The sequence below is a fragment of the Myotis daubentonii genome, chromosome 18 (genome assembly GCF_963259705.1).
Source record: "Myotis daubentonii chromosome 18, mMyoDau2.1, whole genome shotgun sequence".
Classification (NCBI taxonomy): Eukaryota; Metazoa; Chordata; class Mammalia; order Chiroptera; family Vespertilionidae; genus Myotis; species Myotis daubentonii.
In genome coordinates this window covers 28572822-28696014 of record NC_081857.1, presented here as the reverse complement: position 1 = coordinate 28696014, position 123193 = coordinate 28572822, and the positions used below count along the sequence as shown (strand labels likewise).

The 123193-nt window shown below is 53.0% G+C and overlaps 7 protein-coding genes and 1 non-coding gene across 18 annotated transcripts; 3 read left to right on the top strand and 5 right to left on the bottom strand.

Moving 5' to 3' along the window:
• The first annotated feature begins 1728 nt into the window (after nt 1–1728).
• On the top strand, nt 1729–3505 carry RXFP4 (relaxin family peptide/INSL5 receptor 4). Its single transcript, XM_059674184.1, is given in 9 exon segments — nt 1729–1840; nt 1842–1994; nt 1996–2243; nt 2246–2289; nt 2489–2492; nt 2901–3092; nt 3095–3331; nt 3334–3480; nt 3483–3505. Coding segments are annotated over 9 exon segments (1089 nt in total). The 5' UTR covers nt 1729–1799.
• A 3201-nt stretch (nt 3506–6706) lies between these two features.
• On the bottom strand, nt 6707–51307 carry ARHGEF2 (Rho/Rac guanine nucleotide exchange factor 2). Of its 7 annotated transcripts, XM_059674177.1 has the most exons (27): nt 43735–43873; nt 42735–42873; nt 42013–42130; nt 38350–38467; nt 37732–37771; nt 36532–36625; nt 24130–24274; nt 21933–22000; nt 21535–21598; nt 20818–20947; nt 20492–20601; nt 20203–20349; nt 19464–19714; nt 18921–19046; nt 18490–18607; nt 18049–18297; nt 15436–15512; nt 14695–14864; nt 13078–13145; nt 11149–11349; nt 10655–10771; nt 10469–10536; nt 10291–10326; nt 10031–10081; nt 9160–9603; nt 8687–8870; nt 6707–7867 (listed from the first exon to the last, which is right to left on the bottom strand). In XM_059674177.1, exons 4-27 carry the CDS (start codon nt 38411–38413, stop codon nt 7794–7796), a joined length of 3096 nt encoding a protein of 1031 aa, XP_059530160.1. In that variant the 5' UTR covers nt 38414–38467; nt 42013–42130; nt 42735–42873; nt 43735–43873; the 3' UTR covers nt 6707–7793. The 7 variants fall into 7 exon arrangements, with proteins under 7 accessions (XP_059530160.1, XP_059530162.1, XP_059530161.1 ...); XM_059674179.1 differs by lacking the exons at nt 42735–42873; nt 43735–43873 and adding an exon at nt 51170–51307 and having other exon boundaries at nt 42013–42127; XM_059674178.1 differs by lacking the exons at nt 42735–42873; nt 43735–43873 and adding an exon at nt 51174–51290.
• Nucleotides 51308–60200: 8893 nt separating this feature from the next.
• SSR2 (signal sequence receptor subunit 2) lies at nt 60201–68274 on the bottom strand. Its single transcript, XM_059675112.1, has 6 exons — nt 68141–68274; nt 67305–67459; nt 66527–66625; nt 65114–65222; nt 61766–61843; nt 60201–60731 (listed from the first exon to the last, which is right to left on the bottom strand). The coding sequence occupies exons 2-6, from the start codon at nt 67457–67459 to the stop codon at nt 60621–60623; spliced, it is 552 nt and encodes a 183-aa protein (XP_059531095.1). The 5' UTR covers nt 68141–68274; the 3' UTR covers nt 60201–60620.
• Nucleotides 62253–62378, bottom strand: LOC132221463 (U6atac minor spliceosomal RNA). The gene has a single exon (XR_009450005.1). It is a non-coding gene; the product is annotated as a U6atac minor spliceosomal RNA (small nuclear RNA).
• A 51-nt stretch (nt 68275–68325) lies between the features above and the next one.
• On the bottom strand, nt 68326–86241 carry UBQLN4 (ubiquilin 4). Of its 4 annotated transcripts, none has more exons than XM_059675110.1 (11): nt 86065–86240; nt 84448–84599; nt 82877–83094; nt 82141–82403; nt 80885–81043; nt 76443–76668; nt 75245–75384; nt 74676–74759; nt 74443–74558; nt 74077–74257; nt 68326–68462 (listed from the first exon to the last, which is right to left on the bottom strand). In XM_059675110.1, the coding sequence occupies exons 1-11, from the start codon at nt 86170–86172 to the stop codon at nt 68397–68399; spliced, it is 1713 nt and encodes a 570-aa protein (XP_059531093.1). In that variant the 5' UTR covers nt 86173–86240; the 3' UTR covers nt 68326–68396. The 4 variants fall into 4 exon arrangements, with proteins under 4 accessions (XP_059531093.1, XP_059531091.1, XP_059531094.1 ...); XM_059675108.1 differs by lacking the exon at nt 68326–68462 and adding an exon at nt 70806–72552 and having other exon boundaries at nt 86065–86239; XM_059675111.1 differs by lacking the exon at nt 68326–68462 and adding an exon at nt 72538–72600.
• Nucleotides 86242–87218: 977 nt separating this feature from the next.
• On the top strand, nt 87219–90643 carry LAMTOR2 (late endosomal/lysosomal adaptor, MAPK and MTOR activator 2). Its single transcript, XM_059675105.1, has 4 exons — nt 87219–87394; nt 87683–87845; nt 90147–90236; nt 90447–90643. Exons 1-4 carry the CDS (start codon nt 87327–87329, stop codon nt 90501–90503), a joined length of 378 nt encoding a protein of 125 aa, XP_059531088.1. The 5' UTR covers nt 87219–87326; the 3' UTR covers nt 90504–90643.
• Nucleotides 90644–91819: 1176 nt separating this feature from the next.
• Nucleotides 91820–101331, top strand: RAB25 (RAB25, member RAS oncogene family). 2 transcript variants are annotated; one of them, XM_059675104.1, is made up of 5 exons: nt 91820–92107; nt 95182–95356; nt 96560–96753; nt 100513–100593; nt 100988–101331. In XM_059675104.1, exons 1-5 carry the CDS (start codon nt 92065–92067, stop codon nt 101113–101115), a joined length of 621 nt encoding a protein of 206 aa, XP_059531087.1. In that variant the 5' UTR covers nt 91820–92064; the 3' UTR covers nt 101116–101331. The 2 variants fall into 2 exon arrangements, with proteins under 2 accessions (XP_059531087.1, XP_059531086.1); XM_059675103.1 differs by having other exon boundaries at nt 91826–92107; nt 95182–95377.
• An 847-nt stretch (nt 101332–102178) lies between these two features.
• MEX3A (mex-3 RNA binding family member A) lies at nt 102179–112028 on the bottom strand. Its single transcript, XM_059675102.1, has 2 exons — nt 111086–112028; nt 102179–107526 (listed from the first exon to the last, which is right to left on the bottom strand). The coding sequence occupies exons 1-2, from the start codon at nt 111537–111539 to the stop codon at nt 106427–106429; spliced, it is 1554 nt and encodes a 517-aa protein (XP_059531085.1). The 5' UTR covers nt 111540–112028; the 3' UTR covers nt 102179–106426.
• Nucleotides 112029–123193: the final 11165 nt, after the last annotated feature.

The following is a 123193-nucleotide window of genomic DNA, read 5'->3' as shown; positions in this document are numbered from 1 at the left end:
GTTGTCATGGTTTGATTTCCAGTCAGGGCACATGCCCAGGTTGCGGGTTTGATCACCAGTGGGGGGTGGGGGTGGGGGGCAGGAGGCAGCCGATCAATGATTCTCTGTCATCATTGATGTTTCTATCTCTCCTGCTCCCTTCCTTTCTGAAGTCAATAAAAAGACATTTTTAAAAACCCACTGCTGATTTATTGTCCTGAAGGGCCCTTCTCCTCCCCCAGCACACCAAGGAAACTGAACATCAAACATTGTAATTAGTTGGCAAAGGGCAGGAAGGTGTTGAATATTCTGGAATCCTTGAAAAAGCCTCACTCTTCTATCTACCCACCTCCCACCTCTGTTTTCCCATCATAGCAAGTTGTGCAAAGGGTAGGGATATGGGCACAAAATGGGAGGACCCAATGAAGCATGTTTTCCGGTTAGGACTGAGATCATGGGGAGACAGGATGAGGTGTGGTGAGGGTGTATCTCAGGATCCATCTCTGAAATAGCATTTGGGGGTTGGAGAAGAGTGGGAGATGCCGTTGACTTCCGGCTCCACCGACGAGAGCAGGAAAGGTGCAAAGGCAGTGGAGTGAGGGAGGTTAGCAGGACTACTGTACGTAATACGCAGAAGCAGGAACAGAAGGGAGGGCCTGCCCAGGTCCACTCAGGGCCTCTCCGGCTGTGTTCCCAGTAGGGAGGAAACAGGAAGCTGTGACTTCTCCTCTTTCCCTCCCTGCCCTTAGCCTCAAGGTCACTTGCTGCTGCAGTGAATTAAACCTGTGTTTTAGTTGGCACGGTTCCCTGGGCTTGGTGATAATTGCTCAGTACCCTGCTCCCTTGTGCCACAAACACCCCCAAACTTTTCCTTTAGAATTATAATCATTAGTGCAAATAGCAACGTACAAAGTGCTTTGTTTTTACATGAATTATCTAATTTCATCACACCGATCTTTTTAAAAATATATATATTTTTATTGATTTCAGAGAGGAAGGAAGAGGGGGAAAGAGATAGAAACATCAATGATGAGAGAGAATCATTGATTGGCTGCCTCCTGCACACCTCCTACTGGGGATCGAGCCCACAGCCCAGGCATGTGCCCTTGACCGGAATTGAACCCATGACCCTTCAGTCCACAGGCCAACGCTCTATCTGCTGAGCCAAGCCAGCTAGGGCTACACCGAACTTTTGAAGCAGAGACTTTTATCTGAAAATTTTAAGCAAGGAAACAGGCTCAGGGGAGCAAAGTGACTTACCCAAAGTCACGCAGCGAGTGAGTAGCAGATCTGGGACTCCAGAACCCCTGCTTGCTCTCTTTCCCTCCCTCCCTCTCTCCCTCCCTCCCTCCCTCTCCCTCTCTCTCCCTGACACCCACTCTGATTTCCTGCCATATGCCCCCTCCAGGTCCCTTCCCCCAGGCTCCAAGGAAGCACTTTCTACAGAGAAGGGCCCCCCCCCCCCCCCCCCGCACACTGGCAGGAAGAGGGTCTGCAGTTTGCTTCCTGTCCTCCCTGAGATGGGGTGCCTCTGGTTCTCTCCCTGGGTCTGATTTTCTTGGTGGAGTAATTCCCCTCTCCTCTCTACTGCAGAGCCCTTCCTACACAGATACACACCACACACACATGCGCACCCCCCCATGTCCGGCCCTCTCTCATCCTGCCCCACCCACCACCAATCATGACCCACAGGGACGGGTGGGTTGTCTCATCCACACCCCGCCCTCTGAGGGCTGGAGCCTCCTGCTGAGAGGCCCTGCCAGTCTGGCGCTAAGCGGGCTGCCTTCGCTGCCCAGCACTGTGGCCTCTGATGCCCTGAGATGCCCACACCCAATCTCTCTGCCCCTCTGCCCGTTTTCTGGCTCAGCACCTGCCGGCGGCGTGCTGAGTGTGGGTGATACTGCGCTGCCTGTTGAATTCCCTGTCCTGAGGGTTGTGCTTGCCCTGGCCTATGGGCTTGTAGGGGCCGTTGGATTTATGGGAAACTTGGCCGTGCTGTGGGTGCTGGGTAACTGCTCGGCGAGGCCCTTGCCCACCGTCTGACACTTTTGTCTTCAACCTGGCTCTGGCAGACCTGGGGCTGGCACTCACTCTACCCTTCTGGGCGGCTGAGACGGCCCTGGGCTCCCACTGGCCCTTTGGAGGTGCCCTCTGCAAGATGTTCCCGACGGCCACTGTCTTCAACATCTACGCCAGCGTCTTCCTCATCACGGCGCTGAGTGTTGCCCGATACTGGGTGGTGGCCATGGCTGCAGGACCAGGCACCCCCTTCCCCTCTTCTGGGCCCGCACGGCCACCCTGGCAGTGTGGGTGGCAGCTTGCCGGGAGCCGGTCCATCCTTGCTGTTTCAAGGGACCTGGCATATATGGCATACGGTTCTTAATATGTTTGCTCACCTTCTTGGCACTGTGTTTTAACCAAGGTCACCTCTCCGAGAAAGATTGAATCCCCAGGTAGGGATTTTCCCCTGAAGTTAGGGAGGGAATAAAACCCCTCAACTAAGTGCCAGGCGGGTAATTAATCCCTTTAACTACGAACAATCATGCTTAAACTACATAATCTTTTCTCCCTGGAATGGAGATAAGAAACGCCCTAACCTTTGTAATAGAGATTGATGGGATTGAGTCAACTGGTATAAATACAGATGTAACAAGACAGAAAGACACAGAACTCAGAACACAGAACTCATGAGACAGAATTCAGAAGACAGAACCTACAGGGAGCCTGGAGACAGAAGAACTTCGCTGGAGAGAACATGGCAATAGATCCTGGACTGAACCTGACTATAGAACATGGCAAGAGAACCTGACTAGAACATGGCGACCAAACCTGGCTGGAGAAGTCCCTGTGTCATTCCTTCTTCACCGACTCCGTCCACACCTATGGGGACCCCTGGACCCGCTGGGGTTGGACCCCGGCAGCAGCTGCCCTGTTGGCAGTGCCCACGGCAGTCTTTGGGGCAGAGGGGGAGGTGTGGGGCGTGTGTCTCTGCCTGCTGCGCTTCTCCAGCAGGTACTGGCTGGGGGCCTACCAGCTGCAGAGGGTGGTGCTGGCCTTCGTGGTGCCCCTGGGTATCACCACCACCAGCTACCTGCTGCTGCCGGCCTTCCTGCGGCAAGGCGGCAGGATAGCAGGGTCGTAGCCCGCTCCATCTGCATCCTGGTGGCCGCCTCCTTCCTCTGCTGGTTCCCCAGCCACATGACCTCTCTCTGGAGTGTCCTCGTGAATTTTGACCTGGTTCCCTGGGACAGGACTTTCTCCGCCATCCACACCCACGTCTGCCCTGTCACCATCTGCTTGGCACACAGCAACAGCTGCCTCAACCCCGTGCTGTACTGTCTCCTGTGGCAGGAGTCCGGCAGGCCCTGGCAGGCACCTTCAGGGATCTCCGAGCGCGACTGTGGCCCCAGGACCGGGGTGAAGCAGGCGGCCTTAAAGGAGGTAGGCAGGCGGTGAGTGGAGAGCACCCCCAGGAGAGCGGCCCTTCTACCCTGCTCACCAATTGGACAAAGGAACACCTGGGTGAAGGTACAAACTACGCACCCTCTTTCTGGGGTCTTCCAAGGACAGGATCCGAGAGTCCTAGGGAGGGCGGGCCTGTCTGCCAGGCTGACATGCCCTCGGGGAAAGTCTTATCTTCAATTATTCTGGCTGTGGTGGCATGCAGCCGGCCGAGGCCCAGGTCAGGGCTGGTAGGACAAAGCTTATGTCTCCATTTGGAGGTGGGAAAGAGGAGGATCTAAAAATAAATATCTGGACCATCCAGAAGTGATCTTGACTCTTTATCCCAATTCCACCTTCAGTTCAGTGTGGACAAAAGCATTATTTGTCCCAACTCTGCCTTCTGTGAGAATTCCCAGGGAAATTCCCCTAAGGGTCCTAGACTCATGGATCGGAGCCAGTGCTCCCCCTGCCTGTCCTTCCTGCTCTCCATCTCAAACGGATGCACCCTTGTTCTTCTCTGGTGCCAGGACCAAAAATGCCCTCCTCCCCTGGCCATCTCCATCTTCTTACCCTCAGCGGTACCCACAGAAACTCGATGTTTGCAAAAACCTCAGCTGCAAAAGCTGTAGTTCCCATGTGGGGAGATGCCACCTGTGTAATCTTGCTGGATCCCTGGGTCTCTCCTTAAAGCAGGATTTAGAGGGAAAAGTGAAGATAAGACAAGTCAAGGATGTGGGCGAGGTGTGGTGAGGTGAGAGCTGCAGAATGGGGGTGGGAGAAAAGGCTGAAGGTGGGCTGGAGAAGTGGGAAGCATGGCTGGGGGTGCTATTCTTCCTCCCTATCCCAGAGTCAGAGCACCTGGATTCACATCCTAGCTCCGAGGGAACAAGTTAAGTTCCTTTCTTTCTCTGTACCCGTTTTCTCATCTGTAAAATGGGTTGCTACCTGACCGTTAGCTATTATTCTTACAGTCTGTGTAAAATGGAGTCAGAGAAGGAAAAAGAAACAATGAGGAGGTAGCTGGGAGATGGGGCTGGAGGGCCATAGAGGTCTTATCTGGAATGATTTTTTTAAAAAAATACATTCCTTTATTGATTTCAGAGAGGAAGGGAGGAGAGAGAGAGAGGAACATCAATGATGAGAGAGAATCATCGGCTGCCTCCTGCACACCCCCTACTGGGGATCGATCCTGCAACCCAGGCATGTGCCCTTGGCCGGAATCGAACCTAGGGCCCTTCAGTCCGCAGGCTGACGCTCTATCCACTGAGCCAAGCCAGCCAGGGCCTGGAATTTTTACATGCTCTGGAGTAAAATGAAAATTTTATGTAAGAACTGAGTGAGGGGTTGGCTCCTCCAGCCCCTTTTGAAGGTGTGTTCTTTGGGGCAGGGGGTTCCCCCTTGGTTTCCAGATCCACAGAGACCCAAGACCCAGCAATGATGAAGGTTGGCGATCACAAGGGACTTTCTGGGGGGCAGCCCCTGAAAAGGGAGGTGGCAGAGAGAAGATGGGGTGGAGCTCCCATTTCCATTTCCCCCACCCCGAGCTCTGGCATGCCTCACAACCCTAACAACTCTAGCCACTCAAGGTCCCACAACCGCCAGGAGCAGCGCCCGTGTGTGGAGCCCCTCTGGCAAGGGCACCACAGGGCCTGCGGGCGCCCCTGCACCAGCTCCATCCGGTTGCCGAGGAGGCTGTAAACAACCACCCAATTCACCACATGTTAAGCAATACCGAATAGATTTAATTACCCTCTTGTTTAATTTCCTCTTTTTGATAATGTTTAAACTGGTTCTAAAACTCCAGGTCTGTTCCCAGCCGATTCAGGATGGGAAACCCTTACCCACCTAAGCACCCTTTGGCCACCCCACGCGTCAGCTCCTCCACTGACCCTAGCTCTGCCGGCCCCGGATATTGGCTCCGGTGGGGCCTCTGCTTCAGGGGACCCAGGGTAAATATTGACAAAGTCTGAACAGGTCCGATCCAGAGCCGAATGCACCTAGGCCTCCCCTTAGGAGGGGTGGGGAGGCAGGAGAGGGCACAGCAATGGAGGCTGGCTGGGCAGCTCCTCTCGCCTGGAAAGGCACTGTTTTGGCAAATATCTGGGCCCTGGCTCCTTGTAGCACAAACGGAGAGCTTCGAAACTGCAGGAGAGACAGTTAAAACCGAAAATGGGGCAACAGGACATCTTGTTTCTAAGAATGAGGGGGTTTTGGTCGGGAGGAGGGGGGTGGTCACAGGAGGGGCAGCGCTGCCAGGAATAGAGCTTGGGCTTTACACACACGCGGGGCCTGCCCAGCATCCTTCACTGGGCCGCTGCGAACACGTGGGAGGAGCCTGTGTTCCCTTCAGTGGTCTTCGGATGCAACCTAACACCCTCCTCCTACCCAGCACTGGTCTTCCTCCCTCCTCGCCACCTTTTTACAGCCTTGGGTGCCAGCTGACACAGCAGAGGGCTGCTGAGCCACGTGCCAGGGTTTGAAACCTGGAGCTTTGATATTTTTAGGCAGAGTTGTGGAGGGGGAAGCGAAGGCCTGCAGCTGGGCCTGCCGCCTAGATTTCCATGTCCACAAATGACAGCAATTCCTCCTGCAGACTCCGTAATGGATGAGCAAGTTCCTCGTAGATGAGCATCACAGGCGTGGAGGGTGCTGGCGGCTCCGCCAAGCCCACCCCCCACCATGGGACTCCAATTCCTCTTTCTAGCTGAGGTCTTGAGCCCCACTCTTCTCATCTCACCCCATCAGCTCCTACAGACATATGTGCACCTATTGCAGCATTTCTACAACTCTAGACTCGCCTCCCCCCACAGCCCCAGAGTAGGGTATTATCCGGAAACAGGAAGTAAAATTAATCAAAACGAGAACTGAAATTAACCCGATCTCTCACTGCCTCTCAGAGAGCACAGGAGAGCTCCTCTGAGGGGCACCGTCTGGAAGAGGGTGCCCAGGGCTCTGACACGTGAAGAACCAGGTCAGCGTGGTGGCTGACCCTGAAAACAAAGGACACCGAAGAGAGGCTCAGAGGAACTGTGGCCAAAGGGAGGGGAGGGGGCCAGAGGCCCAGGCCGTTTCTGAGCACAGCATGCAAATGAGATGAAAACAAGTCTTCTAATATTGGAATCCCCAGTCCTTGTTTGTGAATATCAGTAATGACAACAGAAAAAGGAGGTACCAGTTCCTTTTGTTCGGGCCACCTTGCCCCTCTGGGGGCGGAAAGGCCCCTCCCTGGCTCTCCCCTCATCAGCACCATCAGAACCTCAGACATTCAGAGACAGCGCTTCACGGGGTTCCAAGTGTTTAATTTTCCTTTCTTTACCTTTTATCGTTTTTTTGTTTCTGTTTTGTTGTTTTTTTACACAATCAAATTGGTAGAAAAATGCTTGGCGCTGGTGGGCATTTGGGGGTCCATTGAAAATCCCCCCCAATTCAGGCGGAGCTTTCAGGTCATGGTTGGTGAGCTGGGGGATAAGGTCAGGGTTCATAGAGATTTCCCAACTCACCCTAGAACTTTTTCCCAAATGGCTGCGGAAGAGGTCAGACTAGTTCCCCTGTTGCTATGGATGAGGGCTGAAGTCATGATTTCCCCCACCCCTCAAGTTCTTCAGAGATGTGGAGATAGAAGGCTGCAATTTCTAATCGCCTACAATCTTCTCTTAAAAATATAAAACACGTGCAGTTGGCTTTGGTACAAAAAAAAAAAAAAGAAAACAACACAAAGACATTCTGGTCCCTGTGGGTTTCCCCCTCACCCCCAACAGACCATGATGGCCACCTCAACCTCTATTCCATCCACTCTAGGAAGCCAGGTTGACTCCCTGGGGTTCCACCGAGGACGGAGAGAAGAGAGAACAGCAGTAAGAGGTTGAGGGGAAAGGGATACGGCCCTGCCCATAGCCCTTCTCGAAGGGGCAGTCGGGTCCTACAGCTGCAGCCGCTCCTCAAAGACGATGTTGCTGGGAGGGTGGCAGGGCTGGAGTCCGGCAGCTGCATGGTTACGTCTGAATAAACCCCAGTAGTGTTAAAGGACAAGGCCCCTTGTTCCCTATGGCTTGGCTCCCATGTCCCTGGTCCTCTAAATCCCCTTTCTCCCTCCATAACTAATAAACAATAAATAAATAAACTTTCCTAAAGTCGAGGGAAGAAGGCATGAAGAATCGGCATCTGTGGTGTACTTCTGGATGCCACCAGGGGGCACTGTGGCCTAACTCCCCCCAGCTTCCTAAATGGCCCCAGGTATCCAAGGACCCCAAGAGCTGGCAAGGACAGTCAGCAGTTCAAGTGTTCCCTGCTCATCGGCAGGCTGGAGTCCCCAGGGTTTGCCTCCCTCAGTAATATTCTTCAGGGGGCACCGGAAGGAGGGAGGGGCCCCCTTAGCTCTCCGGAGCTACAGGCTCCCCATCGCGGCTCTCCGTCTCCTCGGGTATGTCCTGCATTCTGGTGAAATCTGCGGGGGGCAGGGCAACGTTAGTGTGTGGACAGAGGCTCCATGAGCACCCACCCTGCACGCATGCCTCCCCATCTGTGGGCTCTGCGGGCCGTGAGGGAGGACCAACTTCTGTGAATCCTCGATGAGGGGAAAACCTCCGTCAACAAAGTAAGCGATGTGCTCACACCTTGGTAGGTACTTCATATACTGGTAAGTATATGAAGATACAATTTGATTAATAAAATAACAAGGTATTTTAAGATTGCTATATGAAGTTATAGTAGCTTTGGGTTATTTTGTATTTCCTGAGCCAACTAAAAGAACTTGGAAGTCTGTCACTTTTTTTTTTTTAACTTAAAAAAAAAATCTCTTTCTAAAAATAAATAAATTTATTTCTAACCCTGGCTGGGTAGCTCAGTTGGTTAGAGCATCATCCCAATACGCCAAGGTTGCTGGTTCCGTCCCGGGTCAGGGCACATACAAGAATCAACCAATGAAAGCATAAATAAGTGGATGTTTCTCTCTCTCTCCCCCTTCCCTTCTCTCTCTAATATGTATGTATTTCTACTTGAAAAGGCTGGGAACCAAATGACTTACTAGAGAAGGAGTGGCACCTACATTCTTTGCTTCCTAGAGTTTCACCACTCACTCACCATCGGACAAAGCAGGAAATCCTTGTGTCCTTCCCAAGGGTTACCGTAGACCCCAGTGGTTAGTGAGGGGCCTTCCTGAATGTCCCCAAGCTCCAGGACACAGGCTCCACTTGGAAAGCACAGCCCAAGGGTCTGAACCCAGGTGGCACCCCACTTCCATTCCACGTCTCTGCCAGGATCTCACCTCGGGGACTATGGGGCGGAGACAGGCGGCTGCTTCCTTCCTCCTCGCTGCCAGTGTCAGGGTCGCTGCTGTCTTGTAGCCGCTCCTCGGGGCTGCCCAGCTCCTGCCCCTCCCGATCCTCAAAGGGCCGATGGACAGCGCGGACAGTCACAGGCAAATCCAGGCGGTCGTGGCCTCGACTGGGCTGTGGGCCGCGCGCAAGAAAAGCAGCAGGTCAGGGACTGAGGCGTGTGACAACTGCAGGCCCTGCTCAGCTGGGGCCATGGGCCGCCTGGGCCCCAAGACCCAATTCTCTCCAGTACCTCCACCACTGACTGACTCCTTCTGCACCCCCCTAAAACGCTCAGTGCTCTCACTGGTCCTTCGAGTCGGTTGCCCCGTTTCATTTGGGCTCAAGTCCCCAGTTCCTTTCAGGTTCTCCCATGGGCCCTGCAGTCCACCTCAGGTCAGTTCACTACTCCAAGCTCCCTTACCTGAGGGGGGCTGAAACTCAAGTACAGGGCATCGCCGGCCGGGAGGCTCCGGCGCCGGGGATCCAGAGGCCTGCGGGCCCAGGGGGCCTCCTGGGGAACGGAGTCGGCCTGGCCCAAGGCGGCCAGCTGCCTGCGAGCCTCTTCAGCCTCCCGCTCCAGCAGGGCCCGGGCCTGCTCACTCTCCCGGAGCCGGGCTTCCAGGCTGCCGGCCTCGGCCGCCCGCTCTTCCCCGAGGCGCCGGCAGCGCCGCAACTCTTCCTGCAGCAGCGTGTGTTGCCGCTGCAGTAACGCCAGTTCCGTGGCCTGCTTTTCAGGAGCCCCAGGGGTAGCCCCAGCTCTGCCAGCCTCCCCATCCCGAGAGTTGGCTCGGGTCAGCTTCTCCCGTCGCTCCGGGCCCTCGGGCACTCGGGCTTCCATCAGCGTATCCTGCTGGGCCACAGCCGCCTGGGTGGAACGGGGACAGACGAGTCTATCAGAACCCCCATTCCCCCTATCCCTCACCCTCACCCCCAGGCACCAGGTCAGGATGCCTGGAGTGTTCCAGCTGGGAGAAGGCTTAGAAAGGCCTATTCAGCCCCAGCCAATGTGGCTCAGTTGGTTGAGCATTGTCCCATGCACCGAAGGGTCACCGGTTCGATTCCCAGCCAGGGCGCATACTCAGTTTGCAGGTTTGATCCCCGGTCAGGGTGCGTGCAGGAGGCAACCAATTGATGTTTCTCTCTCTCTCCCTCTCCCTTCCTCTCTCTCTAAAATCAATAAAAACATTTAATTTAAAAAAAAAAAAAGGCCTATCAGAATGACTCTGTCCACCTGAATGGGCAGCTCTGCGCTAGCTCCTCCCCTTCCCCATTCCTGCCCCTGCCCCACTGACCTGTAGGCCATGTAGAAGTCCATAAAGATTGACCAATCGCTGCAACGCTTCCTGAGGAGAGAGGAGAGAGTGGGGACAGGGCTCAAGCTTCAGGATGGGAGAACTGCCCGGAAGCTGGAATAAGTGTGGGTGTGGGGACAGTAAAACTTACAACTTTGAGGTGTAGACTCTCCCCCACACCCCTCCAAACTGGACTCCAATTTCTCAAGACTAAGAATATCCTCCCTTCAGTCTCCCATAGCATCCAGTTCCCATCTCACCTCCTGGGGAGATCTCAGCTGATTCCCATTTCGATCCTGCAGAAATGGGCAAGGAGAGGGAGTCAGCAGGCACACAAGTCCCTGGTGCCTGTCCCTGAGAGCTCCGTGTTAGGAATGTATAGGCCAGCTGTCCCTTTCCCATCCTCTAGCCAAGTCCTGACATCTCCTGAGGACCCACCTTCTGGCTGGAGTCTGAGTCGGCTCTGCAGAGTTCGATCGAGCCATTGAAGGTTCTGGCCTCACCATCTGTTGAGGAGAAAAGGATGGGCTGAGCTCACAGGACCCTGACAGCACTCGGGCCCTGGTACCACCCCATTCTCTTTAACCACCACCCCCCACCCTGGTCCCCTGCCCTGGCACTCACTGGCGGTGATTCCAGGACTCATGTTACCACCACTTTCTGCTTCCGTGGGCAGGCCTGGTTCCCGGGTCGAGAGCAGCTCCACTCCAGGCCCCACGAGCAGGTCTTTCAGGCCCTCCACTGAAGGGAAAGAAGAGGTGAGGACAGAGGTACTACAGAGCCCCGTGAGGAATGGGAGGCGAGGCCATTTGCCCAATACGCTTGGCCCACTCGGACATCGAGGGGAATGCCCTGCCCATGTGGGCGCCCACTCACACCACCGTGTACAAGGCACAGCTCACGGAAGGGGCCCGAGGGCAGCACAGGTGCTTGTAGGGTGACAGGCGCCCGTCTCCTCCCCTGCCTCCCCCAGCCCCGCGCACACAGCCGGCCCTCGGGGAGGCTACGGACTGCGGGCGGACATCCCTTTTGTCTGCATGCGTCCGGGTCTAGCTGTGTGTCCACAGGCTGTGACAGTGAGTGGACGAGCCTGGACCCTTCCCTGGGCGTTCCCTCACCCTCACGGATGGCGTCCTGCAGCAGCCGCTCGCCACGAGGGGACTCGAGGGACTCAGAACGGAAAAGGCCCCTGGGCAGCGTGGGCAGGGGCATCCCACAGCTGCCATTCTCTTCCACCTGGAAATGGGTCATCTCGGCAAACAGCCCGACCTTCTCCTGCAGCAGCTCCACCAGTGCCCGGTCTTTCTGCTGCAGCTCCACTGTGGACAAGGAACAGGTGAGCACACTAGAGGGCCGAGCAGGCACCCAGAGAGCCAGCCGTGGAGGGGCAGCCATCCCAGAGGCAGCCTTAGGGATTACAGGCCAGGGCTGGGCAGAGCAGCAGGACTTAATTTTGATTTTTGGCATGTGTGAAAAAGAAAAAAACATTTTGAGGGGGAAAGTAACATATACACTTCTGTTTTAAAAACAAAAGTGATAGCCCTGTCTGGGTAGCTCAGTTGGTTAGAGTGTAGTCCCGATACACCAAGGTTGTGGGTTTGATCCCTGGTCAGAGCACATATAAGAATCAATCAATGAATGCATAACAAGTTGAACAACAAATTGATGTTTCTCTCTCTCTTCCTCTCTCTCTTCCTCTCTCTCTCTAAAACAGTGGTTCTCAACCTTCCTCATGCTGCAACCCTTTAATACAGTTCCTCATGTGGTGGTGACCCCCAACCATAAAATTATTTTTGTTGCTACTTCATAACTGTAATTTTGCTACTGTTATGAATCGTCATGTAAATATCTGATATGCAGGATGTATTTTCATTGTTACAAATTGAACATAATGAAAAATCACAAAAACAATATGTAATTATATATGTGTTTTCCGATGGTCTTGGGCGACCCCTGTGAAAGGGTCATTGGACCCCCAAAGGGGTCGCGACCCACAGGTTGAGAACCGCTGCTCTAAAATCAATCAATAAGTAAAATAGAGTAAAAATGGTTGTGGTAGGGACTGAAGGTTGTCCGCCAGTTTTCACTCTCCACATCTTCCTTTAGTTAGAGAACGTGTATAAGTTTCATCTGGGCGCATGCTACCCAGTTTGACTACATTTCCCAGCTTGATTTGCAGCGAGACGTTGCCATATGACTAAATTATGGCCAATGGGTGCATCTTCCAGATCTGTCCTCAAAAGAAATGAGACATATTGCCGACCAGTGTGGCGTGGACCCATGAACCAGGAGGTCATGGTTTGATTCCAGGTCAGGGCACATGCCCAGCTTGCAGGCTCGATCCCCGTTAGGGGGCATGCAGGAGGCAGCCAGTCGATGATTCTCATCATTGATGTTTCTATCTCTCTCTCCCTCTCTCTGAAATCAATAAAAACATTTTAAAAAAAGAAATGAATATATGCCCTGGCCAGTGTGGCTCAGTGGATCAAACATCATTCCATGCACCAAAGTGTTGCCGGAGTGGTTCCCAGTCAGGGCGCATGCCCAGGCTGCAGGCATGATCCCTAGTTGGGGTGTAAGCAGGAGGCAACTGATTAAAGTTTCTCTCTCACATCGATGTTTCTCTCTCTCTCTCTCTCAAATCAATAAATATATTTTTAAAAAATAGATATAAACTCTCCTTGTTCCTTTATGCCTCCCTGCTAGCTGGGATGCAGATCATGCCCAAACTGAAATAAGACCCTATAGTAAAAAGTTACTGTCTCAACCCAGGTCTTCCTAGTTCCCCTTCCCAGAAGCAGCCATAATAATATCTGACCTTTTTTGAAATATTACACACACACACACACACACACACACACACTACATGACATATTTATCCCCATTATTTTTACACGGATGGTAGCATACACTTTATACTGTTTTAAACCTTGCTCTTTTCACTTAACAGTATGTTTCAGTTATGGATCTATATCAGCCCTCAGACAGCCATCTCATTGTGTGACTGTATCCTAAATTATTTAACGAATTTTGTGGGTGGGACTTACTCTTGATTCGCCGCAGGTAAGCCTCATCCTCTGTCTCAATCAGGGGGAAGTCCTCTCTGGATGGGCATCTGGAAAGGTAATAGTGCGGGTGGGGGTAAGGGAGGAAGCGAGGCTACAGACCAGGAGTCACTCTCCCTCCTTCGCAAACGTGTTCTATGCTTCCCTGGTATGACCCATCGGCCGCATGCCCTGGCTCCCTTCACTCCTGACCCGCCCCCTTTCTTAGCACCGATCCTCTGCATTTAGTGGGATGCATATCCCTCCCCTAAGATCACCTGGAGAGGCGGCATAGTGCAGAGGGACAACTACAGGCTTTGACCTCAAGCAAATGGGCCTCAAATCCTGGCTCCACTATTGCCAGGTGATCAACTTTCTATTTCCTCTTTTGGAAAAATGGGAATTCTATCTTCCTTATGGGTTTTTGTTAGTATTAAATGCAATAATATAACAGTGTTTTAATAATAGCAGAGGCTCAATGAACTATAATGAATAATATTATAATTTTCACAATTACAACTATTAATACTATTAATAAAGAGGCCACTGGAGATCTACTGTCAATAGAACAGGTATTTTGCACTGTTTTGCTAAAATAGGCAATTTCATAGTGTTGTATGCATTTCTGAAAAATTAGTTCAAAAGTCTAGATTGCAGAAGTTAAAATAATAGGTTTATAGGAGGACAGGAGCTGGCTGGAGGGGGAACAAGAGGAGGGAATGGGGGATATCTATAATAGTGTTAATAACGAAAAAAATAGGTTCATATATTATAAAGTGGAGAAGAATCCATTCTCTGAAAGCTGAAAAAAATTATAAATATCCTAATTGAGTGTAATCTTCAAGAATCAATTTTCAACATTTTACATGCACTTTACTTGACTGCCTCAAATCTAATGTGTGTCCATCAGAAGCTAAAGATTTGCTGCTTTAGCCTAGTTGGCGTGGCTCCGTGGTTGAGCTTCGACCAATGAACCAGGAGGTCATGGTTTGATTCTTGGTCAGAGCACATGCCCGGGTTGCAGGTTTGATCCCCAGTGTGGGGTGTGCAGGAAGCGGCCGATCAATATTTCTCTCTCATCAATGTGTCTATCTCCCTCTCCCTTCCCCTCTCTCCTTCTCTCTAAAAAAACACAACGAAAACCCATATTTTTTTTAAAAAAAGATTTGCTGCTGTAGCACACTGAACAATTTCCTTCTTGTCTCTCTTGTATGGAGTTTGTTTATGAGACTTGCTCCTCTTATCTCCAGTATCAATGCTTTTATTATCTTCTTTTTCATTCCTTTTTAGACAACAGAGGTAAAATCCAATCCAATCCAAATAGCAGCCCACTGCCTACCGACCAAATGGTAAAACAGCTGCAATTGGACTGTCGGCCCGGCAGGTATTCCACCATATTACAGCTCAAAACGTTCCTTTGCTCGTCAGCTCATGTTGCATTTGACAGGTGATTGGGGTGGTCATCACATATGAGAACATAAGATGACCTCCCCTGCCTTGGGCCCTCTGGTCTGCCCCCAGCCTCTGCCTCCACCTCTGAACCCTGGGTTCTGGTCCCGGGGAGCGCTGTGGCCTGGAGCCGAAGCGGCAGGTGCCCTGCGGCCACACACACACACTCACATGCGCACACTCTGCTGAATGACTCGGATCCAGGTGCTCCGATCATCCCGGGATGCCGTGTGGACCTCATACATCTCAGGGGGGGCCGCGCTGATCAGAAACATCCCTTTCTCCTGGTTGGCAATGTCCCGAACGATGAGATTCTGCAGTGATATCACCGAGGGCTTGTCCTGTCAGTCAGGGAAAGGAAGGAGTAAGCCTTGGGTATCTGGATGCTCTTCAGCTCTTCCGGAAAACACAAAGGGTGGACGAGTCCACCTACAGTCCAAGTTAAGAGCCCTGGCTTTGGTGCCAGCCAGAGAGCACCTAGAAGCACATGTAACCCTGGACAATTTAATTAACTTTAAGCTTGACTTTCCTCACCTACAAAAAGGGAGTATTAATAAACCAAAGACCTTATATGCATATATGCAAATACATGGACACAGACAAGAGGGTGGTGAAGGCCTGGGGCAGGGAGTGGGGGCGGGCTGGAGGAGGTCAATGGGGGAAAAAGGGAATATGTAATACCTCCAACCACAAGATTTATATTAAAAAGGAGGGGGGTATTAATTGGCCTCCCTCACAAGTGTAAAAGTGCCTGCACCCAGTAACAACACCTGTTAGTTATTCCGTCTTATTTTATTAGAGTAATGGTTACAACCATGGCTATTTCAGGGTTCTTTCGGACTCAGGGAGGAAAGCAAAAAGGGCCTGAAACGCTCGTCTGTGCTGGTTGAAAAAGGAGGTGGAAGGTCTCACCAGGGTAGGAAAGATGTACTTCTGGTCCTTCTCTTGGAGAAACACTAGCACGTCTGTCATCAGCAGCATCAGCACATCTGGCAGGGGGGCCAAGGCGGGGGCGCAGTCAGCATGAGAGCGTCTCGGCAGCGGTTTCCTCTTCCCCAAGGATCAGGCTGGCCCCATCGGGTTACAACTCCTGATCCCCCTCTGCCTGGCCTCTCTTCCCTCTGGTTGCTCCCTCCACCCGTGCAGCCCTCGCGCCTCGCCTCCCCATTCTTACAGCTCAGACTGCGAGAGGGGGAAATGTATGTGCTATCGGGCAAAACAGCTTCTTAGGCTAGAAGAGACCACCAGGGTTTACCCAACGGCTTTAAAGAAAAACCTCTGTACCCAAGTGATACAGGTTGGGTTTGGTTTCTAAAATATTTTTTTTATTGATTTCAGAGTGGAAAGGGAGAGATAGAAACATCAATGATGAGAATCATTGATCGGCTGCCTCCTGCACAACTCACACTGGGGATCGAGCCCCCAACCCAACCCAGGCATGTGCCCTGACCAGGAATCGAGCCATGACCTCCTGGTTCATAGGTTGGTGCTCAACCACGGAGCCACGCTGGCCAGGCTACGCAGGTTTCTTAACCTGGAGTCCACAGACCCCTACAATGTCCACTGCTGGGCTCCAGAGGCTCCGCAAACCGTCTGAAGTTGCATAAGCAACTTTGCATATTAATATAACATGTGTTTTTCTGGGCGAAAGGGTCCAGAGAATAAAACGGATTCCCAGAGCAGGAGGGGCCCACCCTTTTTCAACCTTTCAGCTCTATGTCTGACACCTAATAACATATGACCTTTTGGGAAGCTGGACCTAAATTCCCCGTGCCCAGCATAGTCCCACTTCTCGTTTTGTGCTGGGCCGGCAGGGGAAACGTTGGGCTCCTTATCCATCTCTCTCACAGCTGAGCAATGCCATCTGCTTCCACTCCAGCAGGCCCCGCTTCATGCCCCTCCTCTGCCCCACCTTCTAGGCCCTCAGAGCCTATGAAGTCCTGCACTTTAAGACAGCGGAAGGAACAAGGGTCAAGTCCATAAAACTCAGATGTCATGAAAGCACACACTTGCCCGGCCAGCATGGCTCAGTGGTTGAGCATCGACCTATGAATCAGGAGGTCATGGTTCGATTCCTGGTCAGGGCACAGGCCTGGGTTTCAAGCTCAATCCCCAGAAGGGGGAGGTCAGGAGGAAGCCAATCAGTGATTCTCTCTCATCATTGATATTTCCATCTCTCTCTCCTTCTCCCTTCCTCTCTCTAAAATCAATAGAAAATATTTTAAAAATATAGCACACACTCACCCTTTTCCCTTGGAGATCTTATTGAAGTGTGGGCACACAAAAGGGGCAGGCATTTGCTAAATGCTTCACCAATAAAGATCTCCAGCCCTAACCGGTTTGGCTCAGTGGATGGAGCGTCGGCCTGCGGACTGAAAGGTCCCAGGTTCGATTCCGGCCAAGGGCATGTAACCTTGGTTGCGGGCATATCCCCAGTAGGAGGTGTGCAGGAGGCAGCTGATCGATGTTTCTCTCTCATGGATGTTTCTAACTCTCTATCCCTCTCCCTTCCTCTCTGTAAAAAATTAATAAAATATATTTTAAAAAAAAGATCTCCAGTCTTTCTAGTTCTAACCCCCTCACTCCAGCATAGTCTATACCTATTCTTAGCTGCTGCATGGGAGGAATGGGCAGGAGAGAAAGGGGTGAAGGAAAGTGGCTGGTGAAGTCTGCAATCCGCAAGCACATGGGGATTCTGCCGTAGGACAGAGGTTCCAGCCAGGCTTGGCCGCAGGCAGCACAAACCAAGACCTATTACTCTCTTTTTCTGATTTAGGTAGGAAAGATCTGGACAGTACGGCCTGGGTAGAGAGCCTGGGAAAGCGTGCCCCAGCCCCAACACACCCCCTCAGCTCTTTTCTGCCTTCTCCAGTCTGCCCACCCTTTGCTGGGCTCAGTCCCCAGCTGTGTTCCCAAAGCTCCTGCCCATTCCCAGCCCCGGCAGCTGGGAATCCAGTGGATAGAGCCAACTGCCCCAAGCTTATCCTATGGTCCTGGGGTTCCTCTGTCTTCCTCATCAAAACTGATAGCTCTCCGGCACGCGCTCGCAAGGACCAAAGAAACGAATAAATACTGCCCTGGCTGGTTTGGCTCTGTGGATAGAGCGTTGGCCTGCAGACTAAACGGTCCCAGGTTTGATTCTGGCCAAGGGCACATGTCCGGGTTGTGGGCTCGATCCCCAGTAGGGGGTGTGCAGGAGGCAGCCGGTCAATAATTCTCTCTCATCATTGATGTTTCTATCTCTCTCTCCCTCTCCCTTCCTCTCTGAAATTAATAAGAATGTATTAAAAATGAATAAATAAATTTTAAAAAAGAAAAGAAACGAATACATACTGATAAAGTCCCTGACTGGTCCGTAAAGTTAAACCCAGAGTGCAGACTTTCGCTGCAACAGAGACCATGCTTATTCCTCCCACCAGGCCTCCCCTGGGTGTGAAGCTGCAGAGAGAGATGTAAGGGCCGAATGCTTCTCCCTCTCCATCTCTGACTGCCCACGCCTGCCTGGCGGGCGAGGTGGCCACTGACCTTTGAAGCGGCCGGTCGCAGTCTTCCAGAGCAGGCAACCGTCGTGGATCAGCTTGCGCCGCAGAAGCTCCTCTCGGCCGAAGGGGCCCTTGCCGGGCACCGGTGTCTGGGCCCGAGGGTCCATGCGGTTGTAGATCTCCTGCAGGCGGGCCCCCTTCTCCAGCTCGTGCACATCCTGGTCCACATGGCACAGCAACTCCTTCACCAGCCCCAGAGCCGCTGTCAGGTCCTTGCGCTCCTCCTCCATCCCTGGCACCGGGTCAGCATGAGGGGTGGCTCAGCGAGCTTCACCCCAGCCCCAGTTCCCTCCGAGTCGTGACCCCACCTTCAGAGGCTGCCTAGGTTCCGCCTCTGACTCTCTCCCTTCCCTTGGTCCTCCCAAGCCGTTCTGTTACCCCAAATGGCCCGCCCCTCCTCCCCTCCCTGCAGCCCGCCTCTCACCGTGGGAATGCTGCAGGATCCGGCTAATGAGCACCGGGTACTTGGTGATGCGCTGCGTCACCAGCAGGATGCACTCCTGTACCCCATGCCGCTTCAGCACAGCCAGGCGGGTCACTTTCTACAAGGACAGAGGCAGGACTCAGGGCGAGAGCGGGGGCGGGGGAGGGCAACACGGGGAAGGCTGGACTGGGAGCCTGCGCTCCGGTGCTGGCACGAGCTCGGCCATTGACCTCATGCTGGCTTAGGTGAGTGCGTCTGGAAAATGAGATCTACTGTGACGACCATCAGACCAAGCAGTGGAAAGCTCCTGCCGTGCTGCCACCGGAGGCTGGCCCACAGGGCTGGTGACCACCTGATCTCCACGCAGGTGCAGCCCACCTGCACCCGGGAGTGGGGGAGGCTGGGTTTGGGTCCCGGAGAGGTTTGCTCACCCGGATGAACTGCTGGAAGCGTTTGTCTCGAGCATATAGCTCCTTATAGAGCTTCAAGGCCTTGGTGTGGCGGCTACAGAACTCCGAGTAGGTCTTCCGCATCTGCTCCGCGCTGGGACCCGAGAACTAGAAGTTGGGGGAGCAAGGCTAGATCAGCATCTCCCCCAAAGCCGTACCTTGTCCCCTGTGTACTCTCTGGCCTCCAGCCAAACAGGCGTCTTCCTGCCTCTCCAATTCTCCCTGGCTCTACCCCCTAGAGTTGGGGGCAAGAAATGCCCTCCCTAGCCCTGGCCAGTATGGCTCAATTGGTTGAACATAATCCTGTGTACCAAAAGGTCACCGGTTCGATTCCCAGTCAGATCAGGGCACATGCCCAGGTTGTGGGTTGAATCCCCGATTGGGATGAGTATAGGAGGAAACCAATCAATGTTTCTCTCTCACATAGATGTTCTTTCCTCCCTTTCTCTCTCTCTAAAATCAACAAAAACATTAAAAAAAGAAAAAAAAAGAAAGGCCCACTCCAGTCACACCGCCTTTTCTCACCTGGCTAATGAGCAGGTCGCCCAAGCGAGGGATGATGAAGTTGCGGGTGCTGCCAGGGCACAGGGCCTGCCGTCGGCGCTCTAACAACTGGCTGAGGAAGCGTGTGTGGATATCACTGAGCTCGTCCACACAGGGGAACAGGCCCTGGACCACTCCCGGCTCCAGCTGTAGCTCTTCCAGCATCCCCGTGCGAAAGAGGCGGGTCATGATCTTCAACGTCCGCACATGGTGCAGCTCCGTCTGGATCAGCTCTGTGTGGACAAGAGGACATCTGGCCTCTACCTTGGCGTGGCCACAATTGGTGGGACCTAGGTTGGGAACCTCAGAGCACGACGTGAGGTTTGCAAGGCCCCTTCCAGGTCAACATTCTGCATTAGTATGATCGATCGTAGGTCATTTTCTAATCGTTTTTTTTGTCTTTATGATTGTCATCTGAAGTCGTAAGCTGCTTTAGGGCAAGGACCATGTATTTGTCTACATGTCTAGGTTTCCCACAGTCCCTAGCATGGTAACGGGCATGAAACAGGCCCAGAGTACAGACGAAGAATTGACTAGAATGAAGGGATAAAGACAGAGCCTTGGAGACCAAGAGTCCCTCGTGGCAATCTGTGGGATGCCAGGCAGGGTCTTGGAGACCAATGGGGTCAGAGGAGGGATCTTGAGAGGTGGGGACTGGCAGAAGGACACCAACGGACAGGACCTAGCGAAGGCGGAGGAGTCTCGGGGTGGTCTGGCTCACCATAGATGACATCCTGTTGCTTCATCACCTCCTTTTTATGCTGCTGCAGGAAGCTGCTATCCACAGCGAGGCTCCAGGAATCGGCTGCAAAGTCCTTCTCGTCCATCTCAAAGTCACTCATCAGCTCATTGTAGATGACCTCTGCACCTGGACATCAGTGGGGGCAGCAACTCAGAGCCAATCCCCGAGGCCCTGGGCCCTTCTCTAGACCCCCCGCCCCCGGCTCTGCCATTCTGGGCCTGCCCACCAGCCCCTCCTCTCCAGGTATCCCCAGGCCCCGCATGGTCACCTTCGTCGATGAGGGACTCCACCGATAGGGTTCGGTTCCGCATGTTGAGGGAGTCTGTGGACTGGGAGAGGATCCGGCGCAGGCCCAGTGGAGACTCATCGTTGAAGTGTCTGGGGGAAGAGCGGGTCGGCTGCATCACTCCATCGCCGGCCAGAGAGCCCTTCCCAGGCGCGGAACCGAAGCCGGGACCGCGAGGCAGTCACCCTCAGGGCTCCTTACCTGCCTGACTAATTCTGAACCCAGGCGTGGCAAGGACCTCTCGCCCGCTGGTCCCCACTGCCATCTTCTCTGCCTACCCGGCTCCCCTTCCCCCAGCAGAGGCTCACCCAGCGATGTTGGTTGTGGAAACACTCTTGGCTAAGGACAAGGAGGAGCGGCCTCGGCGGGAGCCCAGCAGGGACTGCCGGAAGCTGTCGGAGGGGTAGATGGCGGAGCTCGGCCGCTCCCGCGTGGTGGCTGCGGAGGGGACACCGAGCAGGCAAACGTCAAACGCATGTGGTGCCTGCCCAGGAACCCGGCCTCCCAGGCTCCTCCACGGAAAGGCCGGCCTCCTCTCCCACCCACCCTAATCGAAGGAAGATGCTAACAGCGGTGCTGCCTTACATTTGTGCAATACTTTTCACACACAAAGAGCTCTTCTTGTCTCAGCCCTTCCCCTCAACATGCCTATGAGCAAGCTGGAGCTCAGAAAGGGACTCAGTCTCGTCCGGGGTGACTCAGCCAGTGGATGAGCAGGGACTCACACCTGACTAAGCACCGCGCTCTTCCTGTTCCACCAGCACGGTCTGAACGGACACTTGGCCGCTGCCGCCAACACCCAAGGGCAGCGTAAGTAATAACCATAACAATGCAGGTGCGAGCAGGTGCAGACGGCCAGCCATCCCACGTCCTCACGCCCCTGGGGTTCTTCTGTCCTGCCCCTAAGCCCGAGAGTGCCCATCTCACCATCTGCTTCCAATTAAGGGGAGAAAGGTGCTGCGCCAGGGAACACATTCGAGGGGAGCAGCAGAGCCCGGGGGCCCCTGCACCCCCTCACTACTCACTCTTACTGCGCAGTGACACAGACTGCAGGGCAGTGCTGTTCTTCAGCAGGGCCGCCTTCTGCTGCTGCGGGACAGAGGGCGAGAGAGAGGCACCAAGAACAGCTGTCACCCAAGCGTCACCCCCACAGCCCAGGGCAGGGGCTGGGCAGCTGGCCCCCTTGGGAGAAAGCTGGCAGGACGGCTGCCATTCTCAGGGTGGCTGAGCCCAGTGCCGGGGAGATATGTCTATAGCAATAGGCTGGCCCGCTCAGGCCTGAGGTCTGGGGTGGAGGGTCTGGGCTGCCCCACGGTGAGGAGAGGGGTTGAGGAACACAGGGCAGGGGATGAATGAAAGGGCATGAGGGCACCGCACACTCGCTACCCTCTCCCCCAGCCCTCTGCCCTCCCTGCCATCTCACCTTCTGCTTGACCTTGGTACAGTTGGCGAGGGTGTCTTTACAGCGGTTGTGGATAGTCACATTGCAGGCTGGGAGGGTGGGGTAAAGAGGGTGAAGGGAGGGCCGGGCAGTACAGGAGGGGGCACACCCATATGCCGACGCCCATCTCCCCTGGGCCACACAGTCTCAGAGACTGTCCTCCCTTCCCAGGCTTCTCAACCATCGCCACGCCCCAGCCCCTCTCCTCCCGCCTCCTCCTTCCTTCAAGCAGGACATTAATTTAGGGGTACAGGTGTTGACCACAACTAAGTAATCAGGGCAGCAGCAGGCTCAAAGGTGACCTGAGGGGTGGACTAGAGGGAAGAAGGGGTTACTGGCAGCCAGATGAGTCCAAGAAGCACAAAGGTGGTTGAGAACGACAGATGGAAGAGAAGACGCCCACGGAAGCGAAGGTGGCACAGGAGCATCTGGGAAGGGGACTAGGGGCCGAGGGGAGAACTGAACATTCCCTGAGCATCTAGTCAGTGGTCCTAACAACCCTCTGCGGTAGACTCAGCTCTCCTTGTTTTCCAGACGAGGAACCTGGCCTAACGAGGCCAGATCACCTGCCAGAGGTCATATGGCTAGAGGTGGAGCCGGGATTTCAACTCCGGTGTGCCCGAGCCTTCCACTGAACCACACGCCTGCCCATGAACTCTGCCCAGCCCTACGCAGGGTGAGGGCGATGGGCCCAGTGGTAGAGTGGGGCTGGGCCCAGCCCTGCCCTTCCCTCCACTGCTTGCCTCTGCACTGCTCAGCTCTGCATGCTCTGCCTCCAGTCAATCTGCCTTCTTCCAGGCCCAGGAGTCCTGTTCTCTAACTGAGGCGAACCTACAGCGCTCACACTCCATCTGCTTCTCCCCATCACCCACCCCACACACCTGGCCGTGGGGTAGAAGAGGCGAGGAGAGGGAGAACAGCCCAGCCCAGCACTGGAACCACGGGCCGCCCCTTTCCCCTGACATGCCCTCAGCCCTTGTTCCTCTCCAGCTTCCCCTCCTCCATCCAACAACACCGGAAATTCTGCTAACTCCTTCAGACAATACACAGCACCACGCTCACTTCCACAAATACAAGGCAAGCAGGGTGGGGCGGGGGGGCAGACAGAAGTGGGGGCAGGGGCTGCCCCCACCCCCCAGGAGCTCCCTTCTCCTATATCCCTCGCACCCAGTGTCTCTGGAGCGAACCTCCGCTTTCCACCTGCTCTCAAAATAGCACTTGCAGGCTGCCCGCCTCACCAGTTCCCCTGGCAACAAGCTCGGGATTGGGAATTTTGTCAGGTCTCTAGAGGGATTTAGGTTGGGGTTCCCTCCTCATCCTCATCACTCCAAGTAGAGCATCGAGGAAACAGTGGTCCTTTCTGGGGTTCCTTCCCCAGTTCCTGAGGGATTGAGGGCTACAGCCGTTGTCCACTCACCAGCAGCAGGTCCCAATACCTCAGGCCTGCTCTGATCACAAGCAGCTCTTTGCCATAAATTGGGGGTGGGGGGTGGAACAAGGCAGGAGCCCTCTGCATAGGCATTTTGGAGAAGGAAGAATCATACTTCCTAAATACAGGCTGCCTTCAGATGTAGGTGAAGGTCAGGACGTCTAACCCTCACCCCCCCAAAACACACACATCCTTGCTGGGTGCCCTCTCTCCACCCTGTAGTCAGTCAGACCAGAATGTGCGACAGAGGGTCCTAAGCCCGTCTTCTGCTTCAAGCTGCAGACATTTCAGGCCCCACCCACAGTCGATAGAAAGGGAGTGGCCAGGGGCCCCCGGAGTCCTGAGCGTCCAGTTCTGCCCAGAAGACAGGCAGAGCCAGCTGCAAGTTCAGTAGCTTGCCACCAAGCTGCCCTCGCCTGCCCCCACCTGCCCTCACATGCATTCCTGCTCCTGCTCCAATCAGCTCCCCAGCTGTTCAGGGAGCCGGGGACACGCAGAGGATGACAGCTGCACTGGGAGCCATCCTCCCCTCCCCTCCCCCACCCTCCCAGATAGTCCTGCTTGTGCCACAGTCCGACTGCCACCACCCCTCGGTGGGAGGAAAGGGAGCAAGGGAGCAAGGGAGCAAGCATCTGGCCCTGGCATTGGGACCCAGCTGGGGCTCTGAGTGGAGGGTGACCCCTATGGATCCAGAGCAGAAAGGACAGATGGGAAGACGAGCGTCAGAGTGACATTCAGGGTCCAACTTACTTGGGCAGATGAGCGCCTCCTTGGCTGTGATGCTCTTGTTACAGGCATAGCACATGGTCATGCCCGAAACGGAGATGGTGGTGAAGAGGTGCCCGTTGGTATAGCGGGCATCCTTGGCTTCCTTCATCTTCTCCTTTTCCCGGGCCTGCGGAAGGGGTGAGAGAAACACTCAGTGAGGCTGGAAAACGCCAGAGTGCCGGGAGAGTCCAGAGAGACAGGCCGGGGAGGAATCCTGCCGAGGGATGCCGGAAAGACACCACCGCCTACAGCGGAGCCTGCTGCAGCTCTCGGGCCAGCCCCGGGGACCAGCTGGCCCCGACCGACCTGGCCCCTGCGGCTCGGCTGCCTCCGGTTGCCACTCATCTCCCTGGTCTAGCCCTCGGCGTCCTCACTCCACCTTCCAGCCCTAGCTCCGCTCGCCCCCGCGCTGCTGAGCTCTTCTCTGTGCCAGAGGAATATGCGCAGAGAGGAGGGAGAGCAGGCGAAGCAGAGGATGCCAGCTCACCAGCGCTTTCAGATCTATGGGAGTTAGCTCCTCTTATAACCATGACAACCGATGTTGGAGTCACTGTCTCTGTGGCAGTCACAGTGGGGGGGAGGGGGGAGGTCCCCTTATTAGATTGGCTGAAGGGGGCAGAATGCCTCCACTGCTACCCCCAGCCCAGAGTCAGGGTCCCAAACCTCTGACTCTTCCACACACACTCAGCCAAGTACACGGCCCGGAGGCAGGAGGCAGCGTGTTCTCCTCCGCTAACCCTGGGGTAGGAGGAGCCTGGTTTTGGCCTTGGGTCACTCCTCCTCTCGCTCTAAGGGAGGGAGGAAACTCGCCGGCTAGGTGTCTGGCTAGGTGTCGTTCTTGGCAGGAAGTCTCTCCTGCGGTGTAACTTTAATCCTCCTCAAAAACCCTCCAAAACCTGGGATGGCTCCCTCTCCTCCTCCTCACCCAGGTAGTCTCTCCTATCCGAGGAAGTTCCTTCTGACATCTACCCTCCATCCTCCAGCTGTCACATCAGTTCTTCCGGCTCTGGGCTCCCCTGAGATGGGGCACACTGTGAGCCCTCCCTCAAAACCTCAGAGGCTGGCTGTTCCCATCTCTGCTCTCTCCTCCCACTCCCCTCTGACCTCTGGACCCCTTTTCTGACCCCCTCAAGCCACTGAGCTTCCTGAAAGCCTGAGGAGGGGAGGAGATGGGATACCATCCTTCCCGCCTGCTCCAGGGCCTCCGGCAGCAGCCACTGTCGGAGGAAGAACAGGAACAGCAGCTCGGACCACCCCCTGCTTCCTAGCCCCTCAGAACCCAGTGGATCATTTGCGGAAGCCGAGGGTCTGAGCCCCGAGGTGGAGGACAGTGGTGGGGGCCCTGGGACAGAGAATTAGAGCTCAGGGGAGAGCCCTCAGGCCGGACCTCAGGCCCAAGCCTGAGTCCAGTCACTCCCAGCTCCGGCCACACTAGCAGTTAAGAGGTGGGGGAGGGGCAGAGACACCCTGATCTGGTGCTTAGGGTAGAAAAGGGAAGTATGGCCGGGCTGAGTCAACACCACAGGGGCCAGAGGGCACGGGGCCACAATGCCCTAGCATGTCTCCAGACTTCCTGGTGGCCCGGATCCTTCTCTCTCCTGCCTCCCTTCAGAGCTCCAGGTTTGTCAGATGGGCAGAGACCAGAGGTCTTAAGGTCACTTCCTACCCAGGTCTTCCATTTTCCTTTGCTCCTCTCCTCTCCTCCTCCTCCTCCTTTTTCCCTTCCTGTCTCCTGGTCTCCTTTCCATCCAGTGCCCGCCTCCTCTCCTCTTCCACCTAGGCCTGGTTAAGGAAGCTGGCCAGCCTCTAACTCTAGCCTCCAATGTTCCAGGCCTCCCTTTCTTTATTCTGGTACCACCTACCTGGACCACTAGGAAATTCTCCCTTCGGTCTAACCTCCATCTGCCTGCTCTATGGAAGATAAAACCCTGCTCTGCATAACCACCTTATAGGACCTCAAAGACCAAGTCCAAATATCTTTCTCACTGTCATACACTCCATCCTCTCCTCCTTTCCTGCCCTCCCAGGCTTCTCTATGACACAAATAAAAAGTCTGAGCACTTACTATGTTTGACTTAAAAGCAAGCAAACAATATTGAATGTCAATTATAATTGAAATATTTTTCATAAAAGCAAGCAAAAAAATAAATATTAATGTAATAATCATATTTAAAAGAGCAACATGTCTAAATCAAGGTCGATTCCAGAACAGACAATGGTACAGATCGGCCCTAATGATGCTACCACTCTCCCTCCCCTCACCAGAGTGCCCTCCACTCTTATGCCTCCAGGAGCAGTCACCTGGGAAGGAGGTGGAAGGAGGAGGGAGAGGACTGGGGCTGCCAGAGAATGGGGTGTCTAGTGGCCCACCCTCTCTGGCATCCATGCCCCATAGACAGCCCAGATACTCTGTGCCCAGGCTTCCTTCTTGAGCTCCCAATACTCACCCTCTCTAAGAGTGACCCCCTCTCTAGGTGGGCCAGCAGCGGGCAGCAGCCAGAGCAACAGCACATCCCAACATGGGCACTGCCCAGCAGCAAGCCGCCCTGGCACTGCCTAGCGCTATTGTCCTGGAGGCAGACTCTGCCCGCCCCTGGGCTTAGGCTGGTGAGGATAGGAGGACACAGGGCCTGCTCACCAGGGTGCCTGCTCCAGAGAGGAGTGAATGGTGGGTTTGGTTCTTTGTCCTACTCTTTTCCAGGTATTCTTATCACATTGGTCTCCCATTGAACCACCTCCCAGCAGGACAGCCCTTCACCTCCACACCCCATTCTGTCCACCAAGAAAAGGGCCCACTCCTCCATAATCTGCAACACCCACCACCGACACTCAGAGACCGTTCCTGCTTGATCCAATGCTCTGCGGCCCCGTATCTAGAGTCATTCTTTCTCATAAACCCACCTGGGAAGTCCTTCTTGCTACACAGCCTTCATCTACTGCTACATCAAGGCTAAAGTGAACAAAGCACCCGGCACAATGGCTGGTATACAACAGGCACTCAATACATGTTGGGAAAGAAGGAAAGAAAGGAAGGATAGGTGGACAGACGGACGACGGATAGATGGACACCAAGACAAAGGGTCCCAGCAGCACCCTCACCTCTGCTCTAGGGTCCCTCATTCCTTGTCAGAGGTTCAAAGCCTTCAGTCTCCTCTCCTCATTCCTCCTTTTCTCTCTTCCTGGAGGGTTCCCAGCTCTTCTCTCCTCTTATTTCCTTTGAGCTTAGACCTAGAGGCCAGAAGGCCAACCCAACCCTTCCTTCATTGTCATCCAGATCTCAGTCACTTTGTGGGGGAGAAAAGACTAGGTGAATAGCAGAGGGTATTGTGGCTGGTTGCCCAAAAACTCATAGGCAGCAGCTGTCTCCCCACTTCTCTGTCTCCCAGGCTGAGAGACGAGGAAAACAGTAACGTCCATGAAGGACAAGGCAATGCCACAGCCTGGACCTTGGCTTCCTGTGCTCCCAGCGGGCAGCAGGGGCTGGCTGGAGCCTCTCCAAGGCAAAGCCTAAGCTCTCAGCTGTCCTTGCTCCTCCGTCGGGTGTATCCAAACCAAGGGCTCTGGGGGAGTCACGTGGTACTCAGAATCGCCCCTGCTCCAGCTGCAGCTGGCAGCAGCCCCTTCCCCTTGATGGTGAGGCCGCTGTCCAGACCGCGGTATGGTGACCCTGGCGGATTCCACTGGGATTGGAGTCATCTGTGGCTCAGTCCCTAGCCAGCAAGGGTGCAGAGTCATGGGCCGTGAAGGGCAGTGAGTCATGGGAATGAGCTATAGGGTTGGGAAAGGAGACAGAGGGTTCCTGGCCATGGGACTGAGAAGAGAGCTTGGGATGGTCTCAGCCAGGCTCTGTCCCTTTGTGACTTTCCAGGGATAAGATAAAGGAGGCCAAGGAGAAGGCAGCTAACTGAAATACTAACGCCAAAGCCAGACACATCACACAAAAAGATACCACTGAGTACACAAAGGCACTTAATAAATGCTTGCTTCATGAATGAGGATGAAACACTGGACAATGGGGGTGGGCACATTGGTGAAGCCAAAGAGGGGGGCTAAGGGTCATCGGGAATAAAATCGAGCTAGAGACCCTGAGACCCAGACATCCTGGACCCCAGCCTGCCCCCCACCCGGCCACACCTGTCGGGTCAGAGAGAGAAACCAGCAGAGGGAGGGGGAGTGATGCAGACAGACGGGCATTTGTGAAGCGAACAATAGCTGTGCCAGGACTCCCTGCCCTCCTGGCACAGGGCAGGCTGGTGGAGCTGGGAGGGGGCAGCTGCTGCCTGCAGGCCCCCTCCCCCAAGGAGATATAAACAAACCCAGAAAGGTCCAGCCAGCTCCTCTCAGTCATTTCTCTTATCAGCCCCAGGAGCCCTAACCAATCTGCTCACACAAGCTCCTGGACAATACTTCAAACCAGAGACTGAAGGGAAGGACGGAAAAGCTTCCTCAAGTCCAGAGTATGAGCCTCCTACTTTGGTGACCACCATTCAAAGCTGTAAACCAGAGCATCTGGGGACAGACAGACAGACAGATGCATACATAGACCCCAACACAGGCCACGTACATGCATGGGACTGACATTCTGATCTGGCCCTTCCCTGATTCCAAGGTCAGGGATCCAGGAAAGCCAGAGGGACAGAGAGCAGGGCCCTCTTGAAACCCCTTGGTCAGCCCAGCAGGTTCTTCTCTAGGCTCATCCAACTCCCCTGCTGTCCTGTGACTTCCCTAAGCTTTCCGCTCCCTTCCCCCATCCTCGCACCTCCCCTCCCCCTCAGCTCTTTCCCTAACCCAGAATCTTTTCCTACGCCCCCAAAAGCTCCCGCCTCCTGGGGATCCCCAACTCTTCAACATTCCCCCAAACTGCCACCCCTCTCAGCCCCCTCCTGGGCTCACCCAGCCTTCCTCTGCGGCTCCACACGGGCACACAAAGCCAGCCACCTCTCCATTATTCAGGACAAAGAAACAGCCTTTCTCCTTTCTCCCCACTCCACCTGCCCGCCACACTCCAATGCTGGGGTCCTAGAGATTCCAAGGAGACCCCCTCCAGGCTCCACAGCCACCCCTGGGTCTCTGGACCCCCTGCTTGATCCTAAGCAGGAAAAGACCCTTTGTTCTGTGAGAGGCATGCAGGTAGAAAGGTTAGGATTTGGGGGAGGAGAAAAGGAAGGGGGGGCGCTAAAGTGAGAAAGGAGACCTCTGGGTTTGGGGCCTGTGGAGGCAGGAAGTAGAGCAGAGAGAATTGAGGGGGTGGAGGGCTGAAGACAGCCTGAAAGAATAAAAATGGACTGGAGAGGAAAAGAGAAGCATGGGGAGGGGAAGCCACACAGAAAGACTGCGAGAGTGAGAAGCAAAAAGGGCAGGTTTGACTTAAATTTCTCCTACAACCACGAGGTCCTAGGGAGCAAGGGAAGGAATGGGGGCGGGGGTGGGGGGCGGGGTGAGGGTCAGGGCTTAGCTTTGAGCTATTCCCCAAATGGGTAGCAGGAGAGACCATCTTCCTCAAATAATTTCATTTCCACAGGCCCCTCTCTACTTCCCACCACTGTATAAAAAGAAAAGAGACAGCTGGCGTGCTTGGGGGAGGGGGGAGAGGGGATCCAGGGTTTGTTGGCTAAGAACCAACTCCCCCCTTCTGTAACCACAGCTTTCCGGAGGTGGCCCTCCTCTTCCGACCAGCCCAAACTGACAAGTTCCAGTGGCCTCTTTGCCCTCAAAAATCCACCCACTCAGCCCCCCACACCCCACCCTCCAGCCAGATTCCCAACACCCCCTCCCCCATGGCCACCCCAGGATAGAAAGAGCCAAGCTTCCAGACTCCCGGGTCCCCCTCCCCACCAACCAACAGCCCGCATGAGGACCCAGGTATCTGCCCCCCAGCTCCTCCCAATAATGGAAAGAGGACCCCCAGTATCTAGCCTCCCAGAAGTCCTCTCTGTACCCCCTCTCCCCCATGGCTTTCCTTTTTTGGGCGGAACCAAATTTCCGTGGTTTCAGAAAGCTCTCCACCCCCCTTGGCTCTCCTCCAGGGTCTCAGCTCAAACGGTTGAAAAATAAACAGACTTTCAGAGCAGGGGCCTGGCCTGGCACAGGCCACCCCACCGTTCGCCGCAGTCAGCCACCTCTCCCAGCCCTGTTTGTCTTAGGCCCTACTCAACTCCCCAGGGGTTTTCCGGTTAGCAGACCCTTATCCCCGCCCGCTAAGGAGAAGGTCCAGGATGGAATCTTTCCCAACTTAGCCTCAAGACAGGTAGGGGGCAAGGAGCCAGGAGTGGGTGGGTTTCCACGTCCTTGCGGGCTCCAGAGGGGGCTGCTTCCTAGCCTGAAGAGCGGGCAGTGATCAGCAGAGGGTGGGAGCCTGGGGCAGGGCACTGGGGTCCTGGGGTGGGAGAGAAGCCAAAGATTAAACCAGTTCGGGGTTGCAGCCTGGCCTTTCTGAGAAGGGCTCCCGTGTGGGTACCCTGCGCGGCTGGGAGGTGCTGTCTGCATGCACCCCCTTCCTCCTAGCTCTCACTTATCCATCTGCAAGTCAGCTTCATCCCTTCCTGGGGTCTGGCTGTGCAGAGGTCCTGGCCTTTGGGAGTGGGCCTGGGTACAAAGACAGGGATAAAGGATACTTGGAAAGGAGTGGCCAAGACCTCGTGATGGAGGTGGGGGAGAGGATAATTATACACCCAGACTCGTTAAATGGTTGGTAAACATCCCCAGACGAAGAAATAAGGGCGCTGGGAGAGGGGGGCGAGGGACAAAGGGGGCACCGTGCCCAGTGGGTCAGTGGAAGGGTTTCAGGTCGCGAGAACGAGGAGTTTGGAAGCTGGTGGGGCCGACAGGGACAGGGGGCCCTGCGGGAACAGGGGTGCTCAGGGCCCCTAAGGAGGGAGGCAAGGATCCCAGCTACACAAAGACCTCTGCTCCCTTCACCTGAGCGAGACCGCTAGCGGGGAAATCCGCCGCCCCGACCCCGGCCCCCATCCCCCCCGGAGAGAACTGAATCACAGCTGGAAAGTCCATTTGCGAGGAGGAGCTGACTTTTGTCTGGGAGGGTGGCGTTAGTGGTGCCGGCGGGAGGAAGCCGGGAAACCACCCCCTCCCACCCCTTCCCGCCCCCTCGGCCCGCCGATGGCGGGACAAAGGGGGCACAGCCGAGCCGGCGACTGCGGGCTGTGGGGACGCCAAGAGCACGGCGGCGGGAGCAGGCGGAGGGGGTGCCACCGAGCTCTCGCCACCCCCCCCATGCACCCCTCCTCCCGCTCTGTCCCTTACCCGAGTAACTTTCTTTCGTGAGGCCCCGAGCACCGGTCCGCCAGACCGGTCCACCGACACCTGGCCCGCGCTCTCCCCCGACCCGGGCGGGGAGGTGGAGGTGGAGGTGGAGCAAGGTCTGTCCCCGGCCCCCACCCCCTCCCCAATGACTCCAGCTACCCAGTCCCCACCCACCCAGCCCGCCTCCTGCCCGGTGGATGCTCCCCGATTTCGGTGTGGGGCGACCGGGGGAGGGGGTGCGCCTGTGGGCGGGGGCTGAAGGGTGCCCTGGGGACGGGGTGGAGGGGAGGGGTCGCCAAGCCCACCTTGCTCGCCAGCTCTTTGCTCCGGTCGATCCGCGCCCGAGTGAGGGATTCGATCCGAGACATAATCCCCCGATGAGGGGGGGCCAGAGGGACACTCTGGGGCCCCGCGTCCAGCTATTGTGGGGGTGGCGGGGGACGGGCTGCCCCGCACGCGTCGCTCAGGGGACAGGAAGCCGGACTCCCCTCGCAGCACCGGCGCCAGTTCCTCAAACCGGAGTCTCCACCCCCCGCCCAGGCGCAGGAAGGGGGAGGCGGGGCAGAGCAGGGCGGGTGCCCCCGGCACCAACTGCTGGGTCTGGGCCGGGGCAGCGCAGAGCCGTGAGCGCGTTTCCACCGACAAGTGGAGGGTCCCCTCCAGCGCCTGGAGCGGCCTCGAGCCCCAGGGAGCGGCCTCTGAGCTCTCGTCTTCCAAAAAGCCAGCCCTGCCCAGCCCTGCCCAGCCCAGTCCCAGCCCAGATCCTCCGCCCTCCATCCTCCCGCTGCAGGACTCAGGGACCCGCAGGCCGAGGGTTCCAGCGCCCCCAGGTCCCCAGGGAACCGGCCACCAGCTCCTTCCCGGCCCTCGGCCCTTCAAAGCAAACAGGCCGGAGACGACAGGCTCCCCTGACAATTGGGGGTCGGGGTGGAGAGAGGGCGGGGAAGTCGAAGGGGAACTGGAGGCTGGGTGTTTGGAAGGCGTGAAGGAGACGATTCGCCTCCAGAGGACAGAGGGAGCGGGGAGAATTCTTCTGCAAGCTCCACCCCTCTGCGGCCTTCCTGACCGCACTCTGTCCATTCACCTCCCCTCCTGCCTCCGCCCTGCCAAACACTTGAGGGTGGAGAGGAATTCACTACCTGAACGCTAAGAAGCTAAGGAAATCCTTTCTGGTGTCTAGTTCTCACTGTTGCAAGTGAGCCCAGACCCAAGAGACCAGAAACCAGCCTGTGCCAGTCAGGGGCAGCTGGGCTAAGGCCCATCTCTCCATGAGAAGGGGGATGGGGCGCCAGCCCTGGAGGCACCCTCCACCTTTGGTGAGCTTCCCGCTACTGGGAAAGTTCCTCCTCCACTCGCTAGCTACACCCACTCACGGTGGACCTCATTCCTGCCTCCCAGGGTCTCCCACCTCTGGAGAAACCAGAAGCATGGGATGCCCTGAGACAGAGCATCCCCTGTTTGCAGAGGCCTGACCAGTTCTAGTCCCAAAAGGTGTCGGGGAAGGAGGGAGGAAGCCCGAAATAGTGGCAGACTGAGCCAGCCCAGACTGAGCGGCTCCCGGGACCTGCTCGCTGGGCAGGAGGGCAGGCTGCAGGTCTCAAGTCCAACTCAGCACTCTTGTAGGTGCCAATTTTAGCTTCTGCCACTATTTCGGGCTCCACTGCCTCACCACTGGCTGAGCTGGTTGGGCTCCTCACCCACAGCACCACCCCCACAGTGCTCCTCTGGCTTCCCCTCCTGCCTAGCAACTCCTTCACCTCCTTCTTCACCCATTCCCCTGTTAGGATCCTTATATAGCAAAGACCAGAAAAAAGGAGAAGAAGGAACCATGCCTGTTCTAGACTGAAGAGAAAGCAGAAAGGACTTCTCCAGGGCCAGGAGAGAAGCTGATTCCTCCAGGAGCGCTCCTGCAGGGGCGACCTCCTGAAAGGCCCTAGGAACTCCCCCAAACCAGTAGTCCAGAGGCTCCCAGGCTCAGAACCCCGATTTACTTACCCCCACCCCAGTGGGCAGCCAAGGCTGGAGAATGTACTAAATTTAGCCCAGTCAGCATGGCTCAGTGGTTGAGCATCAGCCTATGAACCAGGAGGTCACGTTCCATTCCCGGTCAGGGCACATGCCCGGGCTGCAGGCTTGATCCTCAGTGTGGGGTGCGGGAGGCAGCCGATCAATGATTTTCTCTCATCATTGATGTTTCTATCGCTCTCCTCCTCCTCTCCCTTCATCTCTGAAATCAATAAAAAATATTTTTAAAAAATATATTTTATTGATTTTTCACAGAAAGGAGTGGAGAGGAATAGACAGAAACATTGATGAGAGAGAAACATCGACCAGCTGCCTCCTGCACACTCCCCACTGGGGATGTGCCCGCAACCAAGGTACATGCCCTTGACCGGAATCGAACCTGGGACCCTTCAGTCCGCAGGCCGACGCTCCATCCACTGAGCCAAACTGGCTAGGGCAATAAAAAATATTTTACAAATAAATAAATAAAAGTGGCCACCACCTTCTTTAGGTCATTTTACTTAACAGGTGTGTCCTCCACATTTCATGGGTAGGGAGACCATCTAGAGAAGAACCTGGTTTAGAGTCCGAGTCATGGCCAGTAAGTGAACAGATGGAGCCTCAGGGATTCCTGGGCCCAAGCACTCCAGGGCCCAGGAGGAAGCTTGCTTTTCTTATTATTACTCTGGACCTGGTGCATTCTGGGAGGATGATTAAGACATAACTGACTCCAGTGGTCATCCATCAGAAGATGGAAGAAGAAGGGAAGAAAGGGGATAAACTGTTATGTTAGCTTTACTGACAAGAAGAGGCAATTTAGGCTCTAAATTATCTTGCCTGAGAAATGGAGATTAAAATATTTATCTTTCCCAGGATGTTATAAGAATTAAGTAAGATGACCTCTGGAAAAGCGTTTTGTCAGCCCTACAATGCTAGTCAAATAGGAAGGAATAAGCCACTTCCTTCTCTCACTGCTTGACTGAGCGGCTCTGCAGCCCCACCCCTGGTGTTTACCTCCTCACAGCCCCTTATCCTGAGCTGGGAGGAAGGGGGAGAAGGGATTCGGTGAAAGACACACACATTCATGAGGGTGGAAGGAAGATGGACCAGATGACGGAGCGGGAAACAGGACCGCAGGACCAGGGGCCGCGTGAGGAAAGGCCACATGGGACAATGTCTTGACTCTGGCGCTTTCCTGCTGCCTGTCTGGACTCCAAAGTCTCTGCCCACACTCCCCTTCACCGGGTTACTCAACCCGGCACCAAACTGTTAGGTCAAGAGTGGGCAAACAACTGCAGGAAAGAGGGTGTTCTGCCAGCAGACGCTAAAGCCCTGAACTGAGCCGGAGCGCCTGTGGGAAGATGGGACTCAGACCCAAGGCCGCATGTCTGCTTTGTTCTTTAAAGAGCTCTGCTCCCCCACGGAGAGGACAGGCCTCACTGCCCTGCCCCTCTCCCCTCCCCCCAGCTTTAGGATCCCCTCCCCGCCCCCCTGCTCCTCCTCTTCTCAGATGACTTGGTCTCAAGCCTCAACTGCCCACTTTGGCCAGTAGTGAGAAGGGGCTAACCACCTGGCTTTGTCTCTGCCTTCCCTGTGCGCCCAGAGGAAGGGGGATCTTGGTAAAAGGCAGGCAGAGGAGAGAGCCCCGGCTCTGTGGGTGGGGCCAGAAGGAGCCTGGACAACCTTCCTAGGGGAGACTCCTGTGATTCTTCCAAGTGGATAGATGATGACTGCTCTGGGCGGCTCTCAATGCTCAGGAGCCACCTTGAGGTGGAAAGCACATGCATAATGGGGGAGGCCCCCAGAAGAAAAGGGGGGGGGTGGCTCAGAAAATGAGGAAAGTGGATACATATTCGAATAGCAGGCAGAGCTCCCCGCTTCACCAGAGCCCAGAGGTTGGTAATAAGAAAGAGAGCCAAGTGCCTGCACCTGCTCAGGGTTAGCACTGCACAGGCCCTTCCACGGACGATGTGCACCTGCTTCCCTAATCATCTCCCTTCCTGGCTGCCTCTTTGCCTATAGTCTAACTCAGCCGTGGGCAAACTACGGCCCGTGGGCCGGATGGCCCGTTTGAAATGAATAAAACTAAAAAAAAAAAAAAGACCGTACCCTTTTATGGAATGATGTTTACTTTGAATTTATATTAGTTCACACAAACACTCCATCCATGCTTTTGTTCCGGCCCTCCGGTCCAGTTTAAGGACCCATTGTGGCCCTTGAGTCAAAAAGTTTGCCCACCCCTGGTCTAACTTCAACTCCTGCTGCTGCCGTATCCACCTATAAAATTATGAATTTTAAAACATTTCATAATGCTAATACTCTACGAAGAAGTAAAGAGTAGCCCTAGCTGGATTGGCTCAGTGGATAGAGCATCAGCCTGCAGACTGAAGGGTCCTGGGTTCAATTCTGGTCAAGGGCACATGCCCAGATTGGGGACTCGATCCCCCGTGGGGGGTGTGCAGGAGGCAGCCAATCAATGATTCTCTCTCATCCTTGATGTGTCTATCTCTTTCCCTCTCCCTTCCTCTCTGAAATCAATAAAAATATATTTTAAAAAATGAAGTACAGCCGAGGCCGGTTTGGCTCAGTGGATAGAGCGTCGGCCTGCGGACTGAAAGGTCCCGGGTTTGATTCCGGTCAGGGGCATGTACCTTGGTTGAGGGCACATCCACAGTGGGAGATGTGCAGGAGGCAGCTGATGGATGGTTCTGACTCTCTATCTCTCTCCCTTCCTCTCTGTAAAAAATCAGTAAAATATATTTTTTAAAAAATGAAGTACAGTGTTGCTGTAACTATTATTATTATGCCCAATGGTTATGATTTCTGCTGCCCACCTCTTAGCTATGTGAGGCCTAAAGGAAAGGAGGGCTAGTCCACCCTGCAGCTGCTGAGGCTCTTGGCTGTCTCGTCCAGCTGTCCACAGCTGGCTGCTAAGCTGCAGGCACGGGGAAAACAGAGGAAAGGCGGTTTCCTGGACTGCAGGAGGGAGGCTGGGAGAGGCAGCAAGTGTTCCCTTAAAACTTGAACATTGCCCTGAGTCTCTGTCTACCAGGGGTGGGGAGGAAGGGAGCTGGAGAGGCAGTGGGTCCCAGGCCGCCTGCTTCCCCAGGTGACTCTTACCTTGGCCTTGCCGGTCATGCCCCAGAGGAAGCTGAAGGTTCGTCGCAGGGAGGAGCCTACCCAGGTATCCGAACCGCGTTCCAGTTGGCTACAGCTGCAGAAAGAGAAGGCAGAGGTGAAAAGATACTCCCAGAGAGATGGTGGATGGAGGTGCCATGATAAGGAGAAAGAAAGTGGAGATACAAGGGGAAAGACGCAAAAAAAAGGGTGAGGAAGATAAAGGAAGGACTCAGAGAGAAAGACACTCCCCACCCCCCCCACCTCCTAGGACTTCCTGGGTGTGAAGGGCTAGTTTTCCAGGCCCCTCTATTTATGAGGAAAACTCCAGGCTCCTCCCAGATAAATGCAGACACCCCCCTACTTCATCCAGGCCCAATCTTCTCTCTCATGCTGCTCCCAGCGGAAGCCATATGGGGTGGGAGCTCTCTGAGGCGGCATTTTCCCCTCCTAAAACAAGAGCCCTGTGTAGGACCCCCTCCGCTGTTTGGAAAGGGCCTCTGGGCCTAAAGCCAATAAGGACTGAATTTCCTGGGATTTCATCAGCCCCATCCCATGAGCTAATCCCAAAGCCAGAGCCAGGAGGATGTGTCAGCTAGAGATTTTGGGACCGCAAATCAGAGCCTGACATCTTAAAGGGCCCATGACTAGCTCTCACACCCGCACTGTCTTAGAGGGCTGACCCACTCCAGTCATGCTTCAGCGGCAGGAGCCAGATAAACAGGTGCTGATTTTGCATGCTTATTGACATAGCCGATGAACTCGCCCAGTCTTCGCCCGGCTTCCTGAACTATGCCTTCAGCCTCTGCCCTCTCCCCTGGGGGTTCTCCTAGAGCCACTGCCCATTGGTCAATTACCTGAGCCATCAAAGCTGATTCATTCGTGGTTCTCCCTCACTGTCTCTCCCTAAGACTGTCCAACAGCCCGTCTGCCTGCTCACCTTTCTGGCACTGGCAACTAGCAACTCTCTCTTTTATTTAACGGACACCCTGTCGTCTGGATACTCCTTTTCTTTCTTTAATTTCTTCCCCATCCATGGGCTACCAGAACCTTCCGGAGCCTTCCCTGGGTCTGTTCTATGCAGCTCAGGGAGGAAGATATTTGGAGGTCTTGGATCAGAAATATTAAGGGGAGCAATGTTTAGGAAGCGCTGCCCCTCCCCCATCTAGGCCTTTGAAGGACTCCAGATCTCCCCAAACTTACCTTTGGCTGAAGTTAGCAGCAGAGGACTGGGATAAATTTCCTGCCAACACAAAAGGAGACGAGAAGTGTCCAGCTGAAGCCAGACAAAGGCGTCCAGGGCTGCCTCCCCCACCCCCTCCACCTGGATCAGGTTCCCAAGCTGCAGGTGCATGTGACGCCATTCCTGAGGGCGAGCTCTGGGGAGTAGGGAGGGAGGGCGGGGTCTGAGCAGAGCTGAAGAACTTGGGAGCCAGGGAAACAGGGCGCCAGGGTTATGTGGAGAAGGGGGCTGAGGACCCCGTGTCTCCGTCATGCTTCTGGTGAATGGGGAGGACAGCGGTTTCGCAGTGAGCTCCCAATGCCTCATCTTGAGGACAAGGTGCATTGCAGTTAACCGTCCTCCATCTCTGGCGATAAGGGAGGCTGGAGAGCCTCAGGTGTCCTATGTTCTCCTTCACTGGAAGGAGAGTGTCAGAATGCCAGAGTCCTGAATTCAAATCTCTCATTGCAATTTGAAGTTTCCGAATTAGAGTTAGATATAACCCAGGATATATCTGAACCCTAAATAGCTCACCCTGAGGAGTGGTGGTGAGACAGACAGGGGGAGCTACCACTGCTTTGCTCCCCACTTTGACTCACCAGCTGGATCTGAGCCACTCCAGAAGCAATTGATGCCACTCATGGATACAGACTTGGAAAGCATGCCAGTGGCTGAGTGGTCCAAAGGGCCAGCAGACGGAGGACAGGAACCCTGACCCTAGAATCACGTCAAGAATCCTCACACAAAGGTTAGGCTTCATCCATCTCCCCTACTCCCCATTTTTCACTTTCCCGCACAACATGGCCCATCTTCAGGGCCTCAAGCCTTTCACCCCCTCCCCCATCGCAATCCATATCTGGGATATTCCACTGAAATAACTGGGAAGTTCTTCTGCTAGTTACTAGTCAGCACTGTGCAACTCAAGCCCAGGCTTCCTTAATATAGAAAACGTCTTAGAAAAGATTTACCCTGAATGGTTTCCAGAGATGACAAACTCAACCTATGGAGGCCAGACATGTAATGAGAAAAACTGAGGTCATCTGGGTTTAAGACAATAAGGAATAAAAATATTTATAAACCACACACCCAACCATTAGAAAATACCTTTATCCCAAGCCTACTTGGGGCATCACAAAACTGACCAAATATCAGGCCATAAGGCAAATTTTAATAATTTCAAATAGTCTGTGTCATTGAAATCAAAGGAAACAACCCAGAATTCCCTTTCCAGTAGATTGGATAAAGAATCTTTGATAGCCCGGCCAGTGTGGCTCAGTGGTTGAGCGTCGACCTATGAACCAGGAGGTCATGGTTCAATTCCTGGTCAGGGCACATGCCCCGGTTGCAGGTTCGATCCCCAGTGTGGGATGTGCAGGAGGCAGTCGATCCATGATTCTCTTGCATCATTGATGTTTCTATCTCTCTCTCCTTCTCCCTTCCTCTCTGAAATCAATAAAAATATTTTTTAAAAGTAAAAATGCACACTGGGAGAAAATATTCACAATACACATATCTGACAAAAGACTCAAATCCAGAATATATGAAGGACTTTTACAAATCAGTAAGAAAAAGACAAGCTGGTTGGCAGCCCTTGCTCTCTAGCATCGATGCAGCATCTAACTCACAGAGTTCCGTCCCAGCGAGGAGGGGAGGGGGTAGTAAAGCGGCCCTATAGCCAGGCTCCTGCAAAGCAGACTGCCCACAAATTGCCCTCTGTCGGTAGTAAAGCAACTGGCTGCCAAAGCCACTCCAAAGGGTGCGCCCTCTACTGGAGGGGTGAAGAGACCTCGTCGTCACAGGCCCGGTTCTGTGGCACTTCCTTAAATATTAGACGTTATTGGAAGTCCACTGAACTCCTGATCTGCAAACGTCCCATCCAGCCTCTGATGCGAGGAATTGCTCAGGACTTCAAACATCCGCGCTCCCAGAGCGTAGCTATTGGTGCTTTGCAGGAGGCAAGTGAGGCCTATCAGGTTGGCCTTTCTGAAGACACCAATCTGTGTGCTATCCACGCCAAACGAGTAACCATTATGCCCAAACAGCCAGCTAGCACGCCGCATACGTGGAGCACGAGCTTAAGAATCCACTACGATGGCAAGCATTTCATTCTTTTATGATGATGACGATTTCATAGTAATGTGCTTCATAATGGCAAAGAATGGAAATTATCCAAACGTCCATCAACAGAAGAATGAAATGAAAACGAATGAACTGTAACTTTTTGCAACACAGGGATAAAAATCAGAAACAGAATGTTGAATGAAAATTATAGAACAATGTGTATGCTATAACATCATTGTTTTTAAATTCAGAAGCAAGAAAAATAATATAATATTAGGGGATGCATATATTTGTGTTAAGACTATTTTAAAAATTAAATGAATGATAAAGAAAAATCAAAGATAGTGGTTGCCTCTATGGGAGCCAAGGGAATAAGAGAGGAAGACATAAGTAAAGATAAATGTATTGGTGATGTTCTGGCTCTTGAGTTGGGTGGTTGATTTATTGGGCATTCATTTTTAAATATTATATTTAAAAGACAAATGACTCAGCCAGTGTAGCTCAGTGGTTGAGTGTCGACCTATGAACCAGGAGGCTACGGTTCAATTCCTGGTCAGGGCACATGTCCACGTTGCAGGCTCAATCCCCTGTGTGGGGTGTGCAGGAGGCAGCTGCTCAATGATTCTCTCTCATCATTGATGTTTCTCTCTCTCTCTTCCTCTTTGAAATCAATAAAAATATATTTAAAAAATAATTTAAAATAAAAGATAAATGAAAAAATACAAGAGAGAGTATGAGCAACTCTGGCAAACTGGAGAGCACAGGTCCCATTTAAGGACGTCTGAATTTTTAAAAGTGGAAGCACCCTGCTGGCCAAACAAAATAAATCTTGGAGCTAGACCTGGCTCATGGGCCCTCAGTCTGCAAGCCCCAGTCTAGCTTAAGGAGTCTCAGACTTTTGGTCTGTGGACTTTGGTGAAGAACTTATACTCACTTGCTATTGCAGGACGAAACAAAAAAGACCCCAAACATATAGAGAAGGAGAAATATAAGGGGATGGCTTAAAGATTAGATGGAGAGAGGAGGGGAATCAGAGCAGGAAGACGGAGAAAAACACTAGAAAAACATTGCCACCACTGCCCTCAGTATCCAGTGGGGGAAAGAAGAAGACATATCGTACCAACAAGGGGCGAAGTGGGCAGGAGAAGAGAAAGGCGGGAGAGAGGGAAAGCAGTCTGAAGGAATGGAGCAGAGAAGAGGGAAAAGAAACGGTTATTTCTCACGCTCATCCTGTACGCCAGCCTCTGTACCGGGCACTTTGACAACTTTTTGTCCTCTAAGAATCACACCTTTAAAAGGTCGTTTTTATGATCCTGATTTTCAGGAAGATGAAATGAAGTGTTCAGCTGGTAAATGAAGGATCTAGGAGTCAGTTTGGTTCGGAAACCCTGCTCTTTCTACGTTACCACATTGACATGGAGGCAAGGAAGACATGCAGGGTGCTGATGGAGAAAAGCGGGCGAGGGGGGAGCTGGGGCCTGCTGCTCCCCTGGTACATGCCACAGCTCCCTTCTCTCAGCCTCTCCCACACCACAGGCACCGAAGAAGGAGGCTGGGCTGGGCTCCTTGGCCAGCTGGAGGAAGAGCTGGGAGGGAGGCGGCCTCTGAGTCACCGGGCTTGAGACATTTCTGCGAGGCACTCGTAGCTGGCTGACCAAGTGAGTCCTCTGCAGCCCTGGTGTACCCTCGGTGGTCTGTGGGTCCTGGTTTGAGATCCCCGAGTGGTGTTCCCTTAAGCCAGAAGACTGGGCAATCTCTGTATTTCTCATTTAATCATCTTCTGATTATCTTGCGGGAGAACTCTTGTCTCTCAGGGTGCCAGAGACCCAGTCTCCTCCCACAAATGATAAGTCCAGCTTCAAATCGGAGAAGCGGTTCTAACAATTAGGGGAACAGGGGCCTTTTAATGAGAGAGGAATAGAGATTGCTACATCGACACAGAGACCCAGACCCAGCAAGGAAGGAACAGAGAGTCTCAGAGCAAAGAGACAGAGGCAGGCGACCAAGAGTGGGGTACTCGGCATGCAGACGCAGGGAGCAGACAGAGGGGTACAGACAAGAGACTCAGAGTCAGTCAGACGGAGTGATGCCCGGGCACAGGGAGACCCGGCAGCTGGCAGAACAGAGGAGGCACAGAGTGATGGCTGGAAAGGCAAGGGGCAGGAAGGGGAGGGGCTCCCTGGGAATGTGTCTGTCCATACCACACGGGAAGGCTGGCCACCTTGGTGCTGAGGTTCCAGAAACGTGCCCAGGTCCTCTTGGCTCTGCAGTAAGGGAGTCTCCTGGGCCCCAGCGCATCCCGAAGCCTGCAGTTTGCTCCTGAAACACACATTGCCACCACTGCCCTCTGTACCCAATGGCCAGTGATGGGCACAAGAGAGGAAAACGGCCTCAGCCCAGCCCTGTTGCTTGCCCCCAGCCCAGCCCTTCCTGTTGGCACAGGCACAGCCCTGACTCAAACTGGCCTCCCTCTCTTCCGAGCTGTGCTTTGGAGGAGCTGCAGAGCTGGCTGCAGGCAAGGGTGACCCCTGGTGGACACACCACAGTACTGCCCTCCAGAAGAAAGCCAGTGCCCGGAGGGAGGCAAAGAGCAAGCTGGACTCTCGCTCCCTGCCTGCTTTCTAAAGACAACGTTTGTCCCTGCTCATCTAGATGATGTATCCAGAGACCCTTTCTCTCTCTGCCCCGGAAGCAGAATTAATGCCTGATCGCAAAAAGAGACATCCGGAAGGCCTGAGGTACAGTTAGCACCACGTAAGGGCTACCCACGGCATCGCTGCCTTCAGCGGGCTGCTCTTAGGCAAGTGCCCCGAGCCCGGCAGGCAAGGCTTTTCGCCCAAGTTCTGGCCCAAGGCGCAGGGTCCTCTCCCCTCATTTGCTCAGCCAGCCCTGACCAAGAGCCAGAAGAGATTGGTCTACTCACCAGAGCTAAGAGAACCTGTGCCAGGGTACCAGTGCCAACGCAGAGAGACAGGGCCCTGCCATCGCTAGCAGGCACTCACAGTGAGCCCTCACACTGAACTCTTCATGCTGACCCCGGGGCCTTCGCTTTCTGACTTCCTCTGTTTGGGGGGAAGTGGTCAGGGATTTTTCCAGGAGGGGGTGGGGGGCAGAGATGGGTCCCTCTCTTCTGGTCTGCCAGGCATATGGAGACCTCTGAGCAAGAGCCACTCCTCTCTCATGGCAGGACTGCACTATGAGGTCCAAGACACCTTGAGTCTGCCTCAGCCGGAACCAGCAAGGAGGCAGCCATTTGGGAAAGGGGCTGGCTCAAGGCCCCAACCCTAGAACCGCTTCTCTCAAGAAACCTCCCACAGTTCCCTGGGCCTGTTTCCTCATCTGTAAAATGAGGAAACAGGACCATATGACCCTGGAGTCCCTTCCAGCACTGAACCGTCATACGGTTCTTTTCAACCCAAAGTGGGAGATGGAAGCAACAAGACCCAAGTGTCCTGATACCCCAGCCCTGTACCCCCCCCTTCTCTATTCCCTCCCCCACGTGCCCTTGAGACCAGGGAGAAAGAAGGATCTAGAACGGTGGTTCTCAACCTTCCTAATGCTGCGACCCTTTAATACAGTTCCTCATGTTGTGGTGACCCCCAATTTCATTGTTACAAATTGAACATAATTAAAGCATAGTGATTAATCACAAAAACAATATGTAATTACATCTGTGTTTTCCGATGGTCTTAGGCGACCCCTGTGAAAGAGCCGTTCGACCCCCAAAGGGGTCGCGACCCACAGGCTGAGAACCGCTGGTCTAGAAACACCAGAGAAAGCCACATCTTGAAAGGCAGGGTCCCCCTTTCCCAAGGGCTCACATAGGCCTGGGTTCTAAGCCCCCAGAGAAGGAACGAGGGAGTCATTCCTTTTGAACCAGGTCTCGGACTCAAGGGAAGGACAGGAGGCCCCTGGGGATTCACCTGCTCAGTTGATCCTGGGGCTCCCTGTCTGGCCCCCAACTGTGTCTTTTGAAGGGGTCATAGCTGTGGTTATGGGCACGGAAAGCCCCCGATCTTCGGAGCGGTACAGCGTGGAAGCCATCTCTCTCCTTCTTTTTCCCCTCCTCCTCCTCCTCCTCGTCCTCCAGCTGCTCTCTGGATTCAACCGCAGACAGGCAGCGGCGAGTGTGGCCTTGGGGCACCAGGTCTCCACCTGTGAGGGGCACCTCTGGGACGTCTCTGCTCATGGAAGGCACACGCAGGCCAGTCTGAGTCAAGAAGACGGAGAAGGGTGAGCAGAGTTCTAGAACTCTGGAACCCTGGAACTAGAAAGGCGTCACAGTCAGCCAGGCCTAGCGCATCGAGCCACAGGATTGGAGAATGGCTGGCTGAGGATCACACCAGGAATTAACTGCAGAGCCAAGTCCGGGACTTGGGTTTTCTGACTCCCAGTATAGTGTTCTCTCCAGTTCATAATGACATCCTCGCAGCTCATTGCTATTCCATTTAGCGAGCACCTCTGTGGCAGGAAGCCAAGCCAAGCAAAGGGACATGGATATTGTTTCTGTCCTCAAGGAATTCACAGTCTAGTGAGTGACACGTGTGCACATGTGCCTGTGTGTGTGTGTCTGTGTGTGTGTGTGTGTGCACAGACAAAGACGCAAATGACTGGTCAGAGTATGCCAAATGCCGAGAGAGAGAGAGAGAGAGAGAGAGAGAGAGAGAGAGAGAGAGAGAGAGAGAGGTTTTAACAAAAGGCTTTGTGCCGTCCAAGGAATGTGCGCATATTCCAGTTGGAGGACTCAAAAAAAGGGACACAGCAGGAAGTAGGTAGCCTTTGAGATGGGCTGCGAGGGGCGGAGTGGCTAGGATTTGGCCAACTTGGAGAGGGAGGCATCCCGGCAGGTGAAGCAGTAGGAAGGAAAGGTTCCTGCGTGAGGAAGTATTGTGATTTCTTCTAAGACTGGTCATGGGGGAGTAAAACACCGTGGTGGCCCCTCCCACGGAGCAGAGAGAAGGGCTCCAACATCATGACCTGCGTGCAGTTCCTTCTCTCTCCCAGGTGGGCATTGTTCTCACTGCCCAACACTTGTGGCAGCCACCAGGGCTGGCCTCCTTGAGTCTCAGAGATAAGAACCCTCAGGTGCTCTTAAAGTTGCAAATGATAAGCCCATTCCAGGAAGAAGTACCAAATACCAGAGCACCAAGGCGGTGCAGGGGAGGGCGGGAGGGCGCTCACATTGACCGCATTCCCCTGAGCACCTGGCTTCCAGGTCTAGGCTCTGGCACTTCTGCTAGAATGAGTCTCCAGGCTCCCCTTCTCCTGGAACCACCCCCAGCTGCTGAGGTGCTGGGAGGACCCAGGAGGACCAGGAAGCCGTGAGTCAGAAGACGGCCTCCTCCCTGGCTTTCCGTGAGCGTGTCAAGCCTCCTCCAGTTATCTGGGTTCCCCACCCCACCCACCTGGGAGAGTCCAGGTGGTTGGAAAATGGTTCCCTCAACAATTTTCACTTCAACCTGGTCACTGCCCCACCCTCCCCAGGACTGCTGAGAATGTGCTTTTGCCTGCTACCCCGGGGAAGCAAGGCGACAAGTGCCCAGCCCTCTGCAGCGGCATTCTCAGGGCAAGTCTAAGGGCAAAGAAAGGGGGGCCTAGAGAAGGCGTGTGCCCACCCAGGATCGTAACATCGGAAAGCAACGTAGAGGGCACCCTTAGCAGCCACCACGAGATCCTCTCTCTCCTTGTTTTGTTTTTGTTTTTATTGACTTTTAGAGAGATGGGAAGGGAGAGAGATAGAGAGATAGAAACGTCATTGATTGGCTGCCTCCTGCACAGCCCCCACTGGGGATGGAGCCCGCAACCCAGGCATGTGCCCTGACTGGGAATTGAACCGGCAACCTCTTGGTTCCTGGGTCGACACTCAATCACCGAGCCCCACCGGCCAGGCCTCTCTCCTTGTTATCAGACTTGGGCCTCCTGCCATCTGAGGTGCTGCTGCAAACAGGGTGGGCGGATCTGCAGGGAGCAGGACAGAGCCTGAGGGCCAGGGACCGGTCCCTGCCACCCAGTGGTTTCCAAAGCTAAGGTTTGGGGGTAAAGAGGAGTCGCATAAAGTATTGTGAGAAGCAGGCGTGGAGAGAAGGAAGTGCTCACTAGGAAGAGAGGAATGGGACTGGGAACAGGACAGAAGTTGAGGGGCACTGAGTGGGCGCTGTGAGAACCCTGGTCTGGCATTCAGTGACCTCATGAAAGAGGAAACACTGCTTGGGGTACACCCCCTGCACCCCAGCCTGTCTGCTCTCCTGGCCCCAGTTCTGCCCGCAAGGCGGGATTTGGCAAGATCAATGAAATGCAGTGAACTGAAGCCTTTTCCTTTCCCTCTTCCTGGAGATGCCACCTGCTAGAGATGGTACCCTGCCACCCTGGCTGATGGGCGGACAGATCTGGTCCTGAGAGCTCACCCTTCCTTTTCCACCGCAGAACAACTGGATTCTGGCCTCTTCGGAAGGATCTACCCTTTTCCCAGCATCCCTGTCATTTCAGTCATTGTCTCCGCCCTCTGGGAAAATGGAATCCATTGAGCTCCTTCTCCTTCATATCTTCATTCCCTTTCTCAGAGCCTTTCCTGTTTCCTAAATTCCACCCGTCCGTGCTCTAATGCCAGTCGTTTTATTCTGTCCTCAACCCCCTCCCAGAGATATTTCTCCTCCGTTTTCTGAAACTCAAGCTGGGGTGCCCATGGCTGTGCTGGTTTCCCTCCTCTCCTATCGGCTCTCTCCCAGCCCCCCTAGCCTCCCAGGCTCAGGAAATGATGCAAGGGAACAGCCAGGGCTGGGCCTCACACAATGGCTTTATTTAGCTCCCGGATGTGATCACATCATGTCACATTATTGCTTCTGCTGAGCAGAGCGATCGGAGATGCTGAAATAGGTCTGGGATCAGAAGCCGGAGACGGGGACAGGGGAGGAAGGCAAGCAGGGCTCTAAGAAGTCCTTTTACTTGTCTTCCTGCTCCTGGATTAGATGGTTTTCCCACCAGCACAGACCACCAGTGTCTCCTCCTCTGAGTGTGCAACCTCCCCCGATTACACTAGTCGTCAGTGACTCTGGGTGGTGAGATGGGAGCGTATAATGTTTTAATAGAGAGAAACATGCGTTATTCCAAACTCCGAGACCCCATCATTTATTTACATGGTTATAGTGGAGTTGAAGTCCAGCAGATTCACTGGTTCTGATGCCTTCAAAAGCCACATGACCTTGGGAACTTGCTTAATGTTGTTTGTAATTGATTTTAGAGAGAGAGGAAGGGAGAGGGAGATAGAAATATAGATGAGAGGGAAACATCAATATCAATTGGCTGCCTCCTGCATGCCCCCTGCTGAGGATCTAGCCCGCAACCCAGGGCGTGTATCCTGACCAGGAATGGAACCTGTGACCTCTTGGTGCATGGGTTGACGCTCAACTATTGAGCCACACTGGCTGGGCAATGTTCTTGAGCTTCAGAATCTCTGTAAAATGGGAATGATAATACCTAAGTTGTAAGAACGTTGACAGACTTGATTGATAATGTATCTAATGTGACTAACATTGTGCTTGGGCCATATTTAGGTATTTAATAAATGCTACTATTATTGTTGTTGGTTTTAATATCTAAAAGCAGAGAGAGAATGTAGAGCACAGAGAAATGGAGAGATGGAGAGAGGAAGGCCCAACACAGAAGCAGAAACAGAATAGGCATTATATGATGGTTACCCACCATCCTCCCTTTAAAAAGAGAGAGAGCCCTAGCCTGTTTGGGTCAGTGGATAGAGTGTCGGCCTGCGGGCTGATGAGTCGCAAGTTCAATTCCGGTCAAAGGCGCATGCCTGGGTTGCGGGCTCAGTCTCCTGTGGGGGTGTTCAGGAGGCAGCCGATCAATGATTCTCTCTCATCATTGATGTTTCTAGCACTTTCCCTCTCCCTTCCTCTCTGAAATCAATAAAAATATATTTAAAAGATAAAAATAAAATAAAAAGAGAGAGAATAGCCCTGGCCAGTCTGATGTCTCAGTGTGTTGAGCATTGTTCATGCACCGAGAGTTCACCAGTGCAATTCCTGGTCTGGGCACACGCCCAGGTTGCAGGCTGGATCCCTGGTGGGGGACATGCAGGAGGCAGCTGATCAACGGATGTTTCTCTTTCTCTCCTTTTCCCTTCCTCTCTCTCTAAAATCAATAAAAAACATTTTTTTTTAAAAAAAAAGGGGAGAATAAATAACCCATGGGCCAACTAGTCACAATTGTGATGGGGACTAATTATCATAAATAACTTCTGATGGAGTAGAGTGCACACAACCAGAGCAATAAGAGAGAGCCTTTCCGTGCTGGGAGCCCCTGATGGACCCTGATGAAGCTGTCCTCTTCAAAGAGAAGGGAGGGACAGAGTGACCCCTGATACTTTAAAGCAGGGGTTGGCAAACTGTAGCCTGTGGGCCAAATCTGTCCTGCTATCTTTGTGACACACTAAAATTATATGAAATTCAAATTTTGGTGTTCGTAACATTTTTTGGGGAACACGGCCATGCTCATTCATTTATATATGGTCTGTGGCTGCCTTTGCATAATGACAGCAAGATTGGTAGTTGCAACAGAGACCATGTGGCCCACAAAGCCTAAAATATTTATCATCTGGGTCTTTACAGGAAAAGTTGTGCAGGTTCCTGATTTAGAGCAACGGGGTCTCAAAAATCTTAGGAAGGAGGAAAAAGAGATCAAAGAAAGACATCCAGGCTCACTGCACTCCATTCTGCAGCGAGCTGGGGAGAAGAGGGACCTGGAAGACCCCAACACATCCCTGTCCTGGCTTGCCTCTGGAGCCTACAGGGGAAGAAAGTTAGCGACTGAGGGCCTACATCTTCTTCTTTCAGAGCAAATCCATCGCACTAGGGGGCCCGGGTTCTTTTCTTTCTAGCTTTGAAAGAAATCTGGCAATATCGTTGTGCTCGCCGAAACCGGTTTGGCTCAGTGGATAGAGCGTCGGCCTGCGAACTGGAAGGTCCCAGGTTCGATTCCGGTCAGGGGCATGTACCTGGGCTGCGGGCACATCCCCAGTGGGAGATGTGCAAGAGGCAGCTAATCGATGTTTCTCTCTCATCGATGTTTCTAACTCTCTATCTCTCTCCCTTCCTCTCTGTAAAAAATCAATAAAATATATTTAAAAAAAAATATATCGTTGTGCTCACTTCCACCCCACCCCCCACCCCAGCCAAAGAAAAGAAGAAACTGCTAAAGACATTAGATGGGGGCTCCAAAGAAGTTGAATTTGTCCTTTCTACTCCGTCTGTTATCTTAGAAATCTGAATGAGGCCAGGAGGCAGGCAGGGCTCTGCCTATGTTTGCTGCCAGCAAACACTGGGATAGTAACTACTGCTGGCCACACTACACAGCCCTTCTGAAGCCAGGGCGGCCTGGGGGCTTCCTGGGTCTGGATTTAGGTCCTAAATTGCCTGAAGCCTGGCCATAATGTGGCAGACCCAGATCCGGATAATAAAGGGAGGGAGGGAGGGAGAGGCCTGCTGGCTCTCCTCCAGGTCTCCCAGCCCTGGGGGGATAGGGTCATTGAAAACCCTTTGATGGTTCAAAATTTAACCTACCTGCTTCTTTTCCTGTAGAAAGTAAACCATTAATCCAACAGTGTCTGCAAAGAGGGCTAAATCAGGGCCTCTCTTAACTTCAGATAAAGGAGGCCCTGTCACCATAGTTCCTTCCCACCCGGTACCCCGGACACCCAGTCCTATGGCAGGGCATAGTACCCGAGCTTCTGATCGCTCCCCTCCCCATCCTGATTCCGTCACATCATTACTCTGTTTCTCAGTGTGAAACACATGAGATTTTGACATGTGTTGCAGACTGGCATCCTGAACTCACTGTCCTTCCCTTACTTTCCTGTCCACTGCCAAACATGAAAGGAAAGGCAAAGGGTATAGGACAGCGGTTCTCAACCTGTGGGTCGCGACCCCTTTGGGGGTCGAACGACCCTTTCGCAGGGGTCGCCCAAGACCATCGGAAAACACATATATAATTACATATTGTTTTTGTGATTAATCACTATGCTTTAATTATGTTCAACTTGTAACAATGAAAATACATCCTGCATATCAGATATTTACATGACGATTCATAACGGTAGCAAAATTACAGTTATGAAGTAGCAACGAAAATAATTTTATGGTTGGGGGTCACCACAACATGAGGAACTGTATTAAAGGGTCGCGGCATGAGGTAGGTTGAGAACTGCTGGTATAGAGAGAGAGGATTCATTCATTCAGGTGTCAGGCATGGAGAAGAGAACCCAGAAGGGTCTGTGGACCAAGACAATGGTGGGACATGTGTACCATCTCATAGTGGGACAGGGCTAAGTACAGGCTAAAGCCCACATCAGCTTCCAGGTTGACTTCTGCAAGGTACACACCTGCTTCAGGGCCCGCAGCGCAGAGATATTGATTTTATTGTTACTACTTAATTCCTAAGTTCAAAGCTAGAGAGTCCGCAGCCCCAGCCCCCTGACCTCCCACAGCTCCTTTGACTCAGTCAGCAATCAGGCATCTTAAGCAACCACCCTAAATAACACCCAGGTCTTTGATAAACCAGGTTCACAAATCAATCCGGAATTTGCTGCTTTGGGCTTCCAGGTGTCACCTTTTTTTTTTTTTTTTTTTAATTGGTTTGCAAACCAAACTTGGGTTAGCAAAATCCCCTGCATGGACCCAGGGGAGCCCATGACATGTGGGGGCTACCAAAGAGAGGGAGACCAACTAATCCTTTCCCATCTCCTCCTGCCAGTTTCTTGGCATGTGTTATGGGTACTGTGCCAAATAGGTGGGGCAAGAAAGGGTCTGAGGTTCAGAGGGACACACCTGAGAAGACTTTGGCCACTGTGTCCCAGGGAATTAACCCATCAGATCCCAGGTGACAGCTAAAAGTAGGGGGCAAAGTAGGGAGCCCCTAATCTGATAGATAATCTAGAATCAGGGCGTCCCTGGCTCCAGGTATGAGTTGGTGGTTTTTTAAATTTCACAACCCCCAGGGGTAAAGGAACAATGTTGGGCACTAGGAAGGGACCCTGAATGAATTCAGGTATCAGAGTTTTAAAATCCATAGGATTGTGGAGATTAAGAATATGGATGAGGGTTTAGCATCGCTTGTCACACACGTATTTGAGTGTTAACTGTTGGCCATAATTGTGATTCCCACTTTGTACACACACACACACACACACACACACACACACACACACACACACGGCCCCCTAATTAACCATGAGAGCTGAATGCAGGGGGCTGGTAGAGAGGCCACACACTGTTCTCCCCTCCCAGCTCTGCTTCTGGGGGAGTGCCCCTGTATAGGGAAGGGACCCCGAGAAAGGGACGAGAGGGAAACTCACCAGACTCGGGAGATATCCCAAGGATGGGGACTTGTTCCTGCCCTCAGTTGGTGACTTCAAATACGAAAAAGTCCTGGTTTATCAAGGTCGGCCGGCTAAGAATCCAGTCCAGCGCCTCCATGGAAGTGCCCCTCACATGGTCCTTTTAAGGGGAGGGCTCATGGCCCAGAGGTTTGCACAGGAGAAGACAGGGGGGACCCGTGCCAGTCCAGACCAGCCGCCTCTTCTATTACTCCAGCACTTCCCTTCCCCGCCCTACTTCAAACACCCAGTGTGCAGGCCTTTAACCCCTTGTGCGCTGGTCCTGAGGGTTCCTGGGCCCCGTGCTCAGCATTCCCTGGACCAAGGGCGGCCCCCGGGTGGGTTTCAGGTTCATGTGGAAACAGGTAGAGGAAACCGAGCTGGGGTCATCCTGAGGGGAGAGGACGTGGGAGCCTGACATCCAAGGAGGCTTCGCCCTCCCTCCAATGGGGACAGGGTGAAGCCAGGAGAGGAAGAGAAGAGCAGGGAAAGACTCACAGCTGGAAACTGACTTAACAGCCGGGTCCTCCTGGGGTCAGGGAGGCCCTTGGTCCTCGCTCCAATTTGGCTTCAAAACCGCGGGTTGGTCCCTTTAAGAGGCAGGTTACCGCAGGGGGCAGAGGAGGAAAGGTTGTACTTTCTGCGATGAAGGGAGGAGCCTTCAGGGGGTCAGCTACGTCTGAGGAGGGCCCTCCCTTCAGCCCCAGGAACATGGTGACCAGGCAGCTCAGCTCCCTCCGCATTGTTGTGGATGCCAGGCCAGGATATCTGACCGGCTGCCCTACCCTCTCCCCTGGTACCAGCTGGGGGTGGGGGTGGCTGGCTCACCCCCACGTCTTCCATGGGGCAGAGGACAGCATGGGCCAACACTGGACTTGCCGAGGTAACTGGATCCTCCTCCTGACAGCCCTGCTGGGGCTGCAAGACCTTAGCTGGCTCTGCCAACTCACTAGTTACGGGGCCTGAGAAGTGATGTATTCGCCTGGTTTCCTCATCTGTAAACTGGAGGTGTTCAATGAGAAACGGGCAAATACTGGCACACCAGTGCCGGGCCCTTGCTAGTTATTCAATAAATTCGCCAGCTGCCGCTGTGTGGGATAAGCCACTTGACCCGGCTGTGCCTTTCCTGACCCGTTAAAGAAGAGGGTTGGATCAGGTGGGGCACGGCCCATGCTTGCTCTAAAATCCTCGTTCTGGGTGAAAGGAAGAGGGCAGTTGCTGCCAGATGTGGAAACTGCATCGTTTCCTACTTGGCTGGGCCCCAAACCCCACGATGGGTGACGGGGTAGCTTCTCCCATCACAAGAACACAGGGGAGACACCTGCCTCCTTTTACTGGCGTGGGGGCCTCGGGATCCTCTAACTGAACCATCTCGCGATTGTTCAGACGAGGACGCAGGCTCCGGGAGGGGCGTGTTTTACCTGAGGTCAGCCAGCCAGCAAGTGGTGGGTGAGGAGGGCGGATGCCCAGCATGCTGCCCGTCTGTGGTCAGTCCTGCTTCCACCACTCGGAGCCACTGCATTCATTTCCCCGTTTCTTGGAAATTTGTACACCCGTTTCCCATTGACTTACTTCAGGAGGAGTCCCCAAGCCTAGCGTGTGCAGGTGGACACCCAGGCACCTGGTTCCTCCTGGTACCAGGGCTGGGTGTGTGAGTGAGCAGGTGCCAGCTGAGAGTTTGGACGACGTGGGAGGAATAGTCAGCTGGCTTCCAGGGTGGGATCTGGAACACGTTGGCAGCTGGGTTACTCTCTGTATTGCCTTTTAGGGAGGAGCCCGTTATGGTACCCCACCTCCAGGAAGGATGGGGGACCCAGGCTTACTTTCCCTCCGCCATGCAGACCTGCACACAATCTGGAGATTAGGGTTCCCACCTTCCTAGGGTGGTTTCCATTAGAGCAAAGGACGCTGTCGACCACTCCTCCTCCCAGTCAATTACCTCAGAAGTGAACAGGGTTCAATCATAAAGCCAACTACTCCAGCTAAGTCTGCCTCTAGAGCAGTGGTCCTCAGCCTTGGCTGCACATTAGAATCACCTGGGAATCTTTGTAAAATCCTGATTTCTGGGCCTCATCCTCCGGAAATTCTGTTTCTTTGTTACTAATGTTGTGGCCCCACCCCATAACAAAGAAACAGAATTTCCGGAGGATGAGGCCCAGAAACCAGGATTTTAAAAAGATTCCCAGGTGATTCTAATGTGCAGCCAAGGTTGAGAACCACTGCTCTAGATTGCAGTGGTTCTCAACCTTCCTAATGCCGCGACCCTTTAATACATACAGTTCCTCATGTTGTGGTGACCCCCAATTCCATTGTTCAAATTGAACATAATTAAAGCATAGTGATGAATCACAAAAACAATATGTAATTATATATGTGTTTTCCGATGGTCTTAGGCGACCCCTGTGAAAGGTTGAGAAGCTCTGTTTTAGAGGCTCTCTATTCTCCAAGCCCACTGCTCACGGGTGGGCTCGCATTCCATCCGACCCCAGTGGAAGTGGATCCCTTCAGAGAGGAAGTATCTGGTTTTGGCCCCTTTTCAAGGTGCCTGTGACACCAACTGCCTTCACAATGCTTCTCTTGTTGGCTGTCCGCGCCCCCTCCCCCGCTCGAGTCTCCTCCGTTCTTACAAGGCCCAGGACAGAGTGCTGAGCTCCGCCAGGAAAGGTAAAGATTGCCCGTTTCGGGAAAGGAGCACCTCTGAGTGGAGACGGGAGGAGAGTTCTCTAGGACCTTCGGGTCAGGAAGCTCATCCTGGCCTCTAGAGCACAACACCGCCTCCTGCAGGTGAGCTCGCTCTGTTCCCGGGGAGACGCGCAGGTAGAAGTGTGCTTCCTCCTCCAGACGAATGCTTTATAGACCAGCTCCCCTTTCCTCCTCAGCCCCCAGGTCCTGGCCATTGTTTTCTCCCCGTTCTCCTGAGCAAGCCCCAGGGCTCCACCAGGACCCATGGCAACAGCATTGTGCTGTCCCCTCCTTGCCCTCTCACCTGGCTGGTCCCGGGGTGTCCAAGCCACAGCCCCTGGAGGAGGGACGTGAGCTGGTGGAGGGCCACTCCATTTGGAGCCTCGCGTTGCCTCCATGTCCTTTTCATCCTTCCTGGGGCCCAGAGGCTCCGCTGCTGGGCAGAGGAAAGGTTAAACCGGTTGGGCAGCACGCCCCCCCGCCCCCCCCATCCCCAACAGAGTCTAAACTGGGAGACTCGGTGGCAGGAACAAAGCGGGTGTTTGTTGGGCTGCTCCCCTGCCTGGGAGGCTGTTCTCGGACCACGGCATTCCTGGGCTGGACAGAGTCAGCTCGGAGTGGCTTCTCCCCACCGCCTTTCCACAGGCCGTGCTTAGGGACAGCTCAGGGCATCCCGGTGCTGCCCCGGCCAGAGCTCAGAGCAGAGGCATAATTCAAGCTCAAGAAAAGCTAGTTCTTAAACAGAGGGAGGACTAGAACCAGGTATAAGAGAGCTTTTCAAGAAGTCAGTAAGAAACCCTGGCCAGTTTTCTCCGTGGTTAGAGTGTCAGCCTGGGGACCAAAGGATCTTGGGCTCGATTCCTGGTCAGGGCTTGTGCAGGAGACAACCAACCGATGTGTCTCTCTCATGTTATGCCCAGAATTCAAGATCCCCAAGATACCATGCCAGGGAGCCAATCCGATGCAAAAGCAGAAGGTCCTTTATTGAGTTAGCTAACCCGACCCGGGCCTCCAGCCGACGCGGCGACCGGAAAACCGAGTGATATCCATGAGAAAATCAGGGCTTTAATAGTGAGGGGAGGGGGCTAGTTGTGGGCCCTTCGGATTGGCCAGGCGCCAAGTCGGGTCTTGTTGCACAGGATGTGGTCATCTCTATGGCGCGAACATCCCTTGCTTGTCATTAGAAATCCCGGGCGTGGCCAGCAGGGGCCTGGGCTTCCGGGAAGAAGGCACTCTTCTGAGTACATGGCCTCTGCCCCAACATGGAGGATCCAGGGTAGGATGGAGGGCATAGCCCTCGCCCTTTCATTCCCCCCTTGTCTTGGAACTTCCGTCTCAATCATGAGACGGACTGCACTTTTATTTCACCGTTGCTAGGGGCCCATAGTGAGCACACAGAACTATCAACTGAACTATTTTATACATTTAACAAATGGTCCGGTGGAAGGGAAAGAAACCATTTTAGCTTTAACGACTTCTATTGAAATAGGATTTTTCTTCTTAAAATTCCTCCATGGCTATTAAAAAGCCAAATCAAGATAAATTTATTTACTGTCCTGATGTTTGCATAAACACAACAAGAATGGTAACTGACTATCTTTGCTGGAATTTCATGGTTGAACCTTAATGTGCCCCGTAGGGCCAGGAAGCCAAGCCATCCAGCTGCCATCAGGCCTGCCTGCAGCATCTGCTGAGTTAGGTGAATCCTTCACCTGTAGCAACTCCACCTGAGCCCACGCTCCAGGCTTTAAGGCCCATCTCAGTAGCCCTCCTACTCGTTGCGGCCCAGAGTGTGTGGGGGTTCCGCAGGGATGCAGAGGCATCTTTACTGCTCCCCTTCTACTTTTACCAACCGCCAGTGATGGTAGGGCATGGGCCTGATGCTCCAGCGCCAGCCATCTTCAGGGCTCCCAGGCAGGACACCAGGCTTTCTTCGTGGCATTCTTAGTGGCTTCAAGTCTTTAGAGCTCAGATAGGGCTCTTCAAAACATGATACTCCAGTCAAAGTTTTCCGTTAATAAAACCACTATTAGGAACCAGTCTTACTGAATCTATGCAAAGAAACGTACTTATTTAGCATTGCCAGATTTTGGAGGAATTACATAAGGAGAAAAACATATTGATCTACTCTAAGATTTTCTGACTTTCCTTGCTAATTCCTTTTTATGGATTTAAAACAAAACAGTAATTGTTGGTATAAAACCTTCTTTCTATGCATAACCATGCCTCAGACTTTCTAGTCTAAACAGGCTTTTTCCAGCTTTACTACCCCTGACATGGGCATGGTCACGCAGGCCTGCAAGACAGTATTACAGGCTGCCAACTGTTAGCTGTCTCTTAACAGAGACCAAAACCTGATGGGCACCCTTCCCTGCCCAGTTGGGCACTTGTCCTCTTGGCAGCTAGACACCCTTTACTTTTGGGGGTCACCCCACACAGCTCCCTTCCAGGACAGCCAACATACATTCAAACCTGCAAAGGAATCAAAGGTTAATATAACATATCAATACAATGAAACATAATATTGGCATCATGGCCGCTTCAGGTAGCCAAATATTCTACTAAACATGTGATTCTATAAATGGTCCCTGTCTTTTTGGAGCCATGTCCATGAAGATGCAGGCATTATCTAAGTGTATTACACAGTATTGTGGGGGCTCCTGGTGACAGGAGCGATCGCGAGTCATGTTACCGGAATCAGGCAGGTCAAGCACTCCGTAGCTTGAGCTTGAGCAGGTTGGGTTGATCTCTATCGATCGATGCTCCATTTGGTGATGAAGTCTTTCCGGATGGACCCAGGTTGTGATGCCGTCTACCTTGAGAGCGGTGGGGGTCGTCAGCCCCATAATGTAGGGATCCTTCCAACGTGCCTCTAGGGTCTCCCGGTGGTGCCTTCTGATGTAGACCCAATCTCCTGGTCTGTGCTGATGAGGAGTTGGGGTTGGGCTGGTCTCATAGATGGCGCGGAGGCGTGGCCAAATGTCCTCGTGCGCCCTCTGGAGCCCTCTCAAGGAAAGAGATAGTTAAAGAAAAGCGACCCAGTCCTCGCCAGTCTCTGAGTCAGATTCCTCCTCTCTTGGAGAACTTCAAAGTCCTGATGGCTTCTAGGTAACCCTGTTTATCAGTTACAGCGCTCTGCTTTCTTGCCTTTCTACCAGTTCCCTTTGTGGCAGAGCAGCAACCAGGCCTCTTTGAAGGGAGTGCGCTAGAAGGGGTACCAGCCCCTCCTTTGCTAGCAGCAACAGGTACCAAACCCTTTCAGTACATTTGACCAGCTTCATTCCTGCCCACCTTTACAGATTCTAAGGCCCATTGTTTTCCTTTAACCAGCAAGCTAAATGACACTGGCCTGTATTATTTAATTCAGCACAGGCAGGGGGAAGGGCCCATGGAATCTCTGCCCTGAGGAACTGTGAGCCTCACCTTTAAATGTCCCAATCAGACTAGAAAAGCCGTAAATACCTTTTAAATCTACCCTAGAATTCCAAAATTCCAACCTAGCGCAGAATATACTTCCACATTTACATGAACAAATAATTATACCCAAGTAGACATATAAACACCAAATAAACATCCATACTTACATCCTTTTAGTGAACAAATATTTTTACAGTCTTGGGATCTTGAGCAGACAGGAACAGATGGGGAGGGCTTTCTTTCTCACATCCTAGGACAGGACTTTTGACCTATGTCTTATCCAGATAGAAACGGTCCACATTTATATTACAAAATACCAACAAATCAGTTTCAGTTGTGTAGCCAGTCTGAGTTTTGACTTCTCTCTGGAAGTCTCAGAGATGGTGAATACCATCTAGAAGCTATTAATCCATTCACACAGTCCCCCAAAAGTTAAAGAGGAAGGAAAGAATCATTCAATGTCACTCAAGAGGATTTTGGCGAAACAACAAAATTGACAGATTAAACATATTGGAAAACCAAGGCCAGAAGTACCCTCTGACGTTTCAGGGGTACCAAGGAAGGAGAAGTTAGGCCACAACCAGCCCTTTTTACAATCCACCATTAGTGACCAGTCCCAGCTCACTGGTCTACCATCCATTTAACATTTCTTTTTTCCTCCTATCACACCAAGGCCATGCTTTCCAGGTAGCTAGAACTTTTAGCCTTAATTTTTAGGTGATTAGCACTAGTTAAACAATTTTAAACAACAAAGATACATATTTAAGTAAACATATTATCTAGAACCTAGGTTAAACTTAGGCATATCCTGGGTCTCCCAAATACTGAGTTGGCAAGGTAACTAGAGCCCTTTAAGATCAGTATGAAACCACAGTTTTCACCTGAAAGACTTTGACATAACCTTTAATTGTCCTTAGTTTAAGGAAAGCAGTGTTTTCTAGATTTTATTTTTCAATACTTAACCAACAGATTTAATTCTGTCTTCTAGATTTTTTATGAGGCAAATTACTTTTTACTTTCAAGCGGCTCTGGAGAACCACATTCGAGCCTTGCAAGACAGGTTTTTGGCCTCCCTGGTCTTTTCAGATGTAAATTGACCACATTTTTTAAGATTTTGCTGCAGGCAGGAGGCGGCTATCTCCTCCCTCCATTAAGAAAAGCTTTCTTAATTAACAAAGGACCAGTTTTTTGTTTTTTTTCCCCTTTGGAAAAACTGTTCTTTATTATGGATTAGTCTTGGGATTTATCCTGCACTTTTGAAAGGAGACGCTAGCTTAAAACCCTATCCAAAATCGGACGGTGCGCACATTAGTTTTAAGCCAGCTTTTCTCCCTACACGTGCACAGAAATCCCAGACGCATTTACCTGGGGAGGGGGTGACCTGTTTCCACAGACCCTCACTCAGGCAGCCTCCGACTGCCACACAAAGGAGGGGTGAGAGCAGTCCCCCCTCCCTCCACATTCATACACTTTTATCAGACATTTATTCAGAGTTTAAACAATCTATTCAACTCCTAACAACTTCCCAATTCCTGAGGGAGCTCTAAAGCCTCCCCCAATCTCCTTGAAATTATTAATCCAGCAAGTCTACAAAATAAAACGGAAACACAAACAACTAAAGGGCCCAAAGAAATACAGCCTTCCAACTCCATGGAAGCAAAAAACAAAGACAAAAAACAAAACAAACCCAAAGCCAGACGTTGGCTGCGCGCCAACCAGCAGGAGCGACCCGCCTTTTCTCAGATTGAGGGGTTTCTACAGACCTTCCGACTCCGCGGAAGCAAAATTTCCCCTCTTCAGATGGAGGATCGGGGCGCCCCCCGACTCCTCCTGCCTGTCTCAGATTAAGGGGCTTCCTACAGACCTTCCGACTCCGCGGAAGCAAAGCTATACCCCTTCAGACGGAGGATCGAGGCGTCCCTCGGCTCCTCCCACCTGTTGATCCCGTGCATCCACGGGATCATTATTACAGGCATTTACAGGCATTTACAGATTTCAGAAGTGAGCTCACACCAAAACACACGACACACACAAAACACGACCTACCGCGGTCAGTCAGGCCCTCCGGACTGGGAGTCCCATCGATGGTGTTGGGGATCCCGGACGAGCCCCCAAAATGTTATGCCCAGAATTCAAGATCCCCAAGATACCATGCCAGGGAGCCAATCCGATGCAAAAGCAGAAGGTCCTTTATTGAGTTAGCTAACCCGACCCGGGCCTCCAGCCGACGCGGCGACCGGAAAACCGAGTGATATCCATGAGAAAATCAGGGCTTTAATAGTGAGGGGAGGGGGCTAGTTGTGGGCCCTTCGGATTGGCCAGGCGCCAAGTCGGGTCTTGTTGCACAGGATGTGGTCATCTCTATGGCGCGAACATCCCTTGCTTGTCATTAGAAATCCCGGGCGTGGCCAGCAGGGGCCTGGGCTTCCGGGAAGAAGGCACTCTTCTGAGTACATGGCCTCTGCCCCAACATGGAGGATCCAGGGTAGGATGGAGGGCATAGCCCTCGCCCTTTCATCTCACATGGATGTTTCTCCACTCCCCATCCCCCCTTCTCTCTAGAAATCAATGGGGAAAAATATCCTCGTGTGAGGATTACAAAAACAAGTCAGTATATGAGACCAGAATGTCTTCCCGGCGTGAGAACGGCTTCCCCACCCCTCCTTGAGCTAAGAGGTGCGAACAGTCAGGACCGGTCCTGGGGAATATGTGGTGACTGGTGAGAGCAGAGGGAAATCAGAGATGAAGCAAGGCGCTCAAAAGCAGACAGACAGAATCTCCATGGGAACAGGACCCACAACCCCCACAGCAATGAGGCAGGACTTGGCTCATCTGCCCAGGAGCCTCGGCTCTCAGGTTTGAGCTCCAACAACCTGCACTCACTCAGCTGACAAGAAAACGGGCAAGTCAGTGTGGCATTTGTTTTTATTAGAAAACCCATTTGGTAAGCACTTCCCTAACCCGGAACAGGAGCTGGGCAGCCTCCAAGAGTCCCACAGCTTTCACTTTATCTTCTATCCCCTTCTGAGAGGGGAGAGCAGATGGGGGTGGTGTCATGCCGTCTCCAAAGGCCCCCTCCTGCACTGGAGAGCTCATACGCCAGCAAAACACCCCAGGCACCTCTAGGCTCGGGGCCTTCTTGTCTGTATGGCTTCAAGAGGGAAGCGAGGCTCTCTTAGTCCTCGGCCCAGTCCTTCCCTCGGGATGAGAGCAGGGCAGGGCCCAGGAGAAGGCGGCCGAGGGCTAAGGGAGGAGACTGCATCTGAGATCCCTCTGGAGTCTGGAAAGCACCTGCATTTCTTGGGATGGGAGGGCTGTGCAAGCCCCTCAGTTCTTCTTGGTCTTGGGCGTGTCGTATTTCCTCTTGCTGGAGTACCACAGCAGCAGGGGGACCCCGATGGAGGGGAGAGTCATGACCCCGAAGGCTGCCCAGTCCAGCTGTGGAAGACAAGGCCTTGCTTAGACGAGGGAGGGCACAGGAGAGGACCAGGAAGGAGGGCCGATGAGAAAGGGAGCAGCCCCGCCCACATTTTAAGCAGAACCTTGCCGGGAAGGCTCCTCTGACCACTCCTGCGGGAGAATGGCTCTGAAGACCAATCCATCTTTCTCGCTGTGAAGCCAAAGCCTCACCTGACCCCACCCAGACGGGAAGAAAAGCTTTTCTCTTCCAGACCATCTGTGAGGAGCGAGATGGCCAAGTATCGCCCTGACAGTCAAGCCTCCTGTGATCTAACCCCACTGTCTCCAGCCCCTCCCCCATTCCTGCGCCTCATCTGCCCCCCAGCCTCCTAGACTACTCGATGGCACCTTGCTCTTTCTCGCCGAGCTGCTCCTCTCCCTACGATGCCCATCCATGCTAACCTCCTCCTCCAGAAACCCGCCCTGACTCAGACCAGGCTCCATGTTCCTGCTGCATGCTCTGCCCTCACCTTGTACACGATCTCCATCAGAGCATCTCCCCTCGGTGACTTGTTCTGAGTCCCTAGGAGCCCCTAAGATCTTTATGAAAAGGGCTATGTCTTGGTCACCATTGTCTCCCAAAGCAAAGCACTGAACCGAGCACATAACTAGGAACCTCATAATTATTCACTGAATGAATGGATGAGTACGTGAATTTCCTCATTCAGAACTTTAGGCAAATCTTCAAAAAATTCTCTTAGACTAGACCACAGCTAAGTTCCCGCTTCACCTTCCCAATGCTCTACAACTCTTCGAATCTAAGCAGATATTCTTTTTAAATCTCAAAACAGACTCAGGACTCCAAGATGGGGTTCTACTCAAGGATGAGGAAAGAAAAAGGGCAGTTTTTTGGTTCTGATAATTGTGATCTCATTACTAAAAATCTCTAATTATAGTTAAATCAGGATATTTGATGGCTGTATCAAACACCAAACCAACTAAACAAATCTAAGGAGGCTAAGAGGTCCCAGAACCCAAGGTGGTCTCATCCCAGACAACACTGTGCCGCTTACAAAGTGAGGCGAGAATCTCCTATCAAACTCCCGCTGAGCCAGGATTCCTCCCTGTCCAGGTGCACTGGTAAAGCCAACCTGAAAAGAAAAGCAGGACATAAGGCAAGCCCCACACTGTCTCACCTGAGAAAGGGCAGTCCCAACCAACCTAGTTCTAAGCGTTACTCTTTTTTAAAAATTCTTTATTAGTTAAGGTATTACAAATGTGTCCTCATCCCCCCCATTAACCCCCATCCCCTCCCCCCTCACTCATGCTCTCATCCCCCTGTTGTCCATGTCCATTGCTGTGGCTTATATGCGTGCATACAAGTCCTTTGGTTGATCTCTTCCCCGTACCCCCTCCCTCCCCTACTTTCCTTCTGGGGATTAATAGTCTGATCGCTGTTTCTCTGTCTTTGGATCTGTCCCTGTTCATCAGTCTATGTTGTTCTCTATATTCCACAAATGAGTGAGATCATGTGGTATTTATCTTTCTCTGACTGGCTTATAAAAACAGTGGTTAGATGCCACGAAGTAGGTGGCAATATCTTAACCGTATGCGTGTTGTTAGGCCCGACAGCCAATTCCATCCTTGTCAAGGGGAGTGCTAACCTTCTCTCCTTTCATGCAACACGCTTTTTTTTTTTTTTTTTTAATTGACTTGAGAGAGAGAATCATCGGCTTGTTGTTCCATTCATTTATGCATTCATTGGTTGATTCTTGTATGTGCCCTGACAGGGGATCGAACCCACAACCTTGGTGTATCAGGACGATGCTCTAACCAACTGAGCTACTCAGTCAGGGCCTAAGTGTTAGATTCTTAGAGCTTCAAGAGGAAGAAGAGCTTTTGAACTAGAGAGAGTTGGATGATCCTTACTGTGTTGTAAAGGGGAGTAAATTAGGAGCCAGGAGACCTGAGAAACACAGGATGAGCATTTACTAAACAAGTAGGCCAGGGATGCAGCTGAAATTCAAACCAAATCCTCCTACCTTAGACTCAGACTTAGGAAAGAGTGGCTCACCACCACTGGCCCCTCTGCAGGGCCAAGTGTGTGATGGAATGACTCGCACTTGCCACTCGTTTCCTTATTCCTCCCGTGGAAATACTCCTCTGTACAGAGTGCCGTGAGGCCCCAGTGAAATGAGAAAGATTCTGGACAGTACAAAGCCCTGCCCAAAAGTACATAACTAGGGGGGCTGAGTCTGGCCCACATTCCTGTCTTGGGGAGCAGGCCAAGACTTTGGAGCACACTGCAAACAACTTCGTTCTAAAGTGGCAGCTGAGCCTTTGGTTTTTTGTCTTTTAACCCATTAGACACCATGTAGAACCAAAGTCCTAAAAGTTGGTTCTTTCTTTTTATTTTTTTGAGGAGCTGCCAAACTGTTTTCCCAACGTGGCGGCAGCATTTTATGTTCTCACCAGTCGTGTTTTAGCATTCTATTTTTTCACATCTTTGCCAACATGTTACTGTCTTCATTTTATATATATATAATTGATTTTTTCAGAGAGGAAGGGAGAGGGATAGAGAGTTAGAAACATTGATGAGAGAGAAACATCGATCAGCTGCCTCCTGCACACCTCCTACTGGGGATGTGCCCACAACCAAGGTACATGCCCTTGACCGGAATTGAACCAGGGACCTTTCAGTCCGCAGGCCGATGCTCTATGCACTGAGCCAAACCGGTTACGGCTTCATTTTTTTTATTATAGCCATCATAGTGTGTGTGAGGTAGTATCTTATTATGTCTTTTTGTTGTTGTTGTTTTTAATCCTCACCCACGGACATGTAGAGAGAGGGAGGAAGGAAGAGAGAGACACAGAGAGAGACAGAGAAACATCAATCAGTTGCCTTCTGCATGCTCCCTGAGAGGGGATCAAAATCACCACCCAGGTATGTGCCCTTTCCAGGAATCGAACCGGCAACCTTTTGGTGCACAGGAAGCTCAAACAACTGAGCCACCCTGCCAGGCTATTTTAAATATTTTTTCAATTACAGTTTACATTCAATATTATTTTATATTAGTTTCAGGTGTACGGCATAGTGGTTAGACAATCATCTACTTTACAAAGCGTCCCCCTGGTATTTCAGTGCCCACCTGGCACCACAGCTAGTTATTACAATGTCACTGACTGTGTTCCCTGTGCTGTACTTCACACCCCCAGCACTACTTCTAAAGCTGATTCTGAAAGTAGAAATGACACAAGATGCGGCAATGTAACAGGGATTACAGAAATATGGCTCCACGTGGTTTATAAAAAAAGAAAATTCAGAATGTGCATTTAACGAGAATTTTGGATGTTGTTTAGTTCTATGGTTGACGCTATTCAAAGTCCTCTCCCTACTGTGTACTTGCTACGTAGCCAACGGCCCATCGTATGGTCCCGTCAGAGGCCTTTATGAGTTCATGACCTAAGGTTCCTGAGGGCTGGGGCAGCGTCTTAATCTTCTTGGTATCCCCAGGGTCCAGCACATTGCAGGGGCTCAATAAATGTCTATTGACCTTTACATCAATCAGTCAAAGATTACTGACTACTATTTCTATTAAATATGGGAAACAGAGAGAAATCTAAGACAAAGTCCCTGGCTTCAAGGGGTGTGTATTAAATTGGGAGTGAGGGTGGGGGGAAGACCTACACATAAAGAAAGAGAACTACTGAAGACAATAAATAATGAAATGTTCAAGTGCCTGCAACCTAAGAGCGACAGACGTTCCGCTGCCTCGATGAATGATTATTGAAAGGAGTGGGAAAGAGCAATGGGAATTGTGAACGCAGACGACACAAACAAGGCCTTGCAGCTCAGAGCTGGGTCTCGAGAAGGCGTCGGATAACGAAGTGGAGGAGGGAGAGTACTTCAAACAGAGGCAAGGCAAAGTGGGAAGAACAGCACTGGGAGGAGCCTGGCCTAACGGGGATGGAGGGTCTTTGTGGGTCGAGTGGAGAGAAAGCAGGACAGGCAGAGAACAGCGGGGCTACTGGAGGGTATGCCATGAGGCAGAAAAGCTAGACCTTGATGGAATGAGCAGGAGCATCCAAACAAGGGAAAGGCATGGAAACAATGAAGATGGGGATGATCTGACAGCGGCATAGACGAATTGGAAAGGCGAAGACAGCAATGAACGGGGCGATGTTTGACACATTCCAGATAAAAAGCCAAGCAGAAGGAATGAAGAGGAAGGGAATGCTACAGTACTCCCCTCCCATCCGTTTCAATTGCTTTATTCTGGAACTTTTTAATCTGAAACATATTTCCTAAGGGCAACATCCCACGTTTCTGGTCTTTCTTATCTTTCTCAGAATTTAGTGGCTACCTTGACAATTTTCTGCAAGAGTTTTCAAAGGCAGATCTGAGCGTCGGGGCAACTCACCACAACGGGCCCATCCTCCTGGGCCAGGTAAGTAATAGTCGCTGAGGTGAAGTTGAAATAACCGGCCTTGAGAGGGCGCAGGACAACAGTATGGGAGACGTTGCTAGCACTGGCCCAAGAGTTAAGGAAGGGAAAAAGATGAAGCTAAAGTTGTAACAACCTTTCAACTTGTGGACTAAATGTACCATTTACAAAAGAAGTTGCCAATACATGTGGTGATTGCATATTTGCAATCCTCTGCAAGAATAATAAACATACACTTTTTTGTAAGCCTAAAGTATATTATAATATACCTTTTTTTTTTTTTAATCCTCACCCGAGGACATTTTCCCATTGATTTTTAGAGAGAGTGGAAGAGAGAGGGAAAGACAGAGAGAAATATCTCTCGATTGGTTGCCTCCTGCACTAGCCCTGACCAGGGCCTGGGCCCAGGAAAAGCCTGCAACGGAGGTACGTGCCCTTGACTGGAATCGAACCTGGGGCCCTTCAGTCCGCAGGCCAACGCTCTATCCACTGAGCCAAACCAGGTAGGGCAATATGATGCCTTTTTAGCCAAGTTTTAAATCTATGATGTACTTAGTATTGAAGTTTTTAAAGTAAACTTTTTTTTTTTTTTCAAACATATTTTATTGATTTTTTACAGAGAGGAAGGGAGAGGGATAGAGAGTTAGAAACATTGATGAGAGAGAAACATCGATCAGCTGCCTCTTGCACACTCCCCACTAGGGTTTGTGCCCGCAACCAAGGGACATGCCCTTGACCGGAATCGAACCTGGGACCCTTCAGTCTGCAGGCCGACGCTCTATCCACTGAGCCAAACCGGTTAGGGCTAAAGTAAACTTTCAAGCAATATATGTTATGGATGAAAAATTAGTCACTTAAGCTCACAGAAAATCTTTCATTGACTATAACTGAAGGAAGTTCTTGAAAATGCAAAATAAAAACAAACAAAAACCACAAAGAGAACACTAACTCTCATCAGAAAATCTAAACCTACTTTAACTCACATGGGGAAATAAATCTAATTCAAAACACTCAGGAAACAACTGGTAGATCAGAATAAGAGACTCACTGACTAAGAAGAGTCTTTGAAAGGTCCCCCAGGTTAGCATCCAATTGAATTTCTTTTAAAGGCACCCTCCTTTGCTGAGCCACAAACATCTACTAGTCAGTGTCTACGTCTTCCCAATAGAGCATGTCGTAGGGCTTATAACCTGAACGTCAGAACCGCAGGGGCATCCAAAGCACATGAACACAGCTGCCACCAGTATCTCCTGCCCCATCTCACCCAGAGAGATGACAGAAGAACGGCCATGCACACCTGGACCGTTCGAAGGGACCCCGCTGCTTTCTTTGGTGGCAATGTCGCCCACCCCCACCGCCAGCCTTCATCACCCAGTGTCAAGAGGATACGGGGCAATCCGGTCCCATTTGACGTTGAGCATTCCGGAGACAATGCCAAAGTCTTCTGGAGGGAAGGAATCATCAGATAATTCCACATCTAATGCAGCACTAGAAAACAGGCAACAAAAAAGGTTTGCAAGTCATGGATATGAAAATGAAAGCCATCAGCAATCAAATCCGCCAGCTTGTCCTGAAAATTCACAACTACAAAAGACACATATGACTCACATAAACAGTAACTTGGGTTTGTTGCACCGAAGAATCCAGGTCAAGGACTGGATTCTATGTCTCAGAGGCACCAAAATATCAAGTATCTAGTAGAAGAAATGGGCCCAAACCCATTCTTGTCTCAATTTCTCCGTGTGTGTTCTTGGGAGGATGGAGGGGGAGAGGAGCAAAGACGCATATGGAAGATCAAATTAGAGGGAACAAAATTTAAAAACGCAACAAAAATGTGTACAGGCGAATGAAACAAAGGAAGCTGCAACTTTAAACCCTGAGGTAAGACGGAATCACACATTTTATGCCTTCTCGTTTTCCTCTCCCTGCTTCACAATTCCTGCTTCTCTCCACACTCTAAAACTCTCCCAACTCAAAAAAAGTGGGAGATGGTTTCTTATAGCCTCGGCAAGAATGTCCTCCTCCCCCATTCGGTCCAGCAGTGTACTCATTCGCTCCTATCTGTTGCTGGAGGTCTCCCAAGGGGAAATCACTGCTGGTGCTGTCCCAGCCGGGAAATCCAAGAAGCCTGAGAGGGGCCTACCCTGCGGCCCCAGGGCCCCCTTACCTGGAGCCCACGTTGTAGATGTTGTACTGTAAGGTCAGGTCTCTCCCCTCCACCGCATATCGGTTCAGCAGTGATTTGGAGGCCAAAAGCCTGGCTCCTTCCTCTGCTTGGGTGACAGCAAGTAGCGCCAACACTACCAATGCCAGCAGCCTCATCTGTGGGAAAGAAGCAAAGTGAGCGGTCCATGCAAGCACGGAAAATCACCAACAGCTTCCCGACAGTCCTTCCTGAAAACCCAGGGAAGCTCTTTGATGTTCCGGAAGCAGCAGCCCCTGCCACAGGGCGGCCTCGGAGCCGCTGGGACGGCCTGTTCGCGGCTCTCCTGCCATCGCGGCCCTGCCAGCCCTCGGATCATCGGCCTAAGCACCAGCAGACCCACCACCCTCTTTCTGCCGGGGACCGAGGTGCTCCCCAGCTGATAGGGTCTTCTGAGATGACACCATGTGGCTACAAGAGGGCTTTTCTTGGGGTGCCCGCTCTCAGCCCTGCAGCACCCCCAGCTTTCCCTGACACAGGAGTCCCCCATGGCTGCTGCCTTCCAGAACGTGGCCCTCTCCTCCATCGCCCAGCTCCACTGAGACCCCACCGCGCGCTCGCGGGGTCCTCCCACACACCCTGCATCCCACCCTCCATCCTACCCCCGGGATCCCATTCTCCTCGCCCCCACATCCTTTTGTGGTTCCCTCATGGGCTCAGTCTGCTCTGCCCCCTTCTCGCCTCTTCCCAAGATTGAACGCCCTTCCGCGGCGCGCCCTCTCTCCTGCCCCTCCCCCAGCTGACCCTCGGCCGCTAAGTGAGGCGCGGACATGAGACTCCCCCTCCTCCTCGGGACTCACCGTGCACCCCAAAGAAACCTTTAGGGGGAGGGGAGGAACCAGTACCGGAAAAGAGCGTCAGCATCCGAAAGACCGGAAGTAAGCTTTGACAGGAAACCCCGGTGCTCCGCCCGATGCCTTCTGGGAGTTGTAGTTCTTGGACAAGCCCCACCTTTCCCTTTGTAGTGCTCGCGGACCTCGGAGACACGAGGCACTTCAGAAAGGCTTGGCTATGCGTTCTCCTTGCTTTTATTATTCTGCCCCTTTCAATGGCTTTTCAAGCTGGTTTGCCTTTACCGTATGTGGCCAGCACCTGATCAGCTGCTTTGCGGAATTGGCATACCTAGAGATTTTGATCATATATTTAGAATGGCGAGTGTACTGTCGAACCAGGAATTAGAGAAAAGCTATTCCTCTCAGGGTTACTAGAATTCTGATTCTAGACAGGACACTTAGTCACCCCCTACATCCAGTAAGTAACCAAGCCCTGAGCTTTATTTCGAATTCCTTTGAGGTGCTAACTCCATGTACCAGTCTGACTCCTGTGCTGTTGTGTCACATACTTAAATTTTCTTTCTATAGATTTTAAACGATACATTGTCATTTTTGTTTTAGAGTCAATGTTTGTTTATTTTGTTAATCCTTACCCGAGGACATTTTCCCGTTAATTTTTAGAGAGTGGGAGGGGGGAAGATCCAGAAACACAGATGGGAGAGACACATCCCTTGGTTAATTGGTTGCCTCCTCCATGCACCCCCCCCCCCGCTGAGTAGGGGTCCAGCCAAGGTACATGCCCTTGACTGAAATCGAACCCGTGACCCTTCAGTCTGCAGGATGGCTCTATCCGCTGAGCCAAACCAGCTAGGGCATGCTATGTCCATTTTTATAGTTTCATGTCTCTGCTGAAATTTCTAAGCTTGGCTTTTATCTTCTTGTTTTCACTTGTATAATTCCAATATGTGGAATTGCCATGGGTCTGTTTATTGTCTGTCATTTCTATTTGGTCTCATTTACATTGCCTTATCTCTTCAACTGCTTAATTTTTATTGTGGTTGATGTTATATTTGAAAAATTACTTATTATAATAGTTTTGAGGTCTAGGTTGATGTTACGTTCCTCTGCTTGATCCTACTAAGCATCTGGATATGATAGCAATCTGGGATCATCTTATTCCTAAATTTGAGGCTTAAGAATTTCTGACCACCCAGAATGGTGGGAGGCTAGGCTGCCGAATATGAGGAATGGCTTACTTCTGATCCACCTCTAGGGGTCCTAGTTCAAATGCTGGATCTTTACCAGCATCCCTATCTTTAGCTCTCCCCAGATTCTACCTTTTTGTCTCCCTATCCTTCAAGGCCCTCAAATCCTCTCAGGAACTTTTCCCCAAGTGGCAAAAACTCCCGGGACAAAGGTAGTCTTTAGGCCATTTTTCCTCTCTCGATTCCCAGCCATCTTATTGGCCCTTTATTGCTTTTTAGATTCTTTAAACATATATTGCATCTGACTGTAAAAATTTCTAGTGAGGCCCTGGCCAGGTAACTCAGTTGGTTAGACCATCCTCCTGATACACCAAGGTTGCAAGTTCAATCTTGCAACCAATGAATGCATAACTAAGTGGAACAACAAATTAATGTTTCTCTCACTCACTAAAATCAATAAAAAAATTTAAAAATTTTCTGGTGAGAATGTTGGTCTAAATTAACAGGGGTCCTCAAACTACGGCCCGCGGGCCACATGCGGCCCACCGAAAACATTTATCCGGCCCGCCGGGTGTTTTTGCTGCCGCTGTGTGCATAGGAATTTGTTCATAGTTTTTTTTTAAACTATAGTCCGGCCCTCCAACGGTCTGAGGGACAGTGAACTGGCCCCCTGTTTAAAAAGTTTGAGGACCTCTGGAAAATATCCAGACTACCATAATCAGAAGTGGAACCTCCCAGCATGATTTATTCATATATCACAGAACTCCAGGCCATAACCTCACTATACAAGATAAAAGTTTACACAATTAGCAGTAGAGCCAGGTCTAGTCTAGATCAAGACTAAGAACTACTAAACTCCACCTGCATAAGATCTGGATACAAGCGTTTTTTGGTGTTTTTTTTACCTTTTTACCTGAGGTAAGGAGAGAACAGTCTTGCCAAAAGATCAGTTAGAAGTATACATTCCTCCCTCTGGCTGGTTTGCCTCAATGGATAGAGCATCGGCCTGCGGACTGAAGGGTCCCAGGTTCGATTCCGGTCAAGGGAACATACCCGGGTTGTGGGCTTGATCCCCAGTAAGGGGGCATGCAGGAGGCAGGCGATCAATGATTCTCATCATTGATATTTCTATCCCTCTTCTCCCTTCCTCTCTGAAACCAATAAAAATATGTTTTAAAAAAAGTATACATTCTTCTCCCAGACTGACTAATGGGGGTGGGGGTGGGGGTGGGGGGTAGGATGAGGAATCTGGTATTTTATGGTCTGGGGATGGGGAATGGAAGAATGCAACCTTTCTCATTCCTAAACCATGGGTTATAGATATCCCACAACCAGTTATCCCTTAACTTTCAGTGTTTCTTAACATTTGTGTTAAGTGAACCGAACTTCAAATTCCTCTAGATCCACTTTATAAAAACCCTCTAAGACCAAGAAGTTGTCTTCAGCTAGCCCCCCCCCGCCCCCCGAAAACAAACACCAAGACACACTCACAACAAAGACCACGCCATTTATTTACAAAGGCCAGTGTGGGAGCTGAGGGAAGGACGGAGAGGAGCCACGCAGACATCCTCTCTGGAGTGCTTGGGGCCCTTTCCCACTGGGAGAAAATCCTGTTTCTCATGCCTCCATATTCTCAGCCATGGGCCCGCCAAGCAGCTGGGCTAAGTAGCAGAGAGCGGAGGTGATATGAGCCTCCTTTGTGCTCCAGTATAGTCACGTCCAACTCCAGATCACAGGCAGCATTGCCAGCCTCTCCTTTCCTGTCTCAAAAAGAACTTTCTGGCTTGGAGGGAAACAGTGAAGAGCTCAAAGGGCAAGGGCCAGGGGCTCTAGATGGAAAGACCCTTCTACCATCCCCTGAAGCAATCAGGAGAGGGGTGTAAGGGTGTTGGTCACAGTTCTGGTAGAAGGAGTATCCACACTACCCTTGGGTTACCCAGCATCCAGAGGCCCAAGGGACCTAGCTCCCTGGGCTGTACATATTCCTGCCCTAGACTAGCCCTTCTGCCTATTTCTCTGGTGGGGGGAGCTCTGAACCAGAAATCAGCAAAGAATCCATTTCTACTGAACCCATATGCACCCCACCACCACACACCCACTGCCGAGCCAGACCCCAACCCACCTCAGATCACTGGTACCTGGGGACACAGACAGGTCCTGTGTTCATGGAAATGTGTGTGTGTGTGTGTGCATAAGCACGTGTGTTTGAGGAAATGGAGCTAATATGGCCCCTTGTGAGCCATCTCCCTCAGCTTCATTGAGCCCCTTTCAGCTCAGGCTACATTAGCATCTCCAAGTCTCCTCCGCCACGCCTGAACCAGGACTCTCCAGCCTAATAGAGCAATTAGTGCTTCCACTTCCTAACTGTCAATTCAACTTCCAAGCCTTTTCCTCAGGCTGTTTTGCCCATTCCCTTCCTCCAAAAATCTCAGGCCCTTCTCCTGGGCACCAGTCTCTGTTGGGCTGGTCCAGGGCTGGTTAATTCCTTGTTCAGACACAGTCCTATCTCCTCCTTCAGACAGGAAGAACAGGCATCTTCCTCCCCCTGGAAGTCCCAACAGACCCCATTAAAAAGCACTTCAGGGGCGAGCAGGAAAATCTCAGCTGCTTCACCTGCCCCTCCTTCCAAGGATAGAGTTCTAGCACTGGTTAGCTGGGGGTGAGAAGGGATGGGGAAAGAAAGAAGAGAGTTACCAAAAGTAAACATGAGACCAGCAAAACCCTAGTGGTACAGGTGAAAGACCATGTTCCAATAACCAGAGAGTCGGCTCCTCCTTCAACTCTGTGCTGCCACTGAGAAGTGTGAAGATTGCAAAGGCGGTTGTGGGCCAATCAACAAAACTGTGAAGACCGTCAAATAGTTCTGCTCAAGCAGGAGCAGGAGAGAAGATTCTGTAAGAAGTAGAAGTAGAACCCAAGTTCTCAGGCAGAGCTCCAGGGTTGGGGTCCACGCCTCCAAAGCCACCCTGTGTCTGAAGAGACAGGAAGAAGACAGAGGATGACGAGCGGCAGAGGGAAGGAGCTGACAGGAACCAGAGGTGGCATCCAGGGAAGGGAGAAGCAGGAGGCACGGCCACAGGCTTAGGAGAGCTGAGAGCCCAGCAGCCTCTCGATGGCCGCATTGATGTCCCCTCCTGTGGCAATCAGGGCCTGCAGGTTAGCCTCCCGGTTGATGAAGCCCATGGCGTTGAGCTGATCTAGCTGCTGCTGGAATCTCACTTCTGGCGTCTGCACCTACAGGGGACAGGCCTTGTGAAGCGGACACAGGACCAACTTCAGAAGCTGGGGGTTTATAACGAAGAGAAGACAACCTGTAGGTCTTCTCGAACCTCCTCAGAGTCAATCAATGGAGCAGGGCGGTGAGCTGCAAACAACTGTGTGATAATGAGGTGGAGGTGTCTTTCTTAAAATTTCAAAGTCGCAGACAGGCTTCCGTCAGCTTATATGCCTAACTACTTCCCATCAACAGTCTGGAGACGTTAACAGGCACTCCAAACGCCAGATGCGCGGTGGTGGATAAGATGTGTACGAAACACCACCTCTAAACCCCTCCTAGTCATCCTCACACATACAGTCACAGTAAAGGCCAGAGAATGGCTCCAGGAAAGAAAGAATCTGTTTAATTTTAACCAATCCACAAACATAGCTATTTACAAAAGAGGAGGCTTTTCCTATGTGACACTCCTATAAACACCTCCTGGACGTGTTTTCCCAAGGGGTGTTTAGGAAGCACTACCTAGACCATGAACAGAAGACTCTGGGCTGGAAGAAACCCAGCAATCACAGGCCACCTGGCTGCTGCACAAAAGCCCTGTCCAGTGCTCCATGCCACCCACAGGGCTTAAGTGGGGCTCAACCTTGGCGAGCACTGGTTCAGCTTTTGCAGAGCTGGGCCTACCTACATTTCTACTGACAGGCTTTCCCCAGATGAGTTACAAAGGCCGGAGAAAGGTTAGAGGTTTCCCCGAGGTCATCCTCACTCCCTTAAACCCCTAGCCTTCACTTAGTACCCCAGGGCTTTAGTTACCTCACCTCCCAGAATCCTCTTCTCAGGTCTCAGAGATGGAGGCTGCTTTAATTATCAAATGAATCCCATGGCCCTAGCCGGTGTGGCTCAGTGGATAGAGCGTCAGCCTGAGGACTGAAAGGTCCCCGGTTGCGATTCTGGTCAAGGGCACATGCCCAGTAGGAGATGTGCAGGAGGCAGCCGATCAATGATTCTCTCTCATCATTGAAGTTTCTATCTCTCTCTCCCTTTCCCTTCCTCTCTGAAATCAATAAAAAGAAAAAAGAAAAAAAAAGAATCCCATGATATGAGTGGAAGTGGTAAAACACAGTAGTTACGGTGTAAATCCTGGAGCCAGCATGCCTCGGTTTGAGTCTTGGCTCCGTTACTTACTGGCTTTAGACTGAGCAAGCCCCTTCATCTCTCTGGGCTTCAGTTTTCTCCTTTTGTAACACAGGAGCTATAATAATAGCTCCCTCACAAGGCTATTGTGAGAAATAAATTAAATGAGGCACTTAGAACAGTACGGAGCACATGGTAAGTGCTATTACTGTTCTCATCTCCATTTTACCGCTGTGGAAACTGAACTAAGGGAAGATCAGTAACTTGCCCAAGGCTGGAAAGTGGCAGACTAGGGTGTAAAGCCAGGGCTGGCTGCCTCCAAAGCCTGCTCTGCTCTCTCCATTCTACTGCGACCCCTGACACCACCGGATGGAGTGGCAGTTCCAGCACCCGCCCCGCTGCCCGTGTACCTGTGAGTTTCCACTTCCTGCCAAAAGCTGGATCATCTGCTGCATGAGCTGCTGCTGGGCACTGGAAGCCCCTGTGGGAGGAGTGGCTGGTGGGGCTGGTGAGGAGGGGGGGGCCTCGGGTGCAGGCCCGGCGCTGCTTGCTGAGGGTGCGAGGGTCCGGGACATCCCAAAGGAGCCAAGGCTGCAGACAGGAGAGACCAAAAGCTGGGAGATGGCCTCTGAGAAAGGGATGGGAACATGAGGTCCGGAAGGAAAGCAATCGGAGGAAACGGGAAAACCGACACAATGGCTGCTCGGAGCGGCAGAGGGAGGGGGTGAGGGGAGAAGTCGCCAGAACCTTGCTGCCCACCTGCCTCCCACCCTCACCTGGGTATCAGCCCGGGGGCCTCAGTCTGCAAGGTCTGCAATCCCTGCTGGATCTGCAGCAGCGCCTGCATGGCGCGGGGATTGGTAAGGATGGAGAGTGACTCTGGGTTCTGCATCTGGTGGGAAATGAGCAGCGAAAGGCAATGGGAGGTGGCAGGAGACAGGAAGCAGCCTAAACCCTGAGTCCAGGGCCGAGCTCTGCCTCGTCCCTGCAGTTCCACCCCCTCACTGACCTGCTGCAGGAAGACAGGGAGCTGCAGGCGGAGCTGCTCCTGAAGCTGGGGGTTTCCCGCGAAGAGCGGCACGTTCACCATCATCTGCCAGGGTCAAGGGAGTAGGGGGAGGCCTGGGCCTACCCACCCTCAGAATTCCCCCACAGCCTCAGTCTCCCTCGGCACCCCTACCACTGCAGGAAATCTGGCCAGCTTTTCCAAGGATCTCAAAGTATTCTGAAGGCCTAAGTGGGACAGCGAGAGGAAATAGAACTATACTCCGGGCAGTGATGACATCAGGAGCCAGGCTGCTCAGCCCTGGGTCTGATAATGACCCAGGACACAGTGCCTACGATATGCCATGCCAAGTTCAAAGCACTTTATATGCATCAACTCATTTAATCCTCACAAACCTAAGAGGAACTATTGTTACCAGTTTACAGCTGAGGAAACTGGGAGGTTAAATTACTTGCTTAACTTACACAGCGAGGAAGTGCTGATGCTTGAGATACAAACCCAGGCAGTCTGGCTCCTGAGTGTTTTGACCACAAGTAACTGCCCCCAGTGCACCGCCCGGAACAGTTCCATACCTGAGCGGCAAAGTCCGGGTTCTGGGCAAGCGTCTGCATCATGCTGCGCATGTAGGGGGCGGAGATCACGTTCTGCATCAGCTGGGGGTTCTCTGATATCTGCTGGAGCAGGGCCTGCATTTCCGGGCTGTTGAACATCCCTAAGGCAAGGAGGAAAAACAAATCACACAGGAGAGAGGGGGTCCAGATGGAAACCAGATGCCACATCTACCGACCTTACTTCAGACACTGAGCGGCTACAAAACTCAGAAAGGCAGCGGGACAATGGGCACCCAGGTCCTGGGCGTGGTCCAGGCTCTGCTGACTCCTGCTGGGGCCCGGCCCCTTTCCCATCCACTCTGCTCAGGACAAGACAAGCCAGTTGGAAACTGGGTCTGATTCATGCCCTGTTCCTCTCACAAGCTCAGAGAATGTCAGAGTTGGAAAGGATTTGACTAAAGATCACGTAGACCAATGGTTTCCAAACTTGTCTTAGCAGCAGAGGCTCTTTCCTCAAACCAAATCTCATGCAGAAACCCATCATGGTCAGGGCTGGAGCAGGAGGCCTGGAGCCTCTCCCCTTTGGTCCTTTCCCATCCTGAAGATGGCCCAGACTTCCCAGAATTCAGGAGCGGACTTTTAAAACCATGAGTCAGGTTCAAGTCCCTTATTTTATAAATAAGGGAACTGAAGCAGATAGAGGGGAGGGGACTTTCCCAATAAAGATATCCGCAGGGAACAGAGAAATCAGGGCATCTACCAAAGACATCCTCTGGGTCGTAAGTACAGCCTGAGTCCAGATAAGTGGGGCACCCCCAGGGTCGTGCAGTCACAACCTGCACATGGTAGCTCTGTACTCCCCCCCACCCCCCCGCATCTGCCTGTCCCCAGGTCTGCCCTGGTTCCTCTCCACACCCTCATCCCCAGTCTGACCCATTTATGCTGGACAGTACCACTTGGGCTGAAACAGCTTAGAAGGTGGGGCTGGCTTATTGGTGAGCCACTACTTAGGTCACTCCCAATGGAATCAGGGCCTGGTTGGAACCAACCCTCACTCTCTGAGGGGTGGAGCCACTGCCTCAGGCTGCAGAGCCCCCTCTGTGGCTTCCATAGTCTCACCTCTGTCTTCAATATTCTGAAACAGTATGAACCCCATTCAGTCCTGGGCCAGAGGAAGTACCCTGGAGACCCACTGTGCTCCTTCCACCCTAGGACATACCTGACCCCAGGCTAGCCGCATTGATCCCAAAGGGGTTCGAGACTGTCGGGTGCACCTGGCTGGTCCCCGATCCTCCGGTGCCCTCCCCACCGGACCCGGGGGCCTGGGAGGTGGGGGGCGAGGGGCTCCAGGGGTTAGGGAGGGGCTCTCGATTCTCAGTCCGCAGAGGCTGGGAAGATGAGCTGTCGGAGTTCCCGGCCAGGGAAGAGAAGGGATTGTTGCCAAACTGGGAGAAGGGAAAGGGTTCGGGTTAAGGACTGAAACAAAGCAGGGACAAGGGCTACACCCCTTCTCTCCTCTCACCTAGTAGCCTCCCCTTCCCAGGAAAGGGAGAGAGATCTGAGACCTTAGGAATCCTCAGCTCAATTTTTAGCCCCACAATGGGCAGCTCCACCCCTATCCTGCAGGCGGAGCTGGCTGATGCTAATGACTGGATAACTGAACCCCTCAGATAACTGGAAACTTCCCCACTCTCCTGGTGGCTCTAAATATTCGGTCTCTAGCCTCCTCTGTGCTCCACAGTACTCTACACACACTCCCAGGGTGCAGCCAGATCGTCTTCCTCAGCTCCTCAGGCAGACATTGGACTCACCTTCACACCCTGCTCCTGGCACTCGGAGGTGCTCAATAAGTAAGTGCTGGCTTTCCCTTCAATGCTGATTTGCCTCCAGCTGCCCCTTTTCCGACCACCTTGGCCCAATGCTAGCTCCCCAGAGCCTCCTCCCTCGCTGCCTGGGTCCCCCATGTGGGCTCCGTCCCTCCAGGCACACCACCGTCCCCCCAGGCACACCACCGTGGGCACATCTCTAGGCCTCCAATCTCCTCCGCCCACGCCCAGCCTACCTCCTCAGACCAGATGTTTCATCCCCCTCAGCACCAGGCTCCCACCAAGTCACTCAGGATTATCTCAGGGTCTGGACCATCCTATGGTGCTGCCTGAACCTCCGCCCTCTGTCCAAGGGGTGTGCTTGCTGGGGAAGTCCCAGCCCCATTTCCCGGGCTCAGCCTCTGTCCTGAGTTCCTGGGCCGTCCTGACCTAAGCAGGTTTCTGAGCAGCCTCAGCCCTCCCCACCGTGCAGTTTGCAGTTTCACATCCAGTCACTTTTTCTGTTTATTCAAAGTGGGTCATGGGACCACGGCTGACCAAGGACTCGGCTGCTCTGAGCGGTGGTTCTCTCACCTCACCAGATGCCTGTTCAGATAATGGGGCTTGCAGGCCAGAGTTCGTGCACCAGGTTCCAGCCTCTGTCCCTGTTTCAGATTTCCTGTTCTGGTGACTTGACTAGCACCCAACTTTGGAGCCCGGTTTTGTTCTTCCTGGTATACCCTAAGGACTGAATCTCTCTTCCTAAACTCCCTAGAGTGAGATCAGCTGCCATTTATTGTAATGTTTACAATATCCCTCCAATATGTCAGTTCTCAAAGTGTGGTCCTAGGACCCCTGAAAGGTTCAAAACTATTTTTATAATTCTCAGGTGTTATTTGCATTTTTCACTTTCATTCTCTCATGAGTACTGAGTGGAGTTTTCCAAGGACTACATACATAACATGTGACACTGCAGTGGACTGATGCAGAGGCAGATCTGACAATCCAGCTGCTTCGTAGCCAGGCATTAAAGCAGTGGTTCTCAACCTCGGCTGCACATTAGAATCGCCTGGGAATCTTTTTAAAATCCTGATTTCTGGGCCGCATCCTCCGGAAATTCTGTTTCTTTGTTATGGGGTGGGGCCACAACATGAGTAACAAAGAAACAGAATTTCCGGAGGATGCGGCCCAGAAATCAGGATTTTAAACAGATTCCCAGGCGATTCTAATGTGCAGCCAAGGTTGAGAACCACTGCATAAAGAGATCTGTAAAAATTCAAAACAACACGCTGGCCAGATAGCACAGTTGGTTAGAGTGTCGTCCCAATATGCCAACGTTGCAGGTTTGATCCCTGGTCAGGGCAAATACAGGAATCAACAACAACAAAAAACGCCGTGTTGTAAAAAAAAAAAAAAAAAACAACAACAAAAAACATAAACAGGGTCACTCTTTCCTGATTTGGAAAATAAAGTTTTTTCAAAAGAATATGCTATTTATGTTATGTAATGAATTTATTGTTATTCTTAAGTGAATTAATAAACATTTAAAAAATTTCTTAGTTTTAATTTTACATACAGTGAATATCAGATCCAACCCATGAAAACAAACGCTTTTGAGGATCCTCAATAATTTTTAAGAGTATAAAGGGATCCTGAGACCAAAATGATTGAGAACTTCTGCTATAATATATTGCTTCCATTTTGGAAATGAGGACGCTAAGGCTTAAATAAGACAATGTGGTAGCACTGCAGAGACAGACAGACCAGTGGGACTGAACAGAGCCAGAAAGACATACACTCGCCGAAACCGGTTTGGCTCAGTAGATAGAGCGTCGGCCAGCGAACTGAGGGGTCCCAGGTTAGATTCCGGTCAAGGGCATGTACCTGGGTTGCGGGCATATCCCCAGTGGGAGATGTGCAGGTGGCAGCTGATCGATGTTTCTCTCTCATCGATGTTTCTAACTCTCTCTCTCCCTTCCTCTCTGTAAAAAATCAATAAACTATATTTAAAAAAAATAAATAAAAAATAAAAAACTGGTCAAAAAAAAAAAAAAAAAAGACATACACCCCTTTGTGGAGACTTGGTGTAGGACAGAGGCAGCAGGAACGAGGAATCTGTTGGACACCATGGGCCACTCTGGACATGGTGCCTTTTCCTTTCCACAAGGAAAAAATCGCGTGATAGCCTCCCTCCCAAATGAGCAGTGGTTGCAGGAGGGTGTTCAGTTTGTGGAAACCCATCAAGCTGTACACTTCCGTGCACCTTTCTGTCACTGATTATCCTTCAATAAAACCTTTAAAAAATGTTTAAAAAGCACCCTAGCTGGTTTGGCTCAATGGATAGAGTGTCAGCCTGCGGACTGAAGGGTCCCAAGTTCGATTCCGGTCAAGGGCACATGCCTGGGTTGCGGGCTTGATCCCCAGTAGGGGGCATGCAGGAGGCAACCAATCAATGATTCTCTCTCATCACTGATGTTTCTATCTCTCTCTCCCTCTCCCTTCCTCTGAAATCAATAAAAATATATTTTAAAAAATGTTTAAAGAGCAAGTTAAAAATTATATGAACAACATGATACCACTTCTAGAAGGTTGAAAAATATGCAAAACAAAACTATAGATTACTTATGGATACATATATAGGTAATCAAAGAATCAAAATGACAAACACCAACCTCAGGGTGGTACTTAGCTCTAGAGAAGGAAAGAAAACCATAGAGAAGGCTGCTATTCTATCTGTAATGTCTTATTTGCAAATATTAAATATGTACAGGAAAATATTCAAAATATTAACAACATTCATTAACTTGGGGTAAGAAAGAAGTGGTTGGAGAAGAAAATAGGATCCCTTTTGCATAACTTATTGAGCTTGTATTCCTTTCCATGCTTTTTAAATGCCCTTTTGTTTACTTTGTGTACTTTTGAATTTTGAAACATGTAAATGTGTAATGTATTTGATGTAAATAAAACTTAAAAAAAAAAAAAGAACCAAAAGAGGCACTGGAACTATATATGGCAACATCTTAGGGCAACATGGATACGACAGAATGCTCTATTTTTATCTATATTTGTTGTACATTTGGAAAGAATTCATAAAGCATTTTTAAAGTGCAAAATTGCGTATTCCCAGTCTGGCCAGTGTGGTTCAGTGGTTGAGCATCAATCTATGAACCAGGTCACAGTTGGGTTCCTGGAGGGCATGTGCCCAGGTTATGGGTTGTGGGCTCAATCCCCAGTAGAGGGCATGCAGGAGTCAGTTGATCAATGATTCTCTTCATTGATGTTTCTACCTTTCTCTCCCTCTTCCTTCCTCTCTAAAATCAATTTTAAAAAAATTTTTTTTAAGTTTGAAAGTGCATACCCCCCGAGGCTGATTCCAGAGACTGAGTCATTTAGTAGCACAAAGGTGGGGACCCGGAATCTCATCACTAACAAGCTCCCCAGGTGATTCTACCACAGGTGATCTAGGGACCACACTTGAGACAGTTAAAAACTATATGAACAGCATGATACCACTTCTAGAAGGTTGTATCCCTTCTGTTTGACCCCAGGCCTGACCCACAACTTTTGAGCCCCTGGTGCCAGAAGTTTTTCAGAACAACATCAAATCCCTGGGCTCTATGCCTCACCCACTTCCCTGGGAAACTCTGCTACATTCTGCCCTAGTGCCTCAGTCCCACGCCAAGTTGGACCATCCCTGACTATGCATTATGGGAGCCATTTCCAAGCCAAGGCCCACCCTCAGGGGTGGAGGGTGGGACTAGAAAGAGGAGCAGACAGCACCCCAGGCTCTCCTGGGTCTGGAGATCGGGAATCTCTGGCCAGAAAACCCACCTAACGCCCCAGCCCCTGGCCCCACCTGTTCCCGGGCAGCACTGAACATGGGCTCCTGGATGTCAGTGTACATGCGGCGGAGGGCGTTATACCCTCCAGGGATGCTCTCCAGGTTGCTGAGGGCCCGGTCCTGGTTCCGCATCATCTCCTGCATCATGGCTGGATTTCGAGCAAGCTCCATTGTCTGGTGGGGAAGGTAGAGAGACAGAATGGGCCCTAGAACCAGGGAGCCCCAAGCCTGCCAAGGATGGGCCTGAGGAGAAGGCCTGCATCAGGGCCAGGGTCCAGGGTCCAGGGTCTGCCTACTGCGGTAGAGAACAGGGTTGACTAGACTTCCTTCCTTCCTGTCATTTTGGTTCCAACCATCTTCCCTGTGGACATTCTAGTTGGCTCTTTCCAGTGAGACACAATGATCACAGAAGTGATTACAGCAGCAGCTTCCCTCCTCCAGGTTCAGGGGGCCCACAGGGGTGTCAGGGGTCAGGGAGCACGAGGATATTGAGTAAGAATGGACATGAGGAAGGGGAGGAGGCAGAAACAAAAACTAACATCTCCTGAGCACCTACTACATACAGGCGTTGGACTAATTTAGAGAATTCAAGTCATTTAATCCCCACAATAATGGTCCCAAGTAGGTATCTCTGTCCCTATTTTGCAGAAGAAAAAATAGGCTCAGAGACTCACTGCCTGGGGACACACAGCCAGTTAGCGGTGGAGCCAGCTGTCAAGGCCAGGTTAGTCTGTCTGGCCAACACCAGCTCTGCCCCCTGGTAAATGGTATGTTGAGGAGGAAAAGCATTCAAGCTGGGGCCATGCTACCAACACCCTTTAACTCCCATCCCCAGATCTTTGGCCCTGGCCATTCTCAATGCTCCCCGAATACCTTACTGTCTTTTACTCCCAGGCCTTTGCACTTGCTGTCCATTGGTCCTTCTTCTGGGTCATGCTTCCTCCCTTGGACCTCAGCTTGGGTGACATTTCCTCTAGGAGGCCTCCTTGGAGCCCGAGTATAGAGTCAAGACCTACGCTGTGCCCCTGGGGGACCCTGTGACTATCCGTGTGATAGTACTGATCACACTGTATTATCATTGTCTGCTCACTTGTCCCATTTTTATTTAAGACCAGGAGTTCCTGAAAAGCTAGGCCTGTGTCTTTTTATCACTGGACCCCGAGTGTACAAAACACGGCTGCTGAACAAATGAATGAACAAATCAAGGTAGGACAAGGTGGGGAAAGAAAGGCTGGGCAGGCACACCCCCACCCCACCTCTCTCACACCCACCTGCCTCATGAGCTCAGGGTTGTTGAGCATGTGGCTGATCTCAGGGTTCCGCTCCATCAGCTGCTGCATCTGGGGGTTGGCCATGATCATGTGGCGCATCAGGTCAGGGTTAGACATCATGTCCTGGACCAGGGGGTTCTCCATGATCTGCGACAGCATCTCAGGATTGGACATCAGTTGCCTCTGCATCTGTTGCTGCAGCTCCATGAAGTTGGCGGAGCCCAGACCCAGGCTGCCCAGGCCGAGGATGCCCCCAAAGCCAGCTGCGGGGAGGAGGCAGAATCACAGACTGCTGCTGGAGCCCTTCCTCCACCTGGTCAGCGCCACCGAGCTCAGGTCTCCAGGGTGGGCCCCCTCTGCTTCGCACAGCTCCCTTTCCCAGGCATTCCCACAGCCCCAGCCCTGAACCTGCTAGACTGAGCCCTCTCTGGTGGCAGAGGCTGGGAGCTGGGCATAGTCCTGAGCACAGAGAGGGCACCCCCTGATGGCCTGTTGAATGAGTAAATCAATATTCCCCGCTGGCTACTGTTGGACCCACTTTTGTCCCTACCTATAATGTCTTCACCCCCGGTTCCCCATATCCCAGCCCCATTTCCCCCCACTCTAACCTTTGCCCATGCTCCCCTTAACTGGAAAGTCCTATGTCCAGGGTCCTCTATCCCCATCAGCTCATGAGTGGGGACCATGTTTCTCCCTTCTCTCGCTCTCCCCCAACCCCCAGTGCCTAAGGGCTTACAGAGTATGGATGTGGTAGCATTGGGGGGGCCCTCCCCAGCCCCTGGGGAGGGACCCCCCCCACTGCTCCTCCGGCTTCCACTGCCAGCATCCGACGTGGCACTGCCAGAGGTGGAGGGCTGGGCAGGGGTGGCAGGTGAAGCAGGCGTGGTGGAGGGCGCTGAGGCAGGCTCTGGAGTAGAGGGGGAAGAAGCAGTGGCAGCAGCTGGATCTTGAGCCCTGAGGACAGAGGAAGAAAATCTTAGTTTACGTGAACCCAAGAAGAGGGAAGACAACTGTCTCGGTATTTGGTGTGCAGCGACTGCCCCAACCCAGGCTGCATCCTAAGCAACACTAAAGCTGGGGTGGGGTGATGCTAGCTAGCGGGTAGTCAGATAGGGAAGGAGGAGCTAGGACCATCTGTCTCCAGGGCATTCTGGGAGATGTAAGTCAGGATCCGTTCCCCTGCAGGGGAGCCCATAAGCCTGCCTGGCAACCCAACCCATTCAAGAGTCACTCTCCTGGTCTTGGTAGAGGATCAGTGATGGCGAACCTATGACACGCGTGCCAGAGGTGACACACGAACTCATTTTTTTGGTTGATTTTTCTTTGTTAAATGGCATTTAAATATATAAAATAAATATCAGCCGAAACCGGTTTGGCTCAGTGGATAGAGCGTCGGCCTGCGGACTGAAGGGTCCCAGGTTCGATTCCGGTCGGGGGCATGTACCTGGGTTGCGGGCACATCCCCCATGGGGGTCATGCAGGAGGCGGCTGATCGATGTTTCTCTCTCATCGATGTTTCTAACTATCTCTCTCCCTTCCTCTCTGTAAAAAAAAAAAAATCAATAAAATATATATAAAAAAATATCAAAAATATACATCTTTGTTTTACTATGGTTGCAAATATAAAAATATTTCTATATGTGACACGGCACCAGAGTTAAGTTAGGGTTTTTCAAAATGCTGACACGCCGAGCTCAAAAGGTTCGCCATCTCTGTGCTCAGGACTATGCCCAGCTCCCAGCCTCTGCCACTGGATAGGTCCTCTAGGCACAGACGCTCTAGGCCAGCGGTTCTCAACCTGTGGGTCGCGACCCCTTTGGTGGTCGAACAACGCTTTCACAGGGGTTGCCTAAGACCATCCTGCATATCAGATATTTACACTACGATTCATAACAGTAGCAACATGACAGTTATGAAGTAGCAACGAAAATAATTTTATGGTTGGGTCACAACATGAGGAACTGTATTTTTTTTTTATTTTATTGATTTTTTACAGAGAGGAAGGGAGAGGGATAGAGAGTTAGAAACATCGTTGAGAGAGAAACATCGATCAGCTGCCTCCTGCACACTCCCCACTGGGGATGTGCCCGAAACCAAGGTACATGCCCTTGACCGGAATCGAACCTGGAACCTTTCAGTCCGCAGGCCGATGCTCTATCCACTGAGCCAAACCGGTTTCGGCGAGGAGCCGTATTTAAAGGGCCAGAAGGTTGAGAACCACCGGTCTAGGCATGGGTGGGCGAGAGAGTACCAGACGGGGAAAAGTGGTCCAGTCACAAGCTGGACCCGCTCCTCTCCTGAACTTACTTCTGCGGGGTCTTGATGACCAGATGGACGGTAAGCCCATCCTTGATTCCATGCTGGTTCAGTGTGTCCCCATCCTTGAGGATCTTGCCTGCGAAGATCAGGACCAGCTGATCCTGCTGAGCCTTAAACCTCCGCGAGATTTCCTCTTTGAACTGTGATCAAGAGGCAGAGATCACTGCAAAGGTTGCCGGGACTCCATCCACCAGGGACTCTTCAACTGCCTCAGCACACTTCTGCTCCCGCCGCCAGCGGTGGGAAGTCCCGTCTGCAATCATGACTCCCTCCCTCCAGCCGCAATGAGCAGCTCCTTTCTTCTTAACCAAGGAGATGGGCCAGAGAGAGGCTCCTCTCTCAACTCTCCCACCCAGGACACCCTCGCTGCTACCTGCCCCTCCCTCCTCAGTCCCTCTGCCCAGTTCCGGGGTGGGGGTGGGGTGGGGGGACTCCCGGTCTCAGCTCCTTCCACAGCCTCGGACGCAGGCCCTGTGTCCCTCAGCCCTCTCTTCTCATGACCCCAAGTTTCTATCCCCTCTTTCTTCCCAGCACGCTTGTAACAACGACACACATCGATCCCAGTTCTTTGTAATGGGACCTAACTATTCATGAGTTAAGAGCAAGTCCTAGGAGATACACATTGATTATTATTTCCATTTTAAAGACGAGAGGAAAGAGGGTCAGAGTGGATAGGAAACTGGCCAGTGCAGAACGGACTCAGGTCTTCACACCGAAGCCCAGGCTCTTAACCAGAACATGCCTCTCGATTGGAGCTGAGTTCAAATCCAGCGTTGCAGGGGGAAATATTTAAATTCTGGGATGTAGTCATTTTATAAGGCTGGGGGGGGGGGGCAGTGATGATACTAAAGGCTGGCTTGGGAAGTTAAGACTCCCAAATCTATCACCAGCACCCAGATCATACACTCTGAACAGTGCACTTGCTAAGCACCAGCAGCTTCCCGACCCTCCTTCCACCCGCAGGCCTATGCTCAGCCCCGCCCACGTGAGATTCTGGAGCGGCCACGGGGAGGTGGCGGCCACGGGCAGGGTTCCCTGTTCAACACGACTTTACCGCACACCCGCTGCACATGGTGTGAATCCCGGGGGGCTGAGACCCAGGCATGACCGCCAGGATTTGAAACGGCGAGAAGGACCGGGGCGGAGGGGAATCCCACCCCCGCCGCCCGGCGCGGAGCACGCGGAGCCTTCCCGTGGGCGCACAGGGGCGCCCCCCGCCGGCTCTCGGGGCTCAGCACCCCGCCCGGCCCCCACGCAGCCTCGACGCCTCGAACCCCGACCAGGCACCGGGGCGCACGCTCCCCCGAAAGGCTTCCCCCTTCCTTCCCGGCGCCAGGTGCCCGCACCCCGCTCTCCACCACGCCCCCAGCCCAGGCCGCCAGGCGAGCCCCGGCCTCCCCGCCCCAGCGCGCGCCGCGCTCCCCCGATCGCCCTCGCAGGACGCCCCCCGCCCGCCCGCCCGCCGCTCCTTCTCTCCCGCCGCTCCGAGTGCCCGCGGGGCCCCCGCCTCCTCTCCCGGGCCCTCCCGTCCGCCCGACCGTCCAGAGCCACCCCCCCTCCGCGTGGACCCCTCCCCCCGCCCCACCCCCACCCCACCCCCACTACCTCCTTGACTGAGGCTCGATCGCTGATCACAATTTCCTCCTTGTCCTTGGGGGTCTTGACGGTGACCCGAATGGGGGGCCTCGTCTCGGCCCCGCTCGGCTCCGCCATGCCGCCGCCGCCACCCGGCCGCCCGCCAGCACGCCCGGCTCCTCCTCCTCCTCCCCGCCCGCCCCGCTGACCTGGCTCGGCTCGGGCGCCTCCAACACTCCCCTCCCCTCCCCTCCCCTCCCTTTCCTCCCCAAGGCCTCGCCACCCCCTTCGGGCCGCCGCAGCCACAGCGCCCCGGGCGGACTGGGAGGACCGCTGCAGCGGAGCCCGCCCAGGGCTGAGTCCGGGGTCCCGCCGCCTGGACTGGGCCTCGCGGGGCGCTGACCCCCGGAGGCGGGGGCGGGGGCGGGGCGGGTCCCTCACGGGCGGGGCGGGAGGCAGGCTCCCCGCCGGAGACCGGGGCCCAGCGGAGAGGGCGCGCACCCAGCCGCGTCCCCTCCGCCCCGGAGCTGCCCCTGCCCCCGCGGCAGGTCATTCCCGCTGCGGACAAAGGGGTCTCTGTGGCCTCCTCTCCGTTCCGGCGAAAGCTCGTCGCCCGCGGGAAACCCAGGTCCTTCCTAGGCCGGGGCCTCCGTCGCCCGGAGGCCGAACTTCTCCGCCTGTGCGCGGCCACCGCGGCTCTCCTCTGGAGGGCCGCCTTCCTTCCCCCGGGGTCGGGGCCCGAATGAACTCTATGAAGTTCGGATCCAGAGTCAGGGTTTTGCCTGCGTGACCTTCCCGAGCCTTGGTTTCCTCAATAGCACGTATCCCACCTCGCAGAATTGTGCACAACGTAGAAAATTACTTTGAAAATAACCAAAGGTGTGCCTGACCAATATAGGGATTTTTTTTAAAAAATTACTGAATCGAGGATTACTAAGCGAACACGACAACTTCTCTCTCCCCGAAGGAGTTCCACGTTCTTCCAATACCGCCACTGTCCTTTCACTCCCGCTCTCAAATTCCCCCTCTCCCCCCGCGTCCCCCATAACCGCTCGGTCTCAGCGGAAAGGCGAACTATAGTTCCCAGGGTGCCTCGCGAGGCCTCAAGGAACTACAATTCCCAGTGGCCCCCGCGGCGGGGCGGGGTTGACCCAGAACTATAAAGTCAGGCCGGGGAACTACAATTCCCAGAGCGCTTTGGAGCAGGGCAGTACCGGAAGCGGCTGGCGGAGCCCCGCAGGAGGCAATTTGGGGGGTCTAGGTGCAAAAGTCCTTGCTTAGGAATCGCAGGCATGCTGCGTCCCAAGGCTCTGACCCAGGTGCTGAGCCAAGCCAACACTGGAGGTGTCCAGAGCACCTTGTGAGTGTGGACCGAGGACCTAGTGGCGAGCACAGGAGTGGGGCAGCGCGCGGCTCTCTGAGGGAGGGATGGGGAAGGATGTCGGGGAAGGGAAAGGGCAGCAGCTAGGGCAGGAGGGCCCCTCAGGAAAATGGAACTTGACATGCTGGGTGCTCGGGTCGCGTTCCAGAACACACTCAGCCCAGACCCTTGCTTTCTAGAAGCGTCCGTGGCGGGGGCTGTGATGGGAACCCGAGGCTTTTACTCCCCATGCTGAGCACGTCGCTCTCCCTCCCTGCCCCTCGCCAGGCTGCTGAATAACGAGGGATCTCTGCTGGCCTACTCTGGCTACGGGGATACCGACGCCCGGGTCACCGCAGCCATCGCCAGCAACATCTGGGCCGCTTACGACCGCAACGGGAACCAAGCGTTTAATGAAGACAATCTCAAATTCATCCTCATGGACTGCATGGTATGGAGAGAGGAGCCACTTCCTCTGTCCCCAAAGGGGATCCCCAGGGGGTGACCGGTACCCCGTGCTGGATGGCTGGGATCTATGGAGGATTGCTAAGATTTAGCGCCAGCAGCTTTTGTAATAGGCAGGATCTTATGCCTCAAGTGGTGAGGAAGGAGCCCAGGGTCCAGCATCTACCTGGAGTTGTGGTCTCAGCCAGCCGCTTGCCATCTGAGGACCTTTGCATAAGTTATTTAACCTCTTTGAGCCTCCCTTCCTTACCTAAACTCTAAGGAGGAAACAATAATCCCCCACCACCACCACCACCACCACCACCAACTCACAGGGTGGCTGTGAAGATCAAATAAGAGTGGAGCTAGGAACTGTAGAGGGAGGTGCACACAAAGTGTTGGCATCCCAGATTCATTGACTTACAGAACCACGAGAGAGTCTCCGAACCCTTGTCCAATCCCTTCATTTTACAGAGAAAGGTTTTGGCGTCCAGAAAGGGGAAGTGGCCATTAGGTTGTGAACTTCTTGGAAACAGAAACTATGAATCCCTTTTGTTCCGTCAACAAATTATTTAGGTCCCTGCAGTGTTCTCAGGAGGGGGGGGGGGGGGTGGGTAGCAAACAGGACAGACAAAAACTGCAGCCCTAAGGCAGCTCCCAGTTTGACATGTCTTAAAATAAGTGAAATGTGTACGCTTTGTAAAATAAGTTTATAAATATGTTTTGTAAAATACGTGTTTAAAAAGTGTGCAGTACGTTAGGTATTGAAAATGCTAAGGGAGGAAAAATGAAGCAAGGACGTGAGATAGAGGGGGACATGTGCCAGGGACAATCTCACTGAAAAGGTGACGTTTTGCTATCGATTTGAAGGAAGTTGGCAAGCCATGTGCCTGTCTGGGGGAAAACATTTCTGAGAGAACAGCAGGTGCAAAAACCGTGAGGCAAAATGGTGCCCGGTGAAGGATCAACAAGGTTGATGTGGGTGGAGTGGCATGAGAATGGGAGAGGTTATTAGGAGATGAGGCCAGAGAAGCAGGGGTGCAGCACCTGATTCCCGGCACGCAATGGTTACCTAGTGGAAGTGAGCTGAACCAAATTGAAAAGGCCCCAAGCGTGAAGGATTTGCACTGTAGCTCAGCTGCCTATCTCTTTCTCACCATCTGCCCAACCAAGGATGCATTTCAGTTCAACTAATGATTCCTACTGGGTACCTGTCCTGGAGCTGGTGCTATAAGGCAGTCGCTTTTATTTTTTTAAAATATATTTTATTGATTTTTTGCAGAGAGGAAGGGAGAAGGATAGAGAGTTAGAAACATCGATGAGAGAGAAACATCGATCAGCTGCCTCCTGCACACCTCCCACTGGGGATGTGCCTGCAACCCAGGTACATGCCCTTGACCGGAATCGAACCTGGGACCCTTGAGTCCACAGGCCGATGCTCTATCCACTGAGCCAAACCGGTTAGGGCAAGGCAATCGCTTTTAAACATTTGACCACAACCCAGCCATAAGAAACACATTTTAAGTCAGAGCCTGGTACACACATACATACTAGCATGCCCACAAAAACAGAAGTTGCATGAAACAGTACTTCCCTTACTACATGCAATGCACTTAATTTCTCTTCTTTCCTTTTTCTTTGTTTTTAAAATATATATCTTTATTTAATTCAAAGAGGAAGGAAGAGGAAGAGAGAGAGAGAAACATCCATTTTGAGAGAGAATCATAGACTGGATGCCTCCTGCATGCCCCACACGGGGGGTCAAGCCCAAAACGGAGGCCTATGCCCTCACCAGGAATGGAACCATGACCTCCTGGTTCAAAGGTCAACCCTCCACCACTGAACCACGCCGGCCAGGCTTCCTTTTTCGTTTAATATTGATCACCCTTCTTAGTTGATCTCACTCTGGGGTCAAACCTACAGTTGGAGAAACATTACCATGGGGAAAGAGGGAAAATACGTTGGGTGACTGCTTTCAAGCCTCTTACAGTGTCTTGGGGTGAACCCATCGTAACGACATCACCCATTTGGATAGCCCTTTGCAGATCCCAAACTCCTTCCTGTGTCCTAACACCTTCCCCAACTGGTTACAGAAAGAGAATCTGAGTTTCTGAGAGACCGAGTTTCCCAGGGTAACTTGGCCACTCGGTCCTGTGCTAAGGCTGGCATCTGAGTGTAGGGCCCCATGTCCAGGGCTGTGCCCAGGGCATGGAAGGAGGATACAGTCTCTCTCAAGAGGAGTCCTTGAGGAGAGAGGGAGCTGAGGGTGCCAAGCAGAATATCACATCCTACGATATCACCCCTCCAGGAGGGCCGTGTAGCCATCACCCGAGTGGCCAACCTTCTGCTGTGTATGTATGCCAAGGAGACTGTTGGCTTCGGAATGCTCAAGGCGAAGGTGTGTATGTGCCCATCCCGCTCCAACCCTGGGCCTGGCCTCTGTGCTTTATCACCACTCCCATCCCCACCACCTTCCTAATGTCCTCATGTCACCCAGTCCGTGACGTGGGGCTAGGGGCTGGGTTCTCAGCGTTGGGAGTCTGCCTGGATTTGGGATCCCTCTCACGCAGGCCATGTGTGGCACTGATTTCTCCTCCCCCTCTCGCAGGCCCAGGCCTTGGTGCAGTACCTGGAGGAGCCCCTCACCCAAGTAGCAGCATCGTAATGGGCACTGATGGAAGTAGGGGCCAGACGAGAGAAATGACTCTTTGGAGGGGCAAGGCCCCCTGGGATACCCTCCTGGACTGTGGGGGGAGGGTGGGACTTTGTTTTTTCCAAGAATAAATTTCACTCCTGTCCTGTGTATTTTTTTTTTTTTAATATGGTTTTATTGACTTTAGAGCAGGGGTGGGCAAACTTTTTGACTCGAGGGCCACAATGGGTTCTTAAACTGGACTGGAGGGCCGGAACAAAAGCATGGATGGAGTGTTTGTGTGAACTAATATAAATTCAAAGTAAACATCATTACATAAAAGGGTACGGTCTTTTTTTTTTTTTTTTAGTTTTATTCATTTCAAACGGGCTGGATCCGGCCCGCGGGCCGTAGTTTGCCCACGGCTGGCTTAGAGAGAGAGGAAGGGAGAGGGAGAGAGAGAGAGAGAGACATCGATGAGAAAGAAACAGTGATTGGAAGTGAGCTCCAAGGAGCAGGGGGACAGTGGGGGTCACGTTGGACAAAAACAATATGGGGCCTGAGAGTTCAGTGTCCTTCAGTCCCGACTTTGGTAGGGTGCCTTTTCTGCCCTTTAGGTTGGGAGGGGCCACCCCTTCGTTCTTCTTCTCTCAGACATTCACACGCTCACCCAGACCTCCAGATCCTGAAGCCCTTTGCAGACAGGGTGGCTTTGTTTTGCGGCCAAAGGTCCCGGGCAGTGATCTGAAGAAACTCGTCTCCAGATCCTGGCCCTGTATCAGACCCCTCACCCTGTCTGGCTGTTTCTGCCCCAGGTCTCCCCCTACCCAGTGTTCTCAGAGCAGGTCTGGGCAGGGAGCGCCCAGCCCGCTTCCAGTGCTCTAGGAAGGGACCCATCCTAAGAAAGTAGGTAGGTGGCGAGTTCCAGCTCCACCCAGAGTAAGAAATGCTGCCCCTCCCAGGCCCTGGGCTATCGGGGAGGGGCAGAATTTGCTGCACCCAAGAGGCAACTCCCAGAGCTCTGCAGTGTCACTGCCATCCTGTCAACCTTTCCCTTGGTGCCCCCAGATCCCCCCCCACCCCAGAGGCTCTAAAGGAAAAGAAGGCCAAGTAGGCTTCTGCTCCCTGAGGGACTGGTTCTCACTGGCAGCCGGACCGATCTTGGCCACAGGTCCCAGGAGCCGAACAACATGCACTCAGTCCTCAGCTGGCTCTCTGAAGGCCCTGTCCCCACTTCCCCGACTGTCACCCTCTGGAGCCTGCTCACCTCATTGCGGGAGCCGGGCTGAGAGCAGACACCCAACCTGTCTAACCTGTCTGACGTCATCGTCTCCACCCACCTGGGCCCCAGGTCTCCAGCCGGCCTGCTCTTCCTGTTCCGTCCTCAGCTTCCTTGCAGCACCTCCACCTGCCAGAGGTGAGCCTGCCCGGGCCTTGCCCCCCAATCCCTCTGGTTGCAGAAGTTCCTTTACCTCCAATGAGAGAAGGGGTAGATCCAGGTCTCTTAAGAGCTGAGGGTTGAGGGCATTGAGGCAACGCATAGACCCGGCACCTCTGCCCCTGAGGACACCTGCACCCTCCATGCGGAGCCAAGATGGGGAACGGAACCGAGGAAGATTATAACTTTGTCTTTAAGGGTAAGTTGGGGTTCCTAAAGAAAGAGGGAGCCTGGGAGAGACCCAGAAGGAGACCCACAGAGGCAGTCCCTCCTGTTAGTTTGTTGCTGTTGTTTTTTTAATCTCTTACCAGGACACTCCAGGGCTCGTCATTCCTTTGTATAAGAAAGAAAGCTGCAAGCATGGGGGAGGGTCTGGTTACTGTAGCAAAAGTCTTAGGGCTGCCAGAATGCTCTGCGGTTGTAAATAATGAATGGTGCTGCCCTCTCTCTCTAATAGTGCCTAGTGAGGCTCCTCTGCCCCATTCCTGATGGAAGGCCAAGTTCCCAGGAATAGTCACCTGCTGCAGCATGAGAGATAGAGGTCAGACGTCTAAGAGGACTTCCCTCATGGAGGGAGGGAGAAACAGGCCGACCTAAGAGGGAAAAGTCATCGTTCTGGGCAGATGTACAGAGAAGGAGAGAGGACAGGTTTCTCCGGCCTTGGGGCTGGGTGAAGATACAGGGGAGATGTGGTGAACTGGGAGCAGGGTCTAATAGGGCTCAGAGGACTCCTAGGGCCGTAGCCTTCTGTGTGTCACCTGACAGGCAGACCCCCGGGCCCAAATACCAGGCACCGGGTTCAGCTGGGCTGTCCCTGGAAGAGTGCAGTTTCTTTCCTGTTCTTTATTCTAAACTCCTGTGTTTGGCCCCCTTATTGCTCCCCAGCCCCCACATCCCCTTCAGAGCAGGGTGGACTGGCAGAGCTATGATTCCCTGTCCAGCCACCCCACCCCACGGCCTCTCCCAGCCGCAGCCCCACCCTCACTTGGGACACAGGCGAACCCGAACCCGTACTCCCAACTGCTCCTTTAGCATCTGCCTCTGATCATCTTTCCCCGGAAGAGGAGACTGGGCAAGAGCTAGCAAGAGTTTGGGGCACTGATACTAGTCACTACCTACCATTTATTTAGCCCTTCCTATGTGCCAGCCACTAGCTTATTAATCACCAGAACAGCCCCCCAACGTTCTCTGATTTTGAAAGCATAATGGTCAGCGGAGCATAACGGTCAGGCGCCAGACAGAGAGTTCAAATCTCAGCCCTGCCGCTCACGACTTACTGAGGTTGGGGTCTCCAGAAGCGGCCACTAAGAAGTTTGCCCTGAAAGATGTTCATTGGGTATCAACACCATTGAAAGGAAGGGGGAGGAAAGAGGACGGGGAGAGAGAGAAGTTAAAAGGCAAGGCAGGATCGCCAAGCCTCGGCCTCGGGGAGCGCCGTGATACCCTGGCCTTGTTGGGGCACTGGATGCAGACGGCCCAGGAGAGGCACGGCCAGGCGAGGCTGCTCTCTGTGCCAGAGGCAGATGCCAAAGGAGCAGGCAGCTGGGGGCTGTCCGCTGACTGCACTGCCTGCAGCTGGGCTCAGTGCTTGCTGGAGGGCACATCTGGCCGGCACATCTGGCCAGCACACCTGTGTTTACCACACTGGCTGTGTTGTCTTGTTCAAGCTGTTTACCCCCAAGTGCCTCCTTCATCTGTAAAAAGGCGGTGATCCTAGTTGTGGTCCTGGCTTCATGGCACTGTCGTGAGGGCGAGATGAGTTAATACATGGAAAGGCGCTAGGACAGTGCCTGGCACTGAGTAGGAGTGGGCACTCCCTAAACTTTAACAGACGAGAACCAAGTAGCTTACAAAAGTCACAAAGTGCCCTGGCTGGTTTGGCTCAGTGGATAGAGTGTCGTCCCGTGGACTGAAGGGCCCTAGGTTCCATTCCAGTCAAGGGCACGTACCTTGATAGCAAGCTCGATCCCCAGCCCTGGTCAGGGCACATGTAGGAGGCAACCAATTAATATGTCTCTCTCACATTGATATTTCTCTCTCTCTCTCCCCCTCCCTTCCACTAAGAATCAATGGAAATGTATCCTTGCGTGAGGATTAACAAACGAAAGGTCACAAAGTCAGCACAAACCCCAGTCCCCCGACTCCAAAGCCCTTGCCCTAAGCACCTTTGGAGCCTAAGGATCGGGCTAGGCACCCACCCACTGGGAGGGATGAGTGTGGACTGGGTCCCCCATAGGGGAGAGACAGGAACACACACACACACACACACACATCCTCTTACCATGCTTTTCTAGAACCATCTGGGGGACTTCCTCTCACTCTGTGTGCTTAGCTCAGTGCCTGTGCAATTTGTGAGCCTTGTTCGCATCAGCCCTGGTGGGTGAGGCCGGGCCCTGGACCCTGCCCTCCAGCTCAAAGGCTCTTCAGGGCCCTCCTGGTGGATGCCTGACCCTAAAAGTCTGAAGGGAAAAATGCTGGCCCACCAACAACAGTCATGAGAGTAACAGTTTGCACACTCACTAGACCTTGGGCAATATCTCATTTATTTCTTACAGTAACCCATTAGATAGGTACTATTGTTATTCCTATTTTTCGTGTGAAAAAGGTCAGAGAAGTTAGTAACTTGCTGAAGGACACACACAGGGGGTCTAACATGTAGCCCCATTCAAGACTGACCCTCCTTGGGAACAACTGGATCCTAACTTTTTACACACACACACACACACACACACACACACACACACACACACCTCCATACCTCCCTGCTGGCCCAGACGTGCTGTCGGCTGAACTTTCTCCTCACCCACACGTCTAGCCCCACCTATGCTTCCCGCACAAGCACCCCTCCCACTTGTCCTCCCAGCTCAGTGCTCACATTCCCTACTCCAGGGATGTGCACCCTCCCAGACTCTACCATCCCTGTCCACATTCACACCCCTGCTGCCCTCTCCCCACAGACCCTGAACCCCAACACCCACCACAGCCGCACCACCATCGGGGTTGAGTTCTCCGCCCACAGACGCCACCCATCACCAGAGCCGCAGGCTTGTCTCGTCAGACCACGCCTGGGACCATGAGAGCCCCTTAGCCGAGTCCCGTTTTTGGCCCTTCTGCCCCGGATACGCAGCATGGGAAGGCGTAGGCCCCCGTCTCTGCCAGGAGCCCCTGCTCCCTCCCAGTTTTCTGAGAGCAGCTCCCCTGTGCTGATGAGCAGACCCTCCAGGCTCAGTAGGCTTGGGGCTCGGCCCAGCTCACCCCTTGTTTCTCCTTCAGTGGTGCTGATCGGTGAGTCAGGAGTGGGGAAGACCAACCTGCTGTCCCGATTCACTCGCAATGAATTCAGCCACGATAGCCGCACCACCATCGGGGTTGAGTTCTCCACCCGCACTGTCATGCTGGGCACTGCTGCTGTCAAGGCTCAGATTTGGGACACGGCCGGCCTGGAGCGGTACAGAGCCATCACCTCAGCGTGAGCCCGGGCTGGGGGATTGCCGGGGTGTGAGGGTGCGGGGGTCAGGGAACACCTCTGGAGGAGAGATGGATGGGGAGGAGGCAAGGACCCTCAGCAGTGTACTTCCTGGTGGGGTCACCGGATGCGTGGAGACACGTGCTATGAGCCATACACAGTCGGAGACGGGATATAGTGACACTTTCTACTAGGACTAAAACAGGAGTCACTGCCCCCATTTTCTAAGTAAACCTTTGCTGTGTGCTCAGGAAGGCATTTTAGTCAATCCCTAAGGTACCATAGGAGTAAGGCGCTCTCCTAACCCCTGTTTAATTACAAGCTTGAAGCTCAAGGAAGTGAAATCAAGGCAGAGCTGAGATGGGGCCAGGCTCTAGGGAGTGAGGGCTCCCCTCACTTCTGCACAGTGCTCTGCACTTGGCACCCTTTAACATCCAACCCCAAAGGTGAAGGGCTGGACCCCTTGACTGCATTTTACAGACTCAGGATGCCACACACACAGCGTTCCCAGTCAGTGTCGGCCGGATATGAGAAAGGTGGTCCGTGGAGGTGTGGTGGGGGCAGTCCCTGCCAGGGGCAGGAAGCTGGAGTCAGGCTGTGGTTACACACATCACTCTTGGACTGGTCACCTGACCTCGTGTAAGCCTCAGTTACATATCACCAGTCCGCAGAAGCTCCAGGAGCGAGCCTCAGTGCCTGCAAGGATGCATCCGCTGCTCAGCGTAGGGACTGCTGCATGGGGTGGGCCTGGAGCTGGTCCTAGGAAGATGGCCATGAGAGAGAAGAGGGTGCTGAGGGCCAAGGAGCCAGGTGAGGGAGATCTTGGAGGTGGGGCATCCAGGAGACACACTTGACCAGGGCCTGGGGATGCCCTGGCGGATAGCAGGGGCTAAAATCAGAACCAAGGACCTGGGGAAGCAGAGGGGCCGTGGGGGAAGGAGGGAGCCAGTGGTTGCAGAGCAGGGAGGGAGTCTTCAGAGCCTCCGCGACCGGCATTCCTGAAGGCTGTCCCTGTCGGCAGCAGGGCCTCGGCTGCCCGGTTTGGGTTTGCGTCCCTATACTCCAGGTCTCCCGTGTCCCCATCTCCAGGACTCAACTCTGGCTTTTTGGCTGGGGGCTTTGCTCCGAGGCTGGGCCCAACCACCTTGACCCTGCCTCTCTGTCCACCCCTCCCACCCCACCCAGGTACTACCGTGGTGCGGTGGGGGCCCTGCTGGTGTTCGATCTGACCAAGCACCACACCTACGCCGTGGTGGAGCGCTGGCTGAAGGAGCTCTACGACCATGCGGAGGCCACCATCGTCGTCATGCTCGTGGGCAACAAGAGTGACCTCACCCAGGCCCGGGAGGTGCCGAGTGACGAGGCCCGCATGTTTGCCGGTGAGAGCCTGCCAAGGCCCGGGCCGACCTCTCCACCCGCCCACCCTGGTCCCCCCCAGGGCCTCCCACCTTCACCCCCTCTTCCTCAGGGTCAGCCCTTCCCCTCTGTGACCCTGTTTCTCCTGATGTCCCACCTCTTGCCCTGAGGTTGTCTTTATGGGTAATTATTTCTAGTTGATTTTATTTATTAAATATATTTTTATTGATTTCAGAGAGGAAGGGAGAAAAAGAGAGAGAGAGAGAGAAACATCAATGATGAGAGAGAATCATTGATCAGCTGCCTCCTGCACGCCGCCCCACGCTGGGGATCGAGCCTGCAACCGGGGCATGTGCCCTGACCGGTAACGAAACCGTGACCTCCTGGTTCATAGGTTGACCCTCAACCACTGAGCCGCTGGCCGGGCTGTCGTTGATTTTAAGACAGCCCCACCTTGCAGCGCTCAAAGATCCTAAGTGTGGCAGCTGGGCTCCCCTTGACTATCTCCAGTCACACTTTCCCGAGGCGTCCTCCGGGGTTTCAAGACAACAAGATGCAGGGGTTAAGTGTGTAGGCTCAGGACTCCCACAGCCCAGCCTGATGTCTCTGGGCCAGTTACGCTATGTGGGACGCTGAGCGAGTCCTTTCACGTTCTCTCTGTGTTCCTGGGCCTCAGCTCCCTCCTCTGTAGATGGAATGGGATCCAAGGAGGAGCCAAGATGGCTGTGTAGGTAAACACAGTACTTGCCTCCTTCCACAACCACATCAGAATTACAACTAAAATACAGATCAGCCGTCATTCGGAACCGCCTGGAAGCTGGCTGAATGGAAGCTGGCTGAATGGAAGCTCTACGGCTAGAGAATTAAAGAAGAAAGCACATTGAGACTGGTAGCAGGGGTGGAGGCGCTAAAAGGGCTTGTCCGACAGCCCAGGATTCCTTTGTCAGGAAGAGAAGCCCCTGTAAGTTTGGGCTGTAAAAACCAGCGGGGATTGTGGCCGAGTGACAGGGAGGCAGCCGGAGACCCAGGCAGTTCAGCGAGAAAGGGGGTCTGAGGTATGGAAGACACTCTGAGCTCGGGATGAGGTCATGCACGTTGAGGGTCACTGCAGGATAAGATGAGCAGATGCTTAGTAAATAGAAGTTTGTTCTGCCCTCGAGAGAGGTCAAGAGAGGTTATCTTTGGTGTCTCTTAGTGTGGGCAGGGCCCCTAATTCAGGTACCACAGAGGCATGTCTTGGGGTGACTCGTTCTGAATCCCCACAAGATTCTGAAACCGAGATTATGGTCATTGAGATGGAGACTCTGCCACCACAGAGCCATGTCGGTTTGGACATTACCCCTCTGGTTTTAGTTGTTTCTTTATAATCCAAAGGATAAAACCAGATGACCTCGCCCTATCCGGTTTGGCTCAGTTGATAGAACATCGGTCTGCGGACTGAAAGGTCCCGGGTTCAATTCCAGTCAAGGGCATGTACCTTGGTTGCGGGCACATCCCCAGTAGGAGGTGTGCAGGGGGCAGCTGGTCGATGTTTCTCTCTCATCGATGTTTCTGGCTCTCTATCCCTCTCCCTCCCTCTCTGTAAAAAATCAATAAAATATATTTTAAAAAAAACAAACCCAGATGACCTCTAAGGAACTTACCTTAGGATCTATGATTTCTCCTGGAATACTGAGATGGTTTACTTTCTTGAAATGTGTCCTTGAGCTGTCATTCATGGGTGACATGTTAATCCCTTGCTGGAAACGGAATACATCACACTGCTATTACAGTGGAACCTCGTTTCTTGAATGTCTCCCATCTTGAACAATTCGCTTTTCAACCTGACAACCCTTTCATGCTGATACCTGTATGATCAGTCACACATTTCCCAGGTGTCAGAGAGAATGCATGAATATGAGTCTGTTTACCATTGTTAAAATCTCAGGATAGTGTGCTATGAATATTTTTGTGGGTTTTTTTTTTTTTTTGCTGCTTTTAATTATTGTTAAATTTTCATTTTTTTACTGTACATTTCCTTTCCTTTTTATTAAATGTTCATTTACATTTCATGTCCTTTTTGTTTTTAAAGTGTTTATTTATAGATTAAACAGTACAATAGACATGTCCTGTATATAAAAAAGACTAAATCAGGGAACCATTTGGGAGTCTGAAGCGGATTAATTCAATTTACATTATTTCTAATGGGAAAGAATGATTCAATTTTCAAACAGCCTTCCAGAATGAATTAAGTTCAAGAAACGAGGTTCTACTGTATGTTCTTTAAGGTGGGGTTATTAAAATTAGCCAGAATGTTAGGCCCAATCTAAGCACAGACACAGAAGTTACATGACTGAGATTGGTAAACAAAAAATTCCTGCAAAAAAAAAAAAAATCCTGTAAAGGAAACACATTTTTGCTTCTATTAATCTCCCCCTCTTCCCTCTCTTGCTCCATGACCTTATTTCATCACTTACTTCCTCTGCTAGAGTCTTCAAATTCTCCCTCAGATAGGATGTGTCTTAACCCACAAATATGAGCATTTTGTATTCTTGTAATATTTTCTCCTATCATCTTGAAATAGAAGTCTGAACCTACTGCTTTCACTCCTCAGTCCGATGCAACTTTAATTTGTACCACTCAGCCCTAGCTGGTTTTGCTCAGTGGATAGAGTGTCGGCCTGCAAACTGAAGGGTCCCAGGTTTGATTCCAGTCAAGGGCACATGCCCAGGTTGCGGGTGCGATCCCAAGTAGGGGGCATGCAGGAGGCAGCCAATCAATGATTCTCATCATTGATGTTTCTTTTGATTGATTTTTAAAAAAATGTATTTTTATTGATTTCAGAGAGGAAGGAAGAGGGAGAGAGAGATCGAAACATCAATGATAAGAGAGAAGCATTGATCAGCTGCCTCCTGCACGCCCCCCACTGGGGACCAAGCTCGAAACCCGGGCATGTGCCCTTGGCCAGAATTGAACCTGGGACCCCTCAGTCCACAGGCTGATTCTCTAAATACTGAGCCAAACCAGCCAGGGCTCATCATTGATATTTCTATCTCTCCCTCTCCTTTCCTCTCTGAAATCAATAAAAATAAATTTTAAAAAATCCTATATAATAAAAGGCTAATATGCAAATTATCCCCTCCACTGGGAGTTCAACCAGGGGGCGGGGCCAGCCAGCCAACCGCCCTCGGCCCTTCCCCCTGGCTGGCCCAGCCCGATTTGCCCTGATCAGGGCAGGCCAGGGCAGGCGGCCAGGCCCCACCTGTGCACAAATTCGTGCACCAGGCTTCTACTAAATGAATAAAAGAATTACTGTTTGGCCTTTAAAAAAAAATTTATACCACTCTACTGAAATGTTTCTTATAAAAATTGTGAATGACTACATATCTGCCAAAAAAAAAAAAAAATGGAGGGGGGATGGTATTCAAACCTACTTCATAGGTTGTTTTAAGAATTAAATGAGCTGCCTGGTTGGTGTGCCTCAGTGGTTGAGTGTCAATCGATGAACCAGGAGGTTACGATTAGATTCTGGGTCAGGCACGTGCCCGGGTTGCAGGCTTGATCCCCAGTAGGGGGTGTGCAGGAGGCAGCCAATCAATGATTCTCTCTCATCATTGATGTTTCTCTCCCTCTCTCCCTCTCCCTTCCTCTCTCTGAAATCAATAAAAACATATTTTAAAAAAAAATTAAATGAGCTACACATGCCAAGGGTTTAGCACATAGTAAGCTATATAATAAGTAAATAAATATTGTTACTATTGCTTTTGACCCCACAATTAATGGTGTGTTTCCTTTCCTGTCAGAAAACAATGGGCTGCTATTCCTGGAGACCTCAGCCCTGGATTCCACCAACGTGGAGCTGGCCTTTGAAACTGTCCTTAAAGGTTAGAGCCCCTGCCTCTATTTGGCACCCCATTCCAACCCCAGGCTTGCATGGGCAGTGGTAGGAATGCAGACACCCAGCCCTCTCCACCCCAGCTGGTTCCTCAGCACCTCGGTGGGTCCCCAGCCTCCTCAGAGCCTCCCACCACCCCCTCAGACATTCCCTAGTGCTGCCCCACCCTCACTGAGCCTGGAGCTTAGGGAAGGAACCAGAAGGCCACACTTCTCAGGCAGCGGAGCCTTGGTCCTTCCTCACCCAGGTAAGTAGAAGGGACAGGAAATCCACTTCCTTTCAGCAGAACCTCCTTTAAGTGCGACACCCCTCAGAAAGGGGCATGTGGTGTGAGCACAGGGAGTGTGGGCTTCTGAACTGACCACTCCCCTCTCCCCTCTCAGAGATTTTCGCAAAAGTGTCCAAGCAGAGGCAGAACAGCACTCGGACCAATGCCATCACGCTGGGCAGTACCCAGGCTGGGCAGGCGCCTGGCCCTGGTGAGAAGAGGGCCTGTTGCATCAGCCTCTGACCTTGGCTAGCACCAGCCCTGCCCTCACCAGCTTCCCAGTGAGGGTGCTGCCCAGCCCCACGCTCCAGGAACGTTCCCTGCCCTGTGGCTCCAGATGTCAGTGGTGTGTTCCCTGTTCACAGCCCCGCTGAGCTCTAAGGTCTTCATGCCCCCCACCCCCGTATTATCTGCTAACCTCACAGACGAGAGCTCTCCAATAAAACTGTTTTATATCCATGCCTGGCCATCCTGCTGCCTCCCGTCTGTGCCTCCCCTGCAACTCGCTCCTCTTCTGAGTCCCTGTTCCCCTTCCCTTCCCCTCGCTCCATCCTCCCCGCTGCCCCCCAGGGCCAGCTGCCTCTGAAGTCCTGTGGTCTGGGGACCGTGCCAAGGGGGTGAGAGGTGCCCGCCCTTCCCCCTGCTAACCCCCAGAGTAGGAGGGGGAGGGAGGACAGCATGGTGGAGAGGGGGTATCTGGAAGGCAAGACAAAGGAGACCATCGGAGGGGACCATCTGGTACCCAGGGCCCTGGTGCCAAGAACTGAGGTCACTCCAATGCCAGGGGTGAACGGAGGCAGGGGAGATGGTAGAGAGGAGGGGGAGTCGAGACCAGCCTGTTCTGTGTGCTGGGGAAAGGGCTTTAAGACTGGGAGGTGGAAGGTCTGTCTCCATCTGGTTTTCTATCTGACCCCAAAGAAGAAGGGTTGGGGTATAGGGACAGATTGCATCTGGTGGGGAGGGCGTGTCTCAACTCTCTGCCCTTTCTCCATCAGCCCAGGAAGGCGGTCTCTAGTCTTCCCCTGTTCTGCAGGGCAGAGTGGAAGGAGGTCTGACGGCACCCCCAAGGAATAGAAGGGGTAAAATGGGTAGAAAAGGGGATTGAGCATTTGGAGACTGGAGTTGGGAGCTGTGGAGAGCAGACAGGAGCCACCCACCTCCCAAAGGTGAGTAGGGAGGGGCGCCCAGAATTACACTAGAGAGAACTCCCAGCTACAATCACAGTGGTCCCTCGCACACCCCCCCCGGCCCCCACCCTCCCCCCCCAGGTGGTTCAGATCCACACGCAGAGAAAGAAGCCAGAGCCTTAAGTAATAATACTTTTAATAAAATTAACTTCTTAATAGCACATTTAATACATTAACCCTCCCCCTTCTTGGTTTCTCTGCATTTTGTGCAACATCACTTTGACTCAATTATTCATGGGTCCGTTTCGTTTCCCGCCTTTTATTTTGCTTTTGAACTATTTTCCTTGGTGGATTTGTATGCGTCCTCACTAGATGCCTCAAATTAAGTCTGACCACAATCCTACTCTACTTTCTACAGTGGAGAGACCATCCCCCCTGCCCCAGGGCTGTCTCCACCTACCCACCCTACCCTACCCGCACCCTTGAGTGGAGAAAGGGAAGCCTTCCCCACCCCAGACACTACCTTCCCAGACTATGGGGGTTTCTAGGACAAAAAGAGCAGGGGGTAATCTGTCCCTAGGTGGGGGCGCGAAGAATAAATTGGGAAGAGGGAGATGTGTTTGGGGTTTAGGGCCAGGAGGGGCCTGACAGAGTCATTGGTGTCATGGAGCAGGCTCTTCTTGCCAAAAGAGCCAAGGAACCTCCACCGCCCCCCCCTGGAGAGCCTGGAGGAAGGGGCCTGACCTGACTGCAAGCGGGGGTGGGTAGAAGGCAAGTGCTTAAAAAATTGATTTCTCGCCTGCAACAGCCAAGCTCCCCAATTTTCAGTGGGGAGCAATGTGCCCTCACAATGGCCAGAGCACGACGGATGATCCCTACCTGAACTCTGACAGCTGGAGGTGGATGGAGCAGAGGACTAGGGTCACCCAGGGTCTCTGCTTCCCACCCCCTGCCTCTGTGCGCTTGGGAGCCCCTTTTCCCAGTGGGTGGAGAGTCCTTGGAAATGAACTTCTAGGAGACAGTAAAGCATGTTGCAAACCTGTAAAGCACAGTGCAGCTTTAAAGGAGAACGGGTGAGACCGACTCCTCTGCGGCCAAAAGCCAAGTGGAAGATGGGGGAGGGGCAGGGATGGGGCAGGGACCCTGTCTCCCGCAGCTGAGACGTGTGTGTACGCATGTGTGTGCAATGACCTACCAGGCTCTTGAATCAGTCTGTACCACTGGCGGTTACACGTCAAGGACTTCCTCAGTTAGGCGTAGGGACCTCACTGAGAGCCCCAGGGATGGACATAATCACTTTGGAGTAAGGGCTGCCCCACAGAGACAAAGGAGGGGCCCGGATGGTAGGCCCCCAAGTGCTGGGATGCAGAGCGAGGGTGCAGGCTCACCCGCCTCTGCTGCCCCCACCTGGTTGAAATGATCAGTGTCCATCCGTTTCAAGGCCGGGGGAACTGAGCCCCTCACCCAGTTGTCCTACAAGTTAAAAATCCAAGGATTCTCAGAATCAACCCCAGCAGACTAGAAGCTCCCAACCTTCACTAGCCATTTGCTTCCACCCTGTTATCTGAAGATGGGTGACTCAGCCACTTCCCTCCTCTATTTTCCTTTTGTTACGACTTTTATACATTCTACTGGACCCAGGGGCCCGCAATGCTACTAAACTTTTAAGCTATCTGAATAGTCTACTAAGTAACTAGTAATTCTCTTTCTCTCTAGGATTATATGAAATAAATTTGAATTATTATTAATAATTATTATTTTGTAGTATTTTCTTTTAAACCCCTCAGTTTCTTCTCTCTCATTTTTGGTTAAAAACAAAAACTATTTCTCTTAAATCTCACACCTCTCTGAGGGTCCCGGGGCCCTGCTAGGCCTCTATTCTGGACTTCCCCTCCTCACTTGCCCCTGAGACAGGGGCAGGGGCAGGGGAGCACCCAGGATCCTCAATCCTCCAGCCCCTTCCTTTCTTGTTAATTCCTTTCTTTGTTTGGCTCTGCCAGCTCCCCGGAGGGGGAGGGGGAGAGGAGAAGGGAGCCCATGGAATGAAATCCAATCCACTTGCAGGGCCCCAGCGGGACCAGGTTCCCTTAGCCGCCATCCATCCCAGGATGCTCCTCCTCCCCCAAAGCAAGTGACATTCCTCCCCAAAAGAAAAGTGGGGGAAAAAGGAACGTAAACCTGAACATATATTAAAAACACTTTTTTTTAAGATTTAACTCTGAATACAAATGTATTTTTTCTTCTCTCCCTACATATATTCTAAACCTTCTAAAGTTTTTTTTATTTTTTAAGGATCACTTTATCATAAAATAAAATATCCTTTTCATATAATAAATTACCTAATAAAAAGTCTTTTTTTTTTTCATATTAGCCCAGGTTCTTTGCTACATTTATACGGTAATAAACGCCTTTATTAAAATAGAATATTAAATTATAAAGAACTGCTTTTTTTTTTTTTTGCTATTTTTGTTTTCTCTGTTGGTCGCCTATCTCGCTCCCTCTCACGCTCTCTTTCTCACCTCTATTTTGTCTCTCACTATGTGTGTTCTGCGTTTGTTTCTAGGTTTGGCTCAATTAGTAAGGGTGGGATTGAATCTTCCGAGCCCCCTAATGTAACAGTCTTCTGCCTTTGTGGGTAAGGAGTGGAGAGGGGGAGGGGAGTCCACAGACAGACATCCCTTCTCTGCCCCAGCCCCCCACCTCCCCTGGGCAACCCATTTGGTTTGGTTTCTATTGTACAGACATCTCAGGATGGCTCACATTGGCTGGAAGGAGGGAAGTTGTCACAGGCCAGTGTTCCTGGCTGTGACCTCCTTCCTCTCCCCTCCCTGGCTGGTGGTGGAAGGGAAGGCTGTGGAGAGTTAATTCACAACAGGAGGAAGGAGGGGAGGAAATCCCCTCTGTACCCCCATTCCTGCACCCTCTCTCCGTCCAGGAATGGGACTCCAGAGCTTACGTGCTCAGAGATCACTTACAATAGTCCCACCTCACTATATACAAGAATTTCCTGGGACCCCCCCCCCAGGGACTCCAATCCCCCATCCTCTCCTGGCCCGCCAGCGGAACTAGGAGGGTGAGAGGCTGGTGGCAGCCCCAAGGGAGCAGTAGGGAAGCAGCGAAGGGGGTGTAAGGCCTGTAACATGATTCAGAACAGCCGCACCCCAATCCTGCTTAGCCCTGGAACTGACCCCTCTCCGAAGACCTGACCTCTCCTTCTCAACCACAGTGGGTAGGACAGACACTTCATGATCTGCTCGCTGATAAGGGTTGGTGTGAGGTCGAGAGGGGCGCAGGGAGTGGGGTATTGCTCCTTGAAACAACAGACCCACTCCCTGGCTCTCCTCCTACCACTGCCATGAAATCCAGTCCAAGAACTGCCCCCTAAATGTAATGCCCAAAGAGGGTAAAGGTGGAGGGTTGGCCCTTTATGTACCCCAGTATTAGTCCCCTCCTCAAATTTTCACCGAGAATGGGGATACATTCCATCACGAATTTGAGGTGCGTCTTTGGAGGAGTGGGGAAAGAGGGCCTCTAGATGCCAAAAGAGAAATTAGGGGGGGGGCACCAAAATGTCCTTCCCCCAAGCGGATGGTATCCCCAAAGCTGCGCTAGAAGGGGCAGAAGGGAGGGGGGAGAAGGGAAGAAACAGAAAGACGGGGTGGGAGTAAAGAGAGGAGCTGGGGGGAGAGCAAAGGAGAAAGGAGAACCCAAGGGGAGGAAGAATGGGAGGAGAGAGGAGGGAACAGCTGGAGGGGGCAGCGGGAGCCTCATCCAGATTCTTCTAGCCCAACTTTGTGGAGACAGACAGGTCTGAGCCCTTAATTGATTGGCATGTTTCCCCACCCCCTACAGTCCAGGCAGGCTTCTGAAAGGGCCCCAACCCCCTCCCATCTCGGAAACCTAGGAACAGATTCCCAAACAGGATATGGCAGTGGAGGGTCCAAAGGGTCATGCCAGGAGGTCAGAGGTCAGGACCAGAGGACTTGGGGATGGGAGAGAGCACCTCTATATACAGATGGTAATTCTCCCTCTCCCTTCCCCTCCCCTCCCCTCCATAGAGGAAGGGGTAGTATGACACACTCAGGGGAGGTGGACAAAAGGGGTCAGGATGCCTTAGCTGCCACCGCTGGCAAAACAAAAGTTTCTCTTAGCTGCTTTCAGATTGAAGGGTGTGTTGAGGTATCAGAGTTGTAACTCTAGTAAAATTTCCAACCTGGCCCCCTCCCAACCTTGCAAGGATAGGGTGACCAGAGGGTCTCAAAGTGGCCCACCCTCCAGCCACCTCCCCTCCCCTCCCCGCTCCCCAGCCAGGATCTCTAATCACCTGGCCCCTCGAATTGCTGACTTCCAAAAGGCTCTGGTGGAAACCAGCTCCAGGGGCAGGCCCCTGGGAAGTGGCCCCCAGAGGCGGGGGCAGGGGAGGGGGCTTAGGAGAATATTCTGATGGCTTGCGTGGCTGTGATGTGGCAGACGGGACACTCGGGGTCCGTCCTCTCACAGATGCGTACTGCACACTCCATGCAGAACAGGTTGTGTCCACAGGGCACGAGGGCAGCAGTCACCTCGCTCTCAAAGCACACCATGCAATCCCGCCCGCCCCCGGGACTCCGCAGGCCTCCCCCCCCAAGTTTGGAGAAGCCCTGAAGTGGCTCTCCAGGCGGGCGTCTCGGGAGTCCCGCCAGCTCCGAGGTGGCAGGAGAGCGGTGCACTCCTGGGGGACCAGCGCGCGTCTTGGCAGAAGAGGAGGAGGAGGAGGAGGCAGAGGAGAAGAGCACCGAGGAGGGCGTGGCATTCTCCTGGCCTGCCCAGAGCGGGGGACTGGTCTCCGCCACCCCATAGTACACATCCTGCTTGCCCACACCGTAGCCGGGAAACAGGTACCCGCTGTAGCCAAAGTCCCCGCCCTGCTCACCCAGGCGTGGGGTCTCAAAGCCCGAGTCCACGGCGCACTCGCCGATGCAGCCCAGGCTGTTCTGCCGGAAGGTGGAGAGGGGCTTGCAGGCGGGCGGGTGCACTCGCCAGGCCTCGGAATAGCGGCTGTCCAGCGCAGCGTCGGGGCTCCCTGCCAGGAAGTCATTTTCATTGTTGTACTCGAGGATCTTGCCGGTGCGCACCGCGATGTGCGTCTCGATCTCCTCCCGTGCGCGCTCCACGTTGCCTGGGGCACCCGTAATCTCGAACACCGGGTCGCGGTCTCGGCTCGGCGTGATAATGTACGTGTTGGTCTGCTGCTGGATGCGCTTGATGGTGGCCCCCTTGGGGCCCACCACCAGCCCCACCACGCGGTAGGGCACCCGCACGCGAATGGTCACCTGGCCCGGCAGCGCAGGCGCCACGCCGAAGGCAGCACCCGACTTGTTGCGTGATGCTCGGATCATGGAGAAGTGCTCGGCCGCTGAGATGATTTCCCTTCGGGCTGTGGCCACGTCCTCCCGCCGCCCAGTCACCATGAACACTGGCTCCTCGCCCCGCACCGGGGTCTTGATGTAGGTGTTGGTCTTGGCCCTCAGAGCCTTAATCTTGCAGCCTGGGATAGACAGGGAAGCGGAGAGAGAAAGAAACTCACTGTACAAGATTTGTGCTGGGACCAATAAGGTCCGGACCCTTACTCAGAGGCCCGCCCCCAGGAACCTCTCAATCTACCCTTTGAACCCCGCCCCCCAGACCACCCTGATTTGAACAATCCACTCATCTCAGATCTACTCAACCACATTTTTCAAAATGTAACAACTTTCCCTTGAATTCCATTCAGGACCTCCGAATTCATTTACTCCTGGAAACCCTGAAATAACCCTCCCAGAGAGCGGCTCACCTCAGACCTACATACTAATTCCTCCCCAACCGTGAGCTGTTCTCTCAACTTCTCTACTGATTCCTGGCTCCTCACAAACTTCCAAATCACTTAATCTATCACACTGCCTTTCTATCCCCCCTCCCCCAATCTGTCACGGACTCTGATTTTTCCACAGAACTCCAAATGCGCTCAGTAACCCCACAACCCACTCATCGCTGGGCCTCCACTCATTAAAAGTGTCCTCCAACCTACCCAGGGGCCACCGACCCCCATCTGTTCTGTGATCCCCTCCCCCATGGCATCCACCCATTAGTGTCTCTCAGTGTCTCCAATTCGCAGCAGATTTGCAGCAACTAGTGGAGTATGGGAGGCTGGGAAGGGCCTGAGAATCGGTTTCAAGAGGGACAAGAGGAATATGAAGATAAAGAAAATGTGCAAGGGACAGGACTGAACCCCATAGTCACTCCTGCCACCCTGTCCCCTAAGAGCGGGAGAGCTGAGATGGGCTGGGGGCTGACTAGAGTGAGGGAGGAGGTATTCTGGACCCTTATTTCCACTTTGAAGTAGGAGTGGGTTAAAGCTGGGAGGTTGGGGAGAGAGGCAGGAAAAGAAAGAAGAAATCGGAGACAAAGAGACAAAGAGGGAGAAGGGGAAGGAGAAGAGTGAGCGAGGGTGGACGACAGCACCATCTCTAAAGGTTGCAGACCTCCATGGCTGACCGGCCAAGCCTCTCTCCGCTCCCGAGGTCCCTCTCTCTGCACCCAGCTTCACAGAGACTCACGTCCTTTCTTGAAGCACACAGGCCACATGTGTGAGTTTGCACACATAAGGACCTGAGAGCCGTGAGGTACTATGTGCTTTCTCTAAACGATACTTTCATAACCACTCGTACTCACAGGGACTCCCTGTCTCCACTTCCCTCCATCCCACTCCTCCATCCCTATCACCCCCAGCACACGTACAGCACATTCCTATGCACCCACAACTTTCACCCCATTCACACAGAGATACAGTCACACCCCTCTTCAGGTACAGACTCACATTTCTTTCTCACTCCCCCACCACACTACCTATCCCCAAAACCAACACTAGTCGTTCCAGTTTTCTGGAACTACTGCCCCAACTCTCTGTCCACAGGCCTGAGGAGAGCCTATTATTATTATTATTATTATTATTGTTGTTGTTGTTGTTATTGTTATTAGTCTCCTTCCTCCACTCCATATGGTTCCTTCAACCATAGCAGAGTGGTGTATGGGAGGGTAGAACGGGTTGGGGCAGCTCTCCTTACCTTCAAGAGACCTTAGAAGGGAGAACCTGCCCTCCCTTTTGTCCTCAGACTTCTTGGAAATTGAGAAGTCCTACCTGTTGTCGAGCTCACATCCTTGCTGCTTTAATGCCAGTAAACGACTGTTCGACTGTTCGTAGGAACAGTGGCATTCCCTCTCACACAATGTCTACGCGCATGGTGTCTGCTAGGCACCTGGGTTCTGGCTCTAACTTTTGGGTCCATAAACTTAAGTGAGCTAAATACCTCTGGGGGTTGGGGTGGGGTGAGGAGGACAGGCCAGGGCACGAGTACTTTAAGTACAAAAGCTAGCGGCCCGGAGTGCAGAACTGGTGGTGGAACTGACCCTAGGTTTTTGCAAGCCTAAAGGAACACCTCTGGAAGGGAAGACCCCCTGGACTTCACCGTCCTAGAGGTCAAATATAGGGGCACTGACCCTGTAGCAGGAGAAGGGAGGTTAGACAAGAGGGAGGACTTCCATATACTTAAGGAATGAGGGGGCAGAGAGAAACCCCCCCTACTTTTATGAGAGACAGCTCCATCTGATGCGGAGGCAGAAGAGGAAAAATGACTCCATGAAATTCTGGGGCCTCCCAAGACCACCCTCCCACACAAGAAAGATATTAGTGTCCCCACCCAGTTCCAGGGCCGTGGGTCCCTAGTTTCTGATAAGAGGAAATCCAACTTTTCAAACCAGAAATCTCAAGAGATGGAGTGGGGTGGGTGAGAATGAGGGTTGTGTAGGCCAGTGGCATCTTCCCCTCCTCCATTCTGGATCTCCGAGCAAAATCCCACCAACCCCCAGCACTACAGGGGGATGAGGTGGGATGAGGAGCAGGGCCCCCTGGCTTCGCCTCCCCTCTTCCCCTGCCAGCAGCCGGCCTCCTCCCTCACTCCCCAGCCGGAATGCAGCTCCTCTATTGTTCCCTACTGTGGGACAGCTCCTCCCCTGCTCCTTCCCCACCCCCACCTCACCAGCCCAGCCTTGCAATTTCCAAATCCGACCCCCCAACAACTCCCCTTTGGGAAACTAGGAGAGGGAAGGGTCCCCAAGATTCCGTCTGCTCAATCTGGAGAGTCACCAACACTCCGACCCCCACCCGTCCAGGGATGCTGGCGTGGAGGAGGGTGTGGTATCAGACTGACTACACTGTATTAATTCTACATCCCTCCCCCAACGCACCCAGACACACGCCCTGCACCGAATCCCCAGGTGAAGCTTTCGCACCCCTCCCCCCCAGTATGTCCCCTACCGCCCTGTCCTACTCTGGCACCACCAGAGACCCCTGTCCAGGCCTCTGGCCCCTGGCCTAGGCTAGCCCAGAACAAAAGCCTGAGAGGGAGGAGGAGAGGGCCACACCAGGATGTGGCACTTCCTTGGAGGCGCCCCTTCCCAAACCCCACAGACCGTTCAACTTCGGTGTGTGGGTGACCACAGGCTCCCCTCCTCCCAGGAGCCCCCCTTCCCATCTCTCCCCCCAGGCTGGGACCCTCCCAGGAGCCACACCCCCTTCCATTCCTACACTTAGCCCAACAAAGAGACAGATACTCAGACTGGCTCCCCAGGCCAGGTCTCCCCCAAAGTGTGTAACTCCAGGCAGCTGGGGGTCCCAGGGGTACCCCCTCCCCAGTCCACTAGCAGATACCAGAGCAGTGGCTTCTGAGTAACTCTTTGCACATTCTGCCAGTTTTTCTGGCTTTGAGTGGACACCCCCTCCGGACAGACAGCCTCTCTATGTTGGGAAACCGATCCCCTCCCTTTTCCCTCTCTCTTAAGAGAGGATATTTCTTTGTCTAAGGGCCGGGCCCTGGGGGAGGAAGGGTCTGAAGAACAGTCCGACTGGGGGTACCAGGGAACTTTGTGGCACTAGGAAATCAGGGTTTGAGGAGGGCCCCCCTTTGTGGAGAAGGGACAGAGCCAGAGGTGGACGAGAGAGGAAATGAACTTTCCGCGCTAGGGATGGGGTGCCCCCCCCCTCCAGCTCCGCGATCGGGGCGCCCTCTTACCTTGCCTGCCCACGATCTCGGCCACGTGCTCGGAGGTGGGCACGGGTACACACTCGGTGGTGTTGCTGCTGCCCTTCAGGCGCAGCTCGGCCTCTTTGTAGAGAGCGCAGAGCTTGGCGTCGCTGGCCCCTTTGGGGGCGGTGGGGGGCTGAGGCGTCTGCGCTGCGGGGGCCGCCGTCGGGGCGGCCGGGGGCGCCGCGGGCGGCGGCGGCGGGGCCGGCTGCGGGGGAGCGGCCGGCTGTGCAGGGGCGCCGCCCCCCCCACCTCCCCCGTCCTCGCCCGCCGTGGGGGCGGGGGGCTCCCCCAAACCCAGGAGGCAGAGTTGATCGAGAGCCAGCTGAAGGGCGCGCTCGTCTTCCAGCAGCCCTCGGTCCTTAGCGCTTCCCCCGAAACATCCTAGTTCTCCAAAGCCCCCATTTCTTTCCATTATTCCAGATACCACTAGACTAGGCATGGCGAAACAAAAGCTGGGGGAGAGAGAGCGAGGGAGAGAGAGGTGGTGGAAGGGAAAAGAGGAGAGAGGAGGGGAGGGGAGAGGAGAGGAGGGGGTGCGTGGGGAGGGGGGAACAAAGAACTGGGGAGGGGGAAAGACGGCGAGATAGAAAGATAGACCCTCCCCCTAAGCCCCCCTCCCCAAACACCCTGTAACCCGACTCCCCTCGCCCCAGCCCCCGGGGTGGGGGTGGGGGGAAAGAGAAACAAAACCAAGAAAGCAGATCTCTTCTCCTCTCCGGGGGTGACGGGGGACCGGGGGCTGCGGGATCTCGGCCCCCCCCTCCCTCCTCGGACCCGGAGTCTCTAGACCCCGCCGTCCAGACGCCCCCCTCAGGCGCCCGCACCGAGCCCCAGTCTAGGAGTAGCACTCAGTGGCCCCCAATAGAGAGCAGCCCCATCCAGCGCTCAAACTCTTTTGTTTTAAATGAACTGGATGGAGCAGCATGGAACTGACGGGAGGGGGGCGCGCCGGGGGCGCCGGGGGCATGCCGGGAGTTGTAGTTTCCCACCCTGGGGGGCGCGGGGACGCATTCCTTGACCCGAGGAGGTGCGGGGTGCGCCGTAGGTCTTTACCCGCGGCGCGGAGGCGAAGCTGGGGGTGGGGTGAAAGTCGAGGTCCCTAATTTTCTCGCGGGCGAGGGGAGAGGAGTCGGGGTACAGAAACGGAAGGGTTGGAAAAAGACTCAGGGAGCGCGCCCCCCTCCCAAGCCTGGCTCCCATGCGGTCCCGGCAGGTCTCGGGTCCCTCTTTCTCATGGTAATGAGGGGGGGGCGAGAGGGCGGGGAGCGGTCCGGCTAGGTCACTGCGGCTCTCCTCTCCCCTCGCCCCCTCCCTGCCGCTCCCGCTCCGCTCCCCCGCCCGCTCCTCCTGTGCATCCAGCTCTGGGCCGCGGGGAGGTTCTCCGCAGAGCAGACAAAGCCCGCAGCTGCGATGCGGGGAGAGCCCGGCTCAGCGCGCCGCGGGGGCCGGAATGGGGTGCCGGGCTGGAGTGTGGGGCCCCCAGGCAAAAGACGGGGTGCCCTCCTACCCAAGCGGCAAGCCCTCCCCCCTCATACCCAACCGCCCCCCAGTCTCGGAGATCTGAGAGGCACCGACTGGGAGGTGAGTTAGTTCATGGCCTTCGGATCATTGGAGGGGAGCCTGGAGGGCTTTGGGGTTAGGGGGTGAGGAGGGTGACGGGGTGGAGGGAGAGGAGAGATGTGGGGGTGGGGGCAGAGAGCGGGGAGGCAGGGTCCGTCTTAAAGGCATGAGGTGACTGGACAGTTTTCGGGTGAGAGTCATGAGCTCTGGGTGCCACCGAAGGAGGGAGAGGCGATGGACTGTGACCCAGACTTCCTTCAGGCCTGGGCGGTGCATGCAGCTTGGAGGGATCTGTTGCTTATCCTCCACCATCATTCCACCCGGCTCTTCCGCATTGAAAACTCATTTCGTTCCTTTGACGCTGGGAATTTGGTGAAAGTGAAAATAAGTTTTTAAGGCATGAATTGGCCACTCGGGTACTTTTAGAGAGAGTTTGGGGAAGTGGAAAGATAATGCACTCTTTGCTTCTCCCCTTACCCTACACCTGCAGCATCTCTTTTGCACTCTTACGCCTGGTCTTTCTAAAGAGGAGAAAGGATGGCACTGCAGCACGAGGGCGTGAGGTCAGACTTTAAGTAGAACTTCCCAAAATAGTTTTATAAGAATGGGTGGGTGAGCTACAAGAGTAGGTGTCCTTTTCTGGGGCACCTTGGAAACCAGAAGTCTGAACTAGTTTGTGAGGTAAAGTCCTGCTGGAGGACAGATGAGCTCTTGGTAGACCTGGCACTGTGAGGCCCTGAGGGAGGGCTGAGCCAAACCCAGTTCCCTGAAATGCACACCAGTGGAGGGGGGGGACTCTGGAGAGGTTAGGGACTGACGCTGTGCGGGGGCCCTTGCTCCTCTGCTAAGCAGAAGATTCAGGCACAGGAGCCATGACTGAGGAACCCCTGGGAAACCCTGGAGTTGGGGAGGGGTGCCCCCTGGATCAGGGACTTAACAGGAGATTAACAACAAACCTTACTGTGGAGTTGGGTGCCACTTGGGAGAGCAAGAGTGGGAGAGGAAGAAATGCAGAGGTAAGGCCCCGTGGAAGTTGCCTGTTCCCTACTCTTGTCCCCTCTCTGCCCCAAGAGCCTGGATTAGGGGAGCCGTGGCACTGGGGACCCGGGGCTTTCGTTGGGTAGAAGGTTCCCACTCTGCGGACCAGGTGACAGTTTTTCACGTTAATAGAATAGCAAACAGTTGCGTGGGACGTATTGTATGCCAGACATTTTTGTCACCAGCTGGTCTGAGCGTTCCCGCCCCCCCCACACCCCCCAATTGAGATTGCGCCGTAGACACCCACCATTGAGTTGGCCCTGCTTCCACTTTCCTCCCCACTAAGCTAATTAAAGCAGGAGGTTAATGACCAAAGAAGCCTTGGGGATTTGGCCAGGGAGGAAAACAAAGGACAGAAACTTGTGTGTATGCGTGAGGAGGGGGACAGCTGCTGAATGGGAAAGGGTAGACAAAGGGGTGGGGTAGGGGAGACGGTGGTCCCTGCCGGACTCACTGCACTGTCCAAGAAGGACATACCAGCCCTGGGTGTGTTAATGCTCCATACGCCCACCCCCGGGGGTCCTGCTGAGACTCCAGGCAGATCCCCGCGGTGGGAGAGGCACATGTGAACCCGGGCCCTGCAGGGCAGAACAGGTGTGAGTGCACTTGGGTCTATGGCACGGGTGTACACACGGGAGTGTGTGCCTGCAGATGGCCTAGGGCATGTCCATCCACACTGGGGACCCTCCACCCGAGTGTCCATGAAGCAGAAGAGCCTAAGGATGAGGAGCCAAGTTCCAGGGTGGGGTTCCGATGAGCCCTTCCCTTGCTTTCAGAGGCTGGTGGCCTCCTTGGTTCAGGGAACTCCCCTCCTCCACTGACCCTCATGTCGGCCAAGCTAGGTTTCTCTCCAAGGCCAACCTAGAATTATGACAATAAGGGCCCCAGGCTTAGCAATGATGGCTTTGCCCACCCCACCCTACCCCTCACTCTCTGCCTTATGACCAGAAAAGTGTGTAGGTGGCACATCTCTCCCCTTCAGGACCTTAGAGAATAGGACTGTCTCTCTCATCTTTGTCATTGTCGCCCACCTTGGCGCCCCAGTGCCCAGCCAGCACAGGGCCCTGCCTAAAACAGAAGCAGGAGTGTGTTGAGTATAACGGCTTATTTGAAGCTTCATGGTGTAAGGGGAAGGAGCAGGCCTCTGAAGCCAAACTACTGCCTCTTCGTTCTGCCCCTTGGGCATTTCTTTGCTGCTGAGCCTCAATTTCCTCATCTCTAAGATGGAAATAATAAGCCAAACTCCTGGCACCGTGCCTGGCTCCTCTTAGGTGCTCATTCAGTGTTACTTTCCTGGCCCTGCCAGTTCTCCCCTTGCCGTTGACTTTGGCCAGACTTAGGTCTTTGTTAATTAAATTTAATTCATTTATTCAGCTCTTAAAATGAATTCATTTATTGAACTCTTAGGATGTGCCAGGCACTGGAGATCCTGACCCACTGTGAATTACTTGAAGTCAGTTCTAGATCTAGACTTGCAGAAATAAGATCATCCCAAACAAAGAGCAGATAATTCCAAAAATAATTCCTGTTGAGCACTGGAATGCAGGCAAACTCTGTCTCTAACACACACACACACACACACACACACACACACACACACACACACACACACACACACATCAGGCTCCTGGCCTTAGGCCTGAGGAACAAAGGGCCCTGTGGAGTTGTGGAGTTGGCTGTATGTGTAGTGTGTGTTCATGTGCAAGTGTGTGTGTGTGTGTGTGTGTGTGTGTGTGTATGCTCGCGTGTGTGTATACGTGTGTAGACAGGCCTGGCTGCAGGACAGGAAAGGTGACCCAGTTGAGATGGGTGGCCCAAGGTTCATGTGGAGGCTGGAGGACAAGAATTGGGGTGGGGGAGGGGATTTGTGTGTGTGTAGATCTGTGTATCTTTCTTTTCTGAGCAAACCTGGGCACCTGTTATCACTGTCTACACACCAAGTCCCAAGGGAAGGGGGATACACCTAATACCTGCCCCTCCCTGCCCCTAGGGAGGGAGGAGGACACCCCCCAGGCTGCCCTACTAGCTGGCCGGCCCTTAGAGAGGTTATCGGGCCCATCTCCCTGCTCTTCTCAGAATGCCTTCTCCATCTGTCCTCGTCAGGTGGGTCTCTTCTCCTATGCTTTATGGGACTTCTATTTTCTTTTTTAAAAATACCCCTCCCTCAGGGGAAGTCCCCCTTGTTATGTAAACACCAGCCAGTTTTCTGTCTGTTGCTGGAACACCCTCAGCTCATTAATTTCAATCAATGAGCACGAACATACTGGGGAGAACTTTGCAGGTCGCTCAAAAGAAACATCAGACTTGATCTCTGCCCTCAGCAGGACACAGAAACTAGTCCGCATGACCCAGGAACGTGGACAAATAGGAGTAAATGTGAGGGCAAGACAGTCTTTGGGACTTGGAGGGACACAGAGTTTAGAGGCGAGAGGAGGCCACTGTGGGTCCTTCTGTCGTTCTGGGCCCGATCTCCAAGGGCTTGGAAGCCCAGCCTGAGGTTTGGACCCGGACAGAGAAACACCTCCGGCCCTGGGACCACCACCCCAGCACCCCCCTTCTAGGTCTTCTGCGCTCTCTGATTTCCCCGGGGAGAGCAGCTCAGAGGGGTTGGGGCAGAACTGGGGTCCCCCAGGACAGCTGGCTGACAGGGCCCCTCTGGGACTCAGCGCCAGACCCAGGCGTCCTGGCGGCGGTGATACCGGAGCTGTGACAGTTGGTCCCCAGATTCCTCACCCGGTGGCGCCGGCTCTGGTTTCGTGCTGGGGTGAGGGGCAGGGTTTCTGGTGCCAGCCAGAGCTGAGTGCTCTCTTGGGGCGGGGGGGGGGGGGGGCAGTACATATCCCCTTAGTAGGTTGTTGAGGGGTTTTTCCAGTGCCCCCTCTGGGCCAGGCACTATGCTAGGTACTAGCAGGGGATACTGGAGTATGAGGCACAGATGAATTAAACATAGACTGTCCTCGGTGGAAATGGGGCGGACGGGTGAATTAACAGGTTCGCCAATAATCCAATGGCCTTGTTTTCCAGAGGAGGCTGAGGCCCAGAGAACCCAGGTCCTGTGACCTTCTTGTGCCTTCTGCTCCAGCACGCTTCCTTTTTCAGGAAAAGAAAGAGGAAGTCAGAGAGAGGGATGGGAAGGGGCTTGCCATCGCCAGAGTGCCTATGGATTGCCAGGCTCTCTTGATTTCATTTGGTCCTCTTCACACCTCTGTGAGGCTGGACTTGCCATCTCTCCTTCACACCAGGGACCTACAGCTCAAAAAGATTAAGTAACTTGCTCAGGCCACACAGGTGGTCAGTGGACACTCCAGTGTTCAAAGCCAGACCTGTCTGACCCAGAGCCTAGAACCCCGGAGGCAAACAGTGACACCCAGCGAGGTTTTGGAGGCTGAGAGGGAGCCATCCCTAAAGCGGGAGCCGTTTGGAATGGCTTCCTGGATGCATAGATCTGGAGTCCCTGGCGGATGAATGAGGCTTATTCGAAGGGAAAGAATGAGAGGGATGTCTAGAGGTTGATGCCAGAGGTTCCCTGGGAAACTTGCTGGTTGGGCAGGTGGCCAGCTTGCCTGGGTGGATCCTGGGGGGCCAGGGACAGTCAGAGGAAAAGCGCCTTTGAACCTTGGCCACGAGGTGGCGCTGCAGGCCAACGACTGGGAGCAGCTCCGGTGGGCTCTGATACTAGGGCCCAGATGTTTCTTTCCTGCCCAGCTAGGTCTCCATGCCCAGCCCTGCCTCCTCGGGTGTCATCTCAAGCTCCCACCTTGCCCTTTTCTGGCAGGGCATCCAACACACGGGAGGCAATAAGAGGCTACCAGGACCGAAACCCCGGTGGCCGATACCTGGCTGTCCCCATGATTCACCTGAGCCCCCTCCCGCCGCTTAAGACTGGCTTCGTGTCCAGGGGAGAAACTGTACAGGGGACAGGGCTAAGGAAACAAGCACCGAGTCCAACTGACCTGGGTCCGGGAGGGGAATGATAATAACACCTACCCACGACGCAGTTCAAATAAATACAGGGTGTCCCCAAAAATGTATACACACTTTAACAGCTGATAGCTCAGTTTTGAAAATGAAGTATAGTTTAATAAACACTGCCTTTATAAATATTCAGAGTGTGTGTACACATTTTTTGGGGGGGACAATCTATGTATATATCGGTCATTTGCTGTGTCAGACACTGTTCTAAGCACTGGACGTAACGCCATTGAACAAGACAGACAGTCTTTACTGTCCCAGAGCTGACAGTCTGTAGGGACGGGGGGGGGGGGGGAGGCAGACAGTAAAGAAGTAGAGCATGTAAGCTCTGGTGGTGCTCATCGCTCTGAAGGAAAATAAAGCAGGCTATGGGGATGGGAAGGTCTGAGGTGAGGAATGGAGAAAGCATGGCCACATTGTGAGAATTTAACTGGACGTCTACAGAGCACAGGGCTCGGCACCGTGTTGGCTGTTGTCACTATTATGTTGTGCCCTTGGCTTCTGCCCCGTTCTGTTGCCACGTGCGCCCCTTCCTCTGGCCCAATTTTCTCCACGTTTTTCCCAGTGGCCCCCACAGGAAAAGCAGGTGCTTCCATTTTCCTGGCTTGGAACCAGGAGCCCCGAGCTGTTAGTCCTGGCACTGCCAACACGGCCCATACCTGCTCCTCCCCCAGCTTCCCCTGCTTCCGGAAAGGACCCCACCCACATGGTAGCTCAAGCCAGAAATCTGGAGCCATCTGTGATTCCTGCCTTTTCCCAAACTTCCTCCCCTCCAGCCCATCAATCAGTCCGTTCAACTGCACCTCCAAACATTCCCCAAATCCACTAATTTCTTGCCTCCACTGCTGCCCTCCTGACCCGAGCTGAGCTACCATCATCCGCCTGCAGTAGTCTCTCCCTCCTTTGCTCTTGTCTCCCCTGCCCCTACCAATCCATTCTCCACACAGTGGCCAGAGAGATCACTTAAAAAAAAAAATGACCATGGCCGAAACCGGTTTGGCTCAGTGGATAGAGCGTCGGCCTGCGGACTGAGGGGTCCCAGGTTCGATTCCGGTCAAGGGCATGTACCTGGGTTGCGGGCGCTTCCCCGGTGGGGGATGTGCAGGAGGCAGCTGATCGATGTTTCTCTCTCATCGATGTTTCTGACTATCTCTCTCCCTTCCTCTCTGTGGAAAATCAATGAAAAATATATTTTTTAAAAAAATGACCATGAAACTCTTATTTAAAACCTTGTAGTAGCTCCCCCTTGCCATTAGATTCAAGACGAAACTTCATGTGTTTTTAAAATTTTTAAATTAATTTTACAGAGAGAGAATCACAAAGAGAAACACTGATTTGTCGTGCCACTTATGTATGCATTAATTGGTTCATTCTTGCATGTGCCCTGACCGGGGATCAAACCTGCAACCTTGGTGTATTGGGACGAGGCTCTAACCTACCGGGCTACCTGGTCAGGGCCTTCCTGTGGTTTAGGACACCCTTCATGTTCTGGCTCCGGCACACTGTCCAGCTGATCCTGCCCCTCCTCCCAGCCTCCACTGCAGCCACATGCATCTTCTCTCCGAGCCCTGAGCACACCATGGGAATAAATTACACCGGGGCCTGGAACTGGATACAAGAGGTAATGGGAGGTGCTAGGGAGGTAATGAGCGTGGAGAGCAGCCTAACCTCTGACCCCCCGGTTCCTGGGAAGGGACCTTGTACGAGGATGTTGGAGCTAGAAAGTGCTCTGGAGACCCTCTGGCTCAAGCCACCTTGTATGCAGTGGTGAGCTCTGGTTCAACTTGAAATCAGCCACGGTGAGGGAATTCACACCAGAGAAATTGGCCCTCTCCCCCGCCCCCCCCCCCCAGGTTATTAAATATGCACAAACACGCCACTGTTCCACACACCCCTGTCCCCACTTTACGGAAGAGGAAACTGAGGCCCAAAGATGTGGAGTGACTTGTTCAGTATCACACGGTAATTTTCTTCCTTGTATCATTCAATTCATCGTTCACTCAAAAATTTTTATTGAGCTGAAACCGGTTTGGCTCAGTGGATAGAGCGTCGGCCTGCGGACTGAGGGGTCCCAGGTTCGATTCCGGTCAAGGGCATGTACCTGGGTTGCGGGCACATCCCCAGTAGGAGATGTGCAGGAGGCAGCTGATCGATGTTTCTCTCTCATCGATGTTTCTAGCTCTCTGTACCTCTCCCTTCCTCTCTGTGAAAAATCACTAAAATATATTTTTTAAAAAATCAATAATAATTAAAAAAAAGTCTCGAAAAGAGTGTATTTAAAAAAAAAAATTTATTGAGTGTCTCCCCTATGATAGGCGTTAGAGAGACACTTCCCTGGCCCCGGGGGGGCTTCCAGTCTGGTGTCACTTGCAGAACACGTAAACTGCTTCGACAGCACTGTGGGCTAAGTGCTTGCAAAAGGTAGGCACCGGAGGCCACAGCGTCGAAGGCCATGGTCAAGGTGGCCTCTCAGAGGACACGACTCCTAAGCTCAGCTCTGAAGGCTGAGTAGGAGATCGCCAAGACGAGTGGGGCAGAGAGGGTTCTCGGCAGAGGCAAGAGCACCTGCAAAGGCCTAGGGGTCTGGCAGGAGCAGCTGACCTGTGCGTAGACACGCTTTTGCCCTCTCTGGGGAATATGATGTGCAGGACTCCCTTTGCCAGCCGTGATTCAGGGAAGGCGTTCACAGGCTTAGAGATCCCTTCTGAGCCATCAGTCAGAAGTCCTCCCCGTGAGTGGGCACCGTCACTGGGTTCCTGCTGTGTGTGAGCTCAGACTGGGTGCTGGAGAGAGGAGGAACACTACGTGCCAGGCTGTCTGGTGCCCAGGCTGCCCCGTGCCCCTCATTGCCAGTTTTCTAGAAGTACCTCCATGCCCTTCCAGGAGGGTGACTCTACGTGTCTCTCAGGCAGCCTTCGCAGGTTACTAAAGGCCTGTTCGTCGGCCCAAGCCCTGACATCAGACCTGCGTGAGGGACGACCTACTCCCTGTGTTGCTGTGCCCCTCCTTCCCACGCTGACCAAGGCTCTTCAGAGCAAGGGCTATGTCCAGTCTCAGTTCTTATCTCACTTGACCTCTGACCCTGCTGGTCCCTCCCTCCTTCTCTAAACTCCCCTCCCCGGCATTTCCTCTATCTCCCTGGGTGCTCCTTTTCAGTCTCCTCGGCCCTTCTCTCTTCTGTCCACACGGCCAAGGGTGCCCAAGGCCGCCGTTTGCTCCACCTGGAACGGGCCTCCTTTTCCCAGGCTGCAGGGGCGCGGCCGCCCTCCGGACCTGGGTGCAGGTGGTGGTGCTGCCGCCACCTGCCCCTGTGCAAATGAATGTCTCTGAACCTGTTTCCCCATTAATAAAACGAAGATAATAGTAGCAATTACCTCATGGGATTGTTGTGTGATTAGTGGAAAGAGGTGTGTGAAGGACAGATATAACATCTAGAGTACACAGAAAGTGCTCAATAAATGTTTTTGTTATTGAGGACTTAGTCATCCCTTCCTCCTGGTCGGTGTCTGGCCTCTGCCCCCGGCATCCTGAGCCGCCCCGCTGGAGGTGCTCATTGTACTATAATTGAATGGCTTGCTTCAGGAGGACGGGAACCATTTTGGCACCCAGATGGTAAATACCTGAGGAGCAAATGGTGTGGGTGACGGCCTCCCCTGAGAGGACAGGGAGCCCGGACCTGCTGCCGCTCTGGACAAGCCTGGGCACAGCCGCCCGTAAGAAGGCGGGGCTGGTTCCGCCCAGGACGGCAGGTGGCGCCAGTGCCCGCCGGTCGCAGCCAGTGGCCACCTCCCTTGCCCTTGCTGGTCTCACATCTCAGAGCCGAGCCATCGACTGGGCCAGGCTGGGCAGCAGGGGTGATGCATGCTCACTGCTCAGGAACAGGTGGTTGCCTAGGGGGTGCCCGGCTAACTCGGCAGGGAAGGGAGTAGGGGGCCCCTGGCTGCGGGGCTGGGGCCCAGGCCCTGGCCGGGGGGTAGGTTGACAGTATCTTGGGGACCTGAAATGAGAGGCGGTTCAATCAGTGAGTCAAAAGCTGAGATCTAGGAACCAGACACAGCGTGGGGGATAATGTGGTGAAACCAATCAGCAGGAAAGGAAGGGGAAGCCCGGTTTCTATGACAATGGTAGTGTTTGTGGCAAGCTGGGGACTCCTGAGTCGCCATGGCCTGTGAAACCGTGATTCACCACAGAAAAGAGAAGGCTGTGGACTGGGTGCTGGGGACCGGATGCCCTGTGGCTCCTCCAACCCCAGCCCACAGGCCTGTGCTCTACCAGGTTCTAAGAGGGGAACTGAGCCCTCTGCTCCCACTGCACATGCACATCTGACTTCTTGCTCACACGGCCTGTGGAGTTACTGTTACTCTTTTTTTAAAACTTTTTGAAATATATATATATATATATATATATATATATATATATATATATATAGAGAGAGAGAGAGAGAGAGAGAGAGAGAGAGAGAGAGATAGATATATATATAGATAGATATTTAAAAAACATTTTTATTGATTTCAGAGAGTAAGGGATAGAAACATCAATGATGAGGAAGAATCATTGATCAGCTGCCTCCTGCACGCCCCGACTGGGGATCGAGCCTGAAGCCCGAGCATGTGCCCTGATCGGGAATCAAACCATGACCTGGTTCATAGATGGATGTTCAACCACTGAGCCACCCAGCCAGGCTCACCCATTTTATAGAAGAGGAAACCGTTACCCTGGCCCAGATGACACAGGTAGGACAGGACCTGAGTGGCAGAGCCAGGATTAGAACCCTGGCTAGGCTGACTGTAACCATGCTTGTGAAGACCCAGAAAGACAGAAAGTAAGAACAGGAGCATGGACGTTAGGTTGTGCTAAGACTCTGGAGGAGATGGGAAGGGGTCCTCCATCTGCCCAGCCTCCCTACCTGCCCTGCCCTGTGTGCCCAACGCTGATAGGGAGGGAGGCTGGCAAATGGATGGTCTGACATGGCCAGAAATTGGGTCCACCCAGCCTCACTCTCTTCCAATTATTGTGTGTGTGTGTGGTTAATCCTTACCCAAGGATATATTTTTCCCATTGATTTTTAGAGTGGAAGGGAAGGAGGAAGGGGAGAAAGAGAGAGAGGGAGAAACATTGCTATGAGAGAGAGACATCAGTTGGTTGCCTCCCACACGTGCCCTGACTGGGCTGGGAATCGAACTTGCAACCTATAATGGATCCAAGGTGACACAACCAACAAGTGGTAGAGCTGGCTTTGAAGTCCACACTCAGGGTACATGCTCTTGACTGGGACTCGAACCTGAGACCCTTCGGTGCATTGGCTGACGCTATAACCACTAGCCAGAGTGTGTCCTCCAGTTCTGGCCCTAGGGGCAGGAGTGTGTGTGTGTGTGTGTGTGTGTGTGTGTGTGTGTGTGATGCAATCATCATGTCTGCCCTACCCTGCCCCCCGTGGTGAGGAACCAGACACAGCGTGGGGGCAATGGCCAGGTAGCTCAGTTGATTAGAGCACAGTCCGCCGGGACTTCTAAAGCCGGGAGT

Bases quoted from the DNA above. Each gene is read 5' to 3' on its own strand.
- ARHGEF2 (XM_059674176.1), bottom strand. From the start codon at position 44,000: ATGAGCAGAGACGTCCCAGAGGTGCCCCTCACAGGTGGAGACCTGGTG. The intron at 18,608-18,920 runs GTGAGCAAACCT...CTGTCCTTGTAG, and splicing joins GCTTCCAGCAGTTCATCCGG to AAAGTGACCCGCCTGGCTGT. The intron at 10,772-11,148 runs GTGAGGGAACGC...CTTTCCCTTCAG, and splicing joins GCAGGACGCCATCCGTGAGG to TGGAGGGCCTGAAAGACCTG.
- SSR2 (XM_059675112.1), bottom strand. From the start codon at position 67,459: ATGAGGCTGCTGGCATTGGTAGTGTTGGCGCTACTTGCTGTCACCCAA. The intron at 66,626-67,304 runs GTAAGGGGGCCC...CCTGTTTTCTAG, and splicing joins ATCTACAACGTGGGCTCCAG to TGCTGCATTAGATGTGGAAT. The intron at 65,223-66,526 runs GTATCCTCTTGA...CTCTTGGGCCAG, and splicing joins AAATGGGACCGGATTGCCCC to TGCTAGCAACGTCTCCCATA.
- UBQLN4 (XM_059675108.1), bottom strand. From the start codon at position 86,172: ATGGCGGAGCCGAGCGGGGCCGAGACGAGGCCCCCCATTCGGGTCACC. The intron at 75,385-76,442 runs GTATGTCCTAGG...TCCTTGCCTTAG, and splicing joins TGCGGCTAGCCTGGGGTCAG to GGATGTTCAACAGCCCGGAA. The intron at 72,553-74,076 runs GTACACGGGCAG...TGTCCCCTGTAG, and splicing joins CAGGAAGTGGAAACTCACAG to GTGCAGACGCCAGAAGTGAG.
- LAMTOR2 (XM_059675105.1), top strand. From the start codon at position 87,327: ATGCTGCGTCCCAAGGCTCTGACCCAGGTGCTGAGCCAAGCCAACACT. The intron at 87,395-87,682 runs GTGAGTGTGGAC...GCCCCTCGCCAG, and splicing joins GGAGGTGTCCAGAGCACCTT to GCTGCTGAATAACGAGGGAT. The intron at 87,846-90,146 runs GTATGGAGAGAG...TCACCCCTCCAG, and splicing joins TCATCCTCATGGACTGCATG to GAGGGCCGTGTAGCCATCAC.
- RAB25 (XM_059675103.1), top strand. From the start codon at position 92,065: ATGGGGAACGGAACCGAGGAAGATTATAACTTTGTCTTTAAGG. The intron at 96,754-100,512 runs GTGAGAGCCTGC...CTTTCCTGTCAG, and splicing joins CGAGGCCCGCATGTTTGCCG to AAAACAATGGGCTGCTATTC. The intron at 100,594-100,987 runs GTTAGAGCCCCT...CTCCCCTCTCAG, and splicing joins CTTTGAAACTGTCCTTAAAG to AGATTTTCGCAAAAGTGTCC.
- MEX3A (XM_059675102.1), bottom strand. From the start codon at position 111,539: ATGCCTAGTCTAGTGGTATCTGGAATAATGGAAAGAAATGGGGGCTTT. The intron at 107,527-111,085 runs GTAAGAGGGCGC...TGTCTATCCCAG, and splicing joins CGAGATCGTGGGCAGGCAAG to GCTGCAAGATTAAGGCTCTG.